Raw genomic sequence first — 104,428 nt, forward strand, 5'->3', positions numbered from 1 at the left:
TAATACTGTTTAAAAGCCCCCAAGCAAAGAAGAAACTATTTATTTGTGAACTATGCTCGACAAATAATGATGGGGTTTTTATACCACATACTAAGTATGTCATTTTACCCTGTAGATATGTCGTCTTACACTGGTCGACCTAAGTGCGATTTTTGTTTATTTTTAAGATGTTTGAAAGATGATTGTTCTGAAACTAAAATAATTTCGTAGATTATGAAATATATAATAGTATACGCAATATGCTGTTCTCAGATGACTTTATTAATTTGAAATATTTGTCTTCAAACAAAAAGTATGTCATCTTAAGCACAATTCCCCTAATTTTCAATAACCTTACAATTTCGAGTTTTTATGTCAACCTGAGATAAAAACCGCACCTCAGCTACCGACATTGGCGTTAAGACGGATATATCTAGCACATTCAGTATTAAAACACTACGGATTTACAAACAACGCTTAAATTACACGATTACTTATAAGTACTATGAATCCGTTGCGCTACTAGCTATGGAGCTCAAACACTCGTTGCAAAACGCAATCGAAACAACTGAATATATGAGATATCAAACGTGCAAACCGAGCAGTCACTTAATGGAGTTTCGTATAAAAAGTATTGCGGGATAGTTTATTGCTTTATTAGGATCGTAGTTGGGCGGGGCTGAGGACGAGCTCGCCGTCGGGTGCGCCTGCAAAGGATACGTTGCGAGGTGGAGGCCGTTTGCCCCCCGCAGTGGTTGTGGCCCCAGCATTGCTCGTGCTCCCCATGGCTGCGGTCCCAGCGCCACCTGTGACCCCTGAACTCGCTGCTGTGCCTGCTCCACCTGCCGTCGATTGCAAAGACGGCGACGGTTTTGGATGTGATCCCGCCTGGAATTTCAATATTTTTTACATTCAATTTTAAATTTGGGACAATATAAAAACGCTTTATTAACGAGATTAAATAATTACTATTTTCCTATAAATTAGGAAGAAATTATATATGACGAATTGATGGCACTAGTTAATATCGAACAATTATATTTCTAAAAGGTTTTATTTAAGGATAACCCATAACGTAGAAAACATTAATGAATCATTCCTATTTATTTTCTCTATAGCTCACCGGCTGAACCAGCACAGTTTGTGGCTGTAAACTTGCGTTCGCCGTGCGGTACCTCCTGAGCCGTTCGTCCTCTTCCCCGCTGGATAAACTGGATACGTCGCAGGAGGACGCGTCGAGTCGGCGCGCGGGAGAGCATTGTGCAGGACCAGCTCGCCCGCCACACCGAGCCAACGGCATCTCCTCGCCTTCCACGCATCCGGACAGTCTAAAAATTATTTTTCTATGGATGATTACAAATAAATACACTTTTAGAGAAAGTGAAACAAATTACACAGTCAGAAGCTGTATCGAAGCCTTCATTATAAATTTAATAGTGATAAATCACTTGGTACTTTTGTTAATCCAAAGAGGTTGGAAAAATTCTAAGACTGACGAAAGAAAATTGTTGAAAAAAGCTAATTTTAGCAGCTTATTAGATTATCAGAATGCCTTTAAGTTTCATAGATTTTCGAAGTGTCAGAGAATTACGTACTATGATTAATTATTTGTACTTTTCTTACCTTCTGTTCTCCTTGTGGTTGGATCGCCGTCTGCAACAAGGCTTGGCGAATATGCAGAACATAATACGTAATACACAGCATGCCAGCCCCGCCACAATAAGCGAGGGGCCCACCAGCCGAAGGGCTGGTGTTTTGAAACCCTGTAAGGTAGAAAATTTATACATTAATAAATGTCAATAATGAAAGTTTGCACACTTATTGGATAGTTTTCATATTTAGTCCTCGTGTTAACATTTTATAAAAATACTTTAATAAGGAACCTTGTCTCCGGTACCGACGAAGTAGACGACGAGGCCGACGGCGAGTGTCGCGAGGCCCGCGTACAGAAGCCTCGCGACCCCCCACGGCTCCCCAGGTGCCCCTTCCGCCTCCCCCTCCGAGTCCGACGATGAGCCGTATGACGCATCTCGAACCTGAAAATTGTTAAGATATTTCTTTGCTTAATAATGAAAAAAATATTGTACAATTAATTTTAATATAAACCTAGTCTTTAATTTAGATTTAAAATTAATTATCATATGTTTATCAAAAAACCAGAAATCAAATCACTCAGATCTTCTCTTTCTTTTAACTTTTTGAAATTGAACTTGGCTCACATTTTCACATAATTTTTTATTTAATTTACTATTTCTATAGAAACTTTAGCACAATATTTTTATATATCTTATACAAAATTTCCACAACTTACTCGATTGGTGCGATGCCACTTGGCGCCTGGCCCGCGCCTGGCACCCGGGTGGTCGCCGAGCACGGAGCAGCGGCGGGCAGCGCCGCCCGCGCCCAGGCCGCCGCCGCCCACCGACAGCGCCGCTGCCTCCTGCCAGGCCGCCCGCCCAGCCGCGCACTGCAAAAATAATTTTATTTATTAATTTATCGAAATGTTAAATTTTGATATTAATGTAATATAGTACAAATTTTGCTAAGAAGAGAGAAATTTCAGCACAGTCATCTATGCTGCTTGCTGGGAAGTATGCCTAATGTAAAAGATAGGAAAACGTAGGAAATCACTATTTCTTGGCCAACTAAACCTATAAGTGGTTGATACATTTTTGAAATTATTCTAAGAGAAAATAAATCAACCTATAATTTTTGATTTATCGCCGTTATCACATATTAATAGTAATTAATAGTATTTACTATATAGAGAAAGTATAAGCTGTAAAATTAAGTTCTAAAAGTCTAATTTTCGTTTAGATTTTCACAAAAATAAACTGCCAATTTGTTTATTTAGCTAGAAATTAAGCTTAACAGTCAGTTCATTTTCACCTAATTATAACAATATATTTCTATTTTCTATGTAAAGATAGTTTATTCTAGCTTATAGAAAATAAGAAGGCTAGAAGAGTAAAATATTGTTAAACAAACACCTAGAGAATTCATTCTCATATATAAAAGTAGCACTATTAAGAAATAAATTGTCGCTAAATAAAATTATCGATGTCCGCTAAGACTTGCTCAGGCAAGTCACGATTTCGATAAACAGCCAATAAGAAGATATAGGGCAATAACCAGTGGATTTGAGGCAAGAGGCATTGCCTGGTGCGAGGTGATGTTTCATATTGTAAAGCATTAGACTTCCGGTCCGCGGGATTCGTAGGGCTACTTGACTACTATGGGAAAAGACTATATAGGATATATACAGGATAGGATATATAATAATACGGGCTCCGAGCTTAGTACAAGCGTCAGTCTCACATGATTGTAAATAGTATAATAATATTTTTTTTTATTTTGGTTTTCTTTTGTATTTTTGTTCATATGTTCATTCGACGATTCAAAAGTGCTTATAATAATTGCCTATTTGAATAAAGAATATTTTGAATTTGAATTTGAATTTGAATTTGTTATAATATTATAACAACCTAACCACCCTATATATATAAGATTCTATTCACATGGATGGACTCACATGGATTCTATTCACATTTCCATACTGAAGCCAGTCGTCGTGGGTTCGATTAACATTGAAGATATTAAATATTAATTTAATATTTTTAAATCTTGTCTTTAAGTGACATACCTCTTTACCGGGGCATAAAGAAGTGTACCACTTAGCACGCAATGTCTCAGAATTCGGCGGAAAATAAGCAACGAAAGTCTTAGTGTTACCAGAATCCCTCTGCCTATCTTGCTGTGTGCGGAAGACAGCGTGAAGTTGATATAAATAAAATAAGAGATATACATAAGTACGTATACTCGTAAATAAGAAATAGTTTCTTTTAAGTATAGATACATTATAATAAACGTATGTATGTCCTATTATTATGTTTTATGAGGTATCAAATGGTACAGACAGCCGTATTGTATTGTCATGTTGGCAATAACCTCGTGGTTGCTACTATAAAAATCCTCTTAAAACGAGCATAAACAATGTGTTTCTTCTTCTGTAAACGGAAATGCTCACTGAAATATGATTCTTTATTTGTTCTTTACGATTTATTTCATTTTTATGATAATTTCATTTTTATTATTTTATTTATTGGAATAATAGATTTATTCTTGGGTTTTATGTTATGATTTAGTTGGCGTTAAGTTCCGCTACTCAACACTCAATGCTTCTAGAATTCGATGAAAAATAGGGAACAGAGTTCCCTGAAGAAAATGGGGAACAAGTTCCTTTTGCCTACCCTGCTACATGCGGGATAAGAGTAAAGCTTAAAAAATGTATAAATACAACCTGTATATTTGTTGTACTTAAGTATGATATGTAAAAAATATTTATTTATATTTATATGGTAGTTAATCTAAAACCGGGATCAGAATTATACATATATATTTCATATCTTCACTTGCATTTTGTGATTTCAGTAGTGTGCTTTTAATAGTTTGTCAATGTAAATACTACACGTGTAGCAAGGTAGGCAGAGCCTAGTGTTAAGATACTCCGCTCCCCACTTTCTTTCCTTTCAAAAAAAAAATCAATCCAATATCCAATAGAATTACAAAACTTCACCAAAAGAAAACACTTATTCCTATACAAAAAGTAAATAATATCGTGCTCGTAGCATTAAAATGCGACATATTATACTAATTTGAGTTCCTATACGATTATCACGGCTTGATTTATGTATCTAAATATCCATTTACTGGTAGCCGTGCCTCACGCTACGCTGAATAATTTTAACCGACTTCTGTAAAAGGAGGACGGGACACTCAACTGTATTTTTTCATGTTTGGTACTTCAGAACTTCTGGCTGACTGAACCGATTTTGAGAGTACTTTTTTATTTCAATGCAAGTACTTTCCTTGTGGTCGCATTTTTGGTTTTAATGGCGGCCATTTCTGACAATGTAATCCATGAGAAAATCACATAACTTTTAGAGAGAGTTTGGTTAGATCCTTATTAGGGGAACTGGTTGAAGTCGATTTTTTTTTGTTAAAAATTATAAACCCCACTTTCTCCAATGCCATGCCTTCATAAAGTAATTAGGCTCAACCATTTATTATTATGCCGGTATACTCGTTCACACCGTATAATGTGAGGTATTATTCTTGAACTTCAAGAAAAAAGGCTAATTAGTCTTCCGTTGCAGTACCGTAACATTTCTATTATAGTAAGAACACGTTTTGTTTTACATGAATGGAAAAATTTTACAATGTGAAGATTTTTTCTATGTATTTTGTGTTAGTGTACATTTTTTTTGTTTTCACAGTTTCCCGCACAGAGCAGAGATGGCATAGGGTACCTGGGAACCATACTTCCGTTCCCATTTCCACCGGATTCTTGGGGCAATGTGTGTGACAAAAGGCGGAACTAAAAGTCATGCTTTGCCAGAGCAAAAAAAAAATGTTTCATTTTACTCCGACTCTACTCTCTCTCTCCGACTCTCCGACTCTTCCGACTCTAGACTCTGCAGCCACACACGAGTGCCCCTACACCACAAACCCTTTTTTACCGGAATTAGATTAAGCTTTATAGCTTATACATAAGAATAACAAATAGGCTACAATTTATATAAAGGTTTGTATAATTTGGCTATAATATGACAATAAGGTAAAGCGGGCGTAGCGTTTGTTTCGCTAGTTATTATTTATAACTTTTGTATTGAAAATGGACTACAATTATATTGTTCAATCATAAAAATTTTAAATATTAATCCGCATTTCAGCTCCGTTGAATTGACAATTATGCAAGTTGCAACAGAATAAGGCTTTATTTATAAATAAACTATATTTTATATTCTGTGAAGCTTGAAAACAAGGTCATTGTGTATTCAATATTTTTATATTTAATGAATAACAAAAAATATTTTAAAACATTTACTTTTAGGGTTCCGTACTTGAAATGACAAAAACGGAAGTTTATCATATAAAACGATAGTTTATAATAGTTAATCTATTGCAAGCTTCCCGTTTATGAAATTTGGGGAAAATATACAAAACGTGAAAATTTAGAGGTATTTCAAAGAAAAAAATCGATACAAACTTAAATTTGTGAACTTTTATAAGTTATACTTCCCGGAATTAGTACGGAAACCTCAGTGCGAGAGTCCGACTCGCACTTAACGTTTTTTTTTTATAGGGACGCTAATAGTCTCTAGTTGTTGAAATAGATTTTGTTGTATCCAAAATATATTAAAACTTTCGAAACAAGTAATTCAAGAGTTGTTCAAATATATTAACATAAATATAAGTTATAACAAAATTATATACTTACAGGGTCAATTATACGCATCCATTAAGTACTGTCTCATCTGACAAATGTATTTTAGTCATGCCATCGCGTAACCACTTTAGCTTCGTAAATAACGTTGTTATGATAATAAACTATATTTTACCTACGAGGATAGAAAGAGAGAGAGAGATCTAGTATAAAGATACTTTCTCCGCAATCTGCCCAGAAGAAGAAGGAGAAAATAAGTTTATTTTTTGTTTCATGCCTGTCTGTATAGCAGTGTCTATGTGTGTGAGCATACAGTAGATAAACCCAACCATTACATCAGGTTTGATAAACCCTACATCCTTGCTAAGGAAAACACATAATATATTCCTAAAATGATCCGCGAGGCTATTGAAATCGAAAAACATCTTAATTTCAAAAGAGAACACGATTGAAAACTTTCTACCACCTGGGAGTTAGGACCCAGTCATGAAAACTTTGAAGTCCCAAACCCACCATACGGGCATGAGGCAGTCAGCTCATTCTGTAAGAATCCAGGGCAGTGCAATTAAGAAATCGTTGGCGGTAATTAGATATAATATTTTTATCTTTTACTATCTAGAATATCACTTCAGTCTATTTGTGACCAGAGATTGTGAAATGTTCACAACGTGTGATTTCCAAGAACCTATAATACTAAAAATACGCGAATAATCCGGATAAATAGTCTCATTTAAAAGGTTTCTTAATTCTACATCCTAAATCCATTTTAGTATTTTTATTATAAAAAGCTAACCTAAATATGTGAGAAAATGTATCTATATGAGAAAATCGCATAAAATTTTAACATTTTTTGGCTTCATGTATCCCGCATGAAGCAGGATAGGAACAAAGGAAACTGGAGAACCTAGTGTTAAAATACTCGCGTGTTAAGTGGCGGAAATTAATGCCAAAAAAATAATAAATAAAAAAACCTCTATTGATAAATAAACTATAAAATTTAAAAAAAAATCTTGCGATTAGCGTGCTTAATTAAACAAATTCTTCATATTTATAAGATTAAAGGTACTATTAGCATATATAATAGTACAAGTATATATTTTTACAAATTTTCTTGTACTTTCCATTGTAAAATCCTTATACGTGACTACACATTTTAGGGGAAGTTACCCAAAAGGAAGTAAATTTCGTACAGCCTTAGATCAGCATAGTAATGATACAAACTATAGATTTTCCCCCGTACCAGGTGAGTGCCGTCACTGATTGAAGATAAAATGGTATCGACTTACCCTACAATCAGACTGCACGTTGTTAGAGGTGGAGTTGAGTGTTTTTTTCCTGTAATTCAAGTACTTCTGCAAAGTTTTTTTTTTATTTAAGCAAAAGTTTTGTAAATATTATTAAACTTTGATCTTTTTTTAAATTAATCTTAATTAAGGTTGAGACGTTAGAGTTAGTACAACCATTTCTCCATTTTTCTTCGCATTTTGAATAAATAATCTATAAATTGACATATGAAAACATGAAATACAAGATAATAAATAATTGAATCTGTCTAGTCCTATAGTATTTTGACACACTGTGAAATCGAAAAAATATTATTATCGTACCCCCATATGTACTTATATATTTGTTTTCAGCTTTACGCTGTATCCCGCAGTTGTCAAACAGAGGGAACCTAGTGTTAAGACAAGCCACCCCCTACTTTCCGCTGAATTCTGGAGGCATTGGGTGCTCTACAGAAGAGCGAAGAAATATTTCATTTCCTCGAGAAGAAATCGAACCCACAACCTATGAGGTTTACATTCAAACGCTTATGTCCCTACATCACAATTAAAAATGATGTACAATTTGAATTAAAACGTGATAATTATAATTTTCTTCAAAAAAACACAAGTGTATTTTTAGATTCACTTTAAAAATAGCTTGCATTTCCTCATCATTTTAAACAACATATGTAGAATACGTTAAAACGTATAATGCAGAAATTCTGAATAGCAATGTTAGCCTTAACATTTTCATACAAACTGAGTATAATATGAGAAAAGTGTATGAAGTAAACAGACGTACAGGTGATTCAGTTGCAACGTCATTTACCTGCGTCTTCAGGTAAGTGGGACGACAGAGGATTATTATTTTTTTTCCTTTTTTTTTGTAGGCTTCACGCATGTAGGAGGGTAGGCAGAGGGAGCGTAGTGTTAAAACACTTCACGCAAGTTAAGAACTCTAGAAGATCTATTGAGTGAAATGGAAGATGAAGAAATGGAAGAAGATTAAAAGAAAATTTACGAATTTGTATACAAATAGATAATTTATGTTTTAGTGATTGAGATAAATAAATGGTACATTTTTTATTTGGAAATATTATATAAAGTTCTTCTGTTGTACTTAGGTGTCATACAAAACTGTATTTTATCTATTAAAGTAAATTTATAAAAAAATAGGTCACTTTTTTAATAATATTTATATTATCTATTTTAAAAATAACAAGATTTTTTTATAATAACTAAAAAGTATCTTGTTATTTTAAAGTAACTCGCAAAATAATGTTGAGAATGATATCATTTTAATGAGATTTGTCATATTATTAAAATTATATTGAATTTTATCGAAAAAAATTGTGTTAATGAATTTTTTTATGTTTCTTCTTGTCTGTCAAGTTCTTTAAAATAATTAATAATATTAAAATGAAAATTATTAATATGGGCCGAATAAAGACTTACTTACATTTAAAGCTTACTACTACCTTAAACTTAATTTGTATTGGTACTATAAAAATTTTCATTATGAAAAATTAAATATTTTTTTTTTGTATTTGGTATAAAACTGTAATCATTTTTATACGGGAACCTAATATTAAGACATTCCGTTCCCCATTTTCCACCTAAGAATATGTACATAACTAAATTCCAAAAAATAAGCCTATACGAATATAATAAATAAATAATCACCTATTACTTAGCCAAGTATAAAACGACAGACTTCCCTAGCGAAAAATCCTTTTTGGTATGTACGTAAGGCTTCCAATTAGTTGAAAGCCGTATTTACAGTTGCTATTTGCCGTTCACTTCTACTTTGAATCTATATTTTCCTATATCCACTCATACGAGTATGCATGGAATCAAACATTTCGTTTGCATTACGCTGATGCATCCTATCGATTTGTCAATATTTCTACACCTGTGTGAGCTGCGTGTATGAGAAAATGCTGTAGATTATTCTGGGGAAAGTAAATAAAGGATTTATATAGTAAATTTTGTTAGTTTTTATTATTATTTTTCACAATTTTAATAAGTTAATTTAATAAAAGATAATAAAAAATCCAATTATTCTTAAATAGCTTAGAATTAATGTCACGTTTCATACGAAACTCTTCTATTGTGCAAATTACAACTAGAATTCCTAAATTTTTAATTCTTTGTTATACTCGTCATTACTTACTATGTTAGACCATTTCTGGATGTTGTCAATCTTTTAATAATATAATATTTATTCGAAAATTCATTTCCCACTCCTATATATTTCAATTTTTTTTTAGTTTTTTCGCTATTGGTAGAAACGGTTCAATATTTTTTTAACAAGATATATCATAAATAGAATATAGCGAAAATCGAACCAGCGCCTTTTAGAAACTATCCAAGCGCTCACCCACTAAGCCATACGTTCTTATAAACGTTTTAAAACTTTAATATTATTTTAATTATTTGTCAAGAGAATGCTAATTATTAAATATTATTAGCATAAATATTTAAAACCTTATTCCATAGTTAATAAATATTAATCCTATTATTTAAATAAAATATTCATTTAAAAATACCAAATACTTATCAAGTAATGGAAAGTAATAATCACTACATTTTTCCAGTTAAAAATTATACTAATGTAACCAGACGAAAAAAAAACATTAAATTACTAATAATAAAAAATTTAACAAAAGAAATGCATTTTTCATAATTATTCTAATATATAAAATATGAATATACTAAACTTTAGTAATTTAGGTCAGAGGGCGTGTACTGTCATGGTAAAATCGAACACCACAATATGTAAATGACTTCTGCTATATTATTTAAATTAGAAATTACATGGAATTAAATCCATGCAATGGCATAACGAGTGTATCACGTGGATTCCATTTAGTGATTCATGGCTCGGCTCGGTTATATTTGCTTAGATATATTTCAAGTGCAAGTGTGGGTTCGATTCCTACTCGAGGAAATGAAAGAAAAATCCGCTTCACGCTGTATCCCGCACACAGCAGGATGACCGAGGGAACATAGTGATAAGATACTCCGCTCCTAGTTTATTATTTTCATTTCTTCCCTCTGGTGTTCAGGCAAAACGCAATGCCTCCGAGGGGTTTTGACGGGATTTGAACCCAATAACATCATGGTATTTAATGCTATAAGACAGACAAAACTAATATTAATAAGATGTAAAATTTCTCCTTTTATTTAAACAAACTGCAAATATTTTTCTAAATCAATAACCGTGCTCGTACGTGAGTTACAAGCGCTAAAAGAATTGTTCTACTAAAACTTTCTATATTTCACTTAACTAGAAACGAGTTTTGACAGTGAAAAGTAAAGTTTGATCTTTTAAACAGACTGAAACATATTAAATTACTTCGTCCTATAAAAATTATACATAAAATTTATTCTAGATGATTAAATTTTAAATTGTTTTTAGCTTTTATTAGGTACAGATGTAAAAATACCTATATGTGAGACATTGGTTAAATTTGTAACACTAATTACACTTTATATAATCAAAACAAATTCCACTTAGTAAATTATTTTTTTGTAGTTTTAACACACTCCGTTCCCAACCACTTCTCAATTTTCGGGAAAAAATGAAAAACAAAAACTATACTTCGAGTGGTATTCGAAGCCGCAACCGTCGCGTTTACCTCAAACGGTACAACGAGCTTAACTATGCCATACACATGTGCAAACTACCGACTTTGATTAGAAAAAAACCATTTATTTCAAGTTATATTACCAAAAAAATGCAAAAAAAAAAGAAATCTAATGCACATATAATTCATTAGACAAAAGACCTCAAAGTAATATCGCTCTATAAAACCTGTTCATCGAATTCGATCAGAACACGTGACGGCAGTCACGTCACTTGTTAAATGTCACCGTTAATGTTAACCTTTGCTATGTGCCTTTGGACTAGGCGTGCGGAATTAACGAAAAAAATATGTAAGGCATTTGATTTTCTGTAATCATTGAAGAGGATGGGTTCGATTCCTATTCGAGGAAATTAAATAATTATCATATTATTGTTTCTTCGCTGTGGTTGAGTGAGTGCAAAGCGTGGCGTTGACTCCACCCCATACTCATTTTTGTAGTGTCTCGAATTCGATCCGAAAGCGGAAAATAGAATGATTTAGCACTAAGTTCTAGTATCCAGCTATAGTAATATTAATTTCAGTAATAAGAAAATCTCTATCGTTTCTCCGCTTTTTTCTACAATACAAATTAATATCAAATCGATACTAAACTTTTAAAGTTAAAAGTAAGTATAAAATTATAAAAGTTAAATAAATATATAAAGTATTGGGTGCCGTTGTTTCCCGGTGTCTAAAAACTAAAAGGGGTTACCTGGAGGGTGACAAGGTTTCCCCTCTGCGGTCGCTTTTTGCTGTCTAATTTAAAGCTTGGAAGCCAGTTTTGTTAATCCGTTTACCAAATAACGCTGTGAACAAAGCTCGGATATTTTATTTACTTTTCTGTAGTAAAGGGTTTTAGTTTTTTTATTTCTATTAATATATTTACTTAATATTGACATGTTCAGATAATTTAGTTTATTTATTTAAATACTTAGAAGGTGGTCCGTATAATCTATATGGATTATATAATACCTGAAAAATTACGTATACACTTTCGAATCGATAAAATATACTAAAAAAATAATATTAAACATAATCTAAACATATTAAAAGATTATTTATTAAAAAGAAATAAAATAAATCAAAATACAAAATAATTTAAAAATAAGCACTATCATTATATTTTATGAGGAATAATCGAAAAGTTACGAGTAGTTTGCGTGTGTGCCCGCGTCGATTGGTTTGTGGTGCAAATTGTTTACCGCATTCTTTATATATAGCTTAAGTATTAGAACATTAAAGGCTTTATGAAATAAATTGTAATAAAATGTAATATCGATATTTATTTTATATTATTTCCATTAAAAATTGATTTAATAAGTCTTAGCACGGACGTCAAAGAATTTACTAGGTATATATTTTTTCAGCAATCGAAGTAATTTAGAATGTTTTTAAACGGTTTTATTTCAATAAAAAGGTGTATAATATTCGAGTTCTACTTTTGTGTCACAGTGGTACAGTAGGTACCTGATTGTTTACGCGACGGTTCAATGTTCGATTCCCATTCGAGGAAATGTATTAATTTCATTGTGATTCTTAATTTGACCAAAAATAATATCATGAAGTCATTTGCCTTATACAATATTGCACACAAGACGCTAGCTTATGAAATATTTTTTATGCAAAAGAAATTTCCTATGTTTTGGTATAAATCTGAATGTGTCAGAAAGAAGAAATAAATGTAAATTAGTGTTTAATGGGGTCCGCCTTGGTGCAGTAGCTCATGCGTGTGACTGTTAGTGTGACAGTATGTGGTTCGATTTGCACTCAAAGAAATCCAAAATTTAACATTTTAATTTCGGCGCTCTGGCAGCGAGGCAAAACGCGGCGTTAAGTTCTGCGTCTTAACATGTAACCACCAGAGTTTGATGGAAAGTGGGCAACGGAATTGTCTTAATAGGAACAGAGTGCCTTAAGGTTCTCTATGCCTTTCCTGATGTATACGGATCATGAACGAGTGTTTAATATCATGTAAATTCTTTCATACATTCTCACTTATTGCTTAGACGTGCCAAGAAATGAATACAAGAGTTCCTTTGACTTTGAACGAATAATTTGCAGATGAAAGCATCACATTTGAAAATACCTTTATAGTTTCCAGGTTAGGTATATGGAAATTCTTAAATCCATTCGACCCAAATCACTATTTCATTTGAATAATTACTCTGTGTTTTGTCTTTAAACACGTTGTCGTTCGTTTTCAAGGTTAGGTTAGGCTTGGAGTATTCGTGCTTGTGATTTTAATCCTATATCTTATAAAACAAAGTCGCTTTTCGTGTCTGTCTGTTGTTTCTAACTCTTCTTCTTCTAAACCACCCAACGGATTTTGATGCGGTCTTCACCATTAAGTCGAGTGTTTTTCGTAGAAGGTTCATATATAGTTTATTGTTTGTACATTCTTATGTAAATTAACATAAATACGATAAATGTGTACAAAGTCCTACCCGTTGAGACACTTTCGCGCATGCGCTGCTTTAATGGTAAGTGCTACATGAAAAAAATGTACTGGAGTATTGTTCCTCTTAATAAGATCTACAAAAAAATCCGCGACAGCATATTCATATCTTTTAAGAATAACGTGTAGTGAGCATTTTTCTGTCTAAAAATAATAATTTCAATATATTTTTTATTGTGAGGGATATTTTTCCATAATGGTATTAATCCTTATCCTTTAAAATATTTTATTAATTTTCTACGTTAAACGAAGATAAAATTTGCTTTTTACAATATTTCGAAATTGCGAATAGTTTTACAGAAAAACGCATTTAATTGTTGACTCATCCCGCCGTTGACACATCAGCTGTATGTTACTCAAGTTTCACTTATCCCTTACTCTCAGCATATAAATAAGTACATTAGTTACGTTGGCCATTTAATGTAGACCAAAGCTGTCTTTAACTGTTTTTCATTTTAATAAGTACTTTAGAAGTTGTTACAATATCAAAAAATCCGAGCTGCGAAACGACTCGCCACTCGCCATGCGTCCGCCGCGCCCGCCTGCCTTTCACGCATCGGTGGTTCAGTGGTAGAATGCTCGCCTGCCACGCGGGCGGCCCGCGTTTAAATTCCGGCCGATGCATTCTATTTAATTTTCCTCACAGCCAACCACGTAGTGCTTGCTGTTCATCAATGACAGAATACCCTCTTCAGCATTAACCACAAGCTCGAAAGCAACGAAGATTTAGATGCGTTTGCACGTATTGGATAATTGGAGTTGAATGTATTATTTCAGCGCGATATATATTTGGTTTCATATTTTTTGTAGTAGTTATTAGTAGGTAGGTTTTTGTTTATAATGTCTTCCGTTTAAAAATAGGCATTTAACTATCTAAAAATAGTCATTTAAATATATTTTAATAAGTACTTGAAAAGATTAGTAGCACAGATTTAAAATTACGGTACGTACTAAATAATCTTTGCTGTGTAAAACAATTGGAAAATCCTTATTGAAACTACGAAAATGCGGGTTGCATTAGGGTTTAATTAATTTTCACATTATCTTAAGTGCTTTGTAAACATACATTATATGAATAATCCAGTCGAAAAAGCGGGCGAAGCCGCAAGAGGGTCGCTAGTTCTGAATAAATTTAAAATATGAAATAAATAAATTTAAAGATATAGTATTGTTTATTAATGTGAAGAGTAAACTAATGAATCCAAATTATTCCAATATCAAGATATAATATGGATAGTATTTTTTTAAACTTCCCCTAACTGGGAATGGAATCCACAACCGTCGTGTTGACATCAAGATGCTGTGCCACGAAAATGTCAACGTATTTTTTCATTATAAAAGTCAATTAAATATGAATATATTTGCTCTTTGTATATATTTAATTGACTTTTATAATGAAAAAATGTTCGAGTAAAATTAACCAAATTGAAATTGAATGCGTTAAAGCAAATTAGCTTTCACAATTTAATATTAATTTCATAACGACAATATGCTACCATTATTTATTTTTTTGGTTAGCCATAAATAAAATGTTTATATTTTAAAATTTACTTTTCAAAAATCTGTATAGATTGGTATAAAAAAAACATATTGAAGTGATTTAAAAAAAATCTAAGAAAAAGATTTTGATTGTATAAAGTAAGACAGTATACGAATTTCTGTATGTACGAGGCCTGTAGCCACGAGGATTCCTTTGATGTCTCGAAAATTGACAAATAGTCGAATTGTATTACTTGCACAGATGTCGTATGTCTGTGCTATATTTAATAAAAATCTTTTATTTTCAAGCAACATACTATAGGCTTGTAGTTGATTAGTACAATGGGATTACTTAAGAACTATGTTAGTAAAATAAAATACAAAAATATACTATACTAGCGGACGCGCGCAGCTTCGCTTGCGTATTTAGGGGTGAATTCTAATAAACCACGAAACATGTGTTCAATGAAATATTTTTAAGAGTCTAAATTTAAAAAAAAATAATAATCGGTGGCGTTTTAAAGATTTTTCCATACAAACTTTCAACCCCTTATTTGTACCCTTAGGGAAAGAATTCTAGAAAACCATAAAACATGTGTTCAATTAAATACTTTTAAGAGTCTGAATTTCAAATTTTATAAAAATTGGTGCCGATTTAAAAAAAAACTATACAAACTTTCAACCCCTTATTTGCACCCTTAGGGGGAGAATTCTAGAAAACGATGAAACACGTGTTCAATTAAATACTTTTAAAAATCTAAATTTCAAATTTTATAAAAATCGGTGCCGATTTAAATTTTTTTCCATACAATATTTGAACCAGTATTTCACCCCTTCAGGGTTAAAATTTTTCCAAATCCCTTCTTAGTGGATGTCCAGATTACAAAAGTAAACATCTGTCCAAATTTCACGTTCCTACCATCAGCGGTTACGGCTGTGCATGCGTCTTACCTCAGTCAGTGAGGACAAGTCCTTTTATATATATAGATAACTAGCGACCCTCTTGCGGCTTCGCCCGCTTTAACTAGTGGATTATTCATGTAATGTATGTTTGCAAAGCACTTACGATAATGTGAAAATTAATTAAACCCTAATGCAACCCGCATTTTCGTAGTTTCAATAAGGATTTTCCAATTGTTTTACACAGCAAGGATTTTTTAGTAGGTACCGTAATTTTAAATCTGTGCTACTAATCTTTTCAAGTACTTATTAAAATATATTTAAATGACTATTTTTAGATAGTTAAATGACTATTTTTAAACGGAAGAAATTATAAACAAAAACCTACCTACTACTAACTACTACAAAAAATGTGAAACCAAATATATCGCGCTTAAATAATACATTCAACTCCAATTATCCAATACGTGCAAACGCATCTAACTAAATCTTCGTTGCTATAGAGACAGCCGGGTTTTTTTTTCGAGCTTGTGGTTAATGCTTAAGAGGGTATTCTGTCCCTGTTAAAGAGCAAGCACGACGTGGCTGCCTGTGAGGAAAATTAAATAGAATGCATCGGCCGGGAAGCGAACCCGGGCTGCCCGCGTGGCAGGCGAGCATTCTACCACTGAACCACCGATGCGTGTAAGGCAAGCGGGCACGGCGGACGCATGGCGAGTGGCGAGCCGTTTCGCAGCAAGGATTTTTTTGATATTGTAACAACTTCTAAAGTACTTATTAAAATGAAAAACAGTAAAAGACAGTTTTGGTCTACATTAAATGGCCAACGTAACTAATGTACTTATTTATATGCTGAGAGTAAGGGATAAGTGAAACTTGAGTAACATACAGCTGATGTGTTAACGGCGGGATGTGTCAACAATTAAGTAAATGCGTTTTTCTGTAAAACTATTCGCAATTTCGAAATATTGTAAAAAGCAAATTTTATCTTCGTTTAACGTAGAAAATTAATAAAGTATTTTAAAGGATAAGGATTAATACCATTATGGAAAAATATCCCTCACAATAAAAAATATATTGAAATTATTATTTTTAGACAGAAAAATTATCACTACACGTTATTCTTAAAAGATACGAATATGCCGTATATCTATATATATAAAAGGACTTGTCCTCACTGACTGAGGTAAGACGCACGCACAGCCGTAACCGCTGATGGTAGAAACGTGAAATTTGGACAGGTGTTTACTTTTGTAATCTGGACATCCACTAAGAAGGGATTTTGAAAAATTTTAACCCTAAAGGGGTGATATAGGGGTTCAAAGTTTGTATGGAAAAAAAATTAAATCGGCACCGATTTTTATAAAATTTAAAATTTTGATTTTTAAAAGCATTTAATTGAACACGTGTTTCATCGTATTCTAGAATTCTTCCTCTAAGGGTGCAAATAAGGGATTGAAAGTTTGTATGGAAAAATTCTTAAATCGCCATCGATTTTTATAAAATTTGATATTTAGACTCTTAAAAATATTTCATCGAACACATGTTTCATGGGTTATTAGAATTCACCCTTAAATACGCTAGCGAAGCTGCGCGCGTCCGCTAGTAATCTATATATATAAAAGGACTTGTCCTCACTGACTGAGGTAAGACGCACGCACAGCCGTAACCGCTGATGGTAGAAACGTGAAATTTGGACAGGTGTTTACTTTTGTAATCTGGACATCCACTAAGAAGGGATTTTGAAAAATTTTAACCCTAAAGGGGTGATATAGGGGTTCAAAGTTTGTATGGAAAAAAAATTAAATCGGCACCGATTTTTATAAAATTTAAAATTTTGATTTTTAAAAGCATTTAATTGAACACGTGTTTCATCGTATTCTAGAATTCTTCCTCTAAGGGTGCAAATAAGGGATTGAAAGTTTGTATGGAAAAATTCTTAAATCGCCATCGATTTTTATAAAATTTGATATTTAGACTCTTAAAAATATTTCATCGAACACATGTTTCATGGGTTATTAGAATTCACCCTTAAATACGCTAGCGAAGCTGCGCGCGTCCGCTAGTAATCTATATATATAAAAGGACTTGTCCTCACTGACTGAGGTAAGACGCACGCACAGCCGTAACCGCTGATGACAGAAATGTGGAATTTGGACAGATGTTTGCTTTTGTAATCTGGACATCCACTAAGAAGGGATTTTGAAAAATTTTAACCCTAAAGGGGTAAAATAGGGGTTGAACGTTTGTATGGAAAAAAAATTAAATCGGCACCGATTGTTATAAACTTTGAAATTGATATTTTTAAAAGTATTTAATTGGACACGTGTTTCATCGTTTTCTAGACTTCTTCCCCTAAGGGTGCAAATAAGGGGTTGAAAGTTTGTATAGGTTTTTTTAAAATCGTCACCAATTTTATAAATTTTTGATTTTCAGACTCTTAAACGTATATAATTAAACACATGTTTCATGGTTTTCTAGAATTCACTCCCTAAGGGTGCGAATAAGGGGTTGAAAGTTTATAAGGAAAAATCTTTAAATCGCCACCGATTTTTATAAAATTTGAAATTTAGACTCTTAAAAATATTTCATCAAACACATGTTTCATAGGTTATTAGAATTCACCCTTAAATACGCTAGCGAAGCTGCCCGCGTCCGCTAGTCATATAATTATAAAGGGGCTCAGAATAAAAGTATAATTTAGTATAAAGGTTTATTCGTTCGTCCACTGCTACGTCTCAGACTAGACTGACATACAAATTAGAAAAACTTCATAAGAAATCTTAGACAATTATAATATAAGCGGGTAGTTAAATAATATGACTCACTGACAAGTATCGACAAGTATACAAAATAATGTCTATACAATTATATGTACTTTATACAAACTCTAACATAATAAATAACTTATTTAAATTATAAATGAAAAGTGAATGTTTATGTCGTCTTAATTTTTTTTGCAGCTTTTCAAAGTGATTCAGCGGGTTTAATTAGATTATAACTAAGTAATTATAAATAACATTTACTTGTGTTTATAGATCTTTGATTGGTTTCTTAATAAAAGAAACACTTCATGGGGGATTACGACTTGCACTTGAAGGATTTTTTTATATATACATCAACATAAAATTATTGTAAGAATTAATTTAAATCAAAAATTTAAATAAAATAAGTATTTATAAATTACAAAAATAAGAAAATTAACAAAAAGCAAACCCTATTATCATAAAATATGCATTTATATAATAAACAAACAAAAATAATTAAGATAATTAAGGATATATGAGATAATTACAAGCTAAAGTAACTTATTAAGCCTCACATTCTCGAGCGACGTCCTCGCATTGTCGATGACTGTAACAGTGTTCCATCACTCATCGTTTAATATTCTCAGTTAATTACACCAGTTTGCCTGACATTGTCGCCTATATAGTTCATTTTGATAATGAAGAAACATTATATCTAACTAGCGGACGCGCGCATCTTCGCTTGCATATTTAGGGGTGAATTCTAATAAACCACGAAACATGTTCAATCTAAGCTCTAGTTCAATGAAATATTTTTAAGAGTCTAAATTTCAAATTTTATAAAAATCGGTGGCGATTTAAAGATTTTTCCATATTAACTTTCAACCCTTTATTTGCACCCTTAGGGGGTGAATTCTAGAAAACCATGAAACACATGTTCAATTATATATTTTTAAGAGTCTAAATTTTAAATTTTATAATAATCGGTGGCGTTTTAAAGATTTTTCCATAATAATTTTCCACCCCTTATTTGCACCTTTAGGGGATGAATTCTAGAAAACCATGAAACATGTGTTCAATTAAATACTTTTAAGAGTCTGAATTTCAAATTTTATAAAAAATGGTGCCGATTTAAAAAAAATCTATACAAACTTTCAATCCCTTATTTGCACCTTTAGGGGGAGAATTCTAGAAAACGATGAAACACGTATTCAATTAAATACTTTTAAAAATCTAAATTTCAAATTTTATAACAATCGGTGCCGATTTAAAATTTTTTCCATACAAACTTTCAACCCCTATTCCACCCCTTTAGGGTTAAAATTTTTCAAAATCCCTTCTTAGTGGATGTCCAGATTACGAAAGTAAACATCTGTCCAAATTTCACGTTTCCACCATCAGCGGTTACGGCTGTGCGCGCGTCTTACCTCAGTCAGCGAGGACAAGTCCTTTTATATATATAGATTATATAGGCTTTAGAGTTGTATATTTGATATATAAGGTTTTCATTTTCCTTGTATGTTTGGATGAACGCGCTTAGGAACTATTGGAAAAACTATTTTTTCTGATCGCCCGTTCATTGAGAAAGGCTACATGTTATATTTTTTTTATATTACTTCAGCACCACTGCAAACAATTACATACTTATTTTACTCCGTACGTATTTTTTTTTATCTTATTATTAAATTAGCTTCACGCTGTTTCCCGCATACAGCAGGTTAAGCAGAAGGAATCCTAGTGTTCAGACACTCCGATCCCCGATTTCCATCGAGTTTTTCGAAACATTGCACAGTTTTTACGGAATCGAACGCCGAGCTTTTTGCCTCGTTACCAGAGTGAGGAAAATGAAGAATCGAACCCAAAACCTGTCGCGAGTCAACCTAGTCTAGCATTGTTGTAACAAATGGTTTAAATAAAAGATAATAAATATAAAACAAGAGCTCGGCGGCATGTGGGCCTATGGTAGATTTATGACTCCGAGAGAAAGTTCTATAAAAGCATTACGAGAACCCTGCTGCACATGTTGGGGCACATGAACATTTGGATGTCGATGACAATAGGCTCGCTGATTTCCGACTTCCAGGGAATTTCATATAATAACTCCATGAGAAACAAAGCATCGTGGGAAACGAGCCAAAGGGGTGGGGACACCCGAATTTGTATTAAAGCCGACCAACCTTAGGGATAAGGCGATTCCACTACCAGCACTCTTATAGTTAAGAACTAGTTTTAATTAAAATTGTATTTTATTTTAATAAAATAGTTTTTAAATACAAAGTTTAAGATATTTTTACTGGCGCCCATCGGTGGGGCCTAGCTAAGTGAACAAAACGCGCAATCATAAGTAATTCCGCAAAAAAGTTTCGCGAAGTCTCTCAAGACTATGGCTAGGCAACGAAACCATATAAATACGTAAAAATACTGTTATCAGTGGAAGAAAATGATCAAGGAAGCTGCCGTCGTGAGCATTCTGTAAGTACCAAGTAGCATTATCTTTGTCACCATTCCTTCCCATCTGAAACTCCCAACTTTTGTATAAAATAGCTATAGGAATACTAGTAGTGTTATTCACTCTCCTTCTGATAGTGAGAGTAGTGAAAGTAGCGCGAGTCAGTCGTCCTACCATTTTAGAGTCCCGTGTTTACATTAAACAATGGATCCAAAAACCTTACTTTCGTTCGTCCCTTCGTATAATGGCGATGTATTTACTTTATATAATTATATTAACTGTGCTAAGCAATGGCTACAGATAGCGGGTGGAGATACGCTACAAAATATTATGTTATTATTAAGTAAATTAGAATCTAAAGCTGCTATATCAATATCTATGATTGAGCATAATTTTAAATGGAATAATATAGAATTAGCATTAAAAAGAGAATGCGGAGATAATAGAGATTTAAATACGTTATTAATAGAGTTAGCAAATGTTAGGAGAAAAGGTTTATATAAAGATTTAATATTCGAATTAAAACAAAAGTTATTTTTTATTAGAAGTAAATTATTAGATAAATATAGTGAAAAACTTTTAGTAGATGAGGTAATGGAGCCGTACATAAATACCGCCCAGAATACCTTAAGAAAAAGTTTACCGTATCATGACCAAATATATGTATCTAACTGTAATTTTAATGAAACGGCAACTAGAATATTGCAATTAGAAGCAGAAGGGAGATATGATAATTTTAAACAAAATTTTTATAACGTTTTACCGCTGCCGCGTAATGTACGTCAAAATGCGTATTCGCAATATAATTCGAACTTTAATTATAACCAGAGACGTGCTTATCCGTCTACATCGCAATCGAATAATTTTCCGATGCGACATAATTATAATAATAATTTTTATAATAATAATAATTACAACCATAATAAAAATCAATGGACTCCGAATGCAAATAATTTTTTTACTAGGCCGCAGAATAGTTATTTTAAAAGAAACCAATATCATCCTAATACAAATAGGATCCCGCAGGAAATGGGGGATGTTTCAATGCAATCAGCCCCTCCATTGCGTTCTGGTCAGGTCAATTTAGGGAAAGGTATAGTTGCTGAGGAAGTATTCCACCAAGAAAATAATTTTGATAATATTAATTTAAATTTTCACGAAGTTGCCGACCGCGAAAAAATATCACATAGTATAGAACATGTGAAAGAGAAAGAAAATCACGTTGCAGATGCATTAAATGTAACTCAAATATCCCATACAACCTCGGATTCATTACTGGCTCATTCCGATGAGGAAATATCGTTAGACAAACAACCATATGAAATAGAAATAGAAAATCCTGTAAATACTGAGTTAAGTAATACAATAAATTCATGCCAACAAGACAGTGATAGTGGCATACCAATTATTAACAATTATCCACCGAAATGTTTGAGACGTGTAGTGTTTGAAAGTGCGCCTTACGAAAACGCGAAATATGAAAAAAGTATGTGGTATTTTTATATTCCACCAAATAATGAGGAAAAAGTTATTAAAAATTTTATGTTAGAATATTTAAGTAAAGAAAAATATGCGTTTATAACTCCTAATGAAGAATTATTTTTTAAAGTTTCAGAAGTATATAGGAAATATTTTGATCATAGTAAGTTTAAGCCAGTAAGATATACTAAGTCTTTAATAGAGATAGATAATAAAGAGGGACAATTACGTTTGATTAAAGAGTGTAATTTATTAAATAATAAACATGCAGGTATTAAAAATGTTTATAAGCAATTACGGAAAAAATATTATTTTGAAAATGTGCGAAAGATTATTAAGAAATATATCGTAAATTGTGAATTATGTAGGAAACAAAAGAATTATAGGAATGATAGATTGAATAAACGAATTAAGCCTCCAAAGTTATTTAAAATAGATGATAAGGTTTATTTAAAAAATTCAATGGTAGATAGGCACAAAATGAAATCAAGATTTCTGGGTCCATACAAAATCTTAAGTATAGAACCGCATAATAAATATAAAATAAGCAATGGAAAAATTTATCACGTAGAGGAGTTAATTGTTTCAGAATCCTCTATTCTTTCGGATATAAGTTCCAGTAGTTAGACCCTTCGGAAAATGTAGTAAAACCTACTCGAATATTAGAAGGAAAGTGCTATACAATAAATATATAAAAGTTATAAATAAAAATTATTATACATAAGTTAGAAAGATGTAAATCACAGATATCAAAGTATACATATTATTTTAGAACATATTAAAATAAAATTGTTTTAGTAAATACTAGATTGTATTGTAAACTTAATTTGATTTTTATTGATAATTGTGTAAAGTAGTATATAGAAAATATGAAAAATTGTACCTATTATCCAATACAACCTTCCTTGTTCCTATCCTATAATGCGAACGGTAATTATAGCATACAATGGAAATGAAATATATGATGTCGAAGATTATACTGAACTAGAACATTAATATGCAAAGGAAATATTAAAAAAAAAAAAAGAATTACAGCTGATGAAGATGGAGAATAAATGAAATTCCAACATTTAACTATGAAAATCACGACATAGTATAATATGGTTGACAACTATTATAACTATTATTATATTGATATGCCTAATTTGAGCTTAAATTCTCAGATCCAGGTTTCGTTCGAAACATGTACTTCGAATTTGGAGGGGGACAGTCAACCTAGTCTAGCATTGTTGTAACAAATGGTTTAAATAAAAGATAATAAATATAAAACAAGAGCTCGGCGGCATGTGGGCCTATGGTAGATTTATGACTCCGAGAGAAAGTTCTATAAAAGCATTACGAGAACCCTGCTGCACATGTTGGGGCACATGAACATTTGGATGTCGATGACAATAGGCTCGCTGATTTCCGACTTCCAGGGAATTTCATATAATAACTCCATGAGAAACAAAGCATCGTGGGAAACGAGCCAAAGGGGTGGGGACACCCGAATTTGTATTAAAGCCGACCAACCTTAGGGATAAGGCGATTCCACTACCAGCACTCTTATAGTTAAGAACTAGTTTTAATTAAAATTGTATTTTATTTTAATAAAATAGTTTTTAAATACAAAGTTTAAGATATTTTTACTCGCGATTACACCGACATACTCCTGCCCCACGACTGGCCTCGTTAATATAATTAATTCTGTTACTATAAAATAGTCATATAGCGAAAGAGCTTTGTAAACAATGATATTGTTTTAGAAGGTCAAGGTATTTTATCATGTTTCTTATTTCACAGTTTTTGATGATGCTATCGTAGGGAACCAATTAATCATGTTCAGTTAAATTTTGTTCTTGAGACGAGACGGTCCAATTTCCTGCATTTTGGGTCAAATGTCAAGTGGACTATAGTGAAGTTTTTCCATGGTTCCTCTATACAAAATGATATTAGTGAAGTGAATTATGCTCAACTGACACACCATAACTCCAGAACTGACTTCTTTGTGATATTTTTAATCTTGAATTGGAAGTTTTAAAAGACGTTTTTACATATTTTTGTACTCAAAATTTACTTCTTTCGAAGGACAAATTATTTACAGAATGAGTTAATCATTGCTAAAAAGGTATAATTCTAATTAGCTGTATCATTGTTAAGTTTTTTTTTAATATAATTAATTTTCAATTGTCTACTTTTGTTCGGTACTTGAGAGCATTTGTTTAATACTAGCTGAAGTTAAATTAAAATTGTCATATGTAAAATTTAATGAAGATTAAAGTTAAATATCAATATATTGTATTGTTTTAATTACTTTACTTGAACAATTGCTTACAAACTTTAGAATATAGAATTAAAATATTTAACTATTTATTTTTATTTGCAATCATTTAATATTTTAAATAAAAATTATTTCCTAGATTTAACTCAAACAGTATTTGATAAGCCATGGTACCGGTCATTTAACTAGCTGACCACGTCACCAGGTCACGACCTCACAACAATGGTGTCTGCCAGTTAAAACATCGAGTACCAACGAGGTACTTAAATCTGTTATGCTATGGGGAATGCCGGGCGCGGCCTCTCGAAGGAAAGTCAGCCACGAAAAGAAAAGAGGCCTTCGTAGTGCAATGGAACAAGGGTGTGAATTTAAACGCGATGGTAGTGGGTTTAACTCCCGTTCGAAGGAAGTAGTTATTATTTATTAATACTTTCATTTCTTTTCGCTCTGGTAACAAGGCAGATTCGGCGGAACTGGTTAACGGAGGTTAGGTTCTCTCTGCCTACAGTGCTATACACGGGATAGAGAGATAGGGAATTTTTAAAATCTGGCAACAAATGATTTAAAAAAAATCCCGCCGTGTTTCTTGCGCCGGTCCTTCCCTCTGAGGAAGTCAGTTTAGTAAACCGATGGTAAATTAATTGATGTTCAAAAAATTAAGCTTGTAACTTATTAATTTGAATAAAATTATTTGACTTTCATTTTAACTTTAAATATCTACTTGTCGACTGCTGAGAATTGCTTGTATCGACTATTAAAATTGCCTATTACCGATAAATACTAAGGAAACCAATTTATTTTACCCAAGGATCAAAAACCGTGATAAACACGTCAAAAACAGACATTACCACTAAGCTTTTACCTTAAAATAAATTAATTTAGACGTTAAAAGGGGGTAAATTATTCATACGGTCCTTTTATGCTTTCAAATATATGAAATCAGCATTCACATCTAAGTACAGTGTGGTTTTCGAGTCTCGACGAGGTCTCCCGAGTCTGGTATATAAATAGAATTTAACAAATGCTACTATACAATCTGTTTGCATACTGCAGTTTCTCGTATCTTGGAAATGGAACGTCTTGGAAGTACTTACTATCGTTGAAAATTTCAGTGGAATAATTACAATACTGTACTAAAACATATTTATATGTTTCAAATTAATTTTAATATATAAAGTAGATTCTGTGATGTTTTAATTTGTTAGCTCGATATGTGAAGAATAGCGATTGACTTTAAAGGCGATGGTTGTAAGTTCGATTTCCACTCAAGTATAATTATTTTTAAATTATTTACAAAGGAAATCCCCACTTTGTCAAAGAAGATAAATTGCGGGGTTGAGTTACACCCCCAGAACAATGTTTCGAAATATGAACAGAAAGTGGAGAATGGAGTCTCTTAACATTTGATTGTCTCTGCCTCATTTGCTATGTTCAGGATACAGTATACTGTAAGGTAAGTCTTAAAATATAGTATATCGTACTTTTGAAATTAAGAACTCAAAAAATTTAACTCCTAAAAGCTGACCGTAGACCAAAAAAACTATTCTTCTAGAGATTTGTAAGGTTCGTGTATTGATTTTTAAAATTACCGTATGCTAGTAGGTTACATATACACATATATTCATGATAATATGATATTTTAACTGTAGAAACAAGAGATATGACTAGGTGCGAGGTTTGACAATGAAGTATATACAGGGTGGTATGACAGTCTACACAAAGTTTGACAAAAGTTTCTGAATTTAGACCGGACGTTGTCGTGAAGCCACCCTCTGAGGTGGCTAACGCTTCCGGGGGGTGAAGATGAAACGCTATCTCTACTAGTTGGCAGTATAGCGAAGCAACAAGGTATGTTGAAAATAAAGTAAAGAAAAGAAAAATGCGTAGAATATTATTAAAAAGGTAATGCAGTTTCATCTTTCTTTATATTCTGTCAGTTGGTATTCGAATATATTTGTATTTGAAACGAAAATATATATTTTTTACTTAGTACTAAAATTTTGAACCAAAATTATAATTTAGTTCTAAAAAATTTATGTATATCTTTCATATTCATCCAGGTTTAAATTTTGGAACTGTATTTTCTTTAACCAATGAAGTAGAAACATTAACCTCAAAATGATCTTCTTTGATTTTACTTTTAGATACATAATTAAAATGCCAATATCAAAACTGAAAATAAGCTTTCTCACAAAAGTGATTTGACAGAGATGAGATTTTTGTGACAAATTGCAGATTTTACAAAGGGATCTTGAGATTTTAATCAAAATCGGTCGATCTTTAATCAAAATTTGCAATTATTATCTTTTCAAAGTGCTGTCGCCTGGCGCTACTTCTGAATAGGGCTTGGCCGAGTCTTCAAATAGGTCAGATACAATGATATAAATGGTTTTTTTTCTATTATTTATTTTAATCTGATAAAATATTACGGACATTCAGTTTGTACTTTTTTTATTTAATTATTAATTATGTTTAATTTTAATTATTTTTTATTTAATTATTTTTTCTCTACTTAAAAGTACTGAAAAAGTGTAGTACAGTATTTAACGTATAATAATATTATTAAAGTGCACGCTAAATTACTTTTACAGGTAATTACGACTTTTGACAAGAATTTTTATGAGAACAGTCGTGGGGCAGGGGCCCAAGCGTGTGACTTGTGTGTAGACGTGACAGGTTGCAGGTTCAACTCCCACTTCATTTCTTCTCTATAGTGTCGAGGCAAAGCGATCCGTTGAGTTTTGCCACTAAACAATCAACACCAAAATCCAGTAATAAGTGGCTAGCGGAGTGTCTTAGCACTTACTAACTACTACTAACTTAACTACCCTACGCGGGATACAACTCAAAAAAATATATTAATAAACGACCTTTACAAGCAGTTACATCTTACTTGAACTTACTAACCAATTCTTAATAAGAATTTTTATTTAAATTCTATACACTTCTAAATTGACTATACTAGTACACAACACACAATTAAATCCCTAATAAAAATACACATACAAAATTCCAATAACCCTAAAAATTACACTAACAAATACCTAAACGACCGGAAACACCATGAATATTCAGCATCAAAAACAACGGTTCTAACAGCAATACATCCAGCTTGTGATACCTCCCTATTCTCCCTACTCTCCCTAATCTCCCTATTCTCCCTACTCTCCCTATTCTCCCTACTCTCCCCATACCAGAATATGGAACTTCAATCATGTGTCCTCTAGTGAACGGAGACAGTTGAGCAATCTGAACGTGTGCTTAACGGGGCTTACAATTCAATAGACCCTTCCTTTGAAGTGTAATTAAACTATTGTTGTATGACACTGATAGAAGATATGTAGAAGTTTACTTTAGATTTTATTGTTTATGCTTATAATTTGTTTTTTTACTTAATGGCTATATCCCGTGCGTGGTATGATAGGCAGAGGGAACCTGGGAAGCTAGAGTTAAGAGGTCCCAATTTTCGTGGGACGTCCCAATTTTTAACCCAAATTTTAAATGTCCCTGGCGTGACGTGAATTTTTCCACAAATTGAGATTTTTTTTAAATGTCTTTCTTTCTTTTAATTGGTAATCTACCGACGAAATCCAGAAATAAAAATCCCGCTTTTAGCCGTGACAAAATCTGGCAGCGCTGTCTGATATAAAAAGTTTAAAAAACCTGGATTTAAACACCGAATTAATCCTTACATCGAAAACCTATAAACAAACATACATATGTATATATATAAAACACCCAGTTATTTCGAATGCTATTTAACTAGTATATCGTTTTCAATTTATTTCAAACGAGAACTAGGTAAAGCTTGGAGAGCTCTTTCGCCTTTGTATTAATCAGCCTACAATGTCAGCAGTGAGTGAGTACACAGATAATTAGCTACGAGAGTGCTTGTTATAATCTCTCCTTTTATATATAATGGGCTAAAAATGGAAATTATTTATATTAAATACTGAATTGAAACTTGATGAACAGTAAATATTTTTAATTATCCATACCCATATTATAAATTCGAAAGTAACTCTGTCTGTCTGTCTGTCTTTTACGCAATCAAGGCCAAACGGCTAATTAATTGTGATGAAATACTCATATAGAGATACTTGAGGGTCTCGGGATGACATAGGATACTTTTTTTCTCTCAGATTTGTAATATTTTCGATATATACCAATATATTAAAATACTTATTAATTTGACATGCAATTTATTCCGCCATGTTAATAACAACCGTCGCTATGCAACCGTTGCTAAGCAACAAATTTGCAAAGTTTCTTGTTAGCAAACGTCACCCAAAATGAGCTTGCTTAACGCATCTCTCTATTGAAAACTGAAAATAATTTCATAAATATATTTAATAAATATTCGTATAGTTCGCAAGCGGGCGTAGCCGCGTTCGGGTCCACTAGTTATCTATATGATCAATAGAATATTGTTTTAGGTTTTTTTGAAATTTATTATTATTACTAAATTTGATATATAAAAAAAACTTTTTTGTTTTGGTATTTTCAAATTGTATTGGAATATTACTACTACTGGACTAGACTACTCGAAACGTATTCAAATAGGCTCGATAATAGCCCTAAATGACTGTTATGTATGTAGATTGATCGTCTCCTAGGATCGACAGCCTAACAAGCTATCATTTGCGCACATCAACTTTGGACTGGTGAACTTTACTCCCTAGGGAGTACTATAATGCATATGATTTAAAGTTAGTGCCTATACACTATTTTTAATAATTATTTTTAAAAGCTGGTACTCGTCCACTCCACGTGGTCCCATTTTAATTTGGTCCAGTTCTGACCATCCATGTGACAAGTATATAAGTCCGAAATTTGCATTACGTATTTACGCGACACGCTACCAATTTCGAAGATTCTTTTTGTATTGGAAATAATGTACTTCAAGGGTAGTTTGATGATTATGACATCATATATGATTATCCATGACACAGTAACAGAACTCTTTAATTCTTAGGAGCAAATGAACGATACTCGCGTGAATCTTTGGAACTAATCGAATATTTTAGTCACATACCGTAACGTTATTATATTAAATAATAAAAATTTAATTTCCTCGAATAAAAATCGAACCCACAACCTGTCGTGTTTATGCCTCATACGCTTGTGCCTCAGCGGTAAGACTGGCCTCAAGTACTTATATTAAGAATTTAGAAATATGATACCTACCAGCATTGGTTATATTAACAAGCATTAGTTTTAATGCTTAACGAAGCTTAACACTTAATAATATTCTGAACTGAGATTTGAATTATCACTGGGTACATACAGTACAAAGGCATATTTCCTTTGATATGAAACGTTGGGTGAAATGAAATCAGAATTCTCTGGAAGAAGCCCTATGATTCCCAATGGGTTACTGGCAACGGGTAAGAAAAGCCATAAATGTTTGAAAATTTAATATGTAAATTTCTATTTTTCTTTTAAAATTGTATTCCTATTCTATTAGTCTTTTGTGTTTTGTTGTATTTGAATATATATTTTTTTGTTATAGCGTATTTTCCATTCTTTTCGTGCAATAATTGTGAGCCTAAATTTAGGAACGATAGAATCCTTGAAGAATCAGTTCCACGATTTGGGTAGAAAAAGTGCGACAAAGTATTTCAGCAGGATAGGCAGAAGGATCCTAATGTTAAGACACTCCGCTTCTTACTTACTGCCGAATATTGGAGATATCGCCTCAACACCATAGCGAAGAAATGAAAATATTAAATATACATTTCCTCAAATGGTAATCGAACCTACAACTACCCCACGACTGTCTCCATAGAAAAAAAATATATAAATTATGAAACCGTATCACAAAATAATAAACACAAAGATGCCTTTCAAAAGGACGTCACAAACACGTCATCAGTCAAACGGACATCGATCGTCCACATCAATATCTGCATAGCGTAGAGCCTTGACACGCTCGGCCCTAGCCTTACCATGCAAGACTTGGAGGCGTTGGAAGTGACACTTGTGGGAAAGTTCGAGTGTACTGATAGTAACGTACTGTTGTTAGTTGAATATTCTGTTGTTTTTAATTAGAATAGAAGAGAATATAAATTATTTGATTTTTCAAAATGGTAGTACTGTGTTAAATAAATATATTATTAACATTGTCTTTTGTGAGGCCGTAGTGGCCGTAGGGTACAAAAGGGGACTGTAAACGCGACGGTTGTGGGTCCTTTTTTCAATTGGGGGAATGAAATATTTAAAATTTTATTTCTTTACTCTGGTGACGAGGTAGAAAGCGCGGCGTTATGTTCCGCCACTCAACATGAAGTGCCACCAGAAGAGAGGTGAAAAGTGGAGGGCGGAAATATCTTAAAGGGAAAGGACTATCTTAACACTAAGTTTGCTCTGCTTACCCCTGCTATATATACGTAGATACGGGAGATGTATATAGCTAAAAAACCGGTCAAGTGCTAATAGGATTTGCCCATCAAGACTTCCGGACTAATTTAAGAATTATCAATAGAAAATTGATGTTTGTCAACAAATAACAAACTTAAACTTGCAAGTATAAAGGCGTATACATGCCGACAAGTTCCGTTTTGTCCGTCCGTCTTTTGAGGTACGGAACCCTAAAAAATTAATAAAATTTGATACCCAGCATAAATACATTGCAGCTTATTAGCTTTTTACAATATAAAAAATATTGATGCTAATAAAAATCATTTAAATAATGACTGCCAGTTTTTCGCTAAGCACTCTGTCTCTTTAACAGCTTACTTAGCAACGTGGAAACAATTCTGTCTGTCTCGTGATAGGTTCAAAAGAACATGACTAAACAATTTCGTTCCTATCAAGATACCTTTTACGTAAATAATGATTTTCTTTAACATTTTACATCGACTTTTAGGCTTACAGGGTCTATATTTAATTTTTAAAGTTTAACACACAATAAATATAAATGAAAATTCTTCTTTTCGAGCCAATCTTGATATTTAATGCATTCATTTTTAAAAAATATTTTTTTTTTATAAAATTATAAATTTTCAAAAATTATTTACTAATTTATTATAAGAAATTTATACGAGAAATATATAAGTCTGTCGAAATTTCATTTGTTCAGAAAAAGTTCGTGTCGCTTCTTCTCATTCCCATTAACCTAATAGTGCATTACTATTTCATAGCTGAAAGAAGGAAAATGTCAGTGCCACGCTATTCCCAACTTTATGCTATTTTCATAAAAAACAATTGATAAATAGAACAGAATAGAAAATTAAGAAGTAGAATATTTTTTTCTAATTAATAATAAATAATAAGGCTTTACTAACGCAGAATTGTAGTATTTAGCTTTAAGCCAGTAGTTTTGGGTTCGATTCCTTTAAGAATCGGATGATATACGACTAATTTGTTCAAAATATGTTCTTTAAACCTAAACAAAAATAAAGTTACCTTTTTGAAATTTGAACTATATAATCGCTAAATTTAAAGTTCAAATTCACTTAATAAATTGAAAAGGCAAGACGTCGAGGCAATATAGTGTGGTATGGAGGTACATTTAGAGGCGGCGAGGCGGTAATGGTTTCCGCCTGATAGCTGAATGGGAACTGTCGACGCTTATACTGCACCTATGGCGTATAAATATACAGAAAACAATGTTTATATTTTTTATCGAATTTTTGAGTAAGTTATAGAGTCAGTCGCGGAACTTAACGCCGATCTTTGCCCTGTTACCAGAACGAGGAAATGACAATATTAATTAATTTATTTCCCCAAATGGGAATCGAACTTACAACTCTAGCGACTGACACACTTCTGCCACTCGCTTCGGCTTTTGATTGCTATATTTTTTTGATATTTTATTTTATAGTATACAGTCTTTGTTGCAAAATTATTAAGTAATAGCTTTACATGATAATTAATTTAGCCGAACTGCGATCTAGTTCAATGAGTATCACACTGTATTTGGTCTTTATCTACTATTTTTTGAAGATTTAAATATATATTTTATACTAGTGGACCCGAACGCGGCTACGCCCGCTTGAACTATACGAATATTTATTAAATATATTTATCAAATTATTTTCAGTTTTCAATAGAGAGATGCGTTAAGCAAGCTCATTTTGGGTGACGTTTTCTAACAAGAAACTTTGCAAATCGTTGCTTAGCAACAGTCGCATAGCGACGGTTGGTATAAACATGGCGGAATAAATTGCACGTCAAATTAATAAGTATATTAATATATTGGTATATATCGATAATATTACAAATGTGAGAAAAAAAGTATCCAATGACCCGAGACCCTCAAGAATCTCTATATGAGTATTTTATCACAATTAAATTAGCGGTTTGGCCCTGATTGCGTAAAAGACAGACAGACAGACAGACAGACGGAGTTACTTTCGAATTTATAATATAGGTATGGATAGTAAAATGACATTGTTTGTAAGTAATTTTACTATGAAAATCTACAATATACTATATATATATATATATATATATATATATATATATATATATATATATATATATGTTATTTCAATGCTATAATATCACGATTCACGTCTCATGCGGTAACCATAATAAACCTGTGGTATATAATCGCGATGCATTTCGAGATATGATCGTAGTGTTTATGTAAATCGGGTCACCTGTATGAAACCTAACAAATTACAATAAGCTTTGTTATTGGTTTATTTTATTAAGGATTACTTTTTATAATGCTGGAAAATTATGAAAATAAATGTCATTGGATTTGCTAATACTAGAGAGTGTGTAGGGAGGTAGCGAATTCAATTTCTTACAGAATCAATATTAAAATTTAACATGTTGCTTTACCTTAATTTACGTAAAATAAAACAAGACATTAAGTACCTTAATGTAATAATGATGAGAAATAGAAATTAGAATAAATTGTCTCTCGGTGTAGATACACAGTATTTACCTATATCTATTAAATAGATATTTAATCTACGAAATGTGGAAGATATCTTTTGTACCAGTAATATAAATCGATTTTTACGCAACATAATAAAACAAACTTTTTTGATGGCGTGCTCAGTGAAAATTAAAACGAGGTCACAATGGCAGATACGAATATTTATTAGTACAACGCTTCCTGGTTTTAGGTCATTTTGATATTTTCGCAATAATTCAAAAAAATATTTATAGAAAATTAAATTAATTCCATAGTTTTTAGATGTACCACTAAAAGAAAACTGGTAAATTAATGAAAATATGATTTTTATAGTAAATTCTGAAGTCATAAATTCTGAATTTCATAAAATATATCCATATTACACAAATACAAATGAAGTCGACAGTGCAGTCTTAATTCGTAACCCTGAAAATTCATGAATCTCATTTCCTGATAATAGAATATGCAACAAGCTGCCACGAACAAGTTGTCATAAATATTCTGGCACAATGGTGGTATAGCATAGAATTGTATAGTATTGTAGTATTGTTATATGGAGGGAAGTGGAAACAATAGCGTTGAATGTAGGGGACAGACAGTAACTGATGAATTACTTGAGCGCGAGAGCATTTGCCGAATATTCCATGTAGAAACTAGGCTGGAGCTAACTGCTTTTTACATTTTTTAAAATAAATAGGACAATGGCGACACAATAGATTAAACCCAAAAGCACTTGATTCGCGTGACCGCAATTCAAAAGTCGCGAAATTAACTACGGAAGAATAATAATGAAAAATTTCACAGTCGACTCTCCGAAAAAATAAACTGTTGTCCCCAAATAGTTCCTAAAAATAAGATAAAGTTGCATCACAACCCACATACAGCACTAAAAGTTAATGCACAAATTAGTTCACATTCTCTTCTAGAAGCACGTCGACATAACGAGCAATACGAAGGTATATCGCCATGCAAGTAATAAGCTGTTAATCTATTACATACCCAAGACGCCGGCGGATATCTCGGGAACGGCGCGATGGGCTTAGTCGCCACATTACTCGGCAACTCGGCTTTGAACCCTCGCTTCAGTCGTTGTTTTCTTCTCTCCCGCGATTTCGCTCTTAGCATAAGAGCTGCCTGCATACTTGCCAGCTTTGAGGCGGTAAGTTAACGCGGGGGGAAACTACTTAGCTGGTACGCTAAGGTTCACTATCACAATTCACTTAATTTCAATTCACGTACGTTTGCTATTAATGTTTTGATTTTTTTTTTGTTAATTAATTCGAGCAATTTTATCTAAATCTAGCTTGTCTATTCTAGTATTTATATTGATATATTTGTACAGCAGGTTTAATACGCGTCAAATATTAATATCACTTTATTTTAGTCCCGTCACTTCAATTATATTAAAAGTTTTAATTTGTTCTCACTAGAAAGTTTTAGAATTGGTTCGAGATAGGCACAAGAAAAGGCGCGAAACTATATATTTATTTTAATATTAAATCTAATTGAACTTCATTACCCTATATGATATGTTTGTGAGAGAACGATATTGGAAGCGAGTGCTTTGGCGTTATCGAATGTTTATTATAATGGATTAATGATATGGTACACTCATGTCTCGTTCCGCACGTCGAGCCGCAGTCTTTGGTTCTTCGACACCCGCCACTGACTCTCCGCTAGATGTCTCTGTTTCATGGCCGGCCTGCTTTGGTCACTCCGTTTGCCAACACACACATTTCACTGACGTCTCGCTCGCGCTGGGACCGACACACTTGTATATATTATATATATATATATATATATATATGTTATAGCACGATAGGATTACGTTTAATTAAATTAGGTGACCCCAAACATTGCATTGTCTCACTCATGCTCATAAATTAAAATACGGGTACATCGAATGCTATATTTACTTACAGAAGCGAATAAAGCGACATACGCATATTTGGCCAATATCGGCGATTACGCGTATGTAGCTCTTACAAGACATGCTTAAACTAACATCGAGGGCACAGGCACAACATTTAGTACCTCGACGAGGTCGCATGGCGAGTGGGCTGAGGTCTCGTGGGGCTGGGGCGCGAGGAGCCTGGACTCCCAGTGCTGGCAGGAGTAGGCACGGACGCCGGTTGGCGCGGGGTGGACGGGGCTGCGCGCGCGCGGGCTCGGCGGCGCGGGCTGGCGGCCGTGTTGGCGCGCCTGCACATATATCACACTCAAAACGAATACTATATATGTTAAACTATATATGTCAAATTTTAAACAAGCACAAAGTATATATTCCAATCGTTATCTACTTTACTGAGTTTTAAATAGTTATTATATTCATTAGAACTAAGCAAGTCTTAAAAATGAAATAGTGTAAAAAATAGGGGGTAAGTACAGGACTACTGCTAAATTGTGATAAATACGTGTTATCTAATACATTCGCTTATATAAACAGTCATAATGAACGGGAATTGAACCTGTGACAATATTTTATTATTTATTTTTGTGGCTATTTGGAATATATTCTCTGCTAAGTGTGCATACGTCCTCCTATTATTTAGAACGTAAGTGCGATGACATGGTCAAAATATGCTTATTCAATTTTAGTGAATGACACTACAACCAGCAAAAAGATCAAACGGTGTTGAAGCTTCCAAGTAGGATTGTGATATATGGCATTCTTCATCTACTTTGGAGAGGGTAGGTATAAATATACGAGTAAAGTCAAAGTAAAAGTATAGTAATTGAATTCATTTACCTCGAATACATTATATCACAATGTACACATTATAACTTTTGTTAAAAAAAATTAACTATAATTTTTTTTTTTACGTTCATCGTTCATCATTTTCGTCCAATTTATTGATGTTCACTGAAATTTTGGGGTTTCTTTTATATAATTATTTATGTTTTAATAGTTTTCAACCAGTCTACATAAAAACGTTAATAAATAGTTATAAATTATTATTAGTCAATTGTTAACCACATAAGTAGAAGAAATAAAAGTTGTTATACATTAATTATTTTTTTTAACCCTTGAATCCAATTTAATAAATAACCACGATAATGTTTTTTTTTTAAATATATTTAGATCATATTATTTGTTATATTAAACTACAATATACATTTTAGTTAGAATGCATTTTTTTCTTAATTTTCAGGAAAATTCGAAATATAGGCAGTATTTCGAATATTACAAATAAAAAACGCAATCCTTCTAATTCAACCTGGATTACCACCTTTTAGTATTTTTTATCCTAATTACTTCATTACCAATTTAAATTGCTATTTTACAAAAATCACTGCATTACAAAAAAATACATATTTGTAAATAACATTCTATCTCTCTATGAGTTTAAATGAAAAAAATATAAAAAAGCACCATTTTATAAATTTTATTAACTCAGATCCTATTCCTATACATATCAATAATACAATTTATACCCTATGTTAACACACATATTATATATTTATTATCATATTATTATATTATAAAAGCACCTATCTATATATAATAAAGTTATATAATTATTATTAAATAATAAAAACAACATATTTCTCCACTTGTATATACCTTTCGGCCCGCGAGCGACGCGCCGCCCGCCGCCGCGTACATGCACCGTGGGCGAGCACGCTCACCCTGCTGTCATCTAGCGGTGAGCGGAGCGCGACGCCCCGCTCGCCTCCCCCCTACACCTGGAAAATGAGGGTAGTTTGAGAGATTTTTATGGTTAAATTGTAATTATTTTATAATTTGTATTTTTATATATTTTTATGAATAGTTTTAACAAAATAATAACAAATACTCTTTGGCTGTATAAACTATACCTAACTGTAGACATGTTCCTTTTTTTTATTTATTTATTCTTCGGTTCTGTTAGTAGTAATATTTCGAAAACTGATACGACGGTAATTTCTAGACATATGGCGGAAATTGAAAGCGCGTTTCTCACTTACCCTAGTAAATATTTGGTAGACGGAGAAAGGCTTGGATGGTGGAATCGGGTGGTAATAAAGTTCAGATCAGCTCGGTCTGTTTACGTAATATATTTGGTTGATATAAAATATAGATCTTTGATCTAGATCTAATAATCTAGATAGATCGTCTAGAACTAGATGATAGCTTCTGATAGCTCTAGAGGTTTTGTTGATATACGTTACTGAGTCACTGACAGACAACGCACGGACTAATCTAAGCGAAGTAGAAAAATAAGGTCTCTTTCAAAGTGTAGGGGAGAAATAAGAAAACACGAGATTTTACATTTTCTACAATATACAATCGTCTTCATAGCTCATATTTCTAATCGAATGCTGGCTTCACCTAGTATTTACAAGACATTAGAAAACACTTCGAATCTTTCATTTAAGCAAGATTTAACTAAAATAGTCTCATATATTTAACTAAAAACTATATAATATAGAGATAAGAGGTATTAAATATTTCCAAGTCTAATAATTTAATACTAAAGATTGAATAAGAAACTTCACGATATGCGTATACTAAAGTTGTTTACATTATTAATAACCGTCTTACAATTTCTCAGACGTAGCATATTTTAATGACTTGCAGTAACAAGCAAAATCTTTCTTGAACTAGCCTATTTCCTATTCTAATGAAAGCTTGCACATTGCCTTGTAAAAGTGTTCCTTTTGTAGATATATGTAGATTAAATCTATTGATGATATCTAAGATTTATTGTACTGTGTGTTATATATATAAATGAATGTAAAAGTGTGAGTTCGAACCCAAGAAGTGCAAAATTTATGGTTATATAAAAGTTGTTTCTTTGGTTTAGATGAACAAAACGGTGTGGCAGTATAAATTTTCTCTGTCTTTCTCTCTCTCTACAAAATCTCTTTACCTCAAAATGCGATTTTTATAGAAAATATTAAAATATTTTTTTATTTAACTAATTTTTTAGTGGTGTACAATAAGTAATGATTCAATAAAGTACCAATTTGTAAATAATTACAATAAACCTGGTTCAATCAAGATTCCTTAGGGTTCCCAGGGTTAAGTCCTGTATATTGTATAATTAACAATAATAAAGTTATTAAGAGATTTTTATCACATGCATGGAAAACATTTACTTAACCACTTTACTGTAAAATTGCTTTACTGCACTGCACTCAATAATAAATTAACTACTTAAGTACTAGAAACGTAATGGTTTATAGCGTTTATAATGAAAAATGTATACATTATACACTTAACGTGATTATTACAATGATTGTACGTGTAAATTTGAGAAAAATTAAAATTTTAATTGTTTATAAATTTTGGATTTCAATCATCCCCTATTCATTTTGGCATGCGACAAAATGTAAACAAAGAAATAATGTTTTTAAAACTTTAAAGTAACTTTTTAATTTCTTTTTAATTTAGTCCAGGCTTACTCGTGTTTTAAAATATAAAAATTACTTTAACAAGAAACTTAATAAAAACATCAAATGTAACAACGGAATCACAACGGTATCTTATCAACAGGTTGACCGATAGTAAAAATGGCGGATAGCTGACCGATGCCAAAACATTGCAGTTGTACTCTTTAATTTTATTTATTTACTAGCGGACGCGCGCAGCTTCGCTAGTTTATTTAGGGGTGAATTCTAATAAACCATGAAACATGTGTTCGATGAAATATTTTTAAGAGTCGAAATTTCAAATTTTATAAAAATCGGTGGCGATTTGAAGATTTTTCCATACAAACTTTCAACCCCTTATTTGCACCTTTAGGGGTTGAATTCTAGAAAACCATGAAACATGTATTCAATTAAATACTTTTAAGAGTCTGAATTTCAAATTTTATAAAAATTGGTGCCGATTAAAAAAAAATCGATACAAACTTTTAACACCTTATTTGCACCCTTAGCGTGAGAAATCTAGAAAACTATGAAATACGTATTCAATTAAATACTTTTAAAAATCTAAATTTCAAATTTTATAAAAATCGGTGCCGATTTAATTTTTTTTCCATACAAAATTTGAACCCCTATTTCACCCCTTTAGGGTTAAAATTTTTCAAAATCCCTTCTTAGTGGATGTCCAAATTACGAAAGTAAACATCTGTCCAAATTTCATGATTCTACGCACAGCGGTTACGGCTGTGCGTGCGTCTTACCTCAGTCAGTGAGAACAAGTCCTTTTATATACAGGGTGAGTCATATTGAACTTTCCGATTTCAATAAGGTGTGTATTAAAAACAAAGCGACATGCAGTAAAAATTATTTTATTGTTTGAAAGCACATAACATGCAGTTTTAATTTAGTTGGTTTTAAAAATGATATCCTGTAAATGTCTACCTCCATTGACCACACACTGCTGAAGCCTTTCCCGGAAGTTGTCCATTACTCGTCGAGTCATATTCAGCGGAATAGCATTGATTTCTTCCGTGATTGCAGCCTTCAGTTCATCGATGGTTCGGGGACGATGCGTGTACACCTTTTCCTTCAGGTAACCCCAGAGAAAGAAATCGCAGGGGGTTAAATCAGGTGATCTCGGCGGCCACCCAACGTCACCTCGCAAAGAAATGAGATGACCGGGAAACATTTGTCGCAGGATTTCCATTGAACGCCTGGATGTATGGGCTGTAGCACCATCTTGTTGGAACCAGATGTTATCGTTGTCATGATTCTGCGTTAATTCCTCCAATTTCGGTTTCAGAAAAGTTTCAAGCATGTCGCAATACCGAGCAGAGGTAACTGTGACGACTTGACCATCTTCTTCAAAAAAATAGGGACCCCACACACCAAACTCTGCAATAGCGCACCACACTGTCACTCGAGGGCAGTGAAGTGGTCGTTCGTGTAGGTTTCGTGGGTTATTCTCAGCCCAGTATCGAAAATTCTGTTTGTTGACAGTTCCGGTGAGGTGAAAATGTGCCTCATCACTGAAGATCAAAACAGCAGTGCGGGGTTGTTGCGATGTTGTCCCGACCAAGCCATTGCTCACACTAAAACTGCATGTCATGGCGCGTCTAATGACACCATCCCCACCCTTCTACTCCTTCCCTTCTTCGTGCAACGTCCTTCCAAAACCGGAAAGTTCAATATGACTCACCCTGTATATAGATAGTAGTTTATTTTTATAATGTAACATTAGGTTCTTTCTACCTAATATATACGGGATACACTATGAAGCTAAAAAAATCCTAGAATCTTGATAGACATTGCAAATATGAGAAGAATAATGACATTATTACTTTATAATTTACCGTAACCTACTGCACACAGCAGAGTAGGCAGAGGGAACCTAGTGTTAAGACACTCCGTTCCCCACATAACCACTCATTTTTCAGTCACACTTTGTTCCCCTGTGCCACGACTGGCCTGATGTGTAATTTAACTAATCTATAGCTGCGAAAAATGGAATTGAAACATTCTAAATATTTGTTACTAGGTAAAAATATTAGATGCCTTCTGCCTCTGCTATATGCCAGCGTAAACCTAAAAAAGAGAAACCAGTCAAATCCGAATCGGACTCGCCCACCGTTAGTTCCGAATCAATTTCAGTGTTGGTTTCATTTTTTTAGAATAAAATGATTCTTTAAAGGTTCTTAGTTATTTGTTATTATAAAAGTTATTTTTATTTCTTTTGACGTACGGAACTCTAAAACAAACTAAAATATTAGTATAACCAATGTTAACGAAATATTATATTATAATAATTACGAATTAATTATAATCCTCAATAAGCAATTATAATATAATCCAACTTATTTTAAATAGCAATCAATTAAAAGCAACATAATGCGTATTATAATTGAAAATGAACGCAAAATTCATTAAATAAAATGATGGACGAAATTGATACGAATGTAAGTATCAATTTCAATAACGATTTATGGTGATGTCACATTCATTAACTCGTCGGCATATTGGAATAATAAATTATATTAATAAATGGTTAAATATTGAAGATTCTGTCGTAGTTAAGTGCGAGTTGGACTCGGTTACTGGAGATTCAGAATTGTTGGTTAAAGGGAAGTTAAGTTTGCTGGCATATGCAGGAATACGGCATATGCAACTACTGATATAGGTGTATTGTAGTTTCTTATTTAACATATAAATGTAAAATTCTTTATTCAGATTTTTTAATGTATTGTACTACAAGTTCTCTCTTCTTGCCAATATACTGTAGGTTTTAATTACGCGCCGTAAAAAGTCGACAAACTTAAGTTGGGCAACACAGTATCTTAACACTATGTTCCCTCTGCCTATCCTGCTGTATGCGGGATACAGCGTGAAGCTAAAAAAAACAAAGCAAATGCAATGCTATTATTTTCCAATCTATTTTATTTTCTATAATCAAAAGAATACTTTAAGAGTTAATAACTTTTAAATAGTAATATTTCAGTCACTTTAAAATACATTAGTCTCTTCTAAAAGTTATATTTAGAAACCTTAACCTGGTAAGCCTGCAAGTATAAGAGCTTGCAGAAGCTTAACTTCCAAAGTACATTTCTAGTTTCAATTTGTATGTACTCCATATAAATTTCGCTGGAATATCATGTTGGATTCTCATTATTTTAGTTAGTAACAGGCCTACTAATTTGCTCGTAAAGTCGTTAGTTCTGATAAAAAAAATAGGATAAAGGCAAGGCAAAAAGTAGGATAGGCAGAGGGCACCTAGTGTTAAGACATTTCGTTCCCCCTTTACAGCCAAATTTTCGAGACATTATGGGTTGAGTGGCGGCACTCAACGCCGCGCTTTGCCTCAACCTTCGCCAGAGCGAAGAAACGAGAATATAAATCTAAATAAATATTTAATTTCCTTGAGTGGAGATCGAACCTACAACGAGGTTCGTTTACAATCACACTTGTTCTCCTGTGCCACGCCTGTCCTGGATATATATAAAATTAATTTAAAATACGATTTCGAGCCAAGGAAGCATAATGAAAGCCTTACTTAATATGAATCACGTTATAAGTTTAATGGAATAAATGATCAAACCCCCGGGCCTACGCCTGTGCCGCTCTAAATTAATAGTATTACAACCTTCGCTGTTTGCAAACTGCAAGGCCTATAGGGATTGAGAAAGATAATTTGACAAGATGTTATACGCCATATAAACGTGTACCATGTCATATTTAAGTTCTCATATCATCAGCTTCACGCTGTATCCCGCTCACAGCAGGTTAGGCAGAGAAACTAGTGTTAACCTTTAACTATGGACGTGATTTTTTATAACATACATATGGACGTCGGGTCTGTCAGACCAGTGTATTTATTGGTCATATTCCGGCTGTTTTTTAAAGGAAGAAGACAATTTTATGTTTTAGTTTACATGAATAGCCTCTAATCAAACAAAATCAATATAAATAAAATCGCTTTTTATTAAAGTTTACGCATCACAACGATTTAAGTAACTTAAAGTCACAATTTCAGTCTTTGGCCACATGGGATGACTCTTAAGAAAATAATACTATAAAAAAAAGACAGATAATAAAATAAATATTTTTTTAACAAAATATAAAGTCTAACAAATAAAAAAAATAAAGAAATTACATCTTATGTTATAAAATAAAAATTTTGACAACACCTCAAGATAAGGTATTATTGAACATCGATACACAATGGCTTTCAACATTGTAGGCAAACAGGACGATTGCAGTCAACATAAGTATGTGTTGTGTTTCTATATATCTTTTGGGGGCAAAGTGTACATGTTTTTCAAGAATCCAGAACTATTTTTTAGCTTCATGTTCAATAAATGATAGATCAGATCGCGAAACGCGAGTCAAAGTCATTCTGAATTCTTAGAGTAGTTTAGTATACGAAACGCGTCTTTTTATTTGATAAAGTGCTAATTTCTTTATAAAATGTCGTCGTCCAATTCTTTTGTTTGATGTTGATTATAAAGTACCGATATTTTTGTCCCTGACGTGCTAGGTCGATCATTTTTTTCCATTTTATCATAAAAACTAAAAAAATTGAATCTTTTTTAGGTAAATAATATTTATATTACTAAAATATATAACAAACAATGCCAAATAATATATGATATAAAACAATAAAAACATTTGAATACAAATAATACAATTAAAATATTAAAGTATATTTTGTAATATTATAAAAATATATGGCGTTTTGAAATCATTCATGTATGGGAAACATGGACGTCGGGTCTGACAGACCCAGGCCCCGTTTAGAAAGTTAAATACTCACGTGTTTTGAACCCAGAGACACAACCACTGCTATCTACATTCATTTTGTCATTAACACGAAAGGTACTGAGAGACTCAGTGGCGGAGGTCACCGAGAAGTGGCCGATTTGTAGAATTCGTAGAACTGTCTGGTCTGTCAGACCCGACGTCCATACTTAAAGGTTAAGACACTCCGTTCCCCAATGCAATATATCTTGTATGGTAAAATGAGGATCTGTAATTTGAAGCCTCGAAGGGCAATTTTCACTTATCGAATTGTTTTTCTGTTACATATTGTAAGTTCTCCCTTTGTGCCAAATGTTATCACTATTAAGGTCTATTAGAAGTGCCCTATAAGTTTTAATTTCGCGACGAGTTTCACATAAAATACAGCATAAACGATGTATAAATGCTCGTATCTTTTGATTGTATTGAATTAGAAGCTTGATTTTTTGTGCATCACCCTTGGAGCACAGAAAAAAACCAAGCTTCCAAGTACCTCCACGCGATCCCAAAATAAATGTTCTGGACAGGCGGACAAACAGACAACAAACAGAAACTACACGAGTTTCGAATTTACTAATTCAATTATACATATTAAAAAAATAATTAATATACATAGGAAAAAAAACCCTTCTCTGGGACGTAGCTCTTATATATAGTATTATTATTTGGCAGCACGTATTAATTTGATTTATCACTGTCAATATTTATTCAATTCATTATAGTTAAATTTCAGTATTTAAACACAAATAACTGTTACAGAGTATCTGAAATTAATATTAATTAAATTAAAATAATTAAATCAGCTTCACGCATCCCACATATAGCAGGGTAGGCAGAGGGAAGACACTCCGTTCTCCACTTTCCGCCCACGCTTTCCACGCTTTGCTACGATACTATAGTAAAAAAATGAAAATATAAATTAAAATAAATATTTCATTTCCTCGAGCGGAGATCGAACCGACAACCAGTCGCAATTATAGTCACACACTTGTGGTTCTGTGCCATGACTCCCTTCAGACATCAGTATTAATTAATTAATTAATTTTTCACGTTATTGCTGTTCTTGTTATCGCATAGTTCGCAATATCGTTTGTATGTTGTTTAATAATTACGTACAAACTGCACAACGTCCGACATAGTCCAGGGAATATTGAATACCTGGCAGGTTTGTAATTTCTCTTCTACATTGGTAAAGATGTAATTTGAATTCGATGTTCATATACTAGAGTTTTGGCTAAAAATAGACCTTTTTCTTATTTACAATCTTAAAAATATACCTTATAAAAAATTATAATATTTTAAAAGAAAAATTGGAAAAAAACTAAATATTTAATGAATGTTTGATTATTTACCTAATTTAGTTACTATCGATTTTATATAAAATATCGTTTATTTTGCCATTAAATATTGGTATTAAATTCTTAAATTATACAAACAAGACAAATTAAAATTATTATAATATAACATTTTATATTTTTTTATCACTTTCTAAGAAAAATACATTTTAATACGTTTTTAAATAAATAATTTGATTTGAATTCAATAAATTCTGAAAATTTTGTTTGTTCGAACGCACTAATCTCGGAAATTGGAATAAAATCTACGATACAAATCGAAAAATTGATGGAAAGAATAAAGAAAATTCTTATTATTCGAACTCAGTGCACCATAACTGTTCTCGAGCTTAAAATTCAATATAAGTTTAAAGGCTCTTCTATGAAATATGCAAGTTTTCAGATGATACTTTTCTATACTAGCGTCTATAACGAGGGAAGTTTTAAGTATGTTTTCTTATATTATACTTATAACGAACGTTATATTTTATTAGCTTCACACAGCAGCAACCCAGTGTTAAGATACTCCTCTCCCTATTTTCCGTGGAATTCTGGAGGAATTGTGTGTTGAGTGGCGGAACTCAACGCCGCGCTTTGACTCGACGCCAGAGCGAAGAAATGAAGCTATTTAATTTATGAATGGGAGTCGAACCCACAACCAGTTACGTTTAGTGTAGAAACGCACTTGTGCCCCTGCGACTACGACTGACCTCACGTTATATTTGTATTGATTTAATATTTCCAAGAAATAAATTTATTAGCCTTAAACTCGTCAAAGGTTAAAGAACGGTAGATTAACCGATAACATAATATATAATGGCGTTCAAGTTGAAGGAAACTGCCGAAATCAGTAATTAATTTTATTACCCTGTACGAACTAGATTCGAAACACTTTATTGGATTTATTTGCTAATATGAAGGATAATTAAATTTTTAAATTAAGTTATTGTGCCTTACTCCGTGTATGCTAAGATGGTGTAATAAAATGACACTAAGTGTCATAACTCTCCGCTTTTCACCGCTGTTCTCTGCTTGTCATCGAATTTGTGATATTGCGTTTTAAGTCGCTACTTTGCTTTGATATAAGCAATGCTTTGAGTTACGCTTAACTCAAAGCATTGCTTATATCATAACGACCCCGAGACTAATAAAGGTGTGTAATAACATATAAGTTTCTTTTTATTTTTACATATAATATAATAGTGTCAAGTAATAAATTGTCAAGGTAGGCAAACTAAACCTTGTTTTAAGTGACTCTGTTCCCATTAGGACACCTCCGTTCCCCGTTTTCCGCTGATTTTTAGATTTCCCAAACGTCATATTTATTATTTCTTGTTCTCAATCTTCCTATTTTTTTGCATTTTCTTAGATAATGTCATGATAATTATATTATAACTAATATTAGTAAAATATATGGTGTATAATATAAAACACAAAATTAACATAGACAAGTCGTTTATAACAAATAAATTGCGTGACGTTAGAAGGTCGGAGTGCTGCTACGATGAACCTACGGCGTAGCATTTAACCTACGAATTTTATTAAGCTACGAAAATAAGCATTGCAAAAGATCCTACACTTTATAATAATTATAATTTTACTTAAAATTGATAACAATATATTTCAATTGAAGATTTCTTTTTAATTATATCTTTTTAAAATGAAAATGAACAGAAATACTTTTTTTCTTTATATATACAAGTATTCTTAAAAGAAAAGGTCAAGATATAATCAGGTAGTAAATAATCTTCAATACAGTGCTTTAAAGCCACTCAGTTATATATTACATGAATATTTTTAATTAATACGAACAAAAAGCACGTTGAAGGCTAAGGGTGTGGCTTCGGAACTGGGTTAAATGATTTGAAGTGACGATCGAACGAGAATTGAAGAAGACTCAGCTGAGGTGCTGAGCGAGCCGTTTTGAGGGTCGAAACGTACTTATGAAGGCCTGTCTTACAAACCTGAAGGGTTTTCACGTGAAGAAACCTCTAAGACTAGTCTGAGACCGTTCTTGAAAGCCAAATTTAGAATGTTGAAAAGTTCATGCCATAGAGTGTTATATTATCTGAGATATATTTTGGATAAAAAAATATGGTGAGACGTGGATAACGTTACGTTACTTATATTATTAATATTTTTTTAACTCAAACGTGAATGAACTATTTTGTTTAACTACTGTTCTGTAACCTTTTCTACTATTTTTATTCATATTTTTATTCAATTATGAAAAATATTTAAATTAAAAATAGCAATATTACAGTTCTCGTTATAATTTCTACAATATATTTCACCTGGCTAAGCTTTTTATCTCTATATCAGGCTACTTAAACGCGAAAAGCTTATTACATCTGTTATTTTATGCAATTTAAAAGAGCGAAACACGACGCCGGCCTTTTAGAGCGTCCAGTTTTTACTCTAATTTAATATTAAAATTGAAATAGAGCGAGACTATAAATGTACAGAAATAGTAATATTGGATTTCCTACGAACTTTCCACAAACCTATTCAATACAGGTTGTTTGAATTTTTGACCAAACCAGCCGTCATTCGATTCTACGTTTAGTGAAATGCAACAATGCTATTATAAATGACTTGAAATCTCTCGTAGCAACTCGTATGAGCAAACTTTGCTTGGGCGATTTTAATTTAAAGTTTTTATAGCTACGGATGTTTTATTCGAATACTGTTATAACTTTGAGGCCAGGCCTGACGTGATGCAGAGGCACGAGCATGATGACAGTAAACGCGATAGGCTGTGGGTTCTATTCCCACTTGAGGGAAATATTTAATATTGTCATTTTCTTTGCACTGTTGAATCCCGCCAAGCAACATACAATGGCGGAAATTGGCGGAAAATGGGTAATAGAATCTTAACACTACATAGGTTCCCTCTGCCTACCATGCTATGTGCAGGATGCAGCATGAAGCTATAGCTACTAACATTTGTAGTAATACTTTTTTATTAAATTACCTTGATATTCCTTCTAGTTTGCTTGGAGAAATAATGTTTAAACGAAATTAAATTGTCAATACTATTTAAATTATGCATTCAATCGATAGTAGGTACATCGTTGTCTGTTATGTTGTTATTTAATTTTCTTTAACGTATAATCCTTAAAATAACATAAGTATTGGTTTTTTTTTATAGTACAATTAAAAATAGTACAGTCCTTTATAATTTATATAAATACTAATCAAATCATTAAATATAAAAATCAATATATATCAATATATATAATGTTAGTGAAAATAATGATAAATATTAAAAAAAAACATAGTTTTAGTGAAAATAATACATAATGAAATATGAAGCTATTTTCAAGTACTACCAGTCTTTACAGAGACGAGCTTGGTTAAGTGTTCGTCAAACATCGTAATGACTGCAAAAAACGTTATAAAATTCTTTAAAAGTGTTTTTTTTTAAGAGGTAATTTTCCATAAAGTTTTTGATCTATTTCTTATGTTTCATATAATATTTAATAGACACTATCAATCTTAATATATAATTTCTGTTAATGATATAGTAAAATAAAAAAAAAGAGATATTGCGTGTTGAGTAACGTAACTTAACACCGTGCTCATACACTATTATTGTTATTTGCGTTTAGTGACTAGATTGTCGACTTATTATCGGCAATTTGATGAAACAGCCATTATATTACATATGGCTTAACGACGGAAAAGTTCCAAGTAGCTATCTCCGCCAGCCCCGTAGAAGCCAAACCAGGGCTAGAATATATTCCGGAAGTGAGGAAAACAACAAAACGATTCTAAATTGTTAGTCGAATGTAAGACATCTGGTAGCGAATTTTGTAACTGAGAACAAGAGAAATTCCGTCCCCCATTTTTTATCAAATTCTGGAAGCGTTGCATGTTGAGTGGTGAAACTCATCTATCTCTCTGCATCGACACCAGAACGAAACAAAAATGTTAAATAAATAAATATTTATTAATAATATTTATTTCATCAAATTAAAATACATTTAAAATTACTCAATTCACGTGTAGCTTCTATTAAAAGGAAGAAAATGAAAAAAAAGTGCTATTAAAAATACCATACCACATAATATGCAAATGAAAAATTTATTTACGAACATTCCAGGGTTAAAACGGTTCGCGGGTTAATTGCCGGATTCCTTCCACCGACGCAAAAGCAAGTGGGGTTTTTTGTATACAAAGTGAACTTCATTTTTACTGTATTAATGGAAATTAAGGCGGCAAATTTATATAGCGACCGCGCTCTACTTATAAAATATATGTTGCTGAAATATACGTATAAAAGGTTAATTAAATTAATAAGAAAATTATGTCGTACAATATTTTTTTAATATTTCGTAAAAATCATTGTATGAAATATGAAATATATGCATTACACATATATAAACTATAAATAATTGCTTCCACCCAAGGCTTCGCCCGCTTGGTATGTTGGCAAAATTCATACTGATAAAATTTCACATTTTTAATATGAATTGGATCGTGCTTACAGGTCCATGATTTTGCATGCGTTTTCCAAAAAAAATCTTTATATACAAATATTCTTCGCTTTATTCGAACAAATATTAATCGCTTATTGATATTTTTAAGGATAAAATAAAACCATTGTAAAACAACTAAATAGACAGAGGGAGCCTAATTTTCGAGGCATTGTATGCTGAGTGGCTGAACTCAACGCATCGCGTTGTCTTAATATCAGAGCAAAAAAAAATTATAATAATTCATTCCCCAAGTTGAGATCGTACCCACAACCGTCGTATTTAGAGACAAAAACTGTGCCATGACGGCTTTAGTGCGTTGTTATAAATACTTCCTAATTAGTATCTATGGCTAAAGATGATTTGTTCGTGTAATTAACAAATATCTACCTCGTATATATCAATTATTTTTGTAAGCTACCTGTCAAAATCGTTCTATGAATATATTATCAAGTTCTTTCGGGAGTATAGCGAACTGGGACCTCCTGTGACAAATAAATGGCTTTAAATAAAAATATTTAAGGAGGATGACAAATTAAGTAAAACTTATAGTAGTGTATATAAAATTAGGTCTTTGAATTTTTTTTATTAGCTTCACGCTGTATCCCGCACATAGCAGGGTAAACAGAGGGAACCTAGTGTTAAAACACTCAGTTCTCCACTTTCCGTTCTGTGGCGCCAGAGCGCAGAAATGAAAATATTAAATAAATAATCATTCCCTGAGTGGAGATCGAACCTACAACCATCGCGTTACAGTTACACCCTTATGCCGGCCTGACTACCTCTTTATTATTTGACGGAAATTCGTCGTTTTTATTCGTCGTTTTTACTCACGTCTAAAAAGCTATAACATTATTTTACGTCGACATTTAGAACGTTTGGTCAGGCCAGGTTAGAGGCCGAGCGAGGTGACGCGTCCATCAACTTTGTCAACTATCACGGCCATTGCCTAAATTGCCTTCCCTTTGAGACTTTTTCAAACAAGCTAAGGTAACACTATTAAGTTGTTATAAAAAGATTTATTTAGGAAATTATTAATTATTTTGCATTATTTTTAAATTATTTTCAATGTTAATATTATTAATTGGGTATTCATCGGGATTTAGACACATAATAGGGAAAAATGATTTTGAAATCAATAGAGAGAGTATTTTATATGTGACTAGCGGACGCATTTAATTTTTTTTCCATACAAACTTTGCACCCTTATTTCACCCCTTTAGGGTTAAATTTTTTTAAAATCCCTTCTTAGTGGATATCCAGATTACGAAAGTAAACATCTGTCCAAATTTCACGTTTCTACGAACAGCGATTACGGCTGTGCGTGCGTCTTACCTCAGTCAGTGAGGACAAGTCCTTTTATATATATAGATAATGATATACTTAATAGTGAAGATAAAATGGTATTCTCTATTACCAAAAATATATTAACTTCAACTTATTATATATTAGCTGCACGCTGTATTCCGCAAACTATGAAGCTAGAAAAAAAATACTTTTATGAGTATTACAGAAACTGATTAGTTGATTTCAGTCATGGCGCAGGAACACAGAGTGTGGCTGTAAAAGCTCGTAGGTTCGATCCCCACTCGAGGCAATGAAATATTTATTTAAATTTATATTTCCATTTCTTTGCTCTGGTGTCCAGGCACAGATCGGCGTTAAGATTCACGACTCCTCACGCAATACAGCAGAAAATGGGGAAGGAGTGTCTTAGCACTAGGTTTCCTCTGCCTAACCTGCTGTGTTTGGGATACACCACATGGCTGATTTAATTAACACGTTTAACATGTTCTAACATGAAGTAACGGGACACCTGTGGCATAAACTAATATTTACCATTTTTCATTCTAATAAAACATGTCAATAGAAGTCAAGATTTTAATCGACGCATATATAATGTAGTTTTAATAACAGTTTTTGTTTCCCCGCAAGTGACATTAGCTATTTTATTTGTAAATAAAAGTTATATGCTTACTTCGTGTTTAATATTCTTCACTTTTTTATTTTTATAAGCTGATTATGCTTAATTTTGTATACATACTAGCGGACGCGCGCAGCTTTGCTTGCGTATTTAAGGGTGAAATCTAATAACCCTTGAAATATGTGTTCGATTAAATATTTTTAAGAGTCTAAATTTAAAATTTTATAAAAATCGGTTGCGATTTAAAGATTTTTCCATACAAACTTTCAACCCCTTATTTGCACCCTTAGGGGGTGAATTCTAGAAAACCATGAAACACATGTTCAATTAAATATTTTTAAGAGCCTAAATATCAAATTTTATAAAAATCGGTGGCGATTTAAGAATTTTTCCATACAAACTTTCAACCCTTTATTTGCACCCTTAGAGGGAGAATTCTAGAAAACGATGAAACACGTGTTCAATTAAATACTTTTAAAAATCTAAATTTCAAATTTTATAAAAATCGGTGCCGATTTAAATTTTTTTCTATACAAACTTTGAACCCCTATTTCACCCCTTTAGGGGTAAAATTTTTCAAAATCCCTTCTTAGTGGATGTCCAGATTACGAAAGTAAACTTTTGTCCCAATTTAACGTTTCTACCATCAGTGGTTAAGGCTGTGCGTGCGTCTTACCTCAGTCAGTGAGGACAAGTCCTTTTATATATATAGATTAGATTTTTATGTATTATAATTTTAAGCTTTATACTCTTTTATTATAACATTAGTGTGATTTTTAGGGTTCAGTACCTCAAAAGGTAAAAACGGAACTCTTATTATCTCTGCTAAAACCTATGTGGTCTGGGGTCCACGAGAAGTACCGTGGATCTACAATTACGAAATTTGGCAGTAAGCGAAAACTGGCAGTATAAATAAGGGAAAAAGAATCTACAATTAATTACAAAAAACCTAAAATTCATAGACATTTCATAGAAAAAAATCTTCACAAACTTATCAATGTAGTTCATTTTATACAAACAGAGTGCATATGCCCGTAAAACTTAAGTTTGTCAAATCCTAAAGTTGTTCCCGTTGATCTACAATCCGGAAATTGGTATGAACTTGGTGCACTTAACCAACTTTTTTTTATTTCCCTGTAGATGTTACATATTATATGAAATGAATATAAAGTATAACTTTAGTAGGATATCTCAGGCTCACTCGAAATAAGCTTAATAATTTAATTTTCGTCAGCAAAATAAATAAAAATATATAGAATCTATCTATAACAGAAATCTTACGTTAGAAAAACCACCACAATTATTATTGCTTTTCAGAAGTTATTATAAGTCATTTTCAGAATAAAATGTCGCGTGTACAATATTATTATTGCTTGAAGGGAACTACAGTTCAAACTTTTTTAGTTCCAAGTACCCTTTACTAAAAGTTTTTATGGTATGCATATACTCGTACATAGAATTATGAATGAGTAACGTAAATATAAATAAAACGATTCAAAATTAATTTTAAAAATAAAAAAAACAGTTTTTATCTTAAGTAGCTACTTTACTGTATTTTATTTTAATAGTACTTTAATGAATTTAACATTATTTAAAGCTTAAGTTAATCGAGATTCTCCATGTTTTCCCTTTTTAATAAATATCGTTGTTATAAATAAAAATTTTCAAATCAACCCGAATGTAGAAACTATAACAAAACAAATGAAATCCCTGTAATTGTTCAACTTTGAAGGTGAAATAAAAGGTCGTAAGATCGATATTTGTTGTTTAGTTATATGAACCACTGCACCAATTTAAACAGTATAATTTAAAACATTTTAAATTTAAATTATAATTAATATACGTTGTGTATCAACTCATTATCAAAATTTAAAATTTAAAAAAGCTTACGCTGTATCCTATCTGTAATCTTATACCTATCAAGGTAGGCAGAGGAAACTAAGTGTCTGTTCACTCCGTTTCCAAATTTCCTGAAAATCAATCGTGATGGAACAGATATTGTCTTGTTAACAGAGCGAGGAGAAATGAAAACAATCCATTCCCCCAAACAGGAATCGAACCTACAACCGTCGAACCACAACGATCTCAATTTCATAATAAATTACATTTTTTCACATTTCGAGGTAAAAATTCAAAAATAAAATATAACACAAACCTATATTGAATACAAATGAAAAGACTCCGGCTTGGAACAACGGAGTTGCTATGAAAATAGTGGAGCGCTGTGAAATGAAACGAGGATGAAAATGTGATGCGGCACTGTCACCAGCACACAAAGTTGGAAAATGGTTTAGGCTTCTGCATGGCAAATAAAATTTTCCAGTTTTCCTTGTTTACCTACTGGGTATACTCTATTTTAGGTCTATTTGTTGAATCCGGATTTTAAATGTTTGTTGACGATGCGTTTATTGTTATTTTAGTGATTTTATTTCTATCGTTCTTTTTATTTTCAGTTTCAAGGTAAACAGAGGGAAGCTAGTGTTAAAACACTCCGTTTTCCACTTTCTGTCGAATTTTTGAGCAATTGCGTATAAATAGTAGAACTATAAATAACTGGCAATCGAACCCATAACCGTTATTTTTATAGAATGCTATATTGTTCATTTACACCTGTAGATAATAAAACAATTACATTAAAAAAATAAAAACATAATTATTCACGCGTACAAGTAAGTATTTGTGATAAGTCTCTACGGTTACTTAGATTTTGATGGCTAATAAATAAATAAAATATAGATAAATAAATGAAAAAAAAAGAGAGAATGCAAACTTACATCATTTAAATCATGAATCCAGTATAAACCATATGAAAATACTCCTGTAGCTTCCATCCTGCACTATAACTTTCTTTCATAAGAATATAGATTTCTCCTAAAAACACTTCTTCTTTAGACACCTTCTTTATCAACTGGAACTCCATATTTAACACTGAATTATATACACAAATATGCACGTAAATTCACTTTTGCTATTATTAATATATCTTTTATAATAATTATTTAATAAATATAACTAAATATAGGTTTTAATTAATTTTAATACATAATTTTATATACAAAAGTAGGGAATAAATATTAAAATTTTTAAGGTATATTTTTTATTGTATGTAGAATTATATGAGGCTTTATACAGTTTATTTATATACGTCAAAATAATGTTTTTACATTATTGCATAATTATATTAAGAAATTAGGTTAAATTTAGCTTCTAGGTTCGATTTTCAGTGCAATTTGCTAATCGATGATAATCCAATCTCTAGAGGTGGCCGTAAGCATGAATGCCAGAGTGTATTGCCCTAACTACAGAAATTACCTTCTAAATAACCTTATTTTTCACTTCCTTTTCTTTAAACAGTTAAATATTTCGTTAATTTCTTTGATTACACAATTAAAGGACTTCAAAAATATTTGATATCATCGATTTCTCCGAAAATAATTTTATTTGGACATGCTTTTTTCTAACACTGTTTTTATAATCAAATTCACTATCATATATTATTTATTTCTTAATGTACAAATACTCGTATATATATAATTATTTTTTTTCACTAAATATATGTATTTTCAACTGAAAACTAAATAAAATCATAAAGTAAATATGTCAATAAACAGACAAATTTCCGAATGTTTGTCTCCATTGATGAATTTACTTTAGCTAACGAGATAGTGTCCCTGCTAAATGAATTACTGATAGCACTGCACTGAAATGGCGCGAGGTACAAATTTTAACATTTACAGTGAAAATACACAATTTTAAAAGAAAAAACACAATTTTCATATTCACCAGAAAATTTTTTCATTATATTATTTTAATTATAATTTAATATTTCAACTTCATTTGTAATTTTCATATTTTACACGTTCTAGGCATGCCCTTGCCGAACTTATAGCAGACGCTAAGGTCAACTATTAATTAACTCTAATGCGATTACCTTAATTATAAACTGTGTATTCTGTCTGTTCATTGGATCAACAAACTTATATAAAAAAGTAATATATTTAAGCAATGTTAAATATTTATGTGTATAACATATAACATTTCTACATTTAAATAATGACCTTATTATATTTATATTGAAAAATAAAATCATTTTTTTAATTTTCTACATTTTTTATTTAACTTGAATTATTTGTATATAACAATAGAATTTACACAATTAACTATTGTTTTACAATTATTATCTCATTCATTCATTATTAATAAACTTCTATACACTTGTGAACAATACATAAAGCGAGACATTGCAATTTTTTATTCAATTGTTTCATAGAAACTTTGAAACTTATAACTTATAAATTCAATACGATCGAAAGTTTACCGCGTCAATGACGTCACCTTTATTAGAGAAACTACGAATTTATGTGGTCGGGCAAGCTGGCCCGATCGGGACTGACTGCCAAACCCATAATCCGTTAAGCCCACCCTTCAATGATCATTTGTTTGTGATATAAATAAAAACACTGACTTTTAGTGTAACTTTTGAACTAACAAACTTTAAATTTTCGTATAGAGGTAGTGCCGGTGGGACACTACGCGCTGCACTGGGCGGGAGCGCGCGCGGGCGCTGTGTGCCCGATGTTAGCGCCACGCCGCCTCAGCCACGACTGCCGGCATGGAAATTCGATTTTTCTGACGTTTCCTCCGCGCCTTGCTGTACGATCGAACTGCACGTCACATGGACGGATGGATGGATGGACGGGTTCACCGATTTTGATTTTGCCAAGTCATTTCTTAATAATTATCAAAGAAAATCAAAATCTGAGTTTTTGTGTAAATTTTGTTTTTAATCATTTAGTTTTGGCTATCTTTAAATAGTAGTATGTGTTGATTTTACAAATAAAAAACTATATTTTATTTTTAATAAAAATCTAACAGTAAAACAGCTTAATTATTTACATATTAATAACATAATAAATGCTACAATAATATTTTATTACAGAAATCCTATTAAATATTAATGAAATTGCCACTTGCGCGCACTAAATGTGGAAATAAGCGCTATTTCTCATGGTTTTCGAAGCAATGTAAATTTTATAATTTTTTTTCCCGACTCGAATCGTCGGGTGTAATAAATACCAGCGGCAATCGTTAAAGCCATATTCGGGAAATAAGTATAATTTACATCACGAACGTTTCCAGATTTCTGAACGTAAAAACGGTACCGTAATTGGTGTTTTGTTTCTCGTTAAATATTCAAGCGCACTCAACATCTCCATTTGTTACTTTTATTTACTTTTCTAATAGCGAATGTGATTTAAAAATGTTTTATTTAATAAGGACAAAAATTGCTTCCTGTAAAACTTTCTGAAAAAAATAACTTTTTCCTATAAGTCCTGTCCTGAACACTGAGACCCTGACCTGAACCTGAACATTAAGAAAAAAACCACAATTTTCTTTATATCACAGATCCATAGGAACCCCATATTTTGAAGGATTGGTTGGGGACAGAGGTCCAACACGTAGAGAATACATATTTTTTCCCCGTATGCAGCCAGCCTCTGACTTGTGCAAGCAAGATGGCTGTAATCAATTGTTCTCAATTCTACGAATGGGTAAGAACTTTTTTATCACGGCGTATCTTATAACAGTTGTGAACGTAATGACTAGACACTACGTTCTCTCCCGGAGTGCGAGACAAAGCTCAAAGATAAAAACATTACTATGATAATATATATCCATTAAACGAAACGCAAAAAATCAATAAACACATTAACAAAGCAATATTCCGTCCAAGCATATAATTTAAGGCACTCACGCCGAGTGGCATTTGTTAAATGTCTCTCTAATAACTATTATAGATAATAGTGCCTCAACACTACTTTTATATAATCTTCGTAGCATTTACTAAGAAAACGGCTGCATACAAACATGATATAGGTCAAATGCTGTTGAGCTAGTTTGACCCCACTATTGTGGCCTTATAATAGCTGTGTCTTTATTATATCTATCTACCTGCTAACAATGGGTTGTGTTAAATTATGAAAAATAAAGAAATATCTAAAAATAACGTCTTCTTGTAAGAGTTTTTCAAAGAGGAATATCTTTAATCTGTCTCTGTCTGTGTGACGGTTTTAGATTCGATTCTTACTCTGGAGAATTATTATCATTTCCTAATTAGGGTAACAAAACAAAAACAGGTTTTGTCATCTTTGGGCTGGTGTACTCCAGTATTAGATTAAATCATTTAATCGCATACAACGTAGAGTTGTGGATGAATGATCTGTAAGAGTCCCGACAGTCTGCAAGAGTCCTATCAGTTGGTTTTGCATAGAGACGTCTCCTGGCTATGCTTCATGTGTTCTGGGCAACTCATTGACCTGGTACCTGTCGAAGATATTTCTAATACCACAATACGTCACACACACTCAGCTTAAAGGCCGCGCGCACTTCACTTCTTCTATCTACTCTGGGGTTAGCGTCTGGTCTGGTGTTAGCGTCTGGTCTGGTATTAGCATATACCATCAGGTGATCGACGTGCTTATTTGTCTTCGTCTTATCCGTAAAAAAAAAACACTATCCATCTTATTTAGCAAATAGGATAAAAGCTTGTAAAAATGCACTTATATACGCTTTCAATTACTTATGTTACATACAAAAGTAGCAAGTTATTTTAGTAATTACTTAGTTTTGTACAACGTCTACTTACATTTAAGCCTTTAATTCATATTCATATAATAAAATAGCGTAAAGTTAAGTTTATTATATTACCAGAATATATCTGATGTTCTGGTATTTTAAAGTTAGAAATATTTTTAGGTAAGATTTTACTATTGTATTTATTGTTATTTCTCATGTAGTTACGAAAATAATAGTTAAAAGAACAATTCGTGAGATACAGACAATAAACACTACGATATCCGTTGTCATATTTCATAAGTTATTTGTTATATATGAAATCGCTTTTGTGTTTTAGGGTCTCGTATTTCAAAATCAAAAAACGAAACCCTCGTAGGATCAATTTGTTGTCTGTCTGTCCATCTGTCAAGACCGTTTATCACGATCGCGTGGGGGGTATCGAGCTAGAATTAATAACAAATATCCTGGTTAACAGTCCATTGGAGCACAGAAAAAAATCAAACTTCTAAGTTAATAGATACGAATGTAAACAAAACTTATAGAATACAGAATAAAAGAATTCAAGAAAATGAACATTTATAGATATTTTATAGAAAAAAAATTGCAAATTCAAGTTTGTCAACGTTTATAAATAGCACGGAACCCTCTGTATGCGAGTCCGACTCGGATTTGACTGGTTTTTAAATTTAATTTATATAAATTTAGTTATTCAATGGTGCTCATAATATTGTTAAATATTTAATGCGGAGAATTAATAACTGAGTAGAAGATGTTTGGAATATTTTTCAATGCATTATTTTAGGCGACAGCGTTGAGTCCCGCTCTCAAGACGCAATACCTCCAAAATTTGGCGGAAAATAGAGGACGTAAAGTACACAAGGTTCCTTCTACCCAGGATGATGGCAGAAGGAACCTTGTGCAGGATACAACGTGAAATTAAAAAAAATCATTAAGATAAAATAAGTGAAAATTCAAGTGCTATAATAATACTTCAATTAACCTAACTCTGAGGCTCTCGTGGCGTATATCTCGGGAAGCCGGGACCGCTAAAAGCCATTGGCAGCTATCCAAACATCGTGTACGACAGACCTAATATACATTCAAAGAACTAAATATATATTTAATGAGAGTGTAAAAGAGAATTCGAAACTAGATATAGAATATAGAAATAAATAGATCGTTAATCGTTTCCCATTTATTTTATGTTATATAGAGTATATAAAAACTAGTTGTTACCCGCAAGTTTGCGTAAAGTGAACGTAAAATTTAAAAAAAATCATATTTCCCTTTCCCGTAACAATTTAAAAAAAAAACTTTTTAAATTATGTAATTTACTTAAATTTGTTTTGTCGGTCAATCAAAGGAAGCTTTTAATACATTATAATTACAGATAGCTTTAGATGGTGTATTCTGTAAATGTTGATTATTTGGCATGGGAATAAAAAACTTATTATAAACGCATTATCATCACGCGTTACATGTAGTGTTAAAACACTCCGTTCCCCAGTTATAATTATTGTATCATACTGACACTTGGAAATTATATACAGGTTAACTTAGCAATACAATATTATGATACCATCGAGCTGATGATAATGATGGAACCTTGAACCTACTAGTGATCATATCGAGTTTATATTCTTCTTATTAATGTGTTCTGTTGAAAAAAAAAGCATATTTTTCATTTATTTTCGATTAATTTATATTGTAGTAAATATGTAACTACTTTTAACTATTATTGGCATGACAATTGTCGGCCATGACAAAGCTCGAAACTATATATAGTAAAGCTTTTATTGTTACATCAATTCAGTTATTGAATGCACTTCATTTTGATTTTTCAACAGGCTGAATAGTCAAATAACAGGAACTAGAGATGAATGTTTACAAATATTTGTTTAAATTCAATATTTTGCTAGCTTTACGCATTTCTACACCCTTTGGCCTAGTGGCTATCGAATCTATGTCTTTCTAATAAATACAGACACTCTGTGAGTTTGATTCCCACTCGTGGGAATTAATTATTTTAGGGTACAGAATTAGTACTGATATAATATGTAAACCAACATATATGTATAAGTATAAACTATGCAAAAAATATAAATATGTTTGTTTAAATGTATTCAATTTCTATAAAAAATATTTGCTCCAGTTTTTTATAAATTGACTCGATAAAGTAAATAAACTGTTTATAAAGTGGAGTTAAATAAAAATCAAATAACGTTTCTATTTGAAGAAGATTTATTTTTTCACATTCACTTTAATATTTAACTAGTCGTCGCCCGCAACTTTTTTCCGTCAAATTTTCAAATAGTAAAACGGAAAATTCCATTTCCGTTTAAACGTTTCCTTCACGATATATCACACACATAGCACGATAGACACTCCGTTCTCATTAAGATATTTCCGTTCTCCACTTTCCACAGAATTCTCGAGGCATTGCGAGCGACAAAATGAAAATATTAAATATTTCTTAAAACTTCTTTCTTCTTTTAAAATATATACAAATATAATATAAAATATAACTAATAAATAAAATAATCAAGCACCCTCCACGTCGTACACCACCACTTGAAAGGTAATTCCACTAATTTGTATGTTCCAGTAAACTGAGGTGGTTAGTACAAGTCAATCTCATGTCGAGTTTACGTTGCCCGTTGAGAATGTATATGGATAATTGTTAAATATAATTATTTTCTATTAGATCGATAGGTTTATCCTTTTTATAATATTGGTAAAAATATAGATGCTAGTATTGGCGCAAAATATGACTGTAAGCGCGACAGGTCGTGGGTTCGATTTCCATTTGATTAATTTAAATATTTAATATGTCTTCGCCCTGGTCTCGAGGCAAAGCGCGTGAGTTTCACCAAAAATAAATTCCAAATATTCCAAAATTCAATTCCAATATTCGAAGAAAGTGGAGAAGGGATTCCATCTGCTTACCCCGCCATGTGCGGGATACAGCGTGAAGCTGATTTGATTTTGAATGTTGATTTACGTTGAATACAGCATAAATATTATACTATTTCTATATTAATACCTTTTCAATAAATTCTCATAAATAGTATCTAATTTGGTGCATTATAATAATATGTAAATATGTCATATATTACACTTTAAAAAAATGTAAATGACTCATTAAAAGCGAAAATAATCTTTCCAAACATTAACTTTTTTAAAAAAATGCAATTATGTCGTTAATTATGTATGTTTATTATCAAAAACTATATTAACCTAAGTCAATATTAAAAATATAATTCAATACCAACTTCCCTATATTTAATTCAATTTAGACACGCCCAAGTAATTTGAACCGGCGGTGTAAATGAAATTTCATTTAAGTTGATGAATTTTTTAAGCTACAGCCCGTCGGTACTCAGATTTGTAAGTCAAATATAAACTGTAATGAGAAAAGTATGGGAAATTAAGTGATTATTCATAAGGAACTAAGTCTATACTACTAAGTCTATAATACTAACTTAAGTTAATCCACTGCGTTCCCATTAAGACACTTTCGTTCCCTACTTTTCGCTGACTTTCGCGGAACTCAACGCTGCGTTTTGCCTGGTTACCAAAGCGAAAACATGAAGATATTAATTTCTTTTGCCTCTGCGCCCCAAAGGCCTCTAGTATATCTTTCTTTAACTAAATAAGTTATTAAATCGATAAACCATTTTAAAGGGTTACGATATATTTTTTCAATGGTAAAATTATTTCTGAAGCACAATTTATTATGAATAATATGTAATATTTAACAAAAAAGAACGAGAAAAGAGATCTCTCATCAAACTACCCTTGAAGTCTTAACCTTTCCAATAAAAAAAGAATCCTAAAAAATACAGGCGAATTGATAACCTCCTTACAGAAGTCGGTTAAAAATGAATAAAAAAATTTAAAAAAAATGGAAAATTCACATACAAAACTACTGATATCGATTTACCTGACTAAAATATCAACCCATTACTCTTTCACGTTTTTATTCCATTTACAATCTCCTCTGTTCCGAACATCTCCCAAAGGATTGTCGATTGCAAATGTTTATTTAATAACTAACGAGACTATGCTGTACTTGCGAGTGCATAGTGGATCGAGTGAAAACTTTTAATGATTTAACTTACACGCTGTTTCACGGTAATATTTATTTAAACGTTCACGGGATAGCCATTTTTCTTTTTCGTTTTCTAGAGCTAGATAAAGAGATAGAAATTATTGATAGACAAAAATCTATTTTATGTTCAGTTTAGTGTAATATAAAGTTTTGTGGCAATATTTGAATATGCATGTGTCCAAATTATTGATTTTTAGACACCCCGTTTTCCATTTTTCGCCGATTTCTAAAGGAAACGCATATTGAGCGGCGGAACTCAACACCGTTCTTTGCCTTGAGGGCAATAAAATATAAAATATTTAATTTGTTCGAGTGGAAATCGAACCCACTACCTGTCGCGTTCATATGCTTGTAACCCGCCGCAATGATGATTTGATGCAAGACTAAACTACTAATAGCATACAACTTTAAAAATATTTTTTTAAAAAAACTTAGTCTAAAAAATCCACGTACGATGAAGGCTTTTTAATTTTTTAGCAAAAAAATTAAATTCGCTAGCTAATGAGGTGTTAACATTAAAATTAGTTTAAAACGAAACGAAACATATCGTATAAATATAATAAAATATAAATTATTATATATATTTAAAATCGACTGCATATTGCAAAATATAGGTAATACTAATATTTGCAATTTAAATATTTAAAAATACGAATACCGAATTGTATATTATTACCAAACAGATATATATCTTCTAGCATCGCAATATATGGATGTGTGAGTGAAAGAGTTGTAACCATGCTGTCAAATAGCACACACCTACACTAAATATGAACACACACAAACGCAAAGCTTAGCTTAGACCTCGCAAACTGTACTTCTATAAGGATTAATATTTTAAATGCCATATACTCACATGAGGTAGTCGCTACAATTTAGATAGATAATCCTTATTAAAGCTAGAATGTTGTAAATCCTTACGCATTCGTAAGGTTTCGTTACACTTGCATACAATGCACACGCTACTACTATGTAATAGGATTTACTATGCTTGGGTGACCAATTGCGGTATTAGGGGCATTTGTGAGCCGATAAGTGAGGTTTTAGAGGGATTCTCAAAAATTAAATATTTAAAATTAAATTCTTCTTGCTTGTAAAGAAATTAAATAAATTTTAATATATCTAAACTAACTTTATTAACTTTCCTGGCGTAGAGAGTTTACGTTTATTATTTTATATATGTTTTCCAGTACATTCCTTAAAAGAAATAATTTCGATTTCCACTTTCTTAATCACAAAGTCGTTTCTACTGTTCTAAAATTTAGACAAAAACATAATTAATTTTGACATAATTGATTATGACTATTCATAATCATAGTAATGTAACAACACTAGACTTTCTTATATACCCTGCTGTAGAAAAATTACACTATCTAAAACTAATAACGGAAAATAAAATCACTAGTATTCCGCGTAAAGTTCAAAACCAACTAGAGGCCTTTAGTTGTTTTAGAGGTAAAATGGGAAAACATATTATTAACAATATATAAAGGCATTAATATCGATTACTATATGCCACTGGCTCCAATAAATCATCAATTAAAATCGATATTGGTTTTATGTATGTAAATACATTCAGAACGTAACTCGATTGCATATGAAATGCGCTTAACGTTTTTGTTTGCTGTACGACTACGGTACGATATATTCATTAACTATGAAACGTTCAGGCCAGTCATGGCGCAAAAGCTCAAGCGTGTGAGTTCGATTCCCACTCGTGAAAATTAATATTTAATATTTTTATTTCCTTTGTGACTTGAAACGCAAATCCTTCAGAAGTTGGCGGTGGGTAAGAAACGGAAGAGTTTTAATGGGAACGGAGTGTCTCAACACTAGGTACCCTCTGCCTACACTGCTATACAGGATGAAGCTAATAAATACGTTGCCAAAAAACCGTTTATCGGTAGAGCTAATAAGCGATTAGTAGATATACTACAAAAAATTGAGACAGTTCCTTATCAAAACCTCTAACTAATTTCTTAAAAAATATTTATTATAGTTTTATCTACTAAACAAACATTTTTTACTGTTAATTAATATTATGTAAAAAGTTCTAATGTTGACATTCGCCGGAAAAGGCATTAAAATGTTTTTTTTTAATATATTCTTTTTTTTGAGGCCGTCGTAGCGCAAGGGCAGAAGAATGTGAATGTAATGCGACGGTTGGGGGTTCGATCCTCACTCGATGAAAGGAAATATTTATTTCAATTTATATGTCCATTTCTTCGCTTTGATGTCTAATCAATAGCGCGGCGTTAAATTCCGCCACTCAACACGCAATGCCTCCAAAATTCGGCGGAAACTGGGGCACGAAGTGTCTTAACACTAGGTTCCCTCTGCCTACTCTACAGTGTACAGGATACATCGTGAAGCTGTTTTTTTAATGTTTCTTTTGTTAGTATATAATTTAAAAAATTAAAAGTCGTACACTGTAAACAGCCTTGTATCGTACGTACGTATCGCAGAACAGTATTATGATCGCGTTTCCGTTATTTGATTTCACTTAACGTGAGTTCCGTTGTTTCCATAGAAATATAGAAATATAAACGAATTTTAGCTGTAATAAAATACAATGTAACGGTATATTTACTTATTGTTTTATAATATAAATATATATTTATTTCTATAAATTATTAATAAGTCATTCTATTCTATTTTTCTCGCTAAATTCCGAGATATGGCGAGTAGAGTGGCGGTTGATTTTGTGTTGCAAGGCCAAAAAACCATTTAAAATATAATTTTTCATAGTTTTCGATATACGATTGTGTCTCCATTAGGGGGAACAGGGTTTAGGTAGTTTACGTAGTGTCTCAAATTCGGAGAGAAGGCGGAGAGTAGAGTATCTTAACATTAAGTTCAGAAGAATTTACATACAAGTACTGGCCTGTGTGCCCCTGGCACCAAGAACTACAATATTATTAATTTAATTCGTTTTTTTTTCTTCGCGCTGTAACCCACATAAAATATAGCAGAGTAGGCTGAGGGAACCTGGGAATCTGGTGCTAAAATACAATGAACAAACGAGCTTTACCTCGTCCACGTGTGGGAATCGAACTCACAACCTGTCGCATTTACAGGCTTAGCTTGTTCCACTACGCCACCACTTCTCTTCAATTCTTAATTCGTTCATTAAATAATTAAATGATTTATTAATATAATAGACTTAGCTTGTTAGTCCTACTATATTATACAAATAGAATAATACGCAATACTGCTGTCTCTAATCCGTTCATTCCCGATGCGGTATGGTTGATTAATAATAAATTGTTATATAGGCTGTTTGTGGTTAAATCTAAAATTAATAGGTATAGAATTAATGTTAAATCAAATCAGCTACACGCTGTATACCGTATATATCAGGTTAGGCAGAGGGAACCTAGTGTTAAGGCACTCCGTTCTCCATTTTCCACTAGATTCTGGCATTGCGTGTTGAGAAGCGAAATTTTTTTTGTTTCGACACCATAGCGAAGAAATGAAAATATATTTTTTTTATAAATATTTCATTTTCTCGAGTGGGAATCGAACCCATAACCTCCATTAATCCTCCATAAATGATTCAGGACAGTTTGCACAGCGGTGGGTGTAATATATGATTCATGGTGTTTACAAACGTCGATCCCGATCAGTTGCGTGAAAATTTTATGTATAAATACATTGGTGTTATATTTAAAACTTTATTTTTGTAGTTTTTGTTTGTATTGATATAAATAATACTGAAATTGTAACATGCGGGTTAAAGCGTTCAAATGAAATCTTTTTATTTATATCAATGCATCGAAATTACAAAACAGACGGTTAAATACGAAAATAAACGTGTTTGGATATCAAATTTTCACGCAACTGATCGGGATCGACGTTTGTAAACACCGTGAAACATTTAGTAGGATTAATGCTTTGTGATAACCTAATAATGCATTTTGGTTGTGTTATAACGATATATTTAATTAATATTATTATTTTATATACCAAATAATTTTTCGTATATGTATGTATGTAAATAATGATACTTCTTGAACTGTGGCCGCCCCCATTTTAAATTCGACCCTCGCGCCCACATAGCGATGTTGAGTTCCGCAACTCTGCACACAATATTTTGAAAATTTGGGGGGTGCGGGAGAACGATCTGTTCACACCAGGTTCTTTCTTTCAACCAAAAAATATATAGGAAAAATATAATAAACTTATTACATATAACAAAATATTATTTTTAATAAAAAAAACGATATTTTAATAAAAAAAATTAAAATGAAATATGTATATTTTTTCTCTAATTTATCAAAAATTAACTACCCCTTTTGAAACTGATGTGCGACCCTGTCGTCATTCACGTGCACGTTTCACAGATCACTAAACTTATTTCATTTTTCAGGGACCGCAGCACAATGAGCTTCCGTTTCGCGGACACAATAGCCAAATGGATTGAGCTGATGAAAACTGTACATTACGTGATTAAAACGGCTATAGCTTTTTTTTTGCTTCCAGCTCTATCTCGTATAGTAGGGGTAACTAGAGGGAACCTGGTGCTAAGACAACCTGGTCCGTCCCCAACTTGCTCCCAATTTTAATGACGGAGTGGTGGAACTCAAGGACGCGTTGTCTTATTACCAGTGCGAAAATTTGATAAAATTCATTCTGTCATTTGGGCACAGAACCCATAACTTAACGTCGGACGTTGTTCCGCTGCGCCAAGACGGTGTGAACTATATTGTTTTCCACTGCAATGTTTAGGAAAACAAATATAAAAACCTTCAATTGTTAAATTTTTACTTATTAAGAAAACGTATTAAAATTTGAACATAGCGAGATTAGAACCCGCGCCTCTTTGTAAACTGTCCAAGCGCTCTGACCAACTGAGCCAGACGTTTGATGTTTTTATTATTTCATTGTATGACAGGATATTAATGTGCATTTTCCCATGAAAAAAAATTCTGTGAAATGAAAATTGAAAACTGTTTTATTTATATCAATATATTTTATTTATTTGACACATATCAAGCGATATATCGTTTTTTGTCGCTGAACAATTCATTTTCATATTTATATGCCTTTGTTGATTTTAAAAGTAAAAATAAAATCTGTATGTGTAAAGTTATCGAAAAAATCGAATTAACTTCACGTTGTATCACACAGCAGAGTAGGCAGAGGAAACCTAGTGTTACTACACTCTGTTCCTCAATTTTCATTAAATTCAGGAGATATTTCGTTGTGAGAGCAAAGTTATGGGATACTATTATTCTCATAGTTACCAATTCTGTATAAAAGCTCTAGGTAGCTCTGTAACTCTATACATTATGGGTATATGCTTATTATTTCAAATGCATTTTCTTTCATTTTTAGGGTTGCATAACTCAAAATATAAAAACGAAACCCATATAGGACTGACCATCTGTCTGTTTGTCAAGACTATTCATCTTCAGATTGCGTGGAGGTATCAAACTTTAATAAATATAAAATATTTAAGTCTAAAATAAAAAATCCAGCTCTCAAGTCAACGCAATCTTCTTCTTTTTTTGACGCGAAGTGAGGACTTACAATAAAAATATAGGAAAAAATCTGAAAACTGAAAATTTATTTCATAAAATAGCTATCTGTGCTTAAAAATAAATAAAAATTGTAATATATAAACTGTTAAAACTAATAGAGAGGTAAAATAAAACTGGCATTTCGTTTAAACTCTAGTAGTTTCATAAATTGAACCATTCAAAGGTGAAACAGTATTATAATTTCATATGACATTTTAAAAGTCACGAAAGAGTCTATTGATATATAAAATTCTTAGTGTTTCATGTTTGGTTCCATTTATTTTAAGCAGCGTTTAGTTTTTAAGTTGTTTTTGAACCATTATTACCAGTAATTTTATTTATTTCGTTATATTTATAGATTTTTTTGTAATGTATAAATATATTATATTAATTTAAGATAATTTTGTTTATCTAAAGTCGCTATATTTATAAGTTTTTTATTGATTCATATGACTTTCATCCTATTATTATTGTTTCTCTTTCCTTAAAGTTCTCGAATCCAAAGAAATACGTTATCATATAGGATAATAATGTCGTACTAATTTATTTTAAATTTTTCATATTAAAAATTTTAAAGTTTATGAACGTGTATGTTTGTTCCATTTTCACGCAAAAACTGCTGAACAGATTGTGATGACACTTTACAGTAAGAATAACATTTGAACTACAATTTACAAAAAGGTTATGTATAAATTACCTGAAACATAATGATAAATAATTAAGCTATAATTTCAAAATAAATTATAATAATTCAAAATCATTTTTTATTAAAAAAAAAAACGTTAAATCTATCTAGGCTAGAATCAACCAAAATTGACATTGTGAAACAATGAAGGAATCAAAAAGTCAAAAACCAGATCCACAGTAGGAATCAACAGTTGAGCTGGTTGGTGCTCGAGTCCATCAATCACTGGCACTGTATCCGGTTGACTGATCGTTTCCACATCACTATAGAATTACGTTTAGTGTTTTATCTAGAGACGATCGGGTGAGGGTTGGATGGGTCTAACCTTATGAATTCAATTATTTGTTTTTATGTGGGAAACCCTTTTTAAGGTTTTAGAAACTATAGGCTTATATTGATGGCCTGCGATAGTAAACGCGACAGTTATGGGTTCGATTCCACCTCGAAGACGGAAATTATTAAAAAGAAACATGAACTGGTAAGGAGACTAAGCGGCGTTAAGTTCCGCTACTCAACACGCAATGTCTCACGAATCTTAACACTAGGTTCCCAGGTCCCTTTGCCTACCCTGCTTTGTGCGGGATACTTGGTGAAGCTAAAAAAGGCTACATTAAATTGAATATTTAATACTTATCTATGAGACTACTATATACTACTACATACTACTAGTATAAACGCGACTGTTATGAGGTCGATTCCCGCTCGGGGGAATGAATTATTTTATTAAATATAAAAAAAAAACTATATATGTTTTGTTTATTTTTTATAAATATTTAGTCAAACAATATAATTTTAGCTTCAAAAAAAATATTCCATGATCAGTAAGCCAAGTGAATTTCAAATTAATACCTAATTAGGTTTTCATGTAAACGGACTCGGTAAACGACTTGCTAACTATGAGGTCACCCTTTTTAACTAAATCGATAACGCTGTGGCCGCTGTCACAGATCATATTATAAATCATTAAAATAATTCTAAAAACAAAGGAAAATTATTGAAAAATATTGTTTTATAGCCTATTTTTATTTTTAAGCCTTCTTGGCTCAGTGACGTACCACGTGACTGTAAACGCGACAGGTATTGAGTTCGATTCCCACTCGCTCTGGTAACATGACAAAAAACAACAAAATTGCCACCCAACACACAATATCTCATAAATTCTTCAGTAAGTGGGGAAAATACTTAACATTAGGTTCCCTCTACCTAACTTACGAGATATTGCTTGAAAATAATATTTAGTTTATCTTTTCAAGCTTTAGTATAATCCTCGATGTAGTTTTATCTTACATAGCACCTGTTCATTCTACACCCGCTGTAGTAAGCGAATGCGTGACCGACTTGTAATTATTTATGCCTAATTAGCTTGCAACGTAATTGTATGGCGATACGCCTGGTTAATGACGTCATATCCCTTCTCGAGAATATCAACTAGCACAATTTTAATTAAAACCAGTTTTAGTAAAATATTATTTTATTATTAAATTCTATACTTTTTTAGCTTATTGAAAAAAAATATCAACTGAATTTTACGAGACATTGCGTGTTGAATAGCGGAACTCAACGCCGGGCTCTTGATTTGGTGCCAAAGCAGTAAATTGAAAGTATAAGAAAATAATAATTCATTCCCTCGAAATGGGATCCAACCCACAACCGTCACGTTACAGTCACACCCTTGTGCCCCTGCACGATGACGGCCTCATTAGAATTAGTTTTCTGTTCTTGGCTTTTGAAAGAATAATTTTTAGTATGTTACCTTAAATTAATACAAAAATATAAGCATATTTCGGCATAACAAAAGAAAATATGCCCTCGTTTTTAATCACCTCAAAAGATCTAATTAAATTAAAAAAAATATACCTACAATTTAAAAAAATATATATATTTTATAAAATTACATTATTTTCAATATAAAACAGTCACGTAATTTCTAATTAATAAATCCGCCAATGTCACAACAATAAGAACGTTGTATTGTCGCAGCCCTAATAAAATCCGGCCCCATCCGCCCGTTTCTACCAATTACGTCGCGTCTGCCTACAGTTGGTAGCCCTGCATTTTAACGCCATTACACATAAGAGCCTAGCGGAGAGATGCATGTAGCGGAATGGTTTTTTTTTTATAAACATTTAGTGTAATGTTTATTATGTATGTTGTATCAGTGTCATCTTGTTGTGCACTATGGAAAGTACTGATTTCAAATTCAAATTTATTTTTTATTTTAAAAATGTCGTTCCACACTTAGTAAACAAACTGCTTAAATGATATAAATAAATTACCGACAGTAAAAAAATATTGATTATATTGTCACGCTTTATTCCATATACAGCAGGGTAGTTAGGTGAAATCTAGTGTTAAGATACTCCTTTCCCACCTATTACAAGAACGAGGAAATATTAAATTATTCATACTCTCTAGTAAGAATCGAACTTAGAACCGCCACGTACAGTCACAAGCTACACTGTACCACGACGCGCGACGGCCTTATTGTATAATTTATACTAAACAAATAGAATGACCAGATTAATAAAATACACCTGGTTGTATGTATTATTTTATTCAAGAAGCTAAGTTTCACAGAAACTTAATTCAAGAACAATATACTACAATATAGTTCGTACTACAAGTAACAATATACTTCGTATTAAGCTAGTTTCCATTCACTCCGTTTGCTTTAAACTGCTGAATGCAGATTTACCTTTATATGACCGAACTTATTCTAGGATCACAAGCTACTAGATATCGAATATAGTGGTTCATTAAATGATTCTTCTAATGATTTAATCAATACGTAAATAATATTCAATATAATTATACATAAGATAGCCGCAAGAAATGTTTAAATTCCAATTTATTTCTTAATTTATATATTTTAAACGTAAATTTAGATATTATCATTTAAACATAACTCAGTGTGATTAATAAAATCTCAATCATAAACAATTTAACAAGAACATAATATGTTTATGATTGACTTACTCTAGCTGTGTGACTTAGAAATAAAAATGCTTATTAAATCCTTTAGATACAGAATATGCCTATAGTAAATAGTGAAATATGTATATGTAAAAGTAATGACTCAGTCGTAGACTTTAAAACAACTTTTAAATCCCATGATTAAATACTACTGAACCCGCAACTACTTTTATATAAAAACGCTACGCTACACGCTACTTGCAGTAATGTAACGTTGGTGCGAGTAAGGTCTACGCCCGAGGTCGAGCTACGGGCGTAGCGACCAGTGCTACACGGACGGCCGTCATGAACAGTTGTATATCAAACAGAATATTAAAACGATAATAAAATAGATTTGTAATAAATAAATTCAGTTATAAAATCGTTAAAAAATATAAAATATATAATTGACAATTTCACATTTATTGGTTATTTTGTTTTTAAATTACATACAATTTTTGTTAAAAAAAAAAACATTATTAATTAAAATAAAAAAATATATATTCTTTAAGATGTATAATAACTATAAATTGTATGCAAGCATAAAAATAAAATAACATTACAAAAAATTAAAAAAAAAATAATAATTTAAATCATTCATTCATTAAAATACACTGAGAAGTGATTGAACTCACAACCATCACGTTTAGCAGTGACATGCTGCTTCACGGTAGCTTCAATATTTTCCAGAAATTTGTTTAAAATTTTCAGCCACTCTGCTATTTTTGTGAGGAGAAAATTAAGGATAATGATACCTCTATGCAATTATTTGCTCAAGGTGAAACTGAATTGAGGTATTACATTACCAGCCCCGTATTTTATCATAATGATATTTACGGGGCAGCTTAAAACCATTGACCCAACTTTTTTATGTTTTTTTTAACGTAACGCAGTATTCCGCACACAGCAGGGTAGACAGAGAGAATCTAATGTTAACACACTCCGTTCCTATTTAGAAACTTCCATTCGTCATTTTCCGGCGAATTGTGGAGACATTGCGTGTTAAGTGTTGGAACTCAACGAGGAATGAAAATATTATACATACTTCATTTCCTCGAGTTGCAATCGATCCCACTACCTTTCGCGTTTACAGTCACATGCTTGTGCCACTGCGCCACGACTGGCTTAATTGGAATGACCCAACTTCTTTAAATAGTGAATTCTATTTCTCTTATGCTAAGATTTGGAATGTAATAACGATAATTTGTCTTAAATTAAAAATGGCGATTAAGCTGTATTCAAAAAATAAATAAATGAGCTTCCTTTTCAATACTTATTACGACTTTTCATCTTCGTAGTATGCATATTGAGTTAGTAAAAATAAAACATGGATAAAGAGGAAACATAGAGTTTCTTGCCGTTCTTCTCCGTTGTGATATCTGAACCTTTGTTAACTGTGAGAAGAATCATATACGAATCACGCCGCCTGTACCGGACTATATGAACAAAAAATATTTTAAATTTGAATTTGAATCACACACTAACCCAATCTTTCATTTAACATCAACTCTTCAGAAACTAACATATAATTTTAAAGACATTAACACGTTCCAACAACACTCAAAACAGCTTTTAATTTCCTAAAAAGCGAGCTCGTCCCATCATAAAATGTAAGCTGTGGATTTCTATGGCTACTCGTTGGAGGGCTCTTAAGCGTGAATAGTTTTTAAGTGTAGCTAGAACTGTAAAGAGAAACAGAATTTTCAAAAATGTTAAAATTTGCAAGTAAATTAAATTATTTGATATTTTATAATATTTTGGCCTTTTTTTTAGTTTTTTTAGATTCCGCAGAGTAGAGTAGAGAAGGGATATATTATTTGCCCAATTGCGCGAAATTAAACGCTGATTAGAGCGTAAATCAACGCCGCACATATATTTTTTTTTTTATTATAAGATCGATGACATACTCGTAACAGTAATTACTTGCCATATGTGGTGATTGAACCCTCAACCACTGGCTTACACAGTCCCACATGAATAAAAAATCTATGATCATAATTATTTATTTAAAATGTAAATATAAATCTCTATAAATGCTGAGAGTTTTTAACAACAAATATTTAAACAAGCCGTCGTAGCGCAGCGGCACAAGGGTGTGACTGTAACGCGACGGTTGCGGGTTCGATCCCCACTCGGGGAAGTGAAATATTTATTAACGTTTATATTTCCATTTCTTCGCTCTGGTATCGAGGCGAAGCGCGGCGTTGAATTCTGCCACTTAACACGCAATGCCTCGCGGGAAGAAGTGCCTTAACACTAAGTTCCCTCTGCCTACCCTGATATGTAAGGGACAACGTAAAACTGATTTATGTATTTATTTAAAAAGTATCAAAAGCCCTACCACACGATACCATTGAAAAAGATTTTTTTGATATTATAACATTATGTCACGTAGAGGGCGCCACATTCATTTTATTGTAACGTTATAGAACGAGCAGACGTTATAGAACTATAGACGCTTCTAATCATACCTCATTTGTCAAATTATAGTAAGTGGTTTAGAACTTATAAGGGAAAATACATACATAACGGTCAAAATCACAACCCTCCTTTTCGCTTCACAGTAGTCGGGTAAAAAGTTCATTAAAATCACTTCATTCTGTATCTATCCACTGGAAAAATTTACACACTATTAAATATCTGTAAATGAAACGTCACTTCAATAGACTACTGAATAAAAAATCGCTGCAACATCCGTGTTATTGTTTCTGTAATTGGTGAGTCAGGGACTAACAGGCTCTTCTTGATCTACGTAAGTTTTTCAGAGCTTATCGTTTATTTTGTTTATTTTATTTATCTTCATATATGTCGTGTATATATGTTATGTATTTTGGGGAACAGTGAAAACCTAAGAAAAATCGATAAATCATTTTATTTACTCATATTCGAAGTTCTTGTGAGCTCAAAGTTCAAATTTAAATATTTCATTTTGTCGAACTATAACAATAATATGTTTTTTTTAAAGAAAATTGTTCCTTTTGCAGTTTTGGTTTTACGAAATTCTTCTCAAAAAGGTAAAAATAAAGTTTTTAAAAACAATATTTAAAAAATTTAAAACCACATTTTGTCGAAAAATAACAATAATATGTCTTTTTAAAGAAAATTGTAGCTTTTTCAGGTGGTTATACGAAAATCTTCTCATAAAGATAAAAAGAAAGTTTTTAAAAACCATATTAAAAAAAAACATTCCACAAGTAAAACAGCAATGGAACTCACAACCTCTTGCGTTTACAGGTATCAAATCGCCATTATAATAAAATAAAAACTCTATTCCAATTCACAGAACTAAATAATTTGCGTCAATTTCAATGAAATAATTTATTTATATCACTATCATCACAAAAGCTACCAACCCTGGCGTGTCACCTCTAATTGGTGAGTTATTCATGGACTAACGAGCGGTTCTCCATTCACTTCTCACTTCTGTACTACCTAAAGTGATATTAAGTTAACAATTAGTATTAATATTTAAATTTACTGTGCTGTGGTTTTGCCAAAATATTTAAATATTTTTAGGATTCCGTATCACAAAAGGTAAAAACAGAACCCTTGCTGATTCCTTTGGTGTCTGTCTGTCAAGAGCGTATATCTCAAGATCGCGTGGATTTATCGATTTGAAATTAATACCAAATATTTAGGTCCATGAGCCATGGAGCACAGAAAAACCTCAAGCTTCTAAGTTAGCGAAATATAAAGATACAAGTTTTTATATATCGATTTTGATGCATTTGATATAAAACTCGCATAATATAAACCTATATGGCACTTCCCGTGCACCTACAATTCTGAAATTTGGTATAAATGAGAACTTCTAGTACAACTAAGGAAAACAATCTGTATAGTAAAATTTAGAGATATTTCATAAAAAATCATTACAAACTTATATTTGTAGTTAATTTCATACAAAATGAGTGCATACGTCCGCAAACTTAAATTTGTCGAGTTTTAATTTAAATGTATAAATTGTACAGGGGCACAAGGATGTGACTGTAACGCGACGGTTGTGAGTTCGATCCCCAGTCAAGAAAGTGAAATATTTATTTACACTATTTCTTCGCTCTGGTGTAAGTATGGAACGGAGTGTCTTAACACTAGGTTCCCTCTGCCTACCCTGCTGTGTGCGGGATACAGCGTGAAGCTGACCTATAAATATTTTTACATTCAACCGTAGAAAACACACGATAGAGGTTTTACTGCAAAAAAAGAGATAATGTATCTCCATTTTTAAACAAAAAGTATCCTATGTTCTTTCTAACACCTCTAAAAACTATATAAGATTTGGCGTGACAAACAAACCTACATTCTAATTTATAACATTAGCATGATTTTAAACAATGCAAAACTCTAAGAGTAAGCATACATTTCTTAGTATAAGAACTAAAACAGTCTTTCTTGAAAACGAAAATGTAGCACACTCTAACGACAGCTCACACGGCAGTCCTTAAAATCCTCAACTAAGACATTTTACTCAACTAATTTTAACAACCCGTATCCGTACTTGCATTTCCTTTATATTTGCTATATACCTTCTAGTTTATTGTAGGTTAAAGTTTAATGTTTTTTTTTGTTTTATATGTACATTTATACCATAATAATACCAGCTTCACGCTTAATCCCGCACACAGCAGGATAGGCAGAGAGAACCTAGTGTTAAGACATTTATTTCATGACTAAAACCACATAATATCTTACTTTCTTTCTGTACAATACTTTTCTTATAGTCTTTGAATAGTTACGTAAAAGTTAAGCCTTTTTCCCTTAGCTATTTCAGAGAGCGGAAGTGGTTCTCAATAGCAAGGAGCGCCAAGAATGCTTCATTATTGAAAATTGAATTCGGTATATAAAAGATTTTAAGAGTAAAGAGCTACTTTTAAGGCTAAATTAATATTTTTTATAGTATACAAGTAATTACAACAAAATAATTACAACAAAATATTTTAATGAGAACGGAATATCTTAAAACTAGGTTCCCAGGATCCCTCTGTGATGCTCTGCTAAGTGCGCCATACAGCGAAGAGCCAAAACAAAATGATTAGGAAATAAGAGGAAAGTATTTGATGATTTCAATAACAACACAAATTTATTTAACGTTATCAAAGAAATTTGAAACAACGATTTAAAACAATTTTTTTCTAAACATTAATTATAATAACACCTATAAAATACTAGAAGAGGCCACATAAAAACTTAATACAAAACACTACTCAGAAAACAAGAAACTCGACTTGCCAAGTGGCTGGAATAGTTCATTATTTTAAAAAGTATTTCCATATAAAGCCGTATTAAAGTTGCAAGTGCAAACGAAACACGGCGGCCGTACCGCCGCTACGCTAGTCCGCATTGTTCTCGAGCTGGTGAAACTTTTACCGTTGAAAACGCTCACATTTAAGTGTTGCTGAATTATATACTTTTTTATAACTATTCTTGTACGTAAAACTTGAAATATTTTTTATTTTATATCCCATATATTTCAAAGTAGGCATAAGGAACCTGGGAACCTAGTGTTAAGATACGTTTCCTACTTTCTGCAGAAATCTGGAGGCATTGCGTTGGAGAAACTCAATCCCGTCTTTGCTTCCTTACCAGAGCGAGGAAGTATTATATATGTATATCATTTTGTTTAGTTGAATAAAATACTGCGTTAGGTTACGCAACTTAACATGAACGTGGATAAATGGGAACTTAGTGAAAAGAACAGCATGAGGATAAAAATAATAAAATAAAATCTTATGTTTTTACAAAAAAAAGAAATACAAATATAGAAAAGGAAACATTCTGAGTTTATATGATATTAAAGCAGCAAAAGTAACACATATCTCAGTAAGCCAAAAAAAAATGTATTTCAAGTAAACGAAGCCGCGGGCACTACTTGTATTAGATAAATCTCAAGATCATCAAATTAACTTTGCTTACAATCCCACTTGAGGGGAAGGAGATTAAGTATGGTACCAATTATTTTACGATTTTTTTAGATATCTATTGAAGATTAAACAATTTTATTATTGCATTTGCAGACAATTAAAATTATTTTCTTTTAAGATAAAAAACATACATAACGGAGGTCGTCCTGGTGCTAGAGGCCGTCATGGCGCAGTGGTATAAATGTGTGACCGTAAACGCGAAGGTTGTGGGTTCGATCCCCACTCGGTGGAATGAATTATTATTCAATAATATTTTCATTTCTTCGCTCTGGCATTCAGCGGAAAATGGGGAACGGTATCTTAACACAAGGTTCCTTCTGCTTTATCTGCTCTATGCGAAATACAAGTATTCATTTCCCCGAGAGAGAATCGAAACCACAACTGTTGCATTTACAGTCGTACGCTTGTACCACAGCGCCACGACGACGGTCTTACATTCCATTTTTTTTTCATTAGCAATGCAGTTCCACAGCTTGTCAAACTTGTTACCCGTGGGACGAACGTGCAAAACTTTAATACATTTGATGTATGCACCGTGAAGGTTCTGTAAGGCACTTAGTAGATTGGTCGTTAGTATCCCCATATCTAAACGATAAAGCGATAAGTGGAAAAAAACATAATTACCTTCTACCAAGCAATAGAAACATTGTACTGTATATGTTTAGAGCATTATAATAATAGGTGGGCGGCCGGTGATGGGCCAGTCGTGGCCCAGGAGCACACAGTGTGACTGTAAACACTTCAGTTTGTAGGTTCGATTCCCAATCCCACATCAGGAAACAAATATATATTTTCATTTCTTCGCCACTCAACACGTAATGCCTCCAGGATTTGGCGAAAAATGAAGAAAATCACTAAATTATTTTTACCGATTCTATCCTCCAAAATTACAGATACATTAAAAGCTAAATTAAATAGTTATTTTTAAATTAATCAAAAGGTAAAAATGGAACATTTATAGGAGCCCTCTGTTGTTCATCTGCCAAAACTATTTATCTCGAGATCTCGTGCAGGTATCCAGCTAAAATTTATATGTATTTATACATTACAAGCTAGGAGACTTATTGCGGGTTTCCTTTTTAACTTGGCTGGACGCGCTGTCGCGTGTCTCGATGTATATAATCTGTTACGTTTACATTGTAAAGTTATTAAATATTATTCTACATACATATTATTATTTACATATTTATTCAATTAGAGAGATCATTGGAATACTATCACTAGAATTTTTATTTTCATTTCTTCCTTCTGGTGTCGCAAAGCGCGGCGCTAAGCTCCACCACTTGACATGCAATAGTCCCAGAATTAAGTGAAAAGTGGGGAACGAAATATCTTAAGACGAGGTTCCCTCTGCCTCCCTGCTGTGTGGGGGAAACAGTGCGAAACTAGATAAAATCACTAGAACAAGACTAAACCTATATTCTACTTCAACAGATCTAGGTACCAGCGAGGTAACATCACCACTTATTACAAGATGTTAACAAGATAAGGATGTATGTTTACCTCGGCTTCAATTCACATAAGCCTTAGTAATCGTATTACAAAATCGATCTAAATCGAAAAGTGCTCGAGCAATAACCCTGAACATTTTTCTTCGCGTCCATCGCATATAATAGTGATGTGGCTAGCGAATGAAAATAGAATATATTTTTTTATATTGAATTTGTGCTATCTGTGGATATTTTATTTATTTTTCATTTCAATTTAATTAATTCGTAAATTTACAATTTGTTAAATATTTTTATCAAAAATTGTATTATTTCACTGCTAAAATATTTTTTTTCATAAAATTAGAAATAACAATAATAATAATAAAAAAATAGTTGGGTTCTCAGGGCGTAGATCAAACCTACAAGCACATCGCTTACACCCAGAAACTAAACTACTGCGCCCCCATAGCCTCACCTATTCCAATAAAATTCACCAAAAACAAAAAAAAATTAAACATTTTATAAACTAGTTTTAACCTAACCATATATGAATGCATACCACTAAATAGATTTCATTAATTTAAATTTTTATTTAAAGCCTTTCAAAAGGCTGTCTCTAAACTAAAAAGACAAACACGTCAAAATGTTATTTAACTAAAGTGTTAGAGCAGTTATAGTGGAGAATGTGAACGTCGTTAGTGCTCTAGTACTCTAGTACTACGACTTTCATTTTATTCATTAACCTAATTTCGTTTTAAATGGTACAAGATTTAGAAGTTACTCAAGTAAATGCAGAATTTAAATTCTTGAAAGGATGTCTTCATGGAACTGATATATGTAATGTATGTGGCATAACCCTTAGCTTACTTTGATCGTGATATATCGAGGCCTTCGTGGTGCAGTGGTGCACGTGACAATTCTGGGTTTGATTCCTACTCGAGGCAATTCTGAATTAATTTAGCGTTGCCACGGATACATGTATTTTGGTGAGACGTCCTGATTAGCCCAAAATTAAATTTCCCGAACGGAACAGCTTTTGGTTGTTATTACAGGGACTTTGCTATATACTATATTTTAAATACTTTATTTTTTTTATTTGTTAGTATCGATTTTAGAAATATAGACCTAGAAGTACTTTATTTTAAGTAGGTATAGAATTTTTTCAATTTTCTCATATTCAACAATTTGCTTTTTAAAACTTATTGAGCTAAAATTTTGCATTTTCGTTTGATTTGAATAATAATTCACAACTATTGAAGCTTGGAATACAAATAAAAGAAAGCGAACAGAATTTATACAAAATTGCAAAGAAAATTAATAAGTAACAATAATAGAAATTCTAATTATTTTGCATTACTAATTATATTTTAAGCAATCTTTTAAAATTATTATGATTTTTTCCACTTCACGATATATCCCACATGTAGCAGGGTGGGCAGAGGGAGCCTAGTGATAAGACACTCCGCTCCCTACTTTCCACCAAATTCTGGATTCATTGCTTGTTGACTGACGTAACTCAACGCCGCGCATTTGCCCCGACTCCAAAGCGAAGAAATGAAAATAATAAATATTTTATTTCCTCGAACGGAAATCGAATTGTGTCACGTCTAGCCTCAATATATTGTAAATTAATATTGAAATTTGAGAAAATCTTAAAATTGATACACACCCCAGAACACAATGAAAAAACAACCAAAAAAAAAAGCAACGTTACCTCACTTGGCAATTCACTTGCCTATCATTTATTTAACATAACAACTACTTACGCGAGTGAAATTTTCTACACTCGTAGGAACGCGAACGCGACGAAAATGGCCTATTTATTCGTGACATTTTATTCCGCTATAACACTATAAAGCCTGGGTTTAGTATTTCCTTGAATTCTGGAAATTCGTATGCAGCTTGAAATATAAAGGTTACGCGGTCGCCGTTTAGAACAATGGATGTTGCTGAAAATGGTTTTATAAAATAACTTTTTTGAGGTTTTTGACAATAATTCCTAAAAGGAAATTGTAATAAGCGAGAAATCTTTTATATTTTTTGTGTGTTTTCTGTTCCCCTCTTTCCGGATAGTTTTCGCGATATTGAATGTTGAGTAGCGTAACTCGACACCGCATTTGATCTTGCTTTACCAGAACGAGGAAATGAATACAGTTCATTTCCCTAAGTGGGAAACGAACTCACACTGCGCTACGACGACCTCTATATCGTAAAACAAAATCCAATATGAATTACTAAGAACTAATTCTTTTGAAATTGGCTTACAAATAGTTTCGCGAAACCGCATTTGCCTTATCATTCACCATTTCTCATTTATAACATTTTACCAAAGAATTACTTAATTATTAAAAGAATTGCGAAATATTTACTAAAAATACGAAAAAACATAGAAAGCTTATAATAACAAATATTACTATCAATTCAACCAGAAACCCCAAAAAACCGACACATCCTCCCCTTATTTTTCCAAATTAACATACCAAAACACCAACATTTATATAACTTATCTAATTTATACTAAAACTTAGATTCCTCCTACACCGCCATTAACGTTTATAGCAAAATTAAAGCAAGTGAAACAATCATTAAGTATTTAATTCACTCTGAGTACAGCTACCTGAGTATCACAACCGAGGTATCATTATCTTAATACCAGTCGCGAAATGGCGAATATTCGCTAACCTAATAGGCCGAGGGGTAGCTGGGAATAAATGACGCGTTCTGGTGAGAGCGCGATTGTAAAAATGACGAGGTATTTATTTTTTTGTATATCTTTTATGACTGTAAATGTGACTGATTGTGGGTTCGATCTCCACTTGGGGGAATTACTATAAATTATTAATAATTAATCTTTTTCATCCTACTTATCCTATCCTAAATTAAGTAGGTTTTGCTTAATGATTTTTTAATATCATGCCACCCAAATATACAAAACAAATGTCTCGAGCGAGCGGATAGGACTGACATGTGATCTCTCCCTCTCTCTCCTACCTTGTTATATGAAGAATAAAGCCTGAAGCTGAAAAAGAATGTAATCTCAATTTTGTTAAGAACTGTTGTCAAAGCTTGGCTCTCAAAATGTTACTAGAAAATTAGATTTTCTTCATGGTTGTATACATATGTTGTAAGTCAGCATTGTCTTAATCTTAGAAAAGTCTATATCTGCTAGAAAAAGAAGTAAAATATTAATTATATTTATTATGACATATGGCATTCTAAATTTGGATAAGATTTATCCGTTAATATCACTATTTCTTTTCTTTAAAAAAATCTTTTTTTAAAAATCTAAAATTATTTGTATCTGTTACTACTTCGTACTAACCGCTACTGCGCATCGACAGCCAGGAAAAATCCTGTCATAAGTCTAATTTAAATTCCCCATTACGAAATGATGTGAAATTTTTATATTATATTCAGTTATTAATCGTTATTATAAATAATATAGAAAAATACAGAAAAAATTGCTAATATTTCAGTAATTTAATAAAAGTAAATAAATGGTTGTTTCTTAAATAAATTATTTGTAAGTGAAAAATATATTTCTCTGGCAGTAAGCTATCAGCTTCCGTTACGATAACATGATACTATCAAATATTATTATCAAAAGTGCAACATCGGAACTTGTCTCTACCGCATTGGTGAAACGTGAAAATGAACGTATCGGAATATTAAAATTCAGTCTCCATTTTTATAGCTTCACGCTATATATGAGGATAGGCAGAGTGAACCTGTGAAACTAGTGTCAAAACACTCCGTTCCTTTTAAAACACTCGCGTTCTCCAATTTTTCGGAGAACACTGGAAGCATTGCTTGTCGAGTGACGGTTCTCAACGCCGCGTTTTGCCTCAACATCAAAGTGAGGAATTACAAATATTTATTTCTCTCTGTATAAGTTCTCTGTAAAATGTTTTCCATTGTTTTTTGTTACCAAAGCGAGGGAACGAAAATAATTTACTTAAATGGAAATCGAACGCACTACCGTCGCGTTTACAACAAAAAGTTAAAAAGTTGTGCCGCTTCGCCATGACTACCTTATTATTCTCAAGTTAAACATTTAATTTAAATATCTATTTTTATACAAACCTAAACCAATGTTACACATTTAAATATCAATAAAATCGATACAGAACAAGTACAATACGAATAAAAGCGTTAAAGAGCTCACCAGATGCTGTTCTCCACCAGCCATTGCCAACGTTTACCAATATCAAATGACGCAATCGAACAAACTATTGACGCTGTAAAACAGCGATAGCAAAACTCATTACAGTGGATCGTCCATAAAATTTAATATTTAAAATAAAAATATAAAAATGTCATCACCATTTCATTTTTCTAGTGTTGTTCTAATATGAAATCTTTTTAATATGAAACATATATAAGGAAAATAATGAAATTGGAATTATTAAATCACTATTTTCTGTTAGAAATTCGAAAGCTTCACGCAGTATCCCGCACACAGCCGGGTAGGCAGAGGGAATCTAGTGTTAGGACACTCCGCTTCCCTTGTACCGCTTATCCACGACTGTCTCTACGGCGTTTAGTATTTATTTATTGTAATATAAACATAACTTTCATCAAATCCTGCAATATATATGACATAAATGAAAATAATGCTATAAGAATACATTTAAAATTTGCAACTTTTGCATTCAAAAATATAAATCCTTGGATTCAATAACATATGCATCTCAATAGCGGTGAGAAGCATTATACCGTTCGCCGGCTGCCCCAACCGGAACCCGTTTCCGTTGCAAAATCCCGATGAAACGAGTTATTGATTTAGACTGAAACCACGCCAAAAGTACCAAAAGCCGTCAATATTACACATTTCTATTATATGTACGAGTACTGTATAACCACAACCAATTTGGAATTAGGTTTTCTTAATGGATGACGTAATTTTTGGGATTTAGAAATATTTTTGTATATTTTATTGACTATTAAGTTTTTTAAATTTAAATATATGTCAGAATGTTTTGATTTCTCCAGAATACGGAGAATACGAATAATGTCAGTGGATTTACCAAATTATCGTTCAGTAGAATAATAACAAAAAGCTTTCTCTTCGTTTGCATCTGAGTTCTATAGTTCTAATATAATAATAGATCTAGGTTCTTTGTAAGGTTGAGACGGTAGACCACCGAAAATATCATTTTTTTGCTAATTGTCCGCAAAATTTCAGCTTTCTAAAATGACATAGGCAGCTCTGGGATAAATGGCAATTTAGATATAAATACCTATACAAAAGCGTCCCTTTGTATTTAAACGATATAATTACGATAAAATACATAAAATATAATGTTTTCTATAATATCGATATCAAATAGGGAAGTGCACTTCCGTTCAAATATCAGAAACCACGATCAAACGGTTATTGATTTATGTAAACCACACCAACTATCATCTCTACCGCATCCACGTTTGATGTCGTTATATTATAAATATTATTTTAAATATACATTTTATTTTTGTAAAATATTTTTCCACTAGAGAAAATATTTTATACGAGTATCTTATAAATAAAATATTATTTATTATTAATAATTAATTATTTCCGTTTCTTCGATCTGGTAAGAAGACTAAAAGCAGCGTTGAGTGCCGCCGTTCCATACGCAATGTCTCGAAAATTGGACGAGACAGAGGCTTGGAGAACATAGTAATTTAATACTCTCCCTCCCTCCAGGTTCCCTATGCGTACTTAATAATTTTATTTATTATTTACGCGTCCCAACTATTACAAATTAAAGAGGCGAGCCGTTAAGTTCCAGCACTTAATGAAAACGGAGTGTATTGACGTAGACATACCACGTTAGGCAGAGGGAACCTAGTGTAGTGTTGTTTTGTTTTATACATAATACCCACATTATGCCTACACCACCATACGGATACAGCGAAGAAGATAAAAATAACCTAAAAAATTAACATTCATTTACAGTTTAATCCAAATCTCAAATTCGGACGGAAAGCGGAGAACGAAATGTCTTGACACTAAATTCTCATTGCCTATCCTACAATATGCGAAGTAAAGCGTGAACCTAAAAAAAAATATATAGATATAGTTCAGAGTTCCACTTCTTTAATCTGTTAGACTTCCTTAAACAATAGAATCAAACATAGGCCAAGTTAAATAAAATCGAAGTAATTAAAAATATAACAAAAGGCTTTCTCATCTAGAAAATCTTAAACTTCTATTTACTTGTCCTATTCATATTTTTTTAATAACTACCGCTATTCAAATAATGTTTAAGATATGACACGAATAGCTATTGCTATTAATCTTTATAATAATTTTTACTTGTGACATTAAAATTCATCTAGAAATTTATACTTTTGACCTATTTCTTAAGAATTGTACCAGTTATTAATTTTCCCTGTATACTTATATTTTCATTTATATTCTCATTTATATTCTCATTTATATTTTCATTTATATTTTCATTTATATTTTCATTTATATTCTCATTTATATTTTCATTTATATTTTCATTTATACTTTCATTTATATTTTTATTTATAAAAATGCAATCAAAATATGTTCAGTTATTTCATAGAATCGTCTGAATAGACAAAATACAACACTTGATGGTACAGCTGGATGATTTAGACTTGAAATACTATTTATGCCGTATAAATATCCCGGACATAACAGGGTAGGCAAGGAACACCTAGTGTTAAGACACTCCGTTCCCCACTTTTCGTCGAATTTCCGAGGCATTGTATGTTAAGTGGCAGAACTCAACGCCGCGCTTTTTGCCTCAATTCCAGAGCGAAAAAATTAAAATATTAATAAATAATATCATTCTCCCGAGTGGGAGTCCCACAACAGTAGTCACACATTTTTTACATAGTTGCAGAGTAAAATAATTATATAATAATAATTGTTAAAAATCAACCTAACAGTGTGTTAATAATAATTAACAGAAGATTTTCTAAATATAATACAAAAACATTCCTTAAATAGTATTAAATATTAAATCGCTTCCTCTTTAGAGTGTAAGCGCTTGTAATATGCAACATTATATTTAAATGTTCACTTAACATTATATATTCAAATTTAAATGCATATATTTGGTATGCGTTTATGGATGGGTCCGAAAAGCTGAGGATCGAGTGTGATGGCGAGAATTGGGGAAGGCCTATGTCCAGCTGTGGACAAAAGATGGCTGTTGATGATGATGATGATGATGATGATATTTGATATTTCCATGAAAACTGTTTTTTCTGAATTACGGCTGAACATTTTAGCGTTATTATTGTATTTTTTTCCTAGCAGTTGTAAAAGGAAAATTGAATGAACGATTTTAATCTTTTTAAAAATTTGTGTACTGGGTAAAGGACTCTATCAGCTTCTCACTGTAGCCATATATATCTATAGGAGAGAAGGCAAAAAAAATGTCAAGACAATCTGTCTCATCTCGAAAGAGTGTGGGAGACAAGAGCTGGGATATTATCATCATCTGGTAATCGAAGCTACAATCATTTTATTTGTCTTGCTTAAAGAAATATAATAGCTAAGCATTAGCCAAAGCCTAACAACATTTGTAGATTTGTACCCACTACCATCGCGTGACCGTACTGTGCCATAATATTGCTATAATTAAAATTAGATTTAATAAGTAAAAAAAAAATATTTATTTTCCATATTTAATTGATATTTTTTTTTATTTTTATTATCATTATTTATAGGTCGATCCTATCGTTCGTCGCGCTCTACAACACACCATATTTCGTATAAGTATTTCTCTATTTCCTGTTTTTCTTAAACCTTTGCCACCCTATATTTGCATACTTACGACTCGGGAGGCAATAGTAGACATTTACCTACTTTTCTATTGTAAATAAATCAAAATATCTATGTTTCTTATACAAATTGTGTCAGTACATTTAATATACTATTTTTGTTTTTTTTTTCAGGTTCACGCTCTATCCCGCATGTATTAGGGTAACTAAAGGGAAATACGTATTAAAACACTCCGCTCTCCATTTTCTGAAATCTGGAGGCATTGCGTGCTGAGTGGTGAAACACAACATCGCGCTTTGCCTTGACACAAATGAAAATATTAAATATTTAATTTCGTTGAGTGGGAATCGAAATCGCTTTTCAAACCTACTCTTATTTAATGAACATTTACATACATATATGTAATTGTTATAACTACCAACTTTATACTTTTCTCGTCTAATATTTTTTTATTGAAAAAAAATATTTTAAAAGGCAGGCGAAGCCCGTAAAAAAACTAGTGCATTCATATAATAAATTCACAGTGAAGGTGAAATGTAACAATTTGTACATATACAAAAACTTTGCTAGCGTCAAAATTTTGCTTGTTAAAATTTTGTTACGTTTTAGTTGATTTAGCGACCATCAAACAACCTATGTTATTTGTTTGAAATGCGAGTGTAAACGCGACAGGTTGTGGGTTCGATTCACACCCGAGTAAATCTCTTAATATTTTTTAATTAATTCCTCACTCGGATAATGATGCAATGCCTCCAGAATTCAGCGGAAAGAAGTGAAGTGAGTGAGTGTGAAGAAATGGAAGTGTCTTAATGTGAACGCAGTGTCTTAACACTAGGTTCCCAGTTTCCCTTTGTTAAATTCAAAATTTTAATGGGGGAATTTATAAAGTTCAGACGACAATAAAAATATTGGATAAACTTTTGCATCACAAATTTGAAATATTTCAGAAGTAAATATTATTAAGGAATTTGCTTAAATAGTAAAATAAAACAAAATAACTGACAACACCATCTTCATATACTAATACATACATATTAAAGAAATAAATATAATTGTATTTTTCATACAAATATACTAAATAGCTTTAACATAATTTCTAATAGAAAACTACCTCACCAAATCATGTATCAAAAATGTTTGTACCGAGTCCGAAATCGGACGTCGAGCTACAAATAGATAAACACGAAACACTGTACGGGAAAATTAATTATATTTCATAAGCCGTAAGCCACAAAATCCCATGGTACAACAGCTAGCTAACACCGGTCATCCATCATAGCCGTAGGTCGTTATCTCAGAAACTGCGAAACTCACGATATTAAGGCAATCTCATCTGTGGAGATCTCCTCATTTCATTAGATATAGTTGAATATCATAAAGGCAGGAGCACAGAGACCTCGTGAGGTTGTGGATTCGATATCCCCTGATGTTGAGGATTCTGCGCGATAGATTCTGGATTCGATTTCCCCTTGATCCCTCTAGAGGGAAATGTCTCCAAAATTCAACGGAAAGCGGGGACCGGAGTGTTTTAACACTAGGTTCTTCTTTCTGATACGTGCGGAATACAGCTTAAAAAAAAAGGAACACAAAGAGTATCAGCGTAATACGGTCTTGTCGGCAAGTGGCAGACGTGCTCAGATTAAAGCTGCCAACGCAAACAGATTTGCCGTTGGAACGAGCTATTTATTTGACGTTAAAGTCCATTTAACCCGTCATTTACTCGGCGCGGTGAGTTACTTTATTTTCATGCTATGAGCTAAAACACTATTTTTTGTTTAAAATATAATTATTACTATAAGAGCTTTTTAGGCGATTGTGGGTTCTATTCCCATTCGTGAAGATGAATTATTATTTGTTAATATTTTTTCTCTAGTAACAAGGCACAAAACTCAACACGCAATACCTCATCCGGCGATAAGTGGAAAACGGAGAACGAAGGCTTTTCCTTCTGCCTACGCTGCTATAAGCGTGAAGTAGAAAAAGGCATAGTTTTAATCACCTAACTGAGATATAAAAATATTTAAAATACAAATATATGTAGGTACTAAATACGCTATATAAAAAATGTTATTAAATATCAAAATATACAAAATTAACCAAAAAACAATTTAAAACTGTCATATTTCATAGACAACACCGAATAAAGAACCAAAATTCCCCACCCTGAACCCCCTCCAGGAACTTTGTATGGAAGGAGACAGGCAAGTATGTAAACAGAGCGATTCATTGTTCGGTCCAACGGTTGCTAAATTAATGTCGAGAATCGAGATGTTTGCCAAACGTATCCACCGACGTGGGTAATTGGGCTCAGTTGCTCTATAAGCTTTGATGGTTTTTACCTTACTTCGAAATTTGATATCGAACTCAAAAACTCATTTCCTTTACTTTGAACTCTTTAAAAATCGAATTGGAGTTTTTTATACATCAAATGGTTTTTAAATTAAAATCAGGTTGCAATTTTTTTTAGTGTATCCCCTGGCCAAGGAGCCTAGTGATAAGACACTCCTCTCCCCATTTTCCTGGCCTAGGCTAGACTAAAATCCACACCTGGTATTTTGACATCAATTTTAAAGTTCATCTTAAACTAAAGCCCCTGGACCTATCAACTTGATGCATTCCCATTTAGTTGAAACTCGAAGACCGTATACAATGATATGCTGGTACGACATGGATTGTGACAGTTTTCTAATGCTAGCTGACAACTAACTTCATAGATATATATACCAATATATTGGACAACATCAACGGCTGTTCTTGCTTTAGGCTACTAGGCTAACTCATATTTTAGTTATTGTATTTAAATATTTTATTTCAGTTTCATCAGCTTAATCATTGGCTACATCATTATGAGAATTAAATAAATAATTAAGTTGTAGATAAAATTGAATTATTTAAGTGCATTTAATATTATTTATTTTTACTAAACGTAATAGTTGATTGTTCAAATGCAACTTATGCTAGAAAATTTTATTGTTTATTATGAAAGACGTTAGGTTTTAATAGTCAAAAAGTAGATTAGCAGAGATGGATCAGGACAAAAAAAAGGTTCCAAAAAAAAGAAAACCCTTTACGTTTGCTCTAAAATATCAGACTAAAAAAACAATTATAGCAGTAAAACCAAGAAAATAATTCTAATTATTTGCCAAAATTCCACTCAGAGAGAGAGAGAGAGACTCATTTAAAATTTTATTCATAACTTAAAATGAAAGTTCATGCTATGCTAGGCCATGTTAGCACGTAATAATATAGAGTAATATGGCATTAACCATAATGAAATAGTGGTGGCATCCGGCCAAGAAGAGAATATGATCAGATGGCGGTTGAACCACGTCGCTTACAAGACAATCAAGTGCAGCGAATATCTGGCAAGGAGCTCAAGTAAGCTATAAACTTCCAAAAAGATGTAAGAATCAGTTTCCTCTAATATGTTCCAAGTTTTGGCTGTTGCATCTCATGTTAATTTGGTAAGTTTATTCTTTTAATATTTTAGTTCCATATGTTCTGAGTGGGGACAAGAAACAATGAATAAGACGCTTCTCCAATATTATTGGTATTTTAACATATTTTCCTATTAATAAAGGTTTTGTGCTTCCTCTCTTACGCTTCTCTTCTCTATTACCATTTATAGTCATTAATTTTATCTCCACTCATTACTTAAACGAGGGTAATAATTAAAAAATATAGCCAAATACGAGCTGGAGTCTCGCACGATGGGTTCCATATCATTATCTATAAAAACAAGCAAAAATATCACGTTTCAATATGGGAGCTCCCTTAAATATTTATTTTATATTGTTTTTTACAAGTTTTTGTTTAAAGCGGCTATAGAAATCTGTGAAAATTTCAACTGTCTGCCTATCACAGTTCATGAGATACGGACAATTAAACACATAGGTGGACGAACAACGATTCTCGTTTCACTCTCTGGGCACCTTCGGAACTTTAATTTTGATGTTATTCTTATTAGAACGGAAACTTCAATATATTTTAAAAAGGCATATAAACATCTAAAAGTCGAGATTTATTAATGTAACGTTCTTCGCTTTTGTAAATATTCTAAGGCCCTGTCTACATATAACAATGTGACAATCCCAGTATATCGTATAATGGGGGGACGCAGCGACCTACATTCTATCACGGAAGTCATCCCCAGTTTTGTCTGCTTAACAAAATTACTATCTGGATGTATTTTGAGGATAATATAGATAGATAGTATCTATATATTTTTTATTTAAATGAAAAAAATATATATTTGGAATTAATATAAAGAATGGAAAAATGTGTAAAGAAAATATGTTTCCTTGTAATTTAATCAAAAAATATAGTAATTTGTATGTAAAGCTTCAACTTCACGCTGTATCCCGCACACAGCAAGGCACAGCAAGGTAGGCATAGGGAACCTAGTGTTAAGACACTCCGTTCTCCACTTTCTGCCGAATTCTTGAGGCATTGCGTGTTGAGTGGCAGAACTCAACACCGCTTTGCCTCGACACCAGAGCGAAGGAATGGAAATATAAATGTAATGTAAATAAATATTTCACTTCCTCGAGTGGGGATCGAACCCACACCCCACAACTTGACGAACTTGATCAAGCACATTACAAATGAGTTTTAAATATGACATAATAATATACAGAAATAAAAAGAAACAACCGAAAAGCAGTTTAAAAACTGTCTCAAAAATAATGTGACGTCTCGTATTCCACTCGTGTGTATTGCGGGACGATAATATCTTTTAATATATAGGTACTTGCAATAAAAAAAAACGTTCAAAAGAGGATTAAAAGTACAGAATCCACAGAATAATTCCGACTCGAATACTTTGAAACTTATAAACTGGGTATAAAACATAAATTAAACAACTTTTCCCAGTGATATATTATTTTTTAAACAATGTAGAGAGTTGATGGAGTTTAGTGTAATTTATAGTCGGCCGCTTTTTCCGGCTGCTTTGTATTGTGATATGAAATAAAAATTCATTTTGAGAGAGACAATAACATTTTTATGAACACTTCTATATTCTCATATAAATCAGCTTCACACTGTATTCCGCAAACAGTGTTGAGACATTCCATTCTCCACTTTCCGCCGAATTTCTAGAGACATTCCTTGTTGAATAGCCGAACTCAGCGCCGGTCTCATACCTTCGTGTCAGAGCGAAGAAATTAAAATATTAATAAATAATAATTCATTATCCTTAGTGTGGATTGAACCCACGACCGTCGCGTTAAAGTCACACCCCTCTACCACAAAGGCCTCGATATTCTCATCTATATATATAAAATCGAAAGGTCACTCACTCATCACGAAATCTCAGAAACTACATGTGCTAGGAATGTCAAATTTTGCATAGGAGTTACTTACAGGACGTAGGTGCTCGCTAAGACAGACGGGAATTTGCAATATTCGATTTCTAAGGGGCTGTTTTTGGGGTCGTAAGTTTGTATGAAACTTCGTTACTACAAATGCTAGGAGTCTCAAATTTTGCATAGACGTCACTAGGACGTAGTCATGGAGACAGAAATTAATAATAACATAGTTCACGCGGGTGTAACCGCGAGCGGGCCGCTAGTACATTATATATAGATATGTCGGATGTGCAATAACAAAAGATGGCTATTGTGATGAAAATTATGTACATTTCTAACTTGTTCAGCTGAATTGACTATTGTTTTTTTATTTTATTTATTTTTTCACATGTTTTGTACATTATACTGAAAAAACTAAATAAAAAAAAATATAAATTTTCATTTTCGGCATTAGAATATATTAAGAAATAACTCTTAGGAATTAAATACCTAAGGTACCTAATGTCAATTTATAAGCCTAGCTTAAATAACAGATAAAAACAAAATTAAAATTAAAACCAATTACTTTGAAAAGCTAAAAAAAATCTTTACTATTTAGTTAAACTAGCGTCTTTACTATTTAGTTAAAATATAAGAGAAAAAGAAAATAAATAATTTATTTAAAAATATAATCTATTTCATACTACAGAAGCTAAATCACGAGTGAAGAATCATTTAGCTCCCATTAAAAACAATTATGTTCTCCACAGCTAAACACACGTTTTACCCATATATGTAGGTATACTATTTTGCACTTCAAACATAGTATGGTTATATTTATTATATTTTTCATTGTTTTTTTATCAGCTTTACGTTTTATGCTGCAGTGTTAAGGCACTCCGTTCTCCACTTTCCGCCGAATTTTTCTAGGCATTGCGGGTTGAGTGACGAAACGCCACGCTTTTACCTCGGCACTAAAGCCAAAAAATGAAAATATTAAATATTTCATCCTCGAATAGGAATCAAATCCACAACCTGTCGTGATTACAGGACTGGCCTCAATTTTAACAGTTAAAAAGTGAAAATAACGATAGGAAGTCAAATAGGAAAGTATTTATATAATTACATCAGTATAAGAACAACTCGTATTTTCTTTGTCCTATTATGTAATTGGGAACGGAGTTTCTTAACACTAGGTTCCCTCTACTTAAAAGCGGGATACAGCGGGAAGCTGATTTTTTTTCGAATATGTAGTAGTTTATATGAAAATAAAAATATTGTGAACGCCAACAAAATTCAATTAATATAGCACAACTGACAAATGGTGAGTTTTAATTAAAGGCGGCAGCACCACGACGACCACGGTTGCGGAATGATTTATATATACATGACAAGGGTCCCACAATTGAACTCGAAAAATGAGAATTTTTTACTGCAATTTACATTGAAAATTGTTTTTCATTTCTATAACAGAACGAAATATATTGTTTGTAGATAGAGTTTCGTTGTCCACCTTTCAGAGGCAGAACCCTAAAAGATTTTTTGATCAGCTTCACGCTGTATCCCGCAACAGCACGGAAGGCAGAGGGAACCTAGTGTTAAGATACTCCGGTCCCTATTTTCCACCGAATTCTGGGGGCACTGCGTGTTGAAGGGTGGAACACAACGCAGCGTTTTGCCTCGACACCAGAATCAAGAAATGGAAATATAAATTAAAATAAATATTTCATTTCTTCGAGTGGGGATGGAACCCATAACCAGATTTGTCTACAGTGACACCGGTGCGCCATTACTGGTCTCAATATTATGTTAAATATGCAAAGTAGCGCAAGTTAGAGCATATGCAAATAAAGACATATGTCCTCGAACTCGCAGGTGCCATTCAGACATATGCATAGTTCGAGAGGATTGTAATCCAAAATAATCTTAGTTTAATTCTGGGATAGATAGCATGAGGTGCTCTCAGAAACATATAAAGTAAAGTCGACCCAATTTAGTTCTAATATTTAAAATTAATATGAGAGACAGCTCCAAAATCTATCCCAGTTATATTTCCCAGAGGAGGATATAGTGTCAAAACACTAAGTTCTTCTCGGTTGAATTCCCAACATTGCCTCTAGAATGGTACGACTTAACGGCGACGCCCCATATCTTAGCAGAGCGAAGAATTAAAAGTTAAAGAAAATCCTCAAATCCGAATCGAACCCATAAACTCGTGTATACATTAACAGAATTTCGTTATAGAAATTTCATCTGAAACTAGAAATCTAATTTTATCATGTTATAGGGACATTATTATATTTTTAATCGCCAATGCAAAAAGAGAGGTGTTGTATGTGTCATGTTTGTGTGTCTGTCCGTAGCACCGTAGCTCCTGACTTAATGAACCGATTTGAGTCCAATTTTTTCTTAATTAAAAACGTTGTTCACCATGGTGGCTCTAAAATTTTATTAGTAGTTTAGGAGCTACCAGCACTTTGCCAAACTGAGATAGTGATATATTTGGTCGGGGTTCTTTTTAATTTAAAATTTTGCTACTATGTTATAACTATGGCAACTTAACTGCAGCAATTGCTTGCGCCAAATCAAAATGATTGTTTCCGCATCGTTATAAGTATCGAAAGAATAATCGATTACGGTAACAAACTTTGAAAACTTAACTAGGTATGAAAGTTATTGAAATTATTATGAAAAATGCTAAAATTGGTGTTTATACTGATTACTTGTATAAAAACTAAGTTTATTTTAAAATAACAGTTCACTTCATTTTAAAATAACAATTGAGGTCGTCGTGGCCCACGGGAAGAAGAGTGCAACTGTAACGCGACGGTTATAAGTTCAATCCCCATTCGAGGAATTAAATTTTGAAAATGTGAAAATTAATAAATGTTTCATGAATAGAAAATCTTTGGCCAGCTTATTCGAACATAATTAGCGAATCCACAACCAGTGACGTTTACAGGCACACTTCCTACTGTACCACGACTGGCCTCAATATATATACCTTCACATATATATAAGATATAACACATATATATGCTAAGTGATAGCTATGTTGAAACAACAACAAACGTGCGTGTTTTTGAATATTTCACGTATATTTACACTGACAGCGTTACAAACAAGGGAGCTCCACAAACTATGAACTTTAATATTTATTAAGGAACCTCCTGCTACGAAGAAATACGCTTTCAACTGTTACAATAAAATTTCAAACGTTAGTGCAAATATAAGTTTAATATGGTGCGACGTGAAAATTCATTCTTTTGAGTTTTTGACGTATATCAAATTTATATAAGTAGATAAATAATCCATACCTATATTATAAATTCGAATGTAACTCTGTCTGTCTGTCTGTCTGTCTTTTACGCAATCAGGGCCAAACCGCTAATTTAATTATAATAAAATACTCATATAGAGATACTTGAGGGTCTCGGGATGAACATATGATACTTTTTTTCTCATATTTGTAATATTTCCGATATATACCAATATATTAAAATATTTATTAATTTGACATGCAATTTATTCCGCCATATTATTAAAAACCGTCGCTATACGACCGTTGCTAAGCAACCATTTGCAATGTTTGTTTTTAGAAAACTTCACCCAAAATGAGCTTGCTTAACGCATCTCTCTATTGAAAACTGAAAATAATTAAATAAATTAAATAATAAATAATAAATTAAAAAATAAATTAAATATATTTAATAAATATTCGTATAGTTCAAGCGGGCGTAGCCGCGTTAGGGTCCACTAGTATAATATATTTCATATATTTTATTCATAAAAATTGTTTATATGTAATTTCCAGAAATATTGAACGTAATTGGTTAATAATTTTCAATATTTACATATTTTAAGCATTTTACAACGTTGGGTTGGTCTTTTAACTAAACTTTTACGTGTAAGAAATAAAAGTGCAAATTTAAATTTATCAGCTTTAAATTAAGAAAATTTTATGAATATTTTTTTTTAATTAAATCGCTTTATCATAAAAATACAAATATATCTTAGATATAAAATACATAATATATTCAATTCGTTCGCATTCAAAGATGTACAAAGAAAAAAATCAGTTCTGTCTCTTTGTAAGAGAATTAAAATCTTTCCTTTGAAGACACTGGAGGCTCCGGACGTCTTTGTGGAGATATGGCGCACTAGACAATGGACACGATGTTAGAATGAAGGTAGTCTATGTAAATGTCCAACAACGTATAAATTATTCAAAATAGAGCTAAATTTATATATCTACATATACAGATGCAAATAACAAGAAAGAGAAGAGAGAAAAATGAGAAGAAACTCTATGAATTCTCGTTGCATTGCCTGGAACTTACAACCAAAGTGGTTTAAGGAGTAATTTAAAGATAAACGTGCATTAACTCACCTTCACAGTCTATGTTAGTTCTTTAGATTCGAGAAAATTTTAAATATGAAAAACATTTTATTAGCATTTCAAGATAATTTTTGAAATGATATAATTATGTATAAATATAAATAGGCCGAGATCTTTTAAGAAAACTATAGAGTGATTTCTCTATAGTTCTTTTGGCAACTCTTAGATGCTGGTATTTTTGGGGAGAGGAACTCTAGTGTTAAGACACTCCGCCCCCTATTTTCCTCCGAATTACATATGTAGATTTAAACTCATTCCCTAAAAAACATATAAAATAAAGGAAAAATGAAATATCATATAGAATTTTCTTAATAAGTTACCATGTAAAATTTAACCCTAAAATACATTAGATTTACCCGTACAAGACGTATAAATGAGTAACACCGTACTTAGTAATTACATTAACGTATGCGTTTTCGCAGTCGAACTTCCTCCTCACAAGTTCGTAGAAACTTGGAATACAATCAAAGTACGTTAATTACTCAGGGAATTCTCGAATTATCGGTGAAATTAAATGACCTATTTTCAATTAAATTGAAATTTATTAAATTTTTATATCAACATTATGTCTGAAGACAAATCCGTTGTCTGTCTGTCAGCATCACCATGTATCTCAAGATAGCGTGGTATTGTTAAGATGTTATTAATAGGAAATATCCAAGTCTATATATAGGCCCTAACAGCACAAAAAAAAATAAGTTTCTAAGTCAACGGAATCAAAAGATACGAGTGAAAATGGAAATATTAAATATTTAATTTCCTAGAACGAGAATCGAACCCACAACCTGTCGCAGTTACAGTCATGTTTTATACCTCTGTTTGGCTTCAAATAAAATATTTTATATTCTGGCAATATTAAAATTGTAAAAAAATATTTTTAAAAACGTCATATCAACACTTTTGGTAGAATAAAATATATACAAGTAAGCACCCATCTTTGTATTCACAACAGTCAATGCTAAAACAAAATTTATGTGAACCCCGCAAATTCCTCTTTGGTAGTTCGTTCGGTCCTTTCTCACATGCAAAGCTAGCAATATGTTAAAGAAATATAAAAATACATTTAATACAAAACAGAATATTCTAAGTACATTGTTATAAAAATAATTCCCTATTGATTCCTGTTGAATATAAAATATTTATTCAATGCTTTTATAGTGCAGTAGATTGGTACTTCAAAAATAATGATAGCAACTTTAGAACAGTAAGATATAAAAGATATAAAATTATTTCAAATATGATATTACCTATATTTTTTTATTTCAGCGTCACGCTGTATCCTGTTCGTAGCAGAGTAGGCAGAGGGCGCCTAGAGTTAAGACACTCTGCTCTCAATTTTCCGCAAAATTCTGGAGGCATTGCGTCTTGGGTGGCGGATCTCAACGCCGCGTTCTGCCTTGACACCAGAGCGAAGAAATAAAAATATGAAATATTTAATTATTCTATTTCTTGAGAGGGAATCGAACACACTACCTGTCGCGTTTACAATCACACATGGCCTGGAATTATGATAATAACAATCGATGACAATTTTACTAGCATTTATTTTGATTTTATGATATCGTTTTCTCCCCGTGTCTCCCTTTTCCAAGAAACTTTCTATCAGAGAATCAAAGCTATGTTATGTACACTAAACTATTGTTTCAAGTAACAAAAATATATTGTTTTAAATTTTATAAAATAGAAAATAAACCAATTTATATGTGAAATAAATAAATAAATGTCCTGCCCTGAATCCGACGTGACAAATGAAAGAAAGAGAGCTCGTAGTGACGAATTACATCTCTCTCCTTCTATCTATACTGAGAACATAAATACTTAGTAAAAAATAACTGTTTTTCTTATCGAACAAAAAAATATATATTAATAATTTTGAATGTAAGCTTTTCCATAGAAAATTTACCACAAATAAAATAAAAATAATTTTTTCCACAAAAGTTATTATGTATGAATGAAAAATATCTATTTACCTATTAACAGTATCAATTTGACAAATATTAAGAAACATTAAAATTATCTAAAAAATATATAAATTACACTGGCATATCATTCCATATATATTATATTTATAAGTCTAAGCAATCTTTTTTCCATACTAAAGTCCATCAAAAATCACAAACAACACCTCGATACAAACGCTATCAAATATTATGATAAATGGCTTAAGTAAAATTAAATTTCCCCTCGGAAATAACGAAAGTTGGCAAAGTAGAGACTAAATACGTATAACATTTTATAAATTTCTCTATAAATATTTGGTCCACACCCAAAAACTGTTGCGGAAAGCTCCATATCAACAATACTCTAAAGAGAGATGGGCTATGGCTATAAATACCATACTATTTACTACTATAGTCGTAAAATAAAATAAATTTTATTGTTAAACTTTGAGAAGCACAGCTTTTGGTGTTTATGTTTATAATTTGTTTTGATAATAATATAATTATTAAAATGATGATGGTATGATATTTTTAAAATAAATATATGTAAATAGCAGTTAACTATATCTAAGAAAAACAATAACTATCATTTCGTCGCCAAATAAATGTAAAGCTTTGTAATTGCAGTACAAAAACAAACACAAAATTGATCGAATTATATGAAATACATATATTAAAACGTCCCTAGAGAACTAAAGTTAGAGCCCTTCGGGTATTACTTATTTAAAACTACGAAATCCTTGAATATTCACCGCAAATTATATGGGTACACCCACATTCCGAAATGCTAAAGCATTTACCTTTCTCTACTGTAACGTTAATTATTCTAATGGTATTTGGGTGGTAGTTGCTTATTGTAGTGATATTCAAATGAATGACGGCCAAAACGCAGGAGGAGGAGGATCGCCATCCTTCAGACATTTTATATAACATCCACCGTTTGGGCGAACACATCCACACCAAAAACAATCTAGTGTCCTCCGATTACGTAAACCCGTCGAGAATTTTATAAATATTCCGTCTAACGTGGGAAACACGATCGATAGGGGAATTTCAAAAACATTTTTGGGGAATTCCCCTCAAAAACAAAAAATAAAAAAAAACCAAAACCTAAATTAACCTAAAAGGTACTTACGTAGCGATTTACAGTATGAAGACCGGTCACCTTAGGCAATCCATTGAAGAGCGACGTGACACGCGTGAAGGGTTGGAGCGCGCGCTTGCCTCCGACCGCGGCCGTTCAGCTACTGGGTGCCGTCTCCTGGCATGGGCACGTGTTCAGATCGATGCGCGAGCGCGAGCGCGGACATTCATGAGGAAACAGCTGACGGGCGAGCGTGTAAACATGAATCGGCCCGCCCCGCACTTGCGCCCAGTAGGCACGCTATGTGCTGCAGTCTAACCACCTGTCTGATTATTTGGCTTATTAAAATATTATGATGTTTTGTGGTTTTTTTTTTTTGGTTACGGTGGAAGGTGGGGGTTTTGAGTCAAGATATGTATGTATGTGTCGTTTTGTATTGTCATATTTGGAGTTTTGGTTATTGTTGGTAGTATTCATTAATGAATATTTTTTAAATGTAATAATGGACAAAATATAGACGAAAATGAAAGCTCTAGAGGAATTCGTGTGAAATATTATAAAGAAATTATAACTGGATTAAACCACTAGATTTCTCTATTTTAAATCCAAATAAAATACAATAAAAGAGCCATTGATCTTTCTATTTTCTATTATAATAACACATATAGAATAAAAAAAAATTGATTAAATTACAGTATTCCATATTCATAAATACGTTCATTATAACATTAAAAAATTTTAAAAAAACACAAAAGCTCGCACCATTATCTTCCGAATGCGTCACCCATTTAAGGAGTGGGCGTAGCTCCTTCACGCGCGTGCGTGGTTCAGAGAGTAGCCAAGTTCATACAAGCGAACCTTGTGCTGTACAGGTGTCGCCTGCTGAGATCATTACAATGTTAGGGTAAATATTTATACTGCTAAGAAGCTGTATCTGATAGTTCTCTTTAAGGCACTTGCAATCCCCACTTTCTGCCAAGTTCTGGAGGCTTTGCTACTAAAATTTCGTTACTAAAGCAAGGAAATGAAAATGTAATATTATTACATAGACGAAATAATAAAAAAAAAAACAAAAAAAATTGTATACAAAACTCATAATATGAGTTCTCTATTTTTTATTTAAATTCTTACAAACGTAATGTAAACTATAATTTCATATACTTATTAAAAATTAAAAACAATAATTTAAATTGAATAATAACTAAGCTTTGTGTTATTTAAATGTTAGACAATTTTACTTAAAGAAATGACTGGAAGCTCTTAAGTCTTTATGTTTTTAGATAAAATCAGGGACGGGTCGCTTTTACTCTGTCATTTTTATGATATAGATCGAAGAGGCGAATAATCAAATTTCGACTTAGTTTTTATCTGAGATGTGTTTATATTTATTCTCAGTACATTGTATACAATTCAAAATAAAACTAAATCTTTTTTTCGGTTTCACAATGTATTCCTCACATAGCAGAGAAGGCAGAGGGAACCTGGGTACCTAGTGCTAAGACGTTACGTTCCCTTCTTTCCGCCGAATTTTAAAGCCATTTTGGTTGAGTAGCAGAGCTCAACGAAGCGCTTTGTTTTCTTACCAGAGTGAAGAATTGAGGATCAAAATTAATTTCCTGGAGTGGGAATCGAACCCATATCCATTGCAAATAAAGCCACATGTTACACCGCTCCTAAGGTTAGTTTAGGTCATTTTACTTAATCATTATCAAAACAATTCATTAAATTCAATACAATTTTTATTAATTATTATTTACTCTAACAATAAAATACAATTACTATATAATAAAATGCATTATTAATACAAATACTAAATAAAATACCATTTTTATTAATTATTATTTACTCTAAACCTCAACGATGCTTTAAATTAAAATATTAAAATATATAAGAACGTATATGGCGTAAAAACCATATAATAATCTACCATTGTTATTAGTTGATAACAATACATCAAAGTAGCGGAACAATATATGCACTTTGTATAATTGAAACATTCTCATATGGCTTTTTTTTTTTTTTTAAATTATACATATATATTTTCTGGATAATTGCCAAGTATATAAGGTACTCGAGGTTGAATGCGTTGACTGGTTGCTTTAAAAGGTTTTTCCGTTATTATAATATATATATAGATAAAATAAAATATTTAGAGAATCTCATTATTGTTGATTCGTGTTTTTAGAATTCCGTACCTCAAAAAGGAATAACAGAACGAAAGATAGGATCACTCTGTTTTTAAATCCTAAACGATAATAGTCTTATAAGGGGGGCAAAATTTGGTATTCAAGTCTTAATTTCTGAAAAAGCTCGCCTGCAATTTTTGTTCGGAACCCTCGGTGGGCGAGCCCGACTCGTGCTTGTTTGGTTTTTAAAGACACAATTTCACCATTATAATTAGCCTAACGAGTAGATATAAAAAATATTTATTTTATTGTTTGCAAATTGTAATAGTTTAAAATAATATATTTCAAGTTAATTTATAAGTGGCTTATAAATTAACTTGAAATAAACTAAGAATGTGCATAATCTCTATAAATGAAAATAACACTCACGCCAGTCGTGGCAGGGGCACACTTGTATGACTGTAAACACGACTGGTTCTGGGTTATATTTTTATATCTTCGCTCTGGTGTCGAGGTAAAGCGCGGCGTTGAGTTCCGCCACTCAACACGCAAGCAGAAGGTGGAGAACAGAGTGTCTTAACACTAGGTTTCTCTCTGCCTGTATGCGGGATACAGCGTCAAGCTGATTTAATATTTTAATTTTTACATTTAAACCCTATAAAAAAGAAGCTTTTATATTCTTTTAATACCTTTCCCAACGAGAAATAAAAACGAGACCATCTACTGCTTTACGAGAATTCCTTTTTAACAACGCTACTTTATTTCACATACTTTAAACAACGCTAATTAAATAAATTTAACAGTATAAAAATGCGAAGCTAAATACTGAAGGGTAACTTCTTAGTTAAATTTATATAATGAAAGTTATTTTGTTTTCGGAAATGTATTCTTTTTTAAGTTTTACAAGAAGATATTATTCTATACTCATCGCTAAATCTTTTTTTTTTCAACTTTACGCTGTATCCTGCACACAGCAGAATAAGGTGAAGGAACCTAATGTTAAGACACTCCGTTCCCCACTTTTCACCAAATTCAATTTGCCTCGACACCAGAACGTAGACATGAAAACATAACTTAACATAACATAGCTTCACGCTTTATCCCTAGCGGGATAGTTAGGGATAACGGAGCGCCAAACGCTACGGTCTCTATACACCTCTTTCGCCTCGTTCATTGTCATCATACTTGCCCTCCAGGTGGTCCTCATGCTATTTACGTGACCTTCCTCCAGTACTTTGGTACTGTGTTTTCGAAGGTCAACCGAGGTCTCCCTCTATCTCTCTTACCGCTCACTTTTCCATCACAAAAATTTAATTTGTTATTATTTTATCACTCATTCGTTCGATGTGCCCAAATCAGCTGAGCACCTTCTTCTTCCTCATCCTGACATCCTCGCTAATACCTGTCATTCCGGGTATCTCTTCATTGCGGATTCGATCAATTAAGCTGACTTATGTAAACAAAAAATTTGAAATGGAATTGAAAGTTCATGAATTCTTCGTTTACTGTACATCCAGGCAGGCTTTTCACGTAAGAAGATAGCAAGTACAACGTCTACTGAATATTGCTGCTTATTGCTAAACGAAAATGCTGTCTTAACATTAGGTTCCCAACTTCCCTCTACCTACCCTGCTGTGTGCAAAAAAAATATTAAAAATGTAATTACGACTTTTTAATGTTTTTAACTTATAATTAATGGTTATTATACTAAGCGACTATAAATTCTAACACCATCTGGATAAAGTCAGCGGAAGAGACTTCATGTTAAAAAGTAATATGTAAAATATGCTAATGACTTACATGTATAATAGCCGGTCGATAACGGACTGAGTTCACACCTTACGTGCACTGAAACACATTAACAGAGCTATTTACATAACTGTTATGCTAATTTTTACCAGATTTTTTTATACCTTCCCTTTGCAACCCTCGTATGTAGGGTAGAAAGAGGGAACCTGTTGTAATACAGTTCCCCTTCCAACTCGAAACATTGCATGTTAAGTGGCGTAAATCTTGATGCTCGATCGGGGCAATGAAAATATTTTGGTGGGAATTGAACCCATAAGCATCTCTGTACTTTTGATACTATTTAACGCACTTACAACAACACAAATAAGTAAATCTACATACGCTCGTTTTCCTATTCCTACAACGAGTAAATTTGGTACTCATCAGTAGACTCGTTCTCTACAATTCATTTCAGCTGTAGAGCCAAAAACTACTGAACGAATTTAGATGAAACTTTACAATAATATAGCTTATTTTTTTCTGGTTCACGTTGAATACCGCATATAGCGGAGTGGGCAGAACCTAGTGACCTAAGACAACCAACGAAAACACTTCATTACCATTAAGACACTTCCATTACCCACTTTCCCCCGAATCCCAAATTAAATATATCGATAATAAGAAACGCTAGCAAACAAACATCACTAAATCATTCTCATATCTCACGAGCTACCTTGACATACACAACTACCATATAATAAATATTTCTTAAATAACAAATAACTAACGAGACGGCTTCGTATCCTAGTTAGGGGAGGAGGAGGAGCTAAGGATTGTTTTTCCTGTAATTTATAGCCCTGCCTTGACCCACTTGCTGTATCTGCATTCCCGACTTAGGTCGATAAGTTGCATGTGACCCGAATCAACTTATCCTTCAAAATAGGAGTTAAGAAGATTATTTTTTGTTAAGACTATTATATTAATATGATTATATTGTATGTAATATGTTATATTTCATAGTAAATACATGTTTGCGGTATAATAATAGGGTACTACATCAGGGTAGGCCAGTGTTAAGACACTCCGTTCTTCACATTCAGGTGAGTTTTCGAGTAATTGCTCGTTTTTGAGTTGATACTAGTGCGAAGAATTGAATATATTAATAAAATATCCCTGCGAGGCTTCGCCCGCTTGTACTACACAATGTTTCGTTTTCTCATCTCAATTACTTTCCTGATCTAATAACATCATTTTAAACACAATATCTATACATAGCCGTATCTGGACACTAGGTTCCGTCTGT

At 32.3% G+C, this 104,428-nt stretch overlaps 1 protein-coding gene and 1 long non-coding RNA gene across 4 annotated transcripts; both read right to left on the reverse strand.

Annotated features, from left to right (window-relative positions):
• Window positions 1–310: 310 nt before the first annotated feature.
• Window positions 311–56,240, reverse strand: LOC146531559 (uncharacterized). Of its 3 annotated transcripts, none has more exons than XM_085198325.1 (7): window positions 56,109–56,240; window positions 34,740–35,497; window positions 2,291–2,446; window positions 1,863–2,015; window positions 1,603–1,742; window positions 1,103–1,307; window positions 311–867 (listed from the first exon to the last, which is right to left on the reverse strand). In XM_085198325.1, exons 2-7 carry the CDS (start codon window positions 34,878–34,880, stop codon window positions 637–639), a joined length of 1,026 nt encoding a protein of 341 aa, XP_085054451.1. In that variant the 5' UTR covers window positions 34,881–35,497; window positions 56,109–56,240; the 3' UTR covers window positions 311–636. The 3 variants fall into 3 exon arrangements, with proteins under 3 accessions (XP_085054451.1, XP_085054449.1, XP_085054450.1); XM_085198323.1 differs by having other exon boundaries at window positions 56,042–56,229; XM_085198324.1 differs by having other exon boundaries at window positions 56,085–56,228.
• On the reverse strand, window positions 35,519–99,489 carry LOC146531560 (uncharacterized). The gene is made up of 3 exons (XR_014878798.1): window positions 99,323–99,489; window positions 37,306–37,427; window positions 35,519–35,942 (listed from the first exon to the last, which is right to left on the reverse strand). It is a non-coding gene; the product is annotated as an uncharacterized LOC146531560 (long non-coding RNA).
• Window positions 99,490–104,428: the final 4,939 nt, after the last annotated feature.

Source organism: Heliconius melpomene, chromosome 15 (genome assembly GCF_056956725.1).
Source record: "Heliconius melpomene rosina isolate 202511_hmr_F chromosome 15, ASM5695672v1, whole genome shotgun sequence".
Classification (NCBI taxonomy): Eukaryota; Metazoa; Arthropoda; class Insecta; order Lepidoptera; family Nymphalidae; genus Heliconius; species Heliconius melpomene.

What these genes read in the sequence shown, in the direction of transcription:
- LOC146531559 (XM_085198325.1), bottom strand. Translation starts at nt 34,880, where the DNA reads ATGCAGGCAGCTCTTATGCTAAGAGCGAAATCGCGGGAGAGAAGAAAA. An exon ending in GATATCCGCCGGCGTCTTGG is followed by an intron (nt 2,447 to 34,739) that starts GTATGTAATAGA and finishes TTATTTTTGCAG; the next exon opens with TGCGCGGCTGGGCGGGCGGC. An exon ending in AGTGGCATCGCACCAATCGA is followed by an intron (nt 2,016 to 2,290) that starts GTAAGTTGTGGA and finishes AACAATTTTCAG; the next exon opens with GTTCGAGATGCGTCATACGG.